Genomic DNA, 144,179 nt, shown 5'->3' on the forward strand with positions numbered 1-144,179 from the left:
TCATGTCATAAACAGTGAAAATACAGCTACATAGGTTCAAGCTGGGAATGAAGTCAACTGCATGGGTCAAAAACAAGGATTAGTGTCCCATTCCAATTACAAACAGTTGTGTTTCCCCTTTCCATCCCCCAGGAAACAGGAAACATGAATAAATATACATACCATCACAATATAAAGGAAAACAACAAAAAGAGGTTGTTCTGCTGTCCTCTCCAGTTTCATTACTTGCATATCTTAGCTCTGGACCACTTCACTGACTGTAGGTGAAGGAACACATCTTCAGGACATCCTGCAGCAAGTCAGAGAACCTGAGAAGCTTGGCTGACCTCACGGTGCTCTTCAACTTCAGGGCTGGATCTGCACAGCACCCACAGGAGCAGAGCTACTCGAATGAGCTGTAAATCACTCAGCATGCCCAGCAGAGGTGGTGGGCAGAGGGGGCTCCCAGTGGGCAGACCTACCCAGGTCCTTACCACTGCCCCAGCAAAAAATGGAAAAGGGGTTTGCTTGCTGGTGGAGAAACCCCTCAGGGTGCCTCAGGACTTGTAAGGGGAGAACCTCAGGCCTCCCTTAATATTATGACCTTGATATTATTTAGGCTTTGATCTTCAGAAATCACTTTTTTTTTTTTTTTTTTGAGGTAACAATCTACTTTGGGGAGTAAGAGTGGCAAACAGAATTACAAACCAGCATTACCACTTGGCTTCTGAACACCCCTTGCCCCACAACTGCAGTAAAAATCTCAGCAGTCAGAGGTTTGGATTCTCAAAAGTAGTTTGGGCAAGTTTTATGCAAATCAGCAGAAAATACTTATCAGCTATGGTGTTGAAAGTCTCAGCCTAATGTCACACCTTTTTTCACACTTGAACACAACTGGACGGTCATTTTATGTCTATGAAGCACTGATTAATCTAGAAAAGGTAAAATCTCATGTTTTACCATCAAGTGCCATGGAAAGTTGGGAGTTGTTAGCCTTGGAGACCTTTCCTCAGTCACAATAAAAAAGAGACATACCTATTATTATACTTCTTTCTGCAGTCAAGTTCAAGGCACATATGATAAAGTACTAAAACTTACAATGGCAGAAACCTCCTGAAATGTTATGCTAACAAAAACAGGTTTAATGAGGGCCAAGTCAGAGACACCTTCCAACACTTCCAAAACACATTTTGTATCAAACTTGTAAAAAAAAAAAAAAAAAAAAGGAAAAAAATACAAAATAAATTCTCCGCTAGAAACAAAAACAAAACAAAAAACACTACATATCTTGATATGGATGAAACAACAAACAGAAAACAGAAAGTGGAAGGAATAGTTATAATGTAAGACAAGCAAGAAGGAGAAGACAAAAGGCCACATTTTTGTTTAGTCTGCCTGAAGGTCATGAAAACATAAAAAAGACAATCTACAGAAACCGGCAGTAGTGTCAGACATAAAAAGAACTGGGGAGAGGGGGGCCAGAAGACATCTCTGAACTTTGCAATGTGATAGTGGCCTGCAAGAACAGTTTTTATGGAGAGGGAATATTTAAAATTCAGGTCAAAATGTACTAGAGAAGTGGCCAGGAAGGTGGATATTAGGATATTGAGACTAAGCAATTGGATGAAGGGTCCTGGAGACAAGGATCCTGGGTCAAGGCTTCCCCACCACCACCACCACCCCCCTCAACACACACACACACACATGCTTGGATTTCCTTAGGGCATCAAGGGGGCTTGGCTTAATCCATCTTTCTTCCAAACCTTAATCACTTCTTCTCTCAATCTGGGGTGGTGGCAGGGAAAAAGCATACTAAAGATTGTTCCCCACCAGCTTCCCAGCTGATGGCTTGGAAGCAGAAGGAGCCAATGGAGATCACACAGGGGGCAAAAGATTTTTGACTGTGAGGGTCATATATACATAGATATATATATAAATGTCTCTTCTGAGCCACCTAGGGACAGCAAATATTGCTGCCCACTAACATGAAGCAATCAGCATCACCCACACACTGAGAGCAGAGATCTTGGCAGCATCTGTCATGGGAGAGAGCACGCAGAGGAAGTTTGGCAATAACGGGGGCATGGGGGTGTGAGGTATGGCAAGGTGATCTGCCTCCAGCCATGAAAAATCTACTTCTGAAGATGGGGATAGGGAACAAACCTCAGCCATTTCCCACAGGCCCTCACTTCAGTTGTCACAGAATAAAGAAAGCTGCATGAAGTGGCCACAAACATGCCAAAAGTCCCCTGTGGATCTTGTCTTCTTTTTCTACTGCACATGGAGAACTACTCCTTTTTGATATCAGAACTGGAACCAGACTGGAAAATAACAGGATGGGAACATCACCTCCACATTCATCTTGTTGGATTAGGATACAATAAAGAGGTTGTGCGTTTAGAAGATAACACGAAGAGGCATGATTTTAATAACTGCTGAAAATGTTCTAATGCTGGAAAGATGAACTCGTAGGCATTGATATCGACATCCTCAAGCTGATATTAAAGAGAGGAATTTCAATTATTTTTTAAGTTATTCACTTGAGAAGCCTGTTCACATTCGACAACACAAACTGGAGATGTACTTAAACAAATGAGTAAAACATTGAAATTAAAAAACAGACTACTTTTTCTCCAAGTACCTTTTTCAAATGGCACAGAGAAATTTACACAAGCTGAAGGAGCCTCTGCATTTAATTCCTGGCGGCAATGATATTTCCTCAGCTCAGCCAGCAGTCTGGTCAGGTACTGCTGAGTCAACCTACTTCTGAGACCTTCCTTGCCTGCTAATGCTGCGCATAAACCTTGAGATGTCATTATTCTGCTGCTGTGAATAAGTCTTGCAGGTTTACTGCAGCTTGGAAGTAAAAGCTTAAAAATCCTCGGCGTTGTGTTTGCTCTCTCTTTAATTCCAAACATGAAATGACAATTCACTTAATAAAGTGGCTTCTCTTTGTAACATTATTCCTCCTTGGTTCAGGTACTCTCACTGCTATCTGAGAACCCTAAGACACTGAATTTCATAACACATTGAAATCTAATTCTATTTTCTGCAGAGCTATCGTGGAGAGTCAAGCCTGTCATGCTGAGGCTTTACACCATCACAGATTTTTAAAACTGTGCAAGTCTCAGAAGATCTACTGTGCATGTACTATACGGAAATGCTTTAGCTTTGCTGCTGGTTTGTCTCATGCATCTCACATGCTGCTTCCAGAAGTGACGAGTGTATAAATGTCCAGAGGGACTGTCTCCAAAGGTGGCCTACCAAAATTATCACCCTGGGAGAATGCTATTGCCCCTGGGAATATGTAGGCAAGGTGGGAAAGAAGAGGTGAAAAAATGAGGCAAGTGAAATAACATATTTTGCACAGAAGATAATGGATATAAACCATGAATAACCTTAGTCCGGAATTATGAAGATAATCACAGATGTCATCTTCTGGAAGGCCTGTCTTGTGGGAGTTGTGGAGGGAACACGAAACAGCCCAGCTGACCTGGGACTTGATGGCTGCATTCATGGAATTACACCAAATTAAATGTGGTTCAACACCAGGGCAATGGCCTTAATAATTTAGTTGCTAACCTCCACTCCCACACTTTCATATCTTGGTGAAGATAATTGTTCACTCCTGAAAACATAAAAATATAATGTCTATTGCCAAATGTTGCCAAATTCCTGACCAAAAAAAAAAAAAAAAAAAGCCAGAATCAATGGGATGACTGTCATGATCATACATCAAAAGTATGTTCCATCAGCCCAAGTGGACAGTTTCAAAGAAGTAGTAATATGTTCATTACATATGCCATTAAAATACGTTCAGTTAAGTATTATTTAATTATAAAAGTAACAGTGTGGAAATGAATGTGAATGAAATAATGAGGGAAGGGTTGGGAAGGGGAGGGGAGGGGAGGGGAGGGGAGGGGATGGGGGAGGGGAGGGGAGGGGATGGGGGAGGGGAGGGGAGGGGAGAGGAGGGGAGGGGAGGGGAGGGGAGGGGAGGGGAGGGGAGGGGAGGGGAGGGGAGGGGAGGGGAGGGGAGGGGAGGGGAGGGGAGGGGAGGGGAGGGGAGGGGAGGGGAGGGGAGGGAAGGGAAGGGAAGGGAAGGGAAGGGAAGGGAAGGGAAGGGAAGGGAAGGGAAGGGAAGGGAAGGGAAGGGAAGGGAAGGGAAGGGAAGGGAAGGGAAGGGAAGGGAAGGGAAGGGAAGGGAAGGGAAGGGAAGGGAAGGGAAGGGAAGGGAAGGGAAGGGAAGGGAAGGGAAGGGAAGGGAAGGGAAGGGAAGGGAAGGGAAGGGAAGGGAAGGGAAGGGAAGGGAAGGGAAGGGAAGGGAAGGGAAGGGAAGGGCTGTCCAGCCCTGCTGCAATAAAACCACAGCCACTGCTCTGGTCTAACGTAGATTTTTTGCTCCTCTGGCAAAACAACTTGAAGCTGTCTGAGCTGCAAGTGGAACTTATCACAGAATCACAGAATCGTCTAGGTTGGAAGAGACCTCCAAGATCACCCAGTCCAACCTCTGACCTAACACTAACAAGTCCTACACTAAACCATATCACTGAGCTCTACATCTAAACGTCTCTTAAAGACCTCCAGGGATGGTGACTCAACCACCTCCCTGGGCAGCCCATTCCAGTGCCTAACAACCCTTTCAGTAAAGAAGTTCTTCCTAATATCCAACCTAAACCTCCCCTGGTGCAACTTTCGCCCATTCCCCCTCATCCTGTCACCAGGCACGTAGGAGAACAGACCAACCCCCACCTCTCTACAGCCTCCTTTAAGGTACCTATAGAGAGCGATGAGGTCGCCCCTGAGCCTCCTCTTTTCCACCTTATTTTAAGGTGAGATAGGCACATTAATGGTTGTAAATGGTTGTAAATACAACTAAAATTACTTATGTTTTACTCTGAAGAAGGGTTTTTACGCAATCAGATTAAAATAGTTTGGGGTACGAAAAGTCATGCGACACTGCCTGAATAATTTAATAGTAACAGCTGTGACCCCCAGCACATGGTTCTGCTCTGCTGCATGTACTGCTCACCCATCCTAAACCACATTTGAGTTACTTGTGCTTCCTAATTCTTTCTGTTCAGTAGTTCAAGACGGTGCATAGACCACAATTGTTCCTGTGTTTGCTTTATTGTTGTTAAAAAGGGAGCTTTCTACTAAAAGGATGCCTTATAAAAATAACAGTTCCTTCAGTGAGACAAATAATGACATGAAACCCTGTATTCTTCTCCCACTACCATTAATTTTATATTAAACTCAAAATGAAATGTGGATGTTATGGATGTTAAAGGCAACTTCTCCTTTTTATTTTTTTTTATTTATTTGTTTATTTTTTGCCTAAGGAATATGTTTTTTCATGTACTGATCTGTTCTTTGCTTTCCATAATCTCCTTCAATTATGGAAGAATATAATTACATCATAATTTTAAAAGACTTTTTCAATTTGCTTTCACTTTATATCAAATTACAACATTTTAGAGTATTTTAGAACTGAGAGTTCCAAAGATTTTTGGAAAGATGCCAAAGAAAAATGTTTCAGCATCTTCCTCACAGAATAAACACAATATTGTTTTCAGCAATATTCAGTTGAGTTGGTATAACAAATATAGTTCAAGGGAAGGATCTGTCATGTAATCTGTATGTTTAGATTCACAGAAATACAGAACTTGGGAATCATTCTCCTAATAACAGCAGAGACTATAGGATTATAAGGGTACCTGCAAAACTAAATTGCTGCTTAAAATTCAAAAAAAAATTGTTTTGTTAGTTTCAAAGTAACCTTATTGCAGTCTTCAGGAAAATGTCCTTATGAGGAAATTAATGGCGAGGATCATAACTTTGCTTTTGCAGAATAGATGTGCTTGCAGACTGCTGACCGTGTGGAATCCTGCAACTCTTTGGGTCTTTGTGTGAGTTTTGTATGGCATGGCAAAATGCACCGAGTTAGATTAATAAACGTCTGCAGTGATTTTTTCAGCTGTAGCTCTTGTACTTCAGCCAGAGCAGACCGAGCTTCCAAGCCAGCTCGTGCCTGCTGTGTTTGCCAAGGAAGATAAAACAAGCCTGCCTGCGAACACCCTGCCTGCACACTGTGCTTTGTGCAGGTACGGCAGCACCGGGGGACGCTGCTTTGCACAGCACCAAGCGCTGCGTTGGCTGAAAGGAGCTGCTGCCACCAGGCCTCCGGGGACTTTTTGTTTCGGTACAAGTGCAGCCTGGGGAAGTTCGTGGGAAAGGTCTGTCCTGAAAGCTTCTCCTCCCAGCTATGGCTCGGAAGGGTTCAGGGGATGCGTGGCTGCTGGATTCGAGTGCACTAACACCTTTTGCTAATTGGTAATCTCCTCTTGAGAAGAAAAGCTTCGTTTCGTCAATTAGGCAACCAAGGACTATATGAGATGTGTCTTTGCAGGTGTCAGTAGTCTCCAAAACTAATAGGAACTATCTTTGTGTCACTTTGAGCAATAATTTTAGGAAGAATTTTTTACCATAATAGTAATATTACTAGTAATAATAGTAATACTGCTAGTAATAATAGTAGTAGCAGTAATAGTAGTAGCAGTAGTAATAATAATAATACTATCAACCTGATTGTGCTAAAATATGCAGCAGTTTGTGTTCATTGTTCTAACCAATTTTATGTTTGAGAGGAAAAGTTTGCAGCCAAAGCTATCTTCCTCCTCCTTCCCCCCAAAAATAAAACCAGCATTCAGATAAAGCCAGAAAAAATGTCAACCCTTCTTCAGTTCCGCACAAATCACACATACTCTTACGAAACATGTATTCACAACATATTAAAAACAGACCCAAGAACACCGTCACAACGGAGGGCTCCTCCTTGGCAATATTCTGAACCTCTGCCACAGGTTTGCAGGAGCCTGTTTGACCCAAAATATCTTGGCAGGGAGGCTGGCTCCTGCCATAACTCAGGTGAAACATTAGAATGAGTGCTGAAGGTCTGATGGCAATTTTGGATGACTTCAGGAAAGCTCCAAGGGTAGGAGTGTGTTTGTCCATGCCACAATCCTTCTGCATTGGACAGGTCCATGTCCATGGCAGGCAGGTGGCGGTGCTGCCCCTCTCCTTGCCTGCCCCAAAAGAAATTTGCTAAGAAACTGATTTTATTAAAATGAAAAGCTTCCTAGAAGTACTGGAGGCTAAACCCTTTCTATTTTCTTTCCAGACTCTTTGCCCTCCTCAGTTATGCCATGTGGAACGCTGGAGAGTGGGAACAGTTCCAGCAAGTGCAATCAGGCTTAATACTTCCCATACATATGAGCTTATGAGCTCTCTTTTAATTACTGCTATTTACTACTAAGTATTATTATTTACAATGGTGAACAAACCTTCACACTTCCCAAATCTACACCTTCCAAAAAAGCCAGCATTTTCAGCCTTCCTACAGGCCATACAGGAAGGGGATAAAAAAAAAATTGTAAGATGGACTTGTTCAAATAGTGATTTATTTATTTATTTATTTTTTCCCCTAAGGACTCTTCTCTTTTATGCAGGACTGTTTACTAACAGTAAACTTCTGCAAGCTGACAAGCACACCAAATGCTCCTCATACTTCCTCATTACCATCCATTCCCATGAAAGGCACTGGGATGACAACGAAGGGTGCTGAAGCCCCTCACCCTCAGACCGGAGGCTGAGCAAGCTCTCAGCCACTTCCACATGCCCACAGTGTGCAAGCAGCATCCCCAAAATCCAGGAGGTAACATTGGCCCTTGCTTCAAGGGTCCATCAAATTCAGGTCCCACAAACACAAAGACTCCTCGGCTCCTCATTTGACAGCCGCAGCCCCTTGGCACCCCAAGTGCCCTGCCGTGATGCTGTGATGCCATGATGACACCTAAAAAAGTCAATGCCACTTATTCACTAACAGCAAACATCCCACGCAGCTAAGAAATACCAATTTTTTACAATAAACGACCTGTTTCTGGGGTTAGCCCTACAGCCATCAGCTGCAGGAAACAAAAGGCTGATGTCCTCCTCTTTCCTATTTATTATTATTTTTTAACAGCTGTTTAGTTCAGTCACTGCAGAGTTCACTTAGAGTCTAGGGGCGTCATTTCCTAAAACTGTAAGCCACTAAGGATTAGCAGCACACTGAAATTATACAACTTAGGACATCCCCCAGAGCATCCACTGCAGTAAGTCAGACTTTCCTTGAAAAGTTCTGGCTAAAAACCTGATTTCACCTACAGAGAAGCAGGGACCTTAATTGGTTGCTTCTCCCAAAACACCTCTGTTTAGTCTGATGTGGAGGCATCTTCAGCTTGTTAACTGAGCATACCCAATCACGCTCAATTAAGACGTTTTAATTAAGCATAGTTAATTACACTTAACATAAAGCACACGAGCAGCCCTTGTTGCAGCTCCTTGCAGGTGTTGGGGCACAGCCGCCCTCCTGGCCCTGTGACTGACAGCATTTTGGAGCCAGGCCACAGGCAGGCCTCGCTCATGCCTGAATCCTCCCAGGCCCTTCAGCCTTGACACATCCAAAACACTACAGAGGATCGCATTTCCTACGCCATCCCTTCATGCGGGGTCTTACCAAAGGCCTTCCCTGAGCACTACATCCCAAAACATCTCAGGGAACGGATTGATTAAATTGGTGCAACACGTTCAAGGGGCAGGGCAAGGTTTCCAGAAGGCTTTCCAGAGATGTAGCAACAAGTACCCCAAAACCTCACTTCTCACTTTACTCCTCTCTTGCCTGTTTTTTTCTTTTGTGTGTACCTTGCTAGCAAACTGACCTGGAGGCCCGTGGTGCCAGGCCCAGGTCGGAGCTCGCACTGCAGTCCCCACGGCTCGGCAGTGTGAGGGCTCGTGGGACCTCTCTAGCATGTCTCAGCATGAGGCTTTTCAGGCACCGTGAAAAAAGCAAGAGCAGCTGTAACAGCCTGGGTGAAAATACTGCCTACGCTTTTTGCTATAAACATTATTTTGCTGCATTTCTCCCCCTTTCTGCGCCATTAGCTTACTATACCAATGTTGCCACTCATGCAGTGAGAAAAAGGGTTAACTCCTTTCCACCTCCTCTTGGCTATAACACTTTGGAAGTGCTGAAGTCTTCCCCCTGCTCCTCCCTCGGCCTCCACCAGGCCCCAGCGAGTGCTTCTGCAGCACACCTGGTGAGCAGGCTGATGGAAAGCAGCAAAACTGAGGCTTGGCACGACCCAGCGGCTGGACCTGAAATGAGGGACGGGGTAGCTGCCTGCTGCACCCACCCACGGGACGGGAAGGGAGCACAGTGTCAGGGGGCAAGTCATTTTGCTGACTGTGCTTCCTTCCTCTGCAACTGTTTTTTGTTTATGCGTACAGCTCTGCACATACTTGTACATAGGAGGGGCTGGAGGTCCAAGTGCAGGGGCAGTAACAACCATAACCCGCAGAGCTAAGAGAGTCAGAGGCTACTGACCAGGAGCTTGGAAAGGCAGGAACAGGCTGGGTGGAGACGTCGCTGGAGCAGACAGGCATGCCCGAGGTGACCATGAATGATGCTGCTAATTTCTGAAATAGGATCATAGAGTGAAAGTTATGGCTACAGAGTGGTACGAGATACCTGTCATCATGCAGAGCCACACAGACAACGCAGAGAATCATAGAATCATAGAATATCCCGACTTGGAAGGGACCCATAAGGATCATCAAGTCCAACTCCTGGCACCGCACAGCTCTACCCAAAATTTTAGACCATGTGACTCAGTGCACAGTCCAATCGCTTCTTAAATTCAGACGGGCTTGGTGCAGTGACTACTTCACTGGGGAGCCTGTTCCAGTGTGCGACCACCCTCTCGGTGAAGAACCTCTTCCTGATGTCCAGCCTAAACCTCCCCTGCCTCAGCTTAACACCGTTACCCCGGGTCCTATCACTGGTGATTATGGAGAACAGGTCAGCGCCTGCCTCTCCACTCCCCCTCGCGAGGAAGTTGTAGACTGCGATGAGAAGACATAAGCAGAAAATAATGTTGGCAGAAAAAGAGGACAAGTGACAGAGTAAAAGCTCAGGAGGTCGCACTACAAGCAGCCTGTAAAACTGTGCTGTTGGAGGCTCCGGGGTGGCACTGAAGAAGAGGGGTTGCTCTGACTTGTTGAAGGCAGGAGGAAGCCAGAGCAGGATTCTTCATCATTTACAGCCCACAGGATTGGCATGACTGTGGTTGGCTTATTGCAACTTTTCATTCAAACTCTGTGATCATAGTTAGTGCTAACAAGATCAGATGTCTCAAAGATTACAAATAAAAACAGACTGCCGCTTTTTTATTGCTATTATTTCAGTATCATAACTGTACAGAGTATGGCAAATCTGTAGTCACGTGTTAATTCATTAATATGTTCCTAATAAGTGGTATTAATTCATTAATGTGTTCTTAATAAGTGAAATCCCTATAGACTCATTATTGTGGATAGAACTGGGCAAATCCCAACAGAAATTTTATTGAATATTGGCTCAGATTGCAACTTATTTTTCCCCTCATCTGAAAGTTCCCATCAAGAAGGTGGTGGCGAAGTTCCCATCAGGAAATTCCCATCAAGAGGGTGGTCGCACGCTGGAACAGGCTCCCCAGTGAAGTAGTCACTGCACCAAGCCTGTCTGAATTTAAGAAGCAATTGGACTGTGCATTTAGTCAGATGGCCTAAAATTTGGGGTAGACCTGTGTGGTGCCGGGAGTTGGACTTGATGATCCTTATGGGTCCCTTCCAACTCAGGATATTCTATGATTCTATGATCAGTTTTGCGGAACCAAAGTGCTCGTGCTTGCTTCCAGCCAGTCCCCCAGGACACAAGTACACATCCCCAGAGAGACATATACAAAATTATTTTGCCAGGGTAATCCAGACAAGTTATACTCATTCAGAAGACAAAATGCAATTTATGTCCAATCACATCTAAGCAGACACTGGATTTCAGAAGTCAAAAGCAAGAGGTGAGAGGGAAGACACAGGTCATTCCAAATGTGCACTGCTGAAAAAATAATCAAGCTTTTGCAGAAAACTTAGCGTAAATTTGCCAGGAAATTTGACTGTGTGTAATACTGAAGAGGAGACGCACTATTGATGCGATACGTGAATGTTCCTAATTATTTTAAGGGAGAAACTTTGTATTGTAAAACAACCACTCTCCAGCACTAGTGGCTGTCTAGGATGAGCAACTGAGATTGCTAAGCAAACTGAACCATTCTCACGCTGCTCTGCAAAATGAGGAGTGGGGGAAAAAAGAAAAAAAAAAAAAAGAATGGTGAAGGAAAGCATGTACAAAAAGCTGTGCTTTACACTCAGAATAACCAAATCATGCCATCGTGTAAGGAGACAGTTTCTTCAGAATACCTAATACTTCAAAAAAGAAAGTAATTTCATGACCATAAGAGTTAGTAAGAAAGTAAAAACTTAGCAGGGACTTTTATTTATTTATTTATTTATTTATTTTTATTTTTTCCTTTTTCCTTTTTTCTTTTTTTCTTTTTTTTTTTTTCTTTCACATGTGCTAGGATGCTTTTCTCCAATAGCAAACCTCTTTTCCGATGTTAGTTCTGCAAACTGCTTGCTCTTAGAGCATGTGAGAGTGAAGTGCAGCCTCTTTTTGCACAGAAAGGGTGAACGCCTTTGGTATTGTGGCCATGAGCAGCAGCCTCTCCCATGGAACAGAAATGTTGGCACGAGCAGGGGGAGCCTTACAAGCAACACACAGAGAGGGAGGAAAAGAGAAAGTGAGGGAAGATTACAGGGAGATTTATAGGTTGTGCATACGACGCCGCTAAAAGCCCTGCAGAACTCCTTACAATGCCGCTTGAGTCACTAACAAATTGAAGCACTTTATAAAATTTGCAGCTCTTCAATAATTTTGCATCGGTTTAAAGTGCTCATGCTCCAAACTGCAAAGTCTCTTAACCACCACAGATGTATAAAAGGCACATCATCAAAATGATGGTAATCAGCTCCTTCAATCTCAGGTGTAAAATTGTTCTGTATTTTTCCCTTGTCATTTTTGTTATTCACCAAGTGAAAAAAAAATAATAATAATAATAAAAAGAAGGTCATAAGAATGCAAGGAAAAAAAATCCTTTTTCAGATTCCTATGCAAAGTTCAAAAAACTGTGTGGATTAAAAGAAATTCACAGTTAACTTTGGCAAGGTTGACTAAACTCTCACAGGCTTTCTTTGTTGAATATCCACCCCACGAACAAAAATATATCCATGAATGGGCTTAACAATCTCCAGAGATGTCTCCAGACATAATGAAAATGTTTAATGGTCAGGAGAAGAGGGAGAAGATGCACACTTTGAAGCACGTTTTGTCAGGTACTGAAAGGTGTATATGCTAAATATGCTAAATTTAACATTTTTTCCAATAACTTGCACCACACAGCAGAAAGCAGCATTGAATTGTCTAGGTCAGCTCTTCACAACTAGCAAGTTGTGTGAATAGTGGATATCTCAGTTTATCTACTAAACCAAAAGAAAATCAGTGTGTGGGCAAGGAAATTTCATAATGGCACGAAAGACCGTGAAAATATTTTCAACCTCATTTAAAAAGTATTATTATGTAAATAGAAAACTCTTACTAAGAAAAAAAAAATGGGAAGATGGTTCAGCTTGTGCACTTAAAAAAAATAAATAAAATTAAATTAAAAGGAAAGGAAAGAAAGAAAGAAAAACTAAACCAAACTAGAATAAACTAAACTAGAATAAACTAAACTAAACTAAAATAACACCGTTTTTTTCCACAGGTATTCATGTGACTGAAGTATATTTTAGCCCCCTGAGCAGTTTGACACTTTGGCTCTCATTCTTTATTAGAGCACACTTTCTCTTGGGCTGCTCACTGCTGAAGCACAAGCAGATGTTGCCAAGTGTCTGCACTTTTGCATACGCTGTTACTGCAAAAACTTCTCATGCCTCTGAAGAGGGACGTCCCGCCGAGGCTTGTTGTAACACAGCAGCATGGTGTGGTACACATGCACCCTCCTGCCTAAAAGAGCCGAAGCAACAGGGATGGCTGTGAGGAGAACTGAGCACCCTGCTGGGACTGGAAGCAGAGAATTTTTATTTATTTTTTCTATTTTTTTTCCTTTCCAAATGAGCACAGTGGGCCAGCTACAAACTAAATGGGTGCAGCAGCTTGGAGGGCACACTGTGAACCCAGGGAGGGCTCAGACCCCTGGGGAACTGCTCCACGTGGTGCTGATCGGTTTGTAACGGGATCATTCTTGATATCTACAGCGAGTTTGAAGCCAGCATTTCACAGTAACATGGGGACTACATTTTGTGTCAAATGACATGATAAACTCATCGCTAAATCCTAATAACTAATAAAGGTTTCAATTCAAGTTTCTTTGCCTTTTAAAATTAACTGAAATCCATTCCTTTTGATTCAGCAAGGACTGAAAAAATACTGATGCCTGGTCTGCTCACAAACCTCCCATCCGCATAGTGTGTAGAGCTCCATTTGTATTTATCAGTAAAATGCAGGAAGCTGGTGTCGGAGCATGCCATCGTTTCTAATTCACTCGGAGCACAAGAAAACCATGGGAAGAAGCACGACCAGAACAGGAATCCTGCTGGAGACTGCCTAAGAGAAAAATGCGTGCATGACTGAGCAAATAACATTCGTCAGGTGTTCCCAAGGGTTTAGAAACAGCGCTGAGAAAGGCAGCTGCTCCAGGAATCAGGAGAACCAACGTAACTCTGACACAGATGTGGTGGATTTCATGCCACCACCCCCATCTCTGCCCATGAGGTGTGTGTATGGGGGAGAATCTGGCATCTCCTGGGCTGTTCCTCGTCCTTGTGGCACTGTCCAGCCTGAGATAAGGGGGTGGATTTTGGTCTTAGCAGCCCTTGAAGTCACCTTGGGGAGAACTGGAGCAGGAAGCTGGAATGGGTCTGACACTGCCATGCCTGAACACAGGACTGACCTGTGTCTGATCTCCCACATTGCCATGTGGGTATACACCCCGGTTTAAAAGTATTGCAAATCATGACCCAGGCCTCGGCACAGAATTACAGGCTTCCCCTGAGGTAGGCAGCTTTGACAGCTTTGCTCTGTGAATCTCTGTCTTCTAGCTATGCAGTGGTCTAATATTTACCCACTAAACAAACTATAGACATTGCTAATTCAGATTAATTGTGATTTTGTTTGTTCAGCAATGGAAACTTTATTTTAAAACTTTTTTTTTTTTTTTTATTGGATGGCGTGCTAGAAGTATACTAAAGCAAGTTAATTATTTTAAAATTTTCTAAAAGAAAGGTCATTTGCATAGCGAGCATCTTTCATGTGCAACAGCAGTATTGCTGGCTGCTGTCCAGCCCCGTGTCCAGCAGGACCCCAGGGCCTTTTCTGCAGAGCTGCTCTCCAACGGGGTGCCCCCTGGTGCCTCGGGCTGTTCGTAACCAAACACAGGACCCTGCCCTTCTCCTTGCTGAACTGCATGAGATTAAACTTGCCTCCATGCTCCCTTGCTTCCTGCTGTAGGTGACCACTACACTGTTAAGTGTCAAATTCTTTCCCTCATCGCTAGTCCCAGAGATGAAATGGTGGTGAAAATACATACGTACATAGATGTAAGTTATTACACATGCCCAGCTAGGAAACTCCTCTGAGACAGGAGGTCACTTACAGACACAAAATTAAACCAAGATATTAACTCTTGTAATTTCTGTATTACTTTTCCAGAGGCTTTTCTTTGTGATCCCAAGCCCAGGAAGCAAGCTGCATGTCTCGCTACAGTGTGGTGTCAGCCCTGGGGGCTGCCTCCTGAGAGGAGGTGTTTTGACCATTGCTCACACCACCAAGGATTTGCAGCAAAAAAACATGACACGGAGGCTGTACCTGCAGGCAACGGGTGAGGAGCTGTCTTTGCCCAGGGAGATGCTCCAGCATGTGGCTAGATTTCAGCCCACTACCCTCATCCTCTTCACTTCATCAGCAATTTACCCTTTCCTCAATTACTTTGTATTCTCTAGGCTTTGATTTTCTTATGTTTCACCTACAACAATCAAAATATGCTTCCTTGGTGCTGCTTCTAAAATCCCGTATTTTCATGCTGGTGCTGCCACGTGCCACTTGTATCTGAATACAGAATGATGAAACCACCAGTAAATAAATATGTTCGGTCTCTACCAGTTGCAGTTTCATCTACAGCAGAACACGCTTTGAAACACATAAGCACTAGCAGACAAAATTTCTTTCAACATTTTGACATTTTTATTTTTTTATTATTAAGTATACAAAACATTTGTACGAGAAAAGCTTACTGTAGTCATTTTCTCAGACATAATAGTCCTCTCACAGCAAAGAGCTTGCAAAATAATAACAATAAACCTTTTACACTTTTATGCGGTTGAATCAAAAGAAATAGCAGGTGGAAGTAAAAACAGAATTATAGAGTGAATAAAACAGAAGGATATTTCATGTAAGTAGCACATGCCCTGACCAGTTCAAAACTTATTTCTCAGTATTTTGGAGGAATTTTAATGTAACATACTTTGTTCGTTAAAAAGCAGAAATGCTACTGAATTACTTAAGCAAATATGCCAAGTGCCAGGGCAGTTTCTGACCTGCTGAAGAGCTGTCCTGTTTAATGCAGGACACAAAGAAACAAATACGTATGTGGCCTTCCACAAAAGGCTACTTCCTTCTCTGCTCCAGGTCTGCAATGGAGAGAAAAATACTTATAACTTTTTGTGGTGCCAACTAGTTTGGAGAACACATTGAAAACATTGTATTCATCAAAATCTTGTAAAAATAAAGAGCATCGCTAAAGGCAACTATTACTTCTGTCATAAGACAACTTATCTTTTTTTATTCTATAATTTAGAATAGCTCTGTGTTTGCATAGACAAAATCAGGAACTTTTGGCGTGGACAGACTGAAGGGTTTTACAAAAGGCAGCAACATGACTTCACACACTTTCTCAAAAGGATAAATCTGTGTTGCAAGCTGACTTCAGGACGTTTTGAATCTTGCAGCAGCTCTCTTCTCTCATGTGTGTAAGAAAAGTGCCTTCTCTAGCAGGAGTAAAGAGAGGATAAATAACAGCACCACGGAAGGGAAAAAGGAACCAGAGAAAGCCACAAAGCTGGAATTCTTTCATTGCCAGGCTTGGAACAGACACAGCATGCAGCATGTGGCAATGAGGAAACATGAAGAGCTACAACAGGTAGGCTGGGATAGAACTGAGAGAGCTAAGGGTATCCCCGGGACATGGAAAATCAGAAAGAGAAAGAGTAGATATTGCTTCATAGGGAAATCAAACAAGCTACTGGGCTGCTCCTTATCATTTTTGTTTATTCTTCATAGTGGCAGGCCAGCGCACAGAACGAAGGCTACGGGACACCAGCAGGTGTTACATGCAGGTTGCAGCCAGGAGGGTCCAAAAAAGCTCCCCTGTGTGCTCACAGCACCACCTAATAGAGCCTCCTCCAGAAAGCTCACGGAGGCTCAGCAGCTCCATAGGGCTGAAGGCAAGGAAATACAGCAACAACTTTCAGGTGCGGGGTGACACACAAAGAGCCAGGTGGATTGTCAACCTGAGAGGATTCAGCCGCAAGGGAGCTAGCACGGCTTTGCCAAGGGCAGATCATACCAAACCAGCCTCATGTCCTTCCTTGACATAACTGGCCTGGTAGAGAAAAGGAAAGCAAGAGATGTGACCTTTCTTGCCTTTAAGGTCTCTGAGATAATCCAGCATGAGATTTTCTGAAGGAAAATAGAACATATGGATTAAGAGCATGAAGCAAGTAAATGTTTCAAAAGGACGACTGTGAACATTTTGCTGTTAAGACATGGAGTCTAGAATGGGGGTGGTGTCTATATGTAAAAGTACATACCCATATACATACATGTTTATGTGCATAAATACATAGGAGCACGCGCACACATACATGTATGCACGTATATGACTAATACACATACAAATATAAGCCATTATATTTGAGTTTCTCGAGCAAGGTTCTAATGAAAAGATGGGGCTGCAGGGAGAAAGTTGAGGGCACAGCTCCAAAGTGGAGTTTCTTGACAGTGGAACAACTGTCTCAGTAATACAGCCATCAAAAGGCAAATAATCCATATAGTAATCAAATAAATTATTATTAATAAGAGCAATAACGAAAGCAGGGGGAAAAGAACAAAAATGTTTCTCACCTCCAGATTTCTCACTTCCATTTAAGAGAAGTGGAACCTAAGTTACCAGCTCAGACTTGAGGTCAGTGACCACAACAGCCATACCTCTCCTGCTAATGAGGTCTGCCATGTGGAAAGCCCCAGAAAAATCCAGCTGGAATCTAGGTGCCAGTCCTTGGGCACTCATGTATCAGCTATCTCAGAAACTCACCTGCTCTACTTTTACCTGAGAATTTCAGGTTGTAAGATTTGAACCTCAGAGCCAAGAGTTGAAGGCTTACACTTCTAATGTTGTAAGGGTGATGTTCTGCCTCCACTCTTGGCATGCAGGAAGATTCAGCACCTTTTACAGAAAGAAATCTCCAGAGGAAACATTTTCTATTCTCAGATACCAGTATCCTACTAGAGAGACAGCATGCAATATACATATGGCTGCACATATTCTGTGTTTCAGATGTGTTAAAGAAACTCTAAATCCACATGTCTCCTCTCAGCCCTGTGGCGATCCCACTACAGCAGTGCCAATGCACTGTGGCAATCCCAATCTGTAGAAGAAAACCAAACATCATTTTAACTGTCTGTCCTCCATCTCCTTTACCTTTTGTTGGCTATCACTGCATGGAAAGCAATAACTTGCTCACCCACAGCAGCTCACAGAGGTTGTCTGAAGACAACCCAGTGGAGAATTGACCTCTGCCGGTCGTGACGTAAGTAGTGATGTTGTTAAAACAGCACTGTTTACTGTTATAATTTATCTACCATCAGGTTCCAGTCTCTGGCTCCCATCCTTCCCCTAGGATGAAAGAGTTTTTATTCCACAGCGAGGTGTTTTAACCCCTTGGCCTCCTCCTGCACGCCGCAGAGAGCTCTCTGCTCCCTGAAAGCTGCGCTTCCCGTCCAGGCCCCACCTCCATCTTTGTGCAGGCCGCACCTGGCGCAGCCACTGCCATCCTGTGGGTGAACAGCCTGTGTGGGACAAGGAAAGCGAAGGATTTCAGGGCCAAAGCTTGCAGTTATCTCCTCCTCCCTGCATCTCCCAAGTGAACAGGAAGTAACTGGACGCCTGTGCTCCTGGATCAGCTACATCTAACCCCAACTAAGAGCCTACCTCTCTTTAATTTCTGACGAGTGTAGGACTATTCATACCATACCATACGCACCCATAAAAATGTAAACCACGTGAGTTGTGCCCTCATTGAAAAAAGCGTGCTCAAAGTTGACAGATACGAAGAAATACTCGGCATGTGTTAGTTATACAGAGTGACGTGAATTTCGTAATTCAGGAAGGGTGTTTTATCTTCCTTTCAGCCATCAGGAGAGACAGAACTGGACTTTGGCCCCACTTTTCAAGAATGGAGAAGAAGCCTGTTCCCCAGACTTTCCCCACCAATGCTGCACAGCTAGGAAGTAAAATCACTAATCCTCAGCAAACTGTGCTTTAGAGATGTCTTCAAACACTTAATTCCTATGAGTGGCACAAAATATTGAAGAGTTCACTCACTTCCAGAGCAAGGACAATACATTACTTTCTAACATGAGACATAGCCCATAAATGAGGCTCAGGGAAAGGAAAGGGCCCTCTCCTTCTCTGGGAAGGTGACATGGTAACAATGTCTTAGAAACAGTGCTTTAGCAACCACTCTTCAAGATAACATCCAGAAAACAACTGCTGTACACACCCGCAGCATTTCAATCAGTGACACACTTGCTGTGGCCATTGCCCTTTGTCTACATAGAACATTCCTCCCAGCCTCTGCTGTGTCCCTTATGCAGTCCATCAGGCAACAGCGTGCCATACCAGGAAAGCAACAGTAATTGTTTTACATCTTCTTTGAAAATTCTTCATGCATTTGACTTGAAACAGAAAGGTCTTCCCTCACTGCTTTCTCCATCCTGCCCAGAACAGCTGGCAGCAGCCAGGTACTCAAAGTTTTGCCCTCTCTGCTGGTGTATGCTTCCAGGCCTTCCTCCACCACACAACTCTTGCAGCACAGTTCATTGAGTTGTACAGTCCCCCAGCTGTTCCGTGATGACCAGTCCATGATGCATGCTTGCACTTTACAGCAGGAGTCAGCTTTGCCCACTTTCCTCGCTGAAGGCACTTTGGATCAGTTTGGTTTCAGATAGGTTGCAGATAGATTGCAGATTGCTTCTGGGTTCAAAAGCAGGACTTCACCAAATGCTTGAAACCACAGGTTCCCTCCTGCTGCAGGAACGTGCTGCCAAGACTTGGGAGAGCTTCTTACTGCCGAGCAGATGAGGAGCTAGAAGAGCAGAGCACATGCCTTCACGAGACCCAGAGCTGTGTCTAGCCGATGAATGGAAGGACTTTCCAGACAACTGCTTGGCTGCCTGAGCTATACACCACTTGAGCACTTATTGTGGTCATAGCACACACAGATTAGATGCTGTAGAGTTAGCAGCTCAAATAATCTGATTTTGCTCATGCCGAAGTCCTTTTGAAGGTTAAATACAACAAACTTCATAGGGCACTGAAACTTAGCCTGGAATAAACCTTGAGAATCACATACCCTTCATTGACACCTGCTGATTAACTTGAAGTAGCAAAGTAGAATCAATACACTGTCTGAAATAGAATCACAGACTATAAGAACTGTTGAGTTTATACAAGCCAGACTAAACATCCATTCTACTGCAAAGCTTAAGGGACTGCAGAGTCTCAAGGCAGACAGCTTCAGGCTGCATGGAGAAAGCAAATGGCTGAGAATGCTGTTCTCAGCTTGTGCAAATAAAACCAAACTAAACAAATCCCACCACAGCTCATTACCTTCCTCCTGTGATTTTAACTCACCCTACTATCTGTAATGGGTTGATCACTTTCAGGAGGAGGTCCCACAGCTCAGTTATCTTACACACTTTCAATCCCCACTCCCAACCCAAAATTAAGATGGTGTTCCAATTTTTCTCTTTTCCAAAGCTGCTGGCCATAATACATGACAATATTACAAAATTGCTAATAAGACATGTGGCTTTGGGAAACTGATAGAAGCTTTCACAGTCTGCAATGTATTTTGATGCTTGTAAAGTACAAAAATATCCTTGCTCAATAGGAAAGGTTATCGCTCGTCCTTGGGACTGTGCGGCACTTTCCTTTCTCTGCAGCCAGACTTTCCTTTTTAATCAAAGTGGTTTTGTTCGTTTGTTTTTTAAATACAGTTTTGCTTGTAGATTAAAGAAGAGTGTTTTCTCAAGGATGTTTGGTGCTGCTGAACTACCTGAGCAGTTTTTGCTTCATCCATCTACTGTGTAGCAATGTGTGTGCGCCCAGAAAGAAAAGCCATGCATAACCGAAATCAATATTCCAAAAATCATGTATAAAAAAATGTTACTAACCACTTTTTTAGGCCTATTGCTTCTTAGCGCTATTAGGATGGCACAAATAGAAAAGACCATAATAGTTTTAGAAAATCTGTAAGTGGTTCTTTGTCTTAATCATATGAATAGCAATTTACCCCCAGTCTGTATCTATACTGGAAAAAAGTGACTATTCTGCTGCACCCCAAGCACGGAGGGGGAAACAATCAACACAAGTATTTCTAAAAAAGATAATATAGGCTAGTACAGAAACTGAGTGGATAAAGTTTGGTTACCACGTTTCTCATCAAACCTGGAGATTTTGTACGAGTTCATAACGAACGGGATGTATTAATCAAAATAGGAAAAAACCACACTGATAAGACAATAAACATTTATTGATCTTTGGCTTTAGAAATTGTCCTATTTTGGATGTGGGAAATACTATATAAAATAATGGATTTGGTTTTTAAATCTAGAGTAAGTACTGTAAAACAATTTATCCTTCTACAGTCCACAAATGCAAGACATGCAGAGTACATGTAGGGATACTAAAATACTATATCAGCATCACTGTAGTAGACAATAGATGTCTCATATGGATCAATGCTTTACAAATGCAAGCAAGTTGATGGGGCAGTTGATATACAGCAGGTATCACAGTTCCTCTTAGATTTGCTGTGGTATTACCACTAGTACCTCATAAATACAAATTTATGAATGTGTGCATTACTAAAAAAAATATATATAACATCTCTCCAGAATGACTAGGGGAACAAGAAAGTATAATCTTTTTTCACTTAGCAGCATTTATTGATGTTAAAGGATTTAGGTTTTTAGATGACAAACCAATTCTTACTATTTCGACATTAATAAAATGCTGCCACATACATACTAAGACTTACCAAACAAGACTTTGTAAAGACAGATTAGTAAATGCTCCACAGTCAAATAATAAGCAACAATTTCTTACACACAGTGTAAGGAAGCATTTAGCACACTTACTGGAGGAAGCGTTCCCAAACAGTGTACTACATACAGTATAGGTTGCTAAAGCCACTTTTTAGAGCTAAAAGCTCAAAATGGTTTCATAAGGCTTCCTTGGAGGAAGGCTTCCTTTGGTAGATTTAAACCAGTAACACCGTTTCAGTTTACAAGCACTTCACATTTAGGGTGCATAATTAACTCAGGGATAGGCACCTACTGTTCCTTCACTTTCCCCTGTCCGCCTGCTGAATATGACTAGTCTTGTTTCACCTTCAGTGCTCACCACGCTCAGAGGCAGGGAACTAGCTTACAGGTAAGGATGACTTTGCTATTCTATACCCCAAAAGCACTCTGTGAAATTGGTACACATAACTTGTGCATTTTCTTTGCTCGGTCCCAGACAGCCACGTTACAATGCAGCTTCTCTTGTACTCCCTGTACCCCAAATCCACAAGGATGTGGCGAACCTCAGTGCAGTCTTTCTGAACTCAGGCAGAACTACTTACCTGGCCAAAGTTTGCTGCAGAATTGGGGCGTAAGCAATATCAAGGGTGTCACTAAAAAACTTTTGTTATACTGTTTCAAAGTTGCGCACACATCCCTTCCTTCAATCATAAAAAAGGAAGAAAATAATGTATACGTGGCAGTGGGGTGTTACATTACCAATCAGGTGGTAGGCAAAGCTGTTAGAATATCACTGAAGTAATGCAAATGGAAAAGATTTCTACAAAATCTTATTTGCCTCCAGTGTTTAATAACGTTTACAAACACACAGACATTCTACATAACAAAAGCTTTATGGAAATAATTTTATAGTATATCCCCTTTTTAGGACTAGCAGTCCTTGCATTTTCTTTCCAAAAGCTGACCTTCTATTATTTAGCAAAATAAGCAGAAAAGTAGATGCAACAAATTTTAAGCATGCCTTTTACAGACCACCCATGTTTAGGCACTTCAGTCTATGGTGCACAAAAAGAATGCAATGTTTCTGTACACTGTTTATTATTTGTAGTAATTGCACCTAGGTATTATCCACACTGACTTTAAACAAAAAAAAAAAAAAAAAGGAAAGGAAAGGAAGAAAAAAGCCAACAAAACCTCAAATACTCTTCAGCTTTTCCAACTTGTGCTGCACTCTCCTGTCCGTAAGTCCCAACGAACCCCTAATGCACAGAGCAAATGCAATTATTTGTTTTGATGCAGGTGATGCAACACTGGTCAGGAGGTCTATGTAATGCAACTGTCATCTAATACCACCTTCAGTGTGAAGCATGCCAATCATAATACTTACAAAGCTCTAACTATCAAAATCACCTTGTATCAGTAATTTAGCATACGTAGGAAGCTAAAATGTACATAAATAATATCAGAGCCTTGTCCATTTGGCAAATACTGAAATGAAGGATGGGGAGTCCTCTACTCTGAGGTTTGTTGTAGTGTAGGCAGTATTATGTGCTTTTTTCTTAAAGACTCTTAACAAAGCAACAGCACTGAATTTATGTCTGGTCCCAGCAACAGAGACATTAATTTAAAGTATTTACAACTTGGAGGATGCTCCTTGTGCAATCTGTAACAAGTTTATCTATGAGAATTTTTAGGCTTAGATTATTTGATAGCATGTTTACATTAATATTGGCTCACATAAATGGAATGACTGAAACATCAGACAAAGTTTCCTAAGATCACTATTACGAAATATTGCTCCATGTATTCTTCCTAGAAAACCTTACAAACTAAGAACATGTAGAATGTTAACAACAGGACAAAGGAATGACTGAAGACAGGGAAAACTAAAAACATTTGTTATCATGTCATGACATGGGTGTGAACTGTACCTTATGAAGTAAAATTTTTGGAGTGTTTATTGTTGTCCTGGCTTTTTATCAAAAATACTTTAAATATACATTCTTGAAAATTAAAATATACATGGGAAGCAAAATTTGATTTGTGAACAGAGAAAGTGAACAAAGGAAAAGAGAACAAAGGCTGACTTTAGCAGAAGATATTTTAAGCCAGGCTTAAAAAAAAACTCATCAGCATAATAAATTAAATAAAAACGACCTACTACTAAAGAGTTTGTAAAAAGCTACTTGTAAAACCTAGTTGTTTTTTGTTTGTTTGTTTTAATAGCAGAGTCACAATATGTTGAAATACTGCCAACCTGGACTTCCTCCCTTATTCTGGATTGATGTTGTGATGATGTGAAAAAAGTTTGGTATTTACAGGTGGATTCCACAAATCAATATAAAAGTGTGTATGTGTTAGCACTCCAGCCTGGACACCAAGTTTTAAAAAAAAATTGAGTGTAGAAGTGTTTGACTTCTAGTTGCAGGCACTGGTATTAATGACAAATGCAAAGATGTTCCACGGTAACAGGATTAAAAATAATTTCCATTAAAAATGCCACTGAAACCAAAGTAATAAAAACACAAACACACTGGCATGCAAAACAGTGTGCAGCACAGCATAACTTTCCAGGCAATCCACAGCAAGAAACCTGAAAAAGTGCAGCATATACGGACTTCAATAACAGCAGCCTTTAAATAACATGTTGGTCTCACTATCTCTTCCACAGAGTGAAAACTCTTCTGTCTAGTATTGAGAATGAAGATTAGATACACTGTCGATTTTAGTACGTGCACTGCCAAAGACAGAAAGCATGGCAGACCTTTCACGAAATCACTCTGCAGCACAGACTGACTACTCTGCATCAGCTTGCTCGGCTAGATCAGGTTATTTGGTTTCAATACCTGTTGTCTAGAAGCTCTGAGCAACTAACAGCAAGGTCAAAATATTGTTCTTAAATCATCATTTGGGATTTAGGACTTGGGCTGCAGGTACTGGAAAAAAAGTCTTATTTACTCATAACGGTAAACATTTACCTTTAGTATTTCACTTAAAATCCAAATGACCTGCTTTTGCCCTCCGCTGTTAAGATTTTGCTTAGCCATAAAAGAAAGATTTCTCCAAGAGAAATCCTATTTTCTCTGGCCTTACTTCCCTTCATGATTTCCCATTTTTACTGTGTACTTAATTCTTCAGTCACAGCCACAACATTCTAGTTACTTTGTAGGGACAAAATTATCTGTGGGATGATTTTTTTGTGGCTAACATAAACAAATTGTGTCAAATGGCAAAACTGAAAGTATAAGTTTTCAAAACCATCCAAAATCTCCTACAAAAAACAAACTAGTGCTCAAAAGAATAGTTTTTTTAAGAATAAAAATGTACAAGGCATTTAATCTTGTAGGGCCTTCTGTAAGATTTCTATAGGTTTTAAGATAGTTTAAATTTTCTATGCATTAAATCCAAGACCTCTGTTGCCATTTAGCTGTAGTTAGCTACAGCACAGTAAACAAACTTGTGATTATTTCATTGAAGTTACTTGAAACCTCTGTACTCACTACCCATTCTATACGTTGAAATTATGCTACCTAATTGCTGTGCTGATGTATGTTGATGGCACTTTTGTTTGTTGGTGAGTTTGACTTTACAATCCAGGTAAGGATACACCTCTATTCACTTGTCTTCCAGTATCTGCAACTAACAGAAGGGAAAGAGCAATTGCCATAGAAATTAATTTCCTAAAACACATCAGTGTGTACAAGGATTTTCTCTTGTGTTGATAATACCTGTTTCTCCATTATTACTTTAGCTGTTGATTCTCTTGCGAGAGAATCAACATGAAGGAAGAGGAAAAAAAAATTAGTTTGCCACAGGTCCTTCAACACCCAGAAAATCCTAAAGCTTGAGAAGGTATCAAAGGAGGTCAAGTGCTGCCTGAGAATGTCACCTGCAAAGTGGAAGAACAGGCTTGTTACAGTCCTCTCTTTTTCCTAATCAATTTCTCTAATCTCAGAAATAGAGCAAGTGTTACACTTGGGTTTCCCTGAATCTTGCTGGAAGACCTGGATTTAGCACTATCCTAACTTTGTCTAAAGGGATTTCCATCACAGAAGCGCAGTGTTTAACCAACTGATAGCAAGTTTGTATTTCAGCTGGACTTTGGAGTTATTTAAACTATTTAAAGGGACTTATCCTGCAATGATAAATAAACTTAAAACCAAACCAAAAGAATAAAAAATCAAAATACAAACAACATTAACTAATCTAGCTATGTCATTTCTGTGTAGGTTAATGTAGGAAAAAGCTGTGGATCGAAGGAAAGAAGTGTCAGGCCAACAAGTCACAGTACTGGAGTGATAAAAGGAGTTCTGAATTCAGGAAAAAGGAAGAAGAAAAAAAAAACACGTTGACTCTTTGTCAGAAGAATCTTTCCTTCTAAAATCTCTCAGAAATGTAGTAGACAGTGAGGAAAAAGCAAGTATTTAAGAATCCTGAATAAAAACTAACCTCTCTGACAGGTTTTACTTGCTTTTCCATTTCTGTAAGCTGCTTTTTTAACCCCAAGCTGCTGATAAAGCTCTCCAGGGAGGGGGTGTAGGGACTGGAGGAAGCATTTGCCAGTTGCTGATTTAAAAGAGCTTCCTGAACAAGTGAGCAGATACTGCTTGGAGGCTCAAATAATATTCATGGAAGTAAGGACTATCAAGGCTGCTGTTTTACTTTAAAAGTCATTTTTGAGCATATCAGGTAGTTGTAAAATGCACTGCTCACAACTATGGCAATATACTCCCTCTAGCTTCACTGTCACATTTCAAAGATGTTTATTGCTGTATGTTAGTTTTTAGTAAACCTCCTAGACCTACGTAATGATTAAGTGAAACCAAAGAAAGACCACCTCCCATTCGGATTAAATTGCTGACCAGAAGGTCGTCCATCCTGTTCTGTGGAACAACAAAATGTGGAAGAAGGGACAGAAGTGCTGATTTTAATGCTAGCAACATCCAAGTGCATATTTTCCATGTGATCTGTGCGACACCTGAAGAGTAAGACAGTGTGCTTCCTCATCAAAAGCTCTGCTGATATAATTACAGTTCACTTTTACAAACTACAAGCTTTCAAAATATGTAGCTATGCCAAAGGAAACTGTTATCTAACGTTATTTTTAAGTCTGCTCCAGTATTGGAATTTCATTCCTGTCCTTCAGATTGCAGCAATAGGATACATCTCATCCACGTAGTGAGCTTTTTGGACCAAGTTCACAATCAGAATCAAACTGCACTGTATTGTTTAAGTATTCTCCAGAATAAAACATCAATATTGGATGCCTACCTATAAATTAAAAAGCTGACCTTACTAATTTTCATATTAATGATATATCTTGAACTAACAGATACAATACTTCCCCCAGTGCTAAAATTTGTTATTCTATTCATCTGAATGACATTTCCTAGGAGTGTTTCAAGACCTGAACCTATGAAGTCAAATATTTTTTAGGTTAATTCACACAGTTGAGTCTTTGTCCCTGTTAATTATGAAAGGTCGGTGTGAAAAAACAAAGCTTGCAGCACCAATAGCACTGAAATACTACACTGCAATGAAACCGTTTGAATCATGCAAGGTGTTTCAAGACATCCCAAATGCATGCAGTAGGTACTAGCTGGTGTACACAAATCTTCTCCTAGTATCAGTAAATGCAATTTAATAAACTAATAAATAACTTAAAAGGCATTCAACATAGCAAGACGATTTATCACCAGCTTAAATTCTGAATTTTCTGCATTCATGGACAGTCTGCTTTCCCATATGGCAGGTTTGCAACATATTAAATATTTAAGCTTTTCCATTTATAAATGCTTATATGCCAAAGCACAAATTCAAGAGAAAAAGAACAGTAACAGAAAAGTAGCCAGTATTAGTTGAAAAAAAAAAAAAAGCACTGAACTCTGCAGTGTAATATTAACATTTTAAAAAAGCTACTACATATGAATCCCCATTTTTGTTCTCCAACTACACAAAACATCTAAAACATTGTAATTCATTGTTTCACAACAGTTTGATATGTAGGGTCTAACCCTCCACTGAAGCAAAACTTTTAAAGTTAATGCTTTGCTCCTCCTTACAATAACTGTTTATTACACAGAAAAATATTATTTCTGAGAGATATTATTTGTTACCATACGGCCAAGTTAACACAGATTACACTGGCTAAAGGAGACAATCTGACAGAGCTGGTATTTTAACATTAACAGTTGAAGTTGATCTTTTCTTGCAAAATAGCTTAAGTTCTTTAGTATAGCTAAGTACCTTTGTAGAGGCACCAAAATCAAATAGCCCTTTCAACTGAACTTTCAACAAATTTAATTTTCATTTCAAATGGGATCTTGAATTAACTAGATACACATGTATACCTCTCCCATGGCCTTGTAATATACATTCAGCAATTTAAAATAAAGATTCCGTATTTTGTAACTTCATATATATTATATATTTGATATATAATATATATTTATATGTACATTACAGATACATACACTCTTAGTCAGCAGGATTAAACTGTTTTGAAATGTTTAAATGCTGTCACTAATCTATGTCTATTATTTTGTGAATTCAATGGAATTTATCTATTACCTAAAAAGAAGAAATTTAAAAGATCCAAATGGAATCTGTGGATCAATATTAGCACCAATACAGATGGCCATTACTTCAAAATGACTGCAGGGACTGTATTTTTTTTTTTTATATATATATATATATATATTTTTTTTAATAATTCCCCTCTCACTGTGCAAGCATTTCTGCATAATATTTAGGCAGCAATACCTGCCAGGTCCACTCGTTTATCTTATGTTAAATTTAAATTTTATACAACTTTTCTTACTGTAATATACAGTATCTCTGTTGTCCTGTTGGATTATTTCATTTTTCATGGAGAAAAGTGATCAACAGCTATCCAACAGAACTTTTTTAAATCCCCTTTCATATTCCATTGTATGGCTCAGTTTCAAGGTTTAACTGAATAGGCAGCCATCATCAGCATAACCAGTGCCTACTTACACAGTTCAGTCACTGACAGCTGATTCTTAAAACACAAACTGTTGAGGGTGACATCTTCTCAATGGAAACCAAGATACAAAGAGGTTGTATCTTTTCAGCATGCCACCAACACCTGCCACACAATAATGTCAGTCTTGTTACTATAATTGAATTAGTTACCTACCATCTCGGTAACAAAAATAACAAACCCAGTTGTAATTTTAAACATTTTAAGAATATTCACCCTGAGAACACAGACGAAGAGTTTTAAAAAAAAAATCTGATATGTTTTCTCTTCATATATAGCTTTCTTCTTTTATCTTCATCTCCTCTTGGGTACCTGGGTTTGTATCTAGAATTTGACGTTGTAGTTATCAGTTGATCTGTTCATGCCACAGTCAGGTACTGGTGATAGAAAAGCCCAAAAAGGCTTGTAGAAAAGAGACAAGCAGCAACCCACCAGGTAAGGAAAGACAGGAGTCCCCGGAACAGGAGAGGAGTGAAAATATTCTTTAGGCTTCCCAAAGCCATTGTTATTTGTACTACAGTTACTTTCATCTTTCCATCAGCGGGTGGAGACTCAGAATAAACTGAATTGGGAAGCAGATTGTTTTCTACTGGAGTGTCGGAATTCAGTTCCGGGTAGATGCCCCAAGAATAATTACCTGTTAAAAAGAAATGAGTAACGAATTTTTGTAGAATTACATTTAAGTTCTCCTCTAATTGTATCACTCTATACATCATCTTAAATATGTTTCTACACAAACAAAATAATTATAATTAAGTAAATACTAACTGTATTCATCCACATGACTTCCTGATCTAGTAAGCTATTACTTCCATACTAGTAAGCTATTAGGGTAGGATTTATCCCACATTTTCACATCCTAACATCTACATCTGAAACAGTTGCCTTGGGACCCCTGTCAGTGCTGGGTATGATTAATCCTACCATATGTAGATGTCTGCTTCAAGATGGGATGAACTGCAGCCTAATAAAGTCTATCTCTGTTGACATTTTGCGAAGATTGCCATGATTGCATTGCAAGCTGTGAAAGATATCCCTCATAAGAAACACAGTGACATCAGATATCCCAGAAATAAAATGAACTCTATATCTCACATTTTCTTTTCAAAAAAACTGCTGACGATTGTAGAACTGGAAAAAAAGCCTTTAACATACATTCATAAAATTAAAATCAACAGTGTTTTATATAGCTCATTCAAAATACTTTGAAAAAGATGAATATTTCAATGGAAATAAACAGCTTACTTTGTTGTATTACACATTTTTTTCAGAAATAAACAAATTAGCGTATCATTGACAGATGTCAAAAACTGGAAGAGAAGAGGACAGCTTAACAGTCACATATCAGAAAATTTTAAATGGCTGGAAACCACAACCTGTTTCTGGATTACAAGTACCCAAACAATCTAACTCTCCACAGTAAACTGAAAATACAAAAGCCCTGTAGAGGACAGAACACACTTTTGTTCATCAAATTTTGCCTACCTAGTGTTTTCAGAAGCAGAGTTGTGTGAAGGAGCATCACCAATGGTGCAACATACTGCAGTGCAATTACACAAAGATAATAGAATACCCGAGCCACCTGGGAAAAAAAAAGTTATTGGTGAGTTCTGGGTGATCAGACCAACCCTTTATGAACACATTCAGGAAAAACAAGCAATTTATTAAAAAACAACGCTTATGCATAAATGCTGTCATAAAAGTTTTCTAGCTTATTTCAGTATGTGACGTATTATCTTCAAAAGACCTAACAAAGAAATCCCTAGCTGATGAACTCCTGTTTCAGGATACATCAAATCCTGAGAAGGCACTCTGAAAGGAAATAACTAAAAGCATATGTTCTGTTAAAACTAACAGAAACAATTTTGCCTATGAGCACTGCATATTACTGTTCAAAGACTCCTATTTCAATATACAACAATCAAAACTAAATATATGGTTAATTTTTGAAGTCCCTAGTGATTTACAGACTAAATCCTGCTATACGAATGAAGTAGTAGTCAGTCCAAGGCTTCATCAAAAGTAAATGAAAATTTGGTTATCGTTGCAGTTTCTTTTCAAATGCAAGTTCTTCTAGTTTTAAAAACAATGACAAGAGGACTTGTCATTAGTAGATGATCAATAACAAAGCATTTAAATGGAATTTCTTTCAGATATACATTATGGCTCTTTGAAACCCACTGAGGTTATTCCTACACCCTGCTCCTTATTTCTTTAGATTGTTGCATTGCATATTTTATATAAGCTATTGACCTAAAAGACTAGATCAAATAAAGAAGGGAAAAAGTCATAAAATCGATAGCAAGCGATCAATGAAATAAAGCTAACCGGATTTTAGAAAAGAATAGAATACAGGGTGGCAAAAAAGATGAAGGTAGATGTCCTGGTTCCAGTTAGGACAGAGTTAAGTAGCTCATAGTAGCTGGTAGGGTGCTATGTTTTGGATTAGGATGAGAAGAGCGCTGATAACATGCTGATGTTTTAATTGTTGCAGAGCAGTGTTTACACCAGGCCAAGGACTTTTCGGCTTCTTGCTCTGTCCTGCCAGCGAGCAGGCTGGGGGTGCAGCAGGAGCTGGGAGGGGACAGACCCAGGACAGCTGACCCAAACTGGCCAAAGGGGTATTCCATACCATCTGACGTCATGCTAAACAATATATAGGGGTGGCTGGCCGGGGTGGGGGGGCCGGCTGCTCGGGAATAGGCTGGGCATCGGTCAGCGGGTGGTGAGCAATTGCATTGTGCATCACTTGTTTTCTTACACATTATTATTGTTAATACTATTACCATTATCACTATTATTATTATTATTGTTATTATTATTTTCCTGTCTTAATAAACTGTCTTTATCTCAACTCACAGGCTTCACTTTTCCCGTTTCTCTCCCCCATCCCAGAGAGGGAGGGGGGAGGGTGAGTGAACGGCTGTGTGGTGTTTAGCTGCCAGCCGGGTTAAACCACAACAGTAGATCTTACATTTTTGGAAACACATCAAAACCTCAAAGGGCTCTGACATGAGCAAGCATCAAAAAACTAACATGAGAATACAGTAAAACACTGACAGAAGAATCATGAGAAATACTGTAAGATATCTGATGGAATATGATTAAAAAAAAGTAATGATCACTGCTGTAAGACACGTAGAAAAGACTACTAGCAAGAATTACAGGAGAAGAGAAAGCAAACATGGCTAATAAAACAAGACAGAACTTTATTTAGTAGCCACGGGCTTCATAAAAAGAAGACACAGACGTATTGGATAAACAGACTTAAGAAACACCATGTACAGAAGACATTATTGTTTTGTGGATAGGACTAAAGCTCCCAAAACTAAAGCTGTGCATTCACGACAGCCTTCTGTCATACAGTTCTGTCATAACCAATTGTTGCTACCTCTATTTCCTAACTGTTCCTCTGAAGCCAAATACTGGTCACTTTGTTTTTAACTAAAAATCTGAAAAACTCCATCTTCTTATGACCGTAGGATATTTGGTAGAGACAAGGACAGGATTATAGGTAACAGTGACGACCCTAAAAGAACAGTCTTTGTCTTATGACATATTCCTCCCGGAATAAAACCCCAATTCAGCAAGATCCTCAGGCAGCACTATCACGCAACACTAGAAATCTAAAGTTTACTTCGCAGGCAGCATGTAACAGCTTACAAATTCTACCTTCTTAATTCATTGATGGTTTATTTTATTATTTTTCTTTAAAAAATCCCATCTTTTGTATTACTTGCAACAGTATCAAGACAGGCAATTTTGTAGCTAGGCTAGTACATTTCAGGGTGGCCTTACAGAACTGAATGTGTCTTATTTAATCCTGAAATATAACTATCCTATCTTAAATTTTGCTGCAATTTAAAAATCACAGTTTGAACTAGGTAACAGTATTTTGCCCTTCTATCTAAACCAGACTGTCCCCGTCTTCCTCCCCTTATATTGTAGCAACAAATCGCCACACATTCTGTGCACTCACTCCCCAGGTTATTCTCATGCTGAACAGGAATACACCAAGAAGCAAAATGCTTGCCACAGTATTGTAAAGGACACTTCATGAAGAGGTATCTTCCAACAACGGATGAATAGCTTAAGACAACGTGTTTGCATAAAATAGATCACACATCTCTCCATATTTTGGTTTACAGAATTTCTCAGTAACAGTGTTTTTCTGATAGGAAATATAGTCTAGGCACCAGAGCTAAAGCTGAATGAAAATACGACACAACAAACAGAAAAAACAGAATCTGACCAGAGCAATCTCTCCGAATATGTAACCATAGTCCCACTACACTTACCATTTTTTGTAAATCAACTGTACTTATTCTGCCAGCTTCCTTTTTCATCTGATCCACGCTTTTCTGGGCTAGATTCAGATAGGCCTGCAAATGACTGCGCATCATAGCCAACCGCAAAGCACACAACAGGATTATAATCCACAACCTCATGGTGTCAAATGTATCTTCTGACATTCTGTAGATTAAAAAAAGGGTAATACTGTTTTCCAAAGGTCACCTATTGCTGCAGAGTTATTTGCTCGTATCTTCCATAAAGAAAGCTTCAAGCATATTGTCAAAAATACTTAATGCACAGTCCACAGTTACGAAGATTGTGTACAAGTAATATTCACTCCCACCCCTGATTATCTCTTTACTGTTACTTCTTAGTAGCCCTTTTACAACATTAGATCCAAATTAGTATCCATCTGTTTGTAAACAGTAACAGCTCTTAAGTGCTTGCATTTGAGTATGAAGACAGGATGCTAAAAGCAACTCTTTCAGGTAACTGCAGGCTTTGAGATGCACAGTTCCATACATCAAATGTGTACTTCAGATGCCTTAGATACCTTGTCAGAGTACAACCCTAGGCGGTATTTCAGCCCTATAAAGCACAACCCCTTACTCTACCAAAGAGATGTGAGAAGATAGCAGCTCTTTCAGAACCACCACCTTAGCATTCAACACCGTGACTCATTCTTCTAATACAACAGAAGCCTTTTAGAGCTCAGCTGTAACTTCCACAATACCTTTAATGAAGGATGCTATTCAATTTTTAGTCTTTCACGTTGCTAAAACTTTCACAGGGCACTACTTAGACTTACGGCTTTGTCCTCAAAACCCCAGAAAGAATTTTTAAAGGGAATCTTACAAAGGTATGCTCTCTTTGCCCAAAGGCGGGTTCATAATGTAGTCCTTAGTGATTGGTTTTACCCACAGAAGAACCATAACTAGAGGTGCCAAGAAGTTTATATGTAGCAACGTTCTGAAAGAAGAAAAAAAAAAGGGGGGATGTTATTAAATGCAAACAATTACCATACTGTTGAAACCGGTGATACGGATTCACAAGGATTAATCCAAACTTTAATATAGATGGAAAAAGATAACTAATAAAATTACTTCTGTATATTTAGAAGTATGACTTACACTTCAAAAAAACAGTAATATTACATACTGTGAAATCACACTGACCGTGATTTTAAAAGTTCTCTTTGGAATACATTTTAGATATTCTAACAATCTAATCAAAAGAACTACATGCATTTTATTATACCACACTATAGTAAAAGACAGTTGTTGAAAATTTCCATACAATAGCATAACGCCAAACTGCAGTAGCTATTAGTTTTAATCTAGACAGCCAACATCTCAGATGGATAATTATGAAAATATGCTGCTATATTAAGATTTTTTTTTGCTTTATTAAAAAGGCACTCAGATTAATTTCCATTATCTATGCAGACCAGGGGAAAAAGTTCTCAGAGGTCAGAATACCCAGCTTAATGAAGAATTTTCTTAGGAACCTTGACTAAATGAAACTTGGTATTTACATTCAATTAAAGATACTCCTACAAAAAAAAAAAAAAAAGCTACTCCATTTTAACAGCTCTGCATGAAACCACACTGTTAATGTAAAAGGAGTTCTTTGAGTACAAAAGAGACAATAGAATTTAAAAGGTGAAAGTGGAGACTTTTTCTGGAGTTTTTCCTGAAATTAACTACCTTTCTTCATTCCACTCCTAGGAACAGTCTGAACCCCACTAATACCGATCAGTTTGTGTTATCCAAATAAAACAAAAACAGTTATGAAACTGTTTACAGTGCTGTAAATCTGGTGTTTTTGTTAACGCAATGCTTCCTCACTAACAGAATTGGCTTGTCTGTAGAGCCATCTCCAAGGACAGTTCTATACTACAGAAAATATGAGATAATCCAAAGTTATTCTGAAAACACAAGACTCTATTGATTTCAAACAATCAAATTTCCTAAACCCATTAGAATGTTTGTGCGTTTCAGAAGATGTCACCTCAGCATTTAAACCATTAGTTTCAGATAAAGAAATAAGCACTGAGAGTTATCCAGTGTTGCTAGGGAACTCGACAGCACCAAGGAAGTGTCCAAAGCATTTCAGTAACTTGTGAAAGGATTTCACCTGAGCTTCTAGGTACTTAAGGCATCCTACTGGGTTAATGGATTGGAACGTGCCAAATGATGGCATGAACCCTCATCTGTTTATCTGAGGGAGAAAGGCTAAAGGACTCTCAAAGTAGGCTCTGGAAAATGAGTGAACGTGTAGGAAAACGGTACAAATTGATTAGGACGACTCCAAAACATATACAGGGAAGCATATTGCTGCTAAACTAAAATCAAACTACTAAAATTAAAAGTGACATCGGATTATTTTTTTTCCGTTCTTCCCCAACATTTACTCTTTCTGTATATACAGACGAATCATCTTAATCATTTTGACCATGCTGTTGAAGCAGCAGCTCACCATTTACATTTTTGGCGGATGGGAGTAACTGTTCTCTCTAAGTTTCACATTCTGCAATTACAGCTTGTCCCCTATGTTTTCTTTTGCAGAAGTATGAGCTTCTATTTTACTGCAGAAAAAGGCATTGTTTTCCTGCACCTAAATTAGAGAGCTCTGTATCAATGACATGTCATCCTCATTTACTATTCCCCTTTAGTCACTGTCAAACTACTGCAAACAGTCAATAATGATCTACCCGCTGCTAAAAACACATTGCTAAGGGCAAATACTGATCTCTTCAGGCCCATTCAAAGCTATCTCTCAGCGATGCTTCTTTGTTTCTAATTGCATTACTTAATTACACTGATGTCTGACCAAGTTTTAATCCATTCAGTGGAGTAGTTTGTTTGTTTGTTTTACATTGTTCCACTTGAACAGACAAAGTATTGCTAGACTTCTGAAAATAATTTGCTTGGTGCTGCACAATGTTATCTTCAACAATCAGTTGAATATAATCCTGTCTTGTTAGACAAGATTTATTTTTCATGACCCCATACTAGTGATTATCAATTAACCTTTTAGTTGTTGATTAAATGATATCCTGTTTCAGATATTTCATATTTCTGCCTAGAATCTCATGTCCACAGATCAAGGAAGACTTTGGAAAATTATAGCACAGTCATAGAAAAGGCACAAGAAATTTTAAAATATTTATACATGTAAAAATGAAAAACTAAGCAGTTTATTTAGCCAAAAAGAATAGATTAAGAGCTGACTTGGTCACAGCCTACACATAGACAGAAACTTAACAGCAGATAAAACAGAAGCCAACAGCCTGCAGTTCTAACTGGACGTATTCAAACTACAATAAGCTCAAATCTATCACAGGGTACTTAGTTAACAGTTCACCAAGAGAGGAGGACCCTCTTTAAACACAGATTAATTTCTTAATCTGGGAATTTGTTGGAAAAAAAAGATCTAAGTTTATGCATAAATAATTTTCATTTTAGAAAATATCATTCTCTTAGCAGTGGCCAGACTAAATAATCACAATGGCCTATGCCACAGCTTCCATCCATGCCATTAACATCTATTAGATATCAAAGGTCAGGATCAAAGGCATTTGGAGTTTTTCCCTCAACCAGAGAATGCTGAAAAGATAGTTAAATCTCAGAAAACATTTTACTACCAAACTCAAGAGCAGTTGAAAATTAAAATATTCCTTTAAACTGGTATTAAAGTCTGACCCTTATTAAATATCTGGGTCATCATAATGTAAGAAGCACAGAAATAATGAAAAAAATAAATTTTACTTTCATTTAAAGTTATAAAAATTTCAACAAATTTCTGTATGCTACTGTAATTTCAAAATTTGTTAACAGAGTTTTCATTGAGATTTAGATTCTCTTTAAACATTTTTCCACTTTACTCCCTTTCTGAAGCTATTTTTTCTTTCAGGTTTTGGGGGGTTGTGTGTTTGTTTTGCCTCAGATCTCTCCCAAATTTATTAACAAAAGCATGATGCCATTCTAGCTGGGGAGGGGTGTGAATGAAAAAAGTCTACAGCTGCATCCCTTCTTCCAGACATTTATCTGAACTTCCAAAGAGACATGATGGGGGAAAGGCATCAGTAAACAAACAATTCCTGGTGGAGTTCTCACAGAAGGAAAGGAGAGGAATGATCCTGTAACTGGGACTCTAGTTATGAGGCAAAGAAGTTAAGACTGGCAGAGCACAGGCTGACCAGAAAGTTGGCAGGTGGCAAGTCTGCTGGAGATAAAAGAAGCAGGCAGCGGCAGAAATCCTAGTCCCTACCTTCTTGTTGGAATAGTGTGGAATGTTTATTTTCAGACATTAAAGATTTAAGACTGAGTAGCATATACCTATGTGCATATATTTTCTCTTACTGTGTTATTTTTTCTGTTGCTAAATTCAGAGCATCCAGATGCATTTGAGCCAGTCGCAAGCCAGGGAATGTCAAAAAAGCACCAATAAGTGAACACAGAACAGCCAGGAACAATTTGAAGGTTAGTTTAGACACAGGACCCCTAAAAGAAAAGAAAGGAAATAAGCATTTTCTTGGGGAGGAAGTTGATGGGCGGGGTATCAGAGATTACTTTCAACTCAACAGTAACTAATATTTAATCAAAAAGTATTCTACAGTTTTACTCTAGAATCACTACAACCATTCAGGAACTAAAATCAAAAACAAGCAAGTCACCTGGTTAACTACTAAAGTGAATAGCAAACCTAAGCCACTTCCTACAAGATGTTAAATCTGTTAGTAGAGCAAAACAAAAAAAAAGAGTAATTTTATATTGTAATTAACAACAAACTGTGTAAGCTACTGGAATGAATTCAGTGGTTATTTTTCTAACAGAGGAACATATATATTACAGGTTTAAATGATCAAAAACAAAATGAATACTTTTATGATATACTACCTGCATTCTGCTTTTATCCATTAAAAAGCTCTGTCAAAATTATTGCTGCAGTTTTCCACAAATTTATAAAAAACATACATGTGTCCAATTAACGTGTCTCTTCCAAGTGACTAATGCTGTTTGTTTTAATGAATTATGCATTAAGTAGCAAGTACAGAAAAAAGTACCCAGGATGAAATGAATTATGGAATTAATAAACACTAGATTATACACAAAAAACAAGTGACATATAAATGGATTAAAGAGAAACAAAACCAATTCTAGTTATCCATGTGAGCTTTAGATTGGTAGTTAGCCTACATCACTTAAACTACCAAGAGACACCATCGTGAACTCAATCACTGCTGTAAACAGCCGAAGCACTGCAAAAAGTTTAAAAAATAAATGAACACTAACAGGAAAATTAATACAGAAGTTAGAAAACTTGCAGTAGCTTAGGAAAACCAGAGTGAAGAAAGGTTATGAAACACACAGGATTCAGTTAAGGGTTTTTCATTAGATTATTCGTATCTAGAAATGCTACCTTTTCTAAGTAGGCAAAATTTGAGACTTCTGTTCTTCAGAAATAAAGAAACCCCATAGTTCTGGCATGGTACTTGAGAACTTCCAAGCAAGAAATTCAAAGCTGAGCTCCCACAGTAGTGACATACCCCATAAACGCATGTTAGAGCTGTTGTGCAAGAACTGTGTTGTAGCAGAAGTCCATTTTACAATACACAAAAGCTGCCTGTAACAGCAACTGTCTATAGAAGCAACATCACAAGCAACAACACCTTTCTGTGACAGTCTAAACAAAACTTGGATATCCTATAGCAAGCAGATGTATTTGTGTAAGAGGAAAACACTATTATAACTTGAAAATGTGACTGAAAGACAAACTTTACTCCTAGTGCCAGCTTTACTGCAAGCTCCGTCTGAAGCTTTTGAACGCTTACTCTCTTGCATACCAGAGGAACAGCAAAAAGATGTTTATCTTCTGTTTTAACCAATCTTTGCAAAACTGAAGTACTGTCTAAGAGTTACCTTGAAAAAAATGTTTACAGTTTTGATTTTTTTTCCTTTCAAAGTATCAGTGTAGAAACTATGTCCAAACTAAAAAGAGAAAACAAAAATGCAACAAGATACTTATGAATACTAAGAAAGAACTTTCACTAATAATTTTCACCTCTTCACATTTTTAGAGGGACTGTAAGCATGTACCAGAGCAAAGCATGTGAGACAAATGCTTGCTAAGAAAATCCAAGTGGTTCAGCTATAAATGTAAATATAATGCAAATCAATGTATTTCCAAAAACTTACTGTGATTCCAAACCCTGCTTTTCAAGAAACTGCATAGCACTTTCCGAGAAATTTGAGAATCCTGCAGAGACACATACATTATATGTATTTTATAACAATACAGACACAGAATCCCTTGAAATAAAACGCTACATAACAGGACATCTTTTTAAAAGTACTCATATGCTATCATAATTCTTTCAGTCTTTGAAAACATCTTTTAATTCATGGTCATGAAATGTACAAATATCAAAATCAATTGATGAACTAAGTACTTTTTTTTTTCTCAGTAGATCTTCACTTTACTATGCAAGGCAAAACAGGTCAAAAATAAGGCAAAGATAAGGAAACAACCTTGCCTGGAAGGTGAATATAAACAAACAACCCATTAATATCACAATATTTAAAACAAAGCAGGAAAAACATACAGGATATCTTTAAGAGTACGTATTCCAAAGCAAGTGCATCACATATAGAGTTAATATTAACATAGGTGTTTCTCAAAAATTCCTAAGAGACTTGAAATCATTTTTCCAGTCATGCAATGAATAAGGCCGTTAAAAAAAACACTAAAGAAAGGAGTTACCTGATTCCAGCCCAAACTCTAGATAGTTTTCCGTCACAATCAAAATTGCCATTGCTTTCACAAAGAAGAAAAAGCCAAAGGTGACGCAGACTGATCTTTCACCTCCTTCTTCCACTTTGAAATAATGGGTGGTCAATGAAAACAGTACCTTACTACACAAGAAAAAGGTCAAGGAAAATTAAGTTTGTAAAATAACTACATTTAAGAATTTTAGAAACCAAAACATATTTAAGAAACCAATAATAAAACAATCGTTATCTTCAACGTAAAATATCAGCCCAAATGAAAAGTATTCCTAACTACATAATTCAAGATTTAATACATGTCAATTTCAAAAATCAAAATCTTACTTCTGAATGCAATAACTGTAATCGCACGGAAGTGAATAAATATGTTTTTAACCAGAGATGAGCCACAGATATTCTTCCAGGACACACAACTCTACAGTGTACATGAAAACAGCAAGGCACAGGATGCTCCAACAAGCACTTCTACCAATAATGGGATAAAATTTCTCTCATTTCTAAAAGGAGAGAATTTCTACTCACGAGAAGTATATGTTTGTCTTCTGCCTTACAAGAAATCATGACAAGTGCCACAGGACTGCTGCTTGTATTGTGAGACGACTTTTACTAAGCAGAAAAAATATGAAAAGATGACACTTGTGTTTCTCAACTTCCACATGCATGTGTGTGAGATTTCTCAACTATCAAACACAATAAAATAACAGCATATTTAGTACTATATACAAAAGAAAAAACTATGCCATTCTCATTTTGAAAAAAAAAATCTAGCAAGTCTGGTATGATATATTTAGTCTTTTCATGTAACCCCAGTGTCACAAATATTAACATATAAGCCACCTGCTCTGTTATCAAACTGTTTTTAGTGCTTATTGAGCTATGCATTTCTAAACATAATTAGCTCCAAAACAAAACAGAAGATAACTAAAATTTCTGTAGTGTATTGCCAACACTTATTACTACAAGCTAAAGCCCACTGTATTTTAATTTTTCTTCCCCCAAGTGACAGGTATTATCCAGTTCATGCTTAAATAAACTACTGAGACATCACTCCAGACATTACCTCCTTAGAAAAAAAAAAAAGGCAAAAAAGAGACTTTGATCTTTTCATATATTGTTTTTTTTTCCACTACACAATAACAATCATCTATATTTGCATTTCTTTAAATACCGGAAGTACTTTAAGATGTAGATTATGTGAAAATACATTTTAGAGTTATCTATTCAATAAAACATTTAAACAGTCGTTAGAATCTCAAAAAAATAGGTAATTATGCAATATTGCACTTCGTTAAACAGCACATATTTAGCATATATGCCGTTGTATTTCATTATTTCATTAATTATCTCAATATGCAATACTGCATATCTCAGCAGTATGAAATAATAAAATATAGCAATAAGCTCATATAAACAGTAAGTTGGCCTAAGCACAACATCTAACAACTCTTAAGTTCAGAGTAATTAACTTAAGCTCCCTTCAAACTTTACTGATATGGTATCTCATACCTAAGTCTAAAGGAAGACCTCATCCTAAAAAGAGATGCTTAACAGCTTACACAGACTGTTTTAGAAAGCTGTGTTTCTAACAGCGACCATTAAAAGAGCGTCAGGATGATTTTTAAATATAAGTTAGGCCAAGATAATTCACAACCTTGTAAACGTTTTTTCCAAAATGCAACTTTGATATATTTCACCAAAAATAATTCTTAAACCAAGTGCCTTTTTACAGGTAGGGATATCCAGAATAAATTGAAAATACACTTATTTCAAATCTCACAGTTATCCAAAGTACTTCATAAAGTTTGTGATAAAGAGTACTAACCTATAAACAGATTTTAAAACACCCTATTTCATGTTTTCAACTATGGGTTCTGCCTAAAGTAGCTAGAAGAAAGAAAAAAAAAAGCATCCTGATAGTAAATTCCAATTCTACTGCAGATTCAGTTCCCTGTACATAAAATTAAGGATTACGCAAATTAAGTGTGACTGAAACGCTCTGTTAGGCAACAGAGGTGATTATTCAGCTGTTTTAGGAACAGAGAAAATCAAAGAATTACAGAACAGAAATCTGAGTACTATTTATGACTTCCTTTCAGTGCTTCTCCTATGCTTCAGGACTTACTGAAACAATAATTCAGGAGAATACTGTGCTAAATTAAGAGATTCCTTCCCCCCCTCCAATTTCTTTATTTTGGTCTCAAAAGAAAACATGCTTGTAGAACTGAAGCATGTATTTTTTAGAAAAATAAATTTATCTTTTAAGTTGATAAAATTCTGGAATTTTCAAATGATACAGTCCACTGGTATTTATGCACATGGCTGTAGAGAAAAAGATCCATCTCCAGTTCCTAATAAAATTCATAAAATTGTTGGATTCACAGGAGAAAAAACAAACTTCTATATTATTTCTAACTGCATGTATACTGAAAAAAAAATTATAGTTTCCAGAGGTTATTTCAAGGTCTGATGACTGAGTTTCTCTATATAAACCTTGAGTCAAGTTAAAAAAAGGCTGTTGCTTTCCTTTGATACGGCCACTGATACATTTTCCAAAAGAAGCCAGTCAGGTTTCCTAATCTACAAATGAAATCGGGTTACTTAAATGTTTTAAGATGAAAGGCAGTTTTGCAGCTGGGAAGTATCTCATTTATCCTATACCATATAAATTCTCCTAAATACCTTGCCCTTTCAAGGGAAAGGGTTGAGTACAACACCTATTTAAAGTCTTACAACTGAATAATTTGACATTGTCAGTTGTTCTCAACAATGAATTTTAAATACTTGTACAAGTACAGCAATTTAAACATGGAATTATTAAGATGGACCATCTCTCAATCCTGTCTTACCCTACCCTCACCCACATTCTGTCACTAATGAAACATAAACCCAACACTCTGCAAGTAAGCTAAGAGTGCTTGTCTCTAGTATCTGAAGTCTTCCATTCGTTCATTAACCTCTTCCTCATTCTCAAAATGGGAGTCAAAGATGTTGGCTTTCATTAATTATTTCTTAAGCAGCATCTGCCTCTGTCTCCCTCTGTCTCTCTCCCCCTCTGACTGTCTGCTGAGACTAAACTGTAATTCCTGACTTCATCCAACCCAATAAAAAAGACTGCCTAATAACATAGCTAATGTGTCATTAAAAGTTGCACAAGAGCCAGCAGAGACCTTCTTGTCAGTACCCAGCAGATCAGAAAACCACTTTTTGTACCATGGGTCTTTCCACTAACAAATAAGAGTCAATGGAGAAATACTTGGTCTGGATGCAAGCTACTGACAAGTCACTTCTTTCCAGAATTTGTATCGACTCTGCCATCCAAGAAGTTCTTACTCATTACAAGGAACATTCTGCATACCATTAATACTTCAGGTTAGTCAGAAAAGGAATGTCTGCCCTTATTGTAAAGGCAGCATCTATTTTAACAAATATCAAAAAGAGAAAAGTATTAAGCATATCCACAACTGTCAGCCAGATATAACCAAGTCATATCTGAGAGTTATAACCAAGAGTTCAGGTTTTACATAAATAACACCACCAGCTACAGCTAACAGAAGAAAAAAAAAAAAAGAAACAACAAAGAAATCACTGTAAGGCTCTGTGTTGAAAAGACATTTCCACAGAAGGATCGATTTTGAATATTCAAGTGTTGTATCTAACTTGACACTTCAACCACTTGTCAGCTGCTGAGGGAACAAAGAAGTTGTACAAATTCATTTTCTAACTTGCCTCCCCATGACCTGCACTCCTCCAGGACCTTACTCAATTTCTTTGCTTCATCATCTCTCTCATCTTTAAAAGGCAACTTTCCTCTCCAAAGCCTGGCTTGTTCTGTGGAAAGCAGTTACTTATTGTGCAAGCATCCACATCTGATACTGCTTTATTCAGTAAAAGAAAATGCAACAGTTGCTTCTTTTATGGTTTGATATTGCCTGTTTCCTAAAATACTCTGCTTTTGTTTCCCTTATTTCCAGAAGCAAGTGTAGCTTTCCACAGATCACTGAAAACACAGTACCATCTCCGCTCCTACAGCTGCCTACACGTTGTATTTTCTATGGAATCTAAGAAATAAAAATCTAGAGTTATGCATTCATGCATGAAACTTTAAACTAAATGACTACATACATTATTTAGTTAAGGCAGTATCACACTAAACATACCAGAAAAGTGGGCAGTAAATCACACGCTTCTTCAAAAATTATAAATACTATTTGTACAGAAATGCATTGTAAGGCTGGGCAAAACAATATATTTGTTAACATGTCTTGGGTCTACAACAGCCACATACTGCATAAGAGTATGACTTTTATGTTAATGTACATGTATTTTTTCCATAAACAGTTTGGAATAAATGTTTACAAGCAGGTGGTACCACCACGTACAGAGAGCATGTACAGCATATACATTACCTAACAATAGCACTAGCTTATACAACGTTTTTTCCAAACAATAAATATTTATGTATTCTGCAAACCAATAGTTCAGAGCTTTCTATGAATTGCAAAACGATGTAAGCTATTTGGAACTGATAGAATGATTTAAGAAAACAGAAAAGGATACACTGCAAACGCCAAGACAAGCAGACACCACACTACACTGATATTCATTTCCTGTGAGGGCTTCACAATACTGTAATAGGCTTCAGTCACCACATACACAACTGTAGCTGCAACAGTAAAATCCACCAGCCACTGATACTCAGGGAAGTAATGCAATGCTGAAAAATACAAATTTGCAAATGTAATAAAAATGTGATATTTTTAATTTTAATTTTATTGACATAAACAGTGATGATTAAAGTTTGTTTTCAAGTAATTGAGGTCTAGACAGATCCACATTATCAAAGTTAAGAGCATCAACAACAACAGTCACGTTTTCCATTCAGCAATCTCTCCTCTTAACCTGAGCCTCTCTCTTTACCTCTCTTAATTGATACTGGGTTGCTATTCAGCTATTTCTAAGCCTACAAGATTTTTACAATTTTATCATCCCAGCCTTTATATATTAACCTCATCATTTCAAAGAGCATACCTAATTCAGATCTCAACATCATAATAGAAAATGGCTCTCCGCTTAATTTTAGTTAGAGTTGCTATGTAAGGGTTATGATTCTCATGTTCAAGATTAAATGTTCACTGGCAATTGCTTAATGTATATACACATACTTCTTCACTCTCTTTAAAAAAAAAAGAGTAAAACACTCACGGTTTGCTCAAGACACTTAATGCCATCATTTCAAACAAAAAACAGTAACTGAAACTTCCATGTACTTATTTTAAAAAAAAAAAAAAAGTTTTAAAAGAACTCTGCATTTCTGTCTGCATCTATTTGCTCTTACCTATAGTGTCCCTTTCAGTCACAGACTTTGTTTCCAGATGAAGATCAATGTCCTTTGGAATGGTTAGAGGTTTGTTTTCAATATGACCATTATATTTCCTACAACAATAAATAAATAGATAAATAAAATATACACAGATAACGCAGTATCGACTTTTTTTTTTTTACATAATGGCATTTCAAATTTAAGTCTGAAGACCAGTCTTCCTTTAAATGCAAACATTTTTATCTATCTGGCTAAAAGCATTAATTCAACTTCAAATATGAAAACATCTCGAGAAACAGCAACACATGTCAATAATTAATAGCTTTATCTCTCAAGGCTCTGACATACTACTGTCATATACTGTCTCACACACATGGGTCTCAGTGGCTTCTATATGAGGGGTCCTGAGTATGTAGTAGGACAAGACCTGGTGAGCGTCATTTACTCCAGACTAATTTTCTCTAAAGGAAGCTTTCGCTGTTCAGACTGTCAGGGAGCTATAGAGTGGTCTAAGAAGTTATGCCAGTCTCAACAGTTTTGTGATCTGAGTACATCTACAGAGCAGAATATATTTGTCCTGATAAACAAACACCCTGACGAAAACCAAAGCTAAATTAAAGACTCCACAGTTGAGGTCCAGCCCAGGTTCCTCTCCACACCAAAATAAATAAATAAAACAAATTTCCCAAATTAGTATTAGGCCCATTGGGGACTAATATAATATCAAGACTGTTGCCTAAACTGGACTAACCTAGATCCTTGAAAGATGTATCTTACCAGCCATCAAGCAAAGTGAACTATAAGACAGTTTTATAATCTAAAAGGTCATGTACAGAAATACTATAGGCTTACTTAGACATCATCATTCCCCTTTTCTAGTTCCACTGAATCAGCTTTCAAATATGGTATAAACAAAAATGTCGTATATAATATGATGTTTTGTTTCTCAAATTGCTAGTTAGAAGTAACAGTTTTAAAGAATCTTCCCTCCCCCCCCGCCCCAGACAACAGACAAATAAAAACCAAAAAAGATATTTAGAGCACCAAGTGCATTTTTATCTGGAGTTCTGAAACTATATTAACATCATAAGCTTTAAAATAAGCCATACCACTACACTTTAAATTGAGGATGCTTGTAAAAGAGCTTGAAAAAAGTTAAGTTACATAAAATGGGCTGAAAGATCATCACTAACCTAGGTAAAACTTACTTCATCACTATATATAAAAAAATCATTGAAGCAGATCAAAAAATATTTTCCCAGGTTCAAAAAAAAAAATCAAAACAACAACAAAAACCACAGAACTCAAAAAAAAAAAAAACAACAAAATGGCTAGAACAAAACAGCATTCTTTGAATGCTTTAGAACAGAATTTAGAATTCTTTAGAACAGCACCTCTGAAACCAGAAAAAGGAGAGGTGGATTTTCCATAGAAAGAAGAGCTACTAGGATAAGCAAGAAAAAGAAAAATCAATCAATTGTGAACATACTTTTAAAGAATAAGATCCTCTCGGCTATCGTGTGAGCTGAGAACACAAGCAGAAGGCATCAATAAATGCTATTTTTTCAGATGATACTGATATTACTATCACCCAAAGCACAAGAATTTTAATGGACAAACTGCAATATAAGGATGGAAATACAAAGCACTACTCAAAAATTTCCTGTACACAAGTCTAAACCAGAACTTGTAGCACTGCCCAGCTGCTTGAGTGCCCAAGCTTCTGCGTGCTTCCCTGCCCCCCGTTATACTCATGTTCTGCTGCGTGCCCCCAGGAGTACCATCATCATGATGAAGATGAGCATTTGGATAACTGAAGTCATTTCAGATCAACTAAATTCCTACACTTTAGTCATCCCAAGGGACCCATAATCTAAGAGACACATGACATACCCAGGATGTCTAACAGCTTTAATTCTAAGTAATTCATAGTAGCTATGGACCTTTTCATTAGCCTAACGATTTAATACAACACAAACAACTCTGAAACAAAAAATCCACCTAATGTTCATCTGCTATGATAACCTATAGCATAATATTCTGAAATGTAATACGCATTGAGTAAAACAGACTAGTAAAATACAAGTTCACACAACAGCTGTTCCCAAGGCTAATTTTCAAACAAGTTCCTTGGATCTCCTTTCGCCATTTTTTTCTTATTACTTCAAACTGAAAAATTATTGAAGGAGCAGGCACTACATTTCACAAGACTAAAAGCTTGATGAAAAATACTCTTTAATCTGAAGAGACGTGGAAAACAATCAAATAAATGTGTTGTTATTTCTCCTGCTCTGTTTCACATCCCCTTGGTTCAAAAGAGCACTGCATTCCAGTTGGTGCAACCTAAAGAAGTATATCCAAGCCAATTCAATAGGAATAGTTCCTACTTTAACAGTAGGTCAGTAGTTCTCCAACAGCAGCAGCTTCTTTAGAGGGAACAGAGGTATATCCATTGACTGAAAAGTAATGATATTTTTGTTTTACAAAGGCAAAGCAATACAAGCAGCATTCAAGCCTCTGTATTACTCTCCTGGTTCCTCTGAGGTTTCCCATCCACCTGTTAATAATGTTTACCTTAACACAAGCAACTACCTATTTATTACAAATGTATTTTCTTGATTACATATTAATGTAGTAAGATAATTATGTCAATCATAATAACTGACACCAACAAGATTTGACTGCCTAGACACAACAGTATAACATCACATTTGAAACATTATATGCAACAGCTTAGTAGTAGAAAAAAGACTTAACGTATGTATAGGTGGCTTATGATACAGGTTCCTATTATGTCTCACAGTAAATTTTCCAAAGATTATGAAGTTTAAGCTTACATGAACTTGTCATGCTTTCACTCAGCAGAGCATGCAATTGCTCTGTTGAAAGTGAGAACACACACACATGCTTTGCATGGAAGAAGACTGGCAACACTGAGGAAAGACATTAGCAAAGTAAAATCGTTTTGTAATGTGATTTTTGTTTAAGGCTCCTCTTTGTGGACTTAAAAATGTAATTAGGAAGTATCACTGACTAAATGGACAATTATAGATTTTATTCACAATTCTATTCACTTTTTTTTTTTTTGCTTCAATTTGTTAACGGAAAGTTGATAGATAAAGTGAGGTTTTAAATTAAAGTTACTTAACACTAAGGTGACAACTTAGTTCTTTACCTCAAAACACAGCAAATAAAATTCCTAGCTATGTAACTTAAAAACTTTGAAATTGAAAAAAATTGCACAATTAATAGATTATAGGTGAACTTTGTGGATTATCACAGGTGTTAGGAATAGTAAGAGAGCAAATCATATTGGAATAAAAGACAAAGGACTACAGAAAACCTCCCCGATTACCAAAAAGAAAGACAGAATGTTTTTGTATTTTGTTGTTTGGTTTAAACATAGCCAATTCAGAAATTCTGCACCACAGCAAGCTCTAACACACCTAGCTCCACCTCCTCCAACTGCTCTTGCTGCTGTTGTACTTTTGGTGAAGGTGTTCCAGATCCCCAAGACTGAACAGGAGAAACCTGTTTCCAGCGGAATTTGAAGGACAGCTTAAAAAAGCCAAGCTCTTTTAGCCTCCTCTTGTAGACAGGCTGTTTCCTGGATGATCCCCGCCACCCTGCAGTTCACCTGTTGAAGTCTGAATTCAGTTTTTTTGAACATGAGTGATTAGAACTGTTCACAGTAATCCCGGTCAAGTTCTATAAAAGTGCCCTGTGCAAGAGGATTACTATTTCCCTCTCTCTTCTACTAGAAATACCTCGCCTAATACATCCTAGGAGCGCATTTACCTCTTTCATAGCTAAGAGCAGTGGTTCAGTATAATCCTGCGTTCAACTAGTACACTCAAATCTTTTTTCTTTTGCTCCAGAATGAAGAGCTCCAATCCTACAGAAGATTTGCTTTCCTCAGTCTCCATGAAATGAATAGATTCATTAACAAAGTCCTTAGCAATTTCACGAGCCACTTTTAAGGACTGAGATTTATCTAATCCTGCACAATTTGGACATGTTCAACTCTCTCTAAACTGAAAAAACAATTCAGTACAGAGCTGTGGAAATGTAAGCATTGTAGTTATATGCAACACGAAGTTTTAGAGCCACAAAGACATAAGATTGACAGCAAAGTTGTTTTATGGATGATATTAAAAAATGGGGGGGGGAGGAAGGGAATGATGAATATTTACCTATCTTTTTTGCTCTTCCCTCTTTGTTTCCCTGCAAGAATCCGTAGCTCTTCTTCAGTAGGATGTTGATACCATCGTAAACTAATAAAAAAGAAAATCTCATGTAAAACAGTGTCAGCATCAGCAACTTAGTGATTTAGAAAAAAAAACAAACAACTATGCATCAACACAGATCTATATGCATATTGAAAAAACAGTCATTTGCAATACCTAAGCAAAATACCCTTTTAAGCGTCAGCACTGTCTGAACCAAACAGCCACAGCTAAACTTTGGCACTCTTCAGGATGAGTCACTAATTACATAACATTAGAAAGCTTTACCATTATCCTTCACAGCATGCCCTTCATTTCTCAAAGTAAATAACTATTATCAGTCTTTCTTCTTACACAGACCAGATCGTAACATCTGTATTTCTGTCCTAAACAACACCCCCCCTCTCTGATAACTTCAATCTAACTAGAAAAAGGAAGAAATGAACACCGTGGCTTACAAAAGCACAGATACTTATAAATTAAAAGTATATAACTGCAGCCTAGAAAGATATTTGCATGTTCTATTATTTCATTTATGGATTTCACACTTAAGTGCTACTTAAAAAAACAAAAATCACTAATTTTCATGTAGTTGAGCTGTAAGATTCTCCCCTTTCACGAGTCAATGCGTTATCCACTTATTTAAAAGGCAAGTGGTGGCAAGGGAGTTCTGAAGCGGGAAAAGAGAAATGGTTCAGTCTCAAAGATTTATCCTTCTTTCTACGCAAGAACCACAGTAGCTGAAATAAGGTCTTTCCCACATGGCAAAAGTGGGCTGCCCTTCACATTTAGGAAGACTGTCACTCTGATTTCCATGTGAAATGCTAAGGTAGAGGAGCCCAACTACAAACAGCAACAGACTTGGAAAATTTATTCAAATATATGTGGAAGTCCTTTTCTGGAGAAAGCCACTATTTTGTGTTACAGGTTAACACAGGGTAATAATCAGAAACAGCCATAACCATCATTATTACTCTGGTTAAAAAAATCTCATCGAGTAGGACCACTCAAATCTACATCAGTGAATCTGAGATTATTATAGCCAAAATTCTTTACCTGTTTAGTATACTAACACAAATCAAGGATACTTAAACAACAACTTGGCCTTAATTACACTACAAAATTGTGTTGCAAGTGATTCATAATTACAACTAACAGGATACAAGAGGGTTCTTTTACTAAATAAATCTTACAGCCTTCAATTTAAAATGTTAAAACCAAAAGATTTCAAACATTTTCATAAAGGTAGAGCTGAAAAAATATTTAGTTTGTATTTGCTTTAGCTTATGCATGTTTAAAGCTGAGACTACCCTGTAGCTTTGATAGATTCAAATTAATCTCAATAGCAAGACCAGCACAGATATGCCCTAGTTAATTTGAATACTGTCATTAATAAATGCAGAACAGTACACCATTTTTCTCCTGTCTTCCTACAGTGGCTTGGAAATAGAAGGACAGAAGAGGTTGAGCAACCTAAAAGCAACATTTTGGTAGAGACAGTTTTACTAGTTAAAAATGCAAAGGCCTATGCAGATACTTGGGCCGCAAATTCATTTAGTTAATATATGTGAATATTCATATTCTGTTGAAGCTCTGAAAGCAGCATCATTTGAAAAAAGTTTGCATTCCTTTTCAAATATAAGTAAATTGTTTTTCAACAGTCAATACTTGTTCACTCTGCAACTGAATAGATTACCTTGTACCCACCCTAAGAACTCTTAGATTTTGAAATGCCTTTCTTTCTTTTAATGGACTTTGAATGCACACATGCAGGCACCTTGAAACCAACTTTTCTTTGACAACTTAGAGATGCTGGCTTTACTGGTAACGTGTTTATCCTCCCTCCCCTTTGGTGAGAGCTCTCTCTTGTAGGTATTTCTGATGACATCACTTAGAAAAGCCTCCCACCTCTTTGGAAAAAAAACATTTAGGCCAAATAACTTAAACCACAGATTAGCTGAAATATATTGACAAGAGGAAGGAGGAAAAGGTGGTAACATTTCCTAGGAAAGCTGGACTGCAGCGTGTGTGGTGTACATATACATGTGTATAGCACTCTCCACTGCCCCACTAACACAGGTCTGTCAAAGAAAACACTTGTTTGCAAATGTACAACGCTAAGGAAAATATGTTAACATAAACTTGTCAGCTAAAATAAGAAAATAACCATTTTTCTTTCTGACAGATTCAGATTCCTGTTTCAGCAAAGCTTATGGCTTGTTTTCATTTCTGGAAAACAGACGTATTTCTGTCTCTTCACATAGCTCTTGTATTCCGAGGGTTATTCACAATGACTGAAACTACAATGCACTAAAATAGTTACCAGATAAATAGAGCACTGAAAAGCAACAATGAGATTTGCAAGGTTACTAGCATGAAAAGCAATAACAATACTCCCATTGACTTCAGTGGGAGCACAAGTACAAAAAACTTGCTTTATGTACTTATCAATCTGTAGGTGTGCAAAGATAAAGAGAAAAGGATGACAAAACATATTTGAACAGCAAACCTTTCCCTTTCACTGGCACAAGGTATGCCTTAGAACAAGGATCCAGAAACTGAAAATTCCAGAACAATGAAGAACAAGGGCTTAATATTGAACAAGTCTTTAAAAAAAAAAGACAAATACTTAAACTCTGACATCAAAATTTAAACAAATGTTTTAAATATTACATAAAAGTAGAAAATATTGTTTGAATTATCATTGATAAAAACACTAGAGTAGTACCACACCATAAAAAACAAAGGTTGCAGTTTCACATTTACTAAAAACTTTCAAGAGTTCACTTACAATGTAATACTTCAACAATGAAACTTATAACTCATAACAATTAAGAATCATAGGATCATAGAATATCCTGAGTTGGAAGGGACCCTTAAGGATCATCAAGTCCAACTCTTGATACCGCACAGGTCTACCCAAAAGTTCAGACCATGTGACTAAGTGCACAGTCCAATCTCTTCTTAAATTCAGACAGGCTCGGTGCAGTGACCACTTCCCTGGGGAGCCTGTTCCAGTGTGCCACCACCCTCTCTGTGAAGAACCCCCTCCTGATGTCAAGCCTAAATTTCCCCTGCCTCAGCTTAACCCCGTTCCCGCGGGTCCTGTCACTGGTGTTAATGGAAAAAAGGTCTCCTGCCTCTCGACACCCCCTTACAAGGAAGTTGTAGACTGTGATGAGGTCTCCCCTCAGCCTCCTCTTCTCCAGGCTGAACAGGCCCAGTGACCTCAGCCGTTCCTCGTACGTCTTCCCCTCCAGGCCTTTCACCATCTTCGTAGCCCTCCTCTGTACACTCTCCAACAGTTTCATGTCCTTTTTATACTGTGGTGCCCAGACCTGCACACAGTACTCGAGGTGAGGCCGCACCAGCGCAGAGTAGAGCGGGACAATCACCTCCCTTGACCTACTAGCGATGCCGTGCTTGATGCACCCCAGGACACGGTTGGCCCTCCTGGCCGCCAGGGCACACTGCTGGCTCATATTCAACTTGCTGTCTACCACGACCCCCAGATCCCTCTCTGCGGGGCTGCTCTCCAGCATCTCATCGCCCAGTCTGTACGTGCAGCCAGGGTTTCCCCGTCCCAGGTGCAGGACCCGGCACTTGCTCTTATTGAACTTCATGTGGTTGGTGATCGCCCAGCTCTCCAACCTATCCAGATCCCTCTGCAAGGCCTTTCCACCCTCATTCGAGTCCACAACTCCTCCAAGTTTGGTGTCATCAGCAAACTTGCTCAAAATACCTTCTATTCCTACATTCAGATCGTTTATAAAAATATTGAAAAGTACCGGCCCTAAAATGGAGCCTTGAGGGACCCCACTGACCGCCCGCCAGCCTGACGCAGCCCCATTTACCGTAACCCTTTGGGCCCTGCCCGTTAGCCAATTGCTCACCCATCGTATGATGTTTTTATTTAGCTGTATGGTGGACATTTTGTCCAGTAGGATCCTATGGGAAACCGTGTCAAAAGCCTTGCTGAAGTCCAAAAAAATCACATCAGCTGGTTTCCCTTGGTCCATCATACGGGTGATCTTTTCATAAAAGGAAATCAGGTTAGTTAGGCAGGACCTGCCCTTCACAAACCCATGCTGGCTGGGACCAATGACTGCTTTGTCCCCCAGGTGAGCCTCAATAAGTTCGAGAACCATCTTCTCCATGATTTTACCAGGCACTGACGTGAGACTGACAGGCCTGTAATTGCTAGGGTCTTCTTTCTGACCCTTCTTGTAAATCGGCACAACATTTGCCAGCTTCCAGTCTACCGGGACCTCTCCAAATTCCCAGGATCGTTGAAAAATAATTGAGAGAGGTTCCGCGAAGAGTATGATTCCTCTTTGTATCATCTGCCTGCCAACAAATCTGTTTTCCATTCCAACTAACAAGTAATACTTAAATCACATTTAAACAAGAGTCATTTTTCATTGGCCATTATTTGAGTGTTGAAAAGAGAAAAATTAAAAAGAAAAAAACACTGCTAATTCCAAGATGCAGAGGTAAAAAGGTAGTGGAAAATTGCACAAGACCAGTTAAGAATCCTGTGGAGCACATTATTATTCAAGGATATTCCTTCAGAACTCAAAGAGCAGAGATTTTGTGTTCTCAAAATTTTAACAATTATGAAAGACAGCATACTAACTTCTAATCATACAAAGTGTTCTTCTTCCCAGAAGAAAAAAAACCACTTTTTTTTTCATTTTTATTTTTTAATATTTAAGATACTGATTTATATTCAAAACAGCAGCTGCTTTTAGTTATTATGGATACAAACACACAGGGAATGCTCCCCTTGCAACTCATTATATCTGTTTGATCTATTGTTATGAAAGTACTATACTGAAATTTATACTAATCCTGTCGTATGAAGTATTAAAAAAACAGGATTCTTAATAAATGCCTACACACTCTCTATATCAGCAGGTGCATTGTTAAGAATATATTCTTTAGAGCTTTGTATTTAGTTTAGCTTTTCAATATTAAAGCATGCAGCTTTTGTCTTTAATAATGTAGAAGCTGGACAACAGCTAACTTTATGGCTGATACAATTAATAGCACAAACAAGGCTGTCCATTTCCAGCAGCACTGCTGTTATACCTTGAACCTGTAAGTCAGGTGTCACAGTGCTGTGTAAATAAAGTTCAAGAACAGTGGATTGCTTTCTTGGAAAGTAATTAAACTAGATTGGTATGTTCTACTGTTTCTACTCTGATGCATAATACCATATTCATATTCATACCATATTCACAAGCAGTGTAGAAACCGTGTGTGTTTTTTTTTTATCTTACCTGCCACTGCAGAGAAGCCAACGAGCAAGAGAATAATGAGGTATGATCTTCTGTATGACACTAGCCATTACCATGGTCACCACCAACTGTACACCTATCACACCCTGTAGAGGAATAAGTTAAACAACAAGTCAGTACGCGTTTTTAAAAAGTGCTGATGAACCTTTTTGTTTGTTTTTACATATTGAAAGCACCTTCATATCACAGGGGTAACATTTTTCATTTCTTTTTAAACTAGATAGGAGAAAAATGTATATGCTGTATCAGTTTTCAATAAATCACCTGGACCTTGCCATCATCAGTTACGTGTTATCACCTAAAAGAAGAGGTTTGGTGGATCACAAGGCTAGCAGCATCAGCAACTCTCTGACAGATGATGCTGCCTACACCTGAGCGCCTCTGCTCAACAGGTTGTGAAGCTGCATCTTGACATGGCACTCCACGGTACGCCACACCTCGATGTCATACCACCGACTATGACTATAATCTTGCTCTTTGTGGTCATTTCAGTTCTGGCATGATTTAAGAGTTGACACCAAACAAACCCACTGGAGTTAGGAATTTACAACATCTATGTCTCAAAATGTCAATCTTCTATTAGTACAGAGCATTTGCTCCTTACTGAAATAAAGGAGCATACGGTGAAGGGAGGGGAGGGTGCACAGGAATGCACATGAATAACTTCACTTTATCACCCAAATCTTGATCAAGATTTGGCACTTGAGCAGGGCCGGCAGTACTCTCACCCCTTGTCATTCAGCAAGCTTTAATTCTGACTGTTAGCTCTTGCTTGTTTGTTGTTGCTTTATTAAGCAACGTTAAACTTCTCAAGCTAAATAACAACGAATGCAACGTTGCATTACATTACTTTAATCCTGCACATGAAATTCTATCAATTAATACCATGTTAAAAACATGAAGTATGTACATTTTATTTTCTCGTACTTCCAAGACTTTCAAACTTAACATATAACAAGCAATAGAAGAAGAAAAACTATCCAACCGATATGAGGAAAGTTCACCAAAACATGGCACTGAAAAGACACAAAGGATCAGCCAAATAAGATATTCTCACTCTTTCAAACTATTTTCGGGAATGCTTTCTTGTGAAATGGAGTATATGTACATTTTCAATTAGCACACAAAATACTACATTTAAGAAGTGGTATGTACATGTTTATCTTTACATTCATTCTCAGACATCACGTTTTGGATATTGCTAGTTACTAACAATGCCTTGAAGAGAAAATATTTCTGTCTGCAGTCGTACAAGTTGGGAATTACACTTCAGTAGCTCTGTATTGACGTAATGTGTAATAGAAGATCAAGAGGTAAAAATATTTCTATATACAGAAGCAGTATGCCATTAACCAGTGGCAGAGAAGTCATAGATGGGCTCACTTTTTTTTTCTTCTTTTAATGTTCAAATGGAATATTCTGTATTGTGCACATTGCCTCTTGTCCTTTCACTGGGCACCACTCTTAAAAAGCCTGGCTCCATCTTGCTAATTCCCCACCCCAGCTCCCATCAGGTATTTATACCCCAGGACAAAATCCCTCCCGAGCTTTCACCAGGCTGAACGGTCCCAGCTCTTTTAATATTATATATAAAACCCCTTTTGATATTTCAGAGTCTCCTTGTTGCAGCCTCATTTGAAAGAGTAGGATTGAGTGGTAGTCCTCACAACGCTTGGTAGCCTCTTCATGATATCACAAATGTGAGCCCACAGCAGGCAGCAAACCTCGCTAGAGATTGTCCAGACAGCAAATGGGCGCATCAGAGCCTCTGAGCAAGTAATCTCCAGTTATGAAAACCCTTTGCATTTTTTTGGTGATACTGGTCCTAATACAGGTGGTTGGTTGGACCTACTTTGTAGATGACCTGACCCCAATTCCACCTCCTGCATACTTCCCATGTTTGAGTTTTGCAATGAGCTGTATGTTCACCCACATGTATCATGTCCTGCATATCATCATCTATTGTTCTTGAGCTTGAAAGAGGTGATCCCTGAAAGTCAACCAGCTTTCACAGACACCTCTTCTCTCCAAGACCATGCTCCACAGGATTCTTCCAGCTGAGGCCTGAACAAGCCAGAGTCTGCTGTCCTGAACACTAGTTGTGAACCTGCTATTTGCCTTGTTTCCTTCTCCCAGGATCCTCAAGTCTACCATTTGATGGTTACTGCAACAAAGGCTGCACCGGCGTTCACATCACTGACCAGTTCCTTCCTTGTTTGCAAGTCTGAGGTCCAACAGAGCACCCTTCCTCATCACCTTCTCAGTCACCTGTGTTAGGAAATTGCCATCAACGCACAGCAAACACCTCCTGGATTGTTTGTACCCTCCTGTGCTCTTCAGCAGATGTTGGTGTGGTTGAAGTACCCTGTGAGAACCAGTGCCAGTCACACGAGGATTCTTCCAGCTGTCTGAAGACGGGCTTATCTTCTACACGTTTGTGAATAAGACGTTTGTGTATAGCAGACACTGACATCACGCACATTGCTCAGCCCTAATACAACTCACCCATAAGCTCTCAGACAGTTCACTCCTCATCCCCTGGTACACCTCCATGCATCCCTGCTGCTCTCAAGCAGTGAGTCTCCCTCACATCCCAATGAAATCACAGCCACACCAACCCCTCATGTCCCCTTTGTTCCCCATGCTGCAGGTGTTACCGTACAGTCGCATTAGAAATGCACCAATTGTACTAATTGCCCAGAAGAGGTATGACAGCTTCTCCCCCTTAATGCTGACCTCGTTATTTGTGTACAGGCATTCCCTTATTTATGTTTATACATCAGCGGGCCCCATTCTGCCCGGATCAGTTGTTTTCAAAGACTTTCAGACCACCACTTTCTCCTCTTGATTTGTGAGTCACCACCTCTTTCCTCCGTCACTGCTCATCTAAAGCTCTCCTCACCCGGTTCGCCATCCTGTTAGCAGAGATGTTTTTACCCCCACTTGATCAGGTGGATGCTGTCCCCTCCTCACGGTCTTCAATCTTCAGACAGGAGTCATAAAAGTCTTCAGCATGGTCATGAAAGTCAGGTCCCTGCCACAGACACCTGCTACATAACTAGCGGTTAACATAATTTTTGTTTAAATAAAGCACAAATTGTGTTGTCAATTCTACTTTTATGAAAATCATAGATCAGTTGTTATAGGCAACGTCCAGTATCATCTTTAATGAAACAGGACTGAAGAAGATCAAGATAGCATGAACTACCTTTTTCCATTTGCAATCACTTAGAATAAACTCTATCAAACATTTCATAATGAGGTTTCAAGTACCACTTAGAAGTATTTCCTACTTTGCTGTAACTTGAAATAAGATGTTTGGGTTTCTTCAGCTATCAAAAGTTCCTTCAGTACTCAAGCCTCTCTTGCATCCTTGAAATTTCAACTGCTCCTTTACATTACTCTCAACAACTCTCTGACGTACTTCAGAAGACCTTACTTTTGCTTATGATCCAGCTTAGTCCTGAAATCTGTATGTATTTTTTTAAACTTTGCATTTTTATTACGGATTCTTGGCGTCTTGAAGTCACGCAACTAAAATAACTCAAAACCATTCCCTACCCAAGGGGATGTATACCTAAAATGAAAGGAAATGTTATTAAAACAATCTGTCCGCATAATATAATTGATATGTTTTAATTACTATATTGCTCGTCAACTATATACCCTTTTTACAAAAACCTGTTTACCAAACCATACTTGTTTACAATACAAGTATGTTTACATACTTGTCTGAACTTGTCTACAAAACCATACATTCGAAAACCAAGTGTTTATTCTGACCATCTTAGGATAAGCCTAACCATTTCTCACATTCAAATAATGGGACAGGAACACCACTGTCCCTCGACCTAGCTTGTTTGCTGAAGTCTTCAACTAAAGACAACTAAGAGGAGAGAAAATGATGCAAAGCAAGGCAGTTGTTAAAAAAAAAAAAAAAAAAAAAAAAACACCACGACAACGTAGGAGGTCCACTAGCTGAGCTAAAATGTTTGCAATTCAACAGACTATTTAGAAGTGCCCCTACAGAAACCCATTTCTTTACTCGAGTGAAGGATGCAAGTCGTAACTGATCCCATTAGGATCATTCTGTCTTAAGCAACTGAATCCTCCACACATCCCCCCCGCTCCCTTCAGCAGGAATTCACCATGCTCACTCCCATAAAGGTTGCTCCTGTGTTCCTTAAAAACAGAAACACCTACAAAAATATTTCAGCTTGCAACTGGAAACAACCTAGCAGGTTTTTAGGAATGAAAAAAAAACAAAACACATAAGAGCAGCAACAATACTGCTAATTTCGATTTTAAGTTAGACTTTGAGATAGGTATTGCCTTCTGGTATCTTTCTACATTTCAAGCAATTAATAATGGATATACTCACTCGTGCAATCAGTGCATTTTTCTCTTGATTTCTGGATGTTTGTAATCAGCCAAAACCAGTAGGTTACCAGAGAGAAGCTGTCACATGAAATTAAAAAAACGTGAGTGGGCACTATGCCCACTCAAAATAACACATGTGCAAAGCACAACTTTGTGCCAACTCTTCTACCTGCACATACTTACAAACTACTTATTTACACGTGTACTAGTACTCTCTAGAAAAACCCACACCATCCCAAACCATCTCAAAATTGCAACATGAGGTCACAGCACTTTCTCCTCACAGACAACCACAAAATAGAGAGTTCATTCCAATTTGGGCCCTGTCTAGAAAAAATCTCACACATGCTTTTAAGTCTTCTTATTACCACTAATATCAGTTTAAATACACAGCCGCTCATTTCAGGAATATAAATGCAGATTAGGTATTGGTGGGAACCAATACCTTATTCTCTGTTGACACACTTTAAATTAGAGGAAACAGAATTTAGCATTATGCCAGAAATCCACAACTTAAAAAAAAAAAGAAATCTACCAATACTTAACAGAATATGACAGATATTTGAAGGAGATGCTGTTCAAGGACAAAGCAATTTTACAAGAAAAAGTCTTTCATAAGAGGCATCTTAGAGATGAGGAACTGTTGCACAGATTAAGTAAATTGTACAAACTTACAGAACAGTTTGTGGAAAATGGAAGAACTTGAGCTCATCTCCTACGCCTGCAGCATCCTCTGATTCCACATAGATCCATGTCCCTGCCATGATTCAGCTCTGCAGCTTGGAATTTGAAAGCCAAATTCAAGACACTGGAGATATAAATCAGTATCTTGCTGATCAGAGAAGCGTTTCTGTCAATGTGAACAGGGCTGAGAAGCACTCAGCCCAAAGGAACGACCGTCCAGTTTCTCTGCAAAATAGAGGCTGGCAAGCAACCCCGGGGTCAAAGATGAGACTAAAACAGAACAATCAGGGACTACAACATTTAATAAATTTTACAGTTGCTGAAATTCTGTTTCAGAGGAAGATCTTTGGTCAGAGGCGTTTTAAAAGTCTCAAGCACTGAATTCCAGGACCTTGAAAGAAGTATGGAATTATTTCTTTTGCTTGTGCAACATAGCACACATTTTACAAGACGTTTTTAACAAAACGTAACAGAGAATGCCAAAGTGGTCTACAAGAGAGCTGTTAGCAGTTACATTAGAAGGTAAAATAGCCAGGCTCTTACAGCCTTCAAAAATGATGATAAGCCCAAAAGGCAATATGGCAAGTTTGAATAAAGTATAACCTAGACTTTGGCCTTCACAGTCTATACCTCTAACACCATGTAAGTGGAGATGTTGTTGGTGATAACTAGGAGAACAAAAAGTAAGAAAAAGTAATTATGATAACGTTACAATACTCTTATCTACAAGAGATGTGTACTTATAATACAACTACGGCTCTCTCGTAATAGTACCAAAAGAAAAAAAACAAACATTTATAAAAGTAGTACTTCTAAAGGACGTTTTTCTATTCATCATGAACTTATTTACAGAACATGCAAAACAAAGATAACCGAGGTTTATGCCAAGGCATGGCTTCAGCCTCATTTTGACCTTGCCCAAGGTTATTCTTGTAGCACCATGTCAGGGTTTTACCTCATCTTCTGCCCTCCAAGGTTTTGTCTCACCACATACCAGGATATTACTAATCCAGCACCCAGCTTTACTCAGGACTTTAAAACTACTTGTCTGCAACAACATCCAACTCCAGCCCTGCACAGGGCCTTGGGTCTGAAGCTAAGAGCTGCACACAGCATGGGGACTGCTCAGAACGGCGTACCAGCAACACCACTGCACGCCCGAGAGCGCGGCCAGGAGCATCCAATCCACAGCTTCACGAACACAGTGTCGACACTTACTTTTTGAAGTGCACATCTTGCACAAGCAAGATTTTTACACGAGTGCACTGGAGTATCCTACAGATGTTAATGCAGGGCATAGCAAACTCTCCCCATGGCAGCACACAAACGTACTTGAAAATTCATGACCTTTTTGGCAAGATGTGGAAAAGCATTTATACTATTAGCAACCCGCAAGATTTCTAGGATATAGCCAATACTCCTCTCTTACACAATTCCAAAAGCGTGATGGTATTTGTGGCGCCTTAGAGCTGAATACAATATATTTGAAATGCCATTTAATCAATGGCACATTGTGGCTTTTACTATTAAATCAGACTTTTCCACAGGCAGAGTTTTCTTTCTATGTACACATACATGCTCAAGCTGAAGCTTGTATAAGCAGAACAGTGCTTTGCAGAAATGCAAATGCAATTCAAGATTGCTTGTTAAGTATCATAAAATATTATACGGGATGGTCAAAGAAAACTGAGCTCACTGTGCAAAGTCTTAAAATGTACGCTTCCTATGAAAAAGAGTACTTTAACAAAATGCCTGTAAGCCAGACTGATATTTTATACAGGTGGCAATCTGAGACAGTGAATATCTTACCATCTGTAAATATCAAAAGCCCATAAAGCTGATTTTAGGAAAGACATCTACATTGAGACATCTCCTTAAAATTTGGATTTTTTCTTTGTTTTATGACCAAAATTTCCTGAATTTGTATTTTCCTACTCCTTCTGCTGTTTGCAACATAGCAGAAAGGAACAGAATATCAATCAGTGTGAAACAAGACGTGAGGAATTCCGGACTACCACCAAACCACTCACCTCCACGGGTCTTTCCCACCCAAGAGGTCAATTCTGCCTCGACCAGTGTCCTTCCCCACGTTCAAAGGAGAGTCACAAACTGGCAGATGGAAGCAGTCAGCAGCAGCACGACTGCCTTTGCATCAGGATGTATTTTCCCACCAACCGATTCTGTTTTGTTCTTAGTGGAACAAGAAGCACGAGTACTCTCTAAGCATCGTGATTACAGAACCAGCAAACATCAGGCAAGTCAAGTTATTGCTGTAGAAATCTCACAACCAGAACCAAGGCACTTTTAAAGTCATAAAATTATCATTATTACTGCAGCAACTGATAAAGAACATCCCTTAGGCAGAACTGAAACTTGATCTACTACAATGGAAAAAAAAAATCCAAGGTTAGATCTTATTGCAACTAACAGATTTTTAAAATCTAGTTTACCCATATTTTCCTAATCAAAAAACAAGCTGGATACTCTGAAAACCTCTCATCAAAACATTTGTTTTTTTTACATTGAAAGCTTTGCCATTACAAGGATCTTTCCAAGAACAAAAAGTTGAGCTCTCATGCTGAGCTCTCATGCTGAGTGCTCTCATGCTGAGCACTCCAAACACCACGACCTCACGGTATTAAATGTTTATGTGAATTTTATATTTAAATGTTAAATGTAAACATCTTAAATGTTTGTGCAGAACTGAAAGTTGTGAGCCTGCGTAACAGGCATTACAGCTGCAAAGGTGAGTGCGGGTGGCCACAACTCAGAGCAGTGTTTTCCAGTCGTTTTAGTGACTTAACTTGCACGCCCACTGATGCAAAAGCAACCGTTGCACAGTTCATTCCACCACTGACTTGGTGCTGGAGAATGCAGCTTACAGACAGCCTACACGCGGACTATGAAAAAATGTCTTTTCACGTATGCCACGGAACCACGGGCAAGGACCGTTTGTCCTCACTGCCAGCAACTAGCAAAGAAAACTGGAACTGACTTCTCAAGACCATCAGAAAACAGAAAAAAGCACCCCATTTATTAAAATAAGGGCCTGCACTGAAAGGAAAAGGGAGATTTGTTTAGAGTTTTCCCAAATTATCTTGGAATGCAGTGATAGATGGGTGGAATACTGCAAATTACAGGAATTATTTCGATGCCTTGATATTCAGTATTCTAATCTCCGCAGGAAAGAAATGAAAAGGAAGGGAAAAAAGATGTAGGGAGGTGAAGAGCTACCCTTCCTTTCACATAATGTACATGATCAAGAAACATATGTAAGTATTATTAATTAAATATCTCAATATTAGCAGAGCTGAATAGGTTTTTTTTTTTTTTTTAAACTTGGGTAGATTTTACCCCGTATCCACCTACAGACCCGCACACAGCGCTCAAGGTCTCCGCACAGCCTCCCGAGGGCGCGCAGAGCCCTCGGGACCGCGCTAATTAATTAATTAACCAATTAACTACCCCCCCCCCCCCCGGCCGCTCACCATGCTGCTCCCGCCCGCCGCCGCCGCCGCCGCTCCAGCCGCCCGGCCCGGCCCCGCTCGCAGCGCATAAATCCGCCCCGCTCCTGTCGGCCCCGCTCCGCCCGGCCCCGCTCGGCTCCCGTGGGCCCGGCGCGGCCCGGCCCGGCCCCGCTCCGCCCCGCCAGGCCCCGCGCCGGCTGCCGACCGCCGAGGTCACCGCAGGACCCCTCCGCAGCCAGGACCCCGCCCCGTTCAGGGCTGCCCGCCGCGATGCCTGAGCAGAAAGGGATGTGGAGACGGCAGGCGGCGCCGATCCGAGCGCTCCGCGCGTCGCCCCGTTGGATGTTTGGGGAGGGGGTGCGAGGCGAGCCGCTCGGCGGTGCGCGGAGCGGGCACCGAGCCGGACGCGCGGCCCGACAGGCGCAAAAGGGCAGCCGGAGCGGTGTGAGGGGAGCAGGGCGGTGCGGAGGGGGCCGGTGCGGCGCCTTGACGCATGCGTACTACTCACCGCCCGGCGCGGCGCACAGACGCGCATGCGCCGAGCGCCGGTGGCCTTGAAGGCACACGCGCCCCCTCTGCGCACGGCCCCTAACGGCCGCTGGCGGCGCTGTGAGGCGGCCGCTGCGACCCGTAACGTGTCTGAGGGACAGCGGGAGGCTGGGGGCTGATGACGGCTATGATACACCCACTGAGTACCATGCTCTTTGGCCCGAGTGTCGCTGAGGTTGTTTGAGATACTCAGTTCTTTTTCTGAGGTGCCATGTTGCCGTAGGACTTGTTTTTCAAAGCCCACGATTGTGTTCCTGGCAGTGGCATGGGACAAAGGATATGTTTCCGGCCATCCCAAGGTTGCTTCTACCATTGCAAGTATGAGGCGCTTTCCGTCGTGGGTGTGAGGGACAGTGGGGGCCAGCAGGGCACGGGGACGGCACCAGGAAAAGGGAGGGAAGGCAGCAGCGTGTACGGGGCTGTGGCAGCTCTGGTTTGAATCACACCGAGACTTTTTCTGTGGTATATTCAATTTATTTTATTGTTCTTTATTTCATCTCCCGCAGGAGCCCTGCTAGAAGCGCCGAGGGGGCGGCCTCTTGCAGGGCTGGGGAGAGTCTTGGGCACTGCTCGCCCGGGTGCGCTTCCTAGGGCGCCGGGACCCCCGAGTCGAGCGGTGAGGAGTGGAGGGTCTGCGCCTGCAGGCCCGGGCAGAGGGACCTGCTGCTGCCTCCTGCCCCAGCTCTTCACGGGGCTCTTCCTGCTCCCTGGGGCTGTCTGCAGCTGGGACTTCGCCAGGACCCCCACGCTGGAGCATGCTGGATGTGCCGGGGATCTCGTCCCTGTCAGGGTCTGCAGAGCTGCTGGAGGGCGCAGGGCTGGTACTGAAGGCTCCCTGCGCTGGAGCAGCGTGCCCAGAAGCAGCTGCAGGTCTGGCCTCCTGCGCCCTGGCAGGGCGGCTGCTCTCGAGGCCCAGCAGCCTCCGTGCGTCCTCGCCGCAGAGAGCGACGATGGTGCCGACGAGCCCGTCGATGAGCGGCACGGTGAGGGGCCCCAAGGCGGGCTGTGTGTGCTGAATGATGGCGTCCCTGTCCAGCCCCATCACACACAGGGAGTGCAGGAGGAAGCTCTCTGCAGCTCTCGCCTGCCACCAGCGTGTCCCATAGATGGCTGAGAGCTCGCGGCGCAGCCAGGGCAGCACAGGGTCGAGGATGTCCCTGCGCTCCCTGAACAGCACGGCCCAGTCCTCGGGCAGGAGGCCGCCCACAGCAGCGCGGGGATCGGGCTCCGCATCCCTCTCCTCGGCTGGCACAGAGGACGGAGCCGGCGCTGCAGGGCTGTGAGGGGCGGTGGCGCTGCCTGCCTGGAAGCCAACAGGTACGGGCACTGCGGGAGGGGAGACGATGCATTCTAGGTAGTCTTCGTCTCCCCGCACGGAAACCTTGATGGTCCTCATGCCCGTCCTGCAGAGTGGGCAGCTGGCCTTCAGCTTTGCCCAGCGCTGGATGCAGCCCAGGCAGAACCGGTGGTTACATGGTGTCGTGTAGGCCACGTCCTTTCGCCCCTCCCGGCAGACGGGACACGTCCACGCCTCCTCTGTGGCCATGGTCTTCAGGCTGGGCTGGGGAGAGCTGATGGTGACGAGCTGCTCCCCTGCACCAACACTGCAGAAGTGGGTATCGCGCACGCTGCGAGGAAGAGAGAAGGTCACTGGCTGTGCCCCGGCCCCTCAGCAGGAAACCCCCCAGCCCCAGCCCCGAGGCTGGGCCGTCCCATGCCCCCCAGGGCACGTGGCCCCACACAGCTCACCTGCGCTGCTGCGAGCGCGCCTCACAGGGCCCCGGCTGCCTGAGCCAGGCAGGGCCGGGGAAACACAGGCACTGCCTGCGGGGACGGGCACTGAGAACAGCTGCCGACGGCCCCACAGCACAGCTCCAACAAATCCTTGCTCGGCGCTCCAAGCCTCGCACAAACGCTCAGCGGGAGTCCAGGCACGAGCCAGGCTGGGACGGGCTCTGCCTGCGCCCCAATATGAGCAGAGAGGGCCGTGAGGTCACAGAGTCCGTTGCTGGGTGACCTCAGAGCCCATCGCTGGGTGACCTCAGCATGGGGAGACATCACGTTGTGCTGGGTGGAAGCCGGGCGGGTTTTCACAGAATCACAGAATCGTCTAGGTTGGAAGAGACCTCCAAGATCATCTAGTCCAACCTCAGCCCTAACACTAACAAGTCCTACACTAAACCATATCACTAAGGGCTACATCTAAACGTCTTCTAAAGACCTCCAGGGATGGTGACTCAACCACTTCCCTGGGCAGCCCATTCCAGTGCCTAACAACCCTTTCGGTAAAGAAGTTCTTCCTAACATCCAACCTAAACCTCCTCTGGCGCAACTTTAGCCCATTCCCCTTCGTCCTGTCACCAGACACGTGGGAGAACAGACCAACACCCACCTCTCTACAGCCGCCTTTAAGGTAACTGTAGAGAGCGATGAGGTCTCCCCTGAGCCTCCTCTTCTCCAGGCTAAACAACCCCAGCTCCCTCAGCCGCTCCTCGTAAGACTTGTTCTCCAGACCCCTCACCAGCTTGGTCGCCCTTCTCTGGACTCGCTCGAGCACGTCCATGTCCTTCCTGTAGCGAGGGGCCCAAACCTGAACACAGTACTCAAGGTGCGGCCTCACCAGAGCCGAGTACAGGGGCACAATCACCTCCCTAGACCTGCTGGCCACACTGCTTCTTATACAGGCCAGGATGCTGTTGGCCTTCTTGGCCACCTGAGCACACTGCTGGCTCATATTCAGCCAACTATCAACCAATACTCCCAGGTCCTTCTCGGCCAGGCAGCTTTCCAGCCACTCATCTCCCAGCCCGTAGCTCTGCTTGGGGTTGTTGCGCCCCAGGTGCAGGACCCGGCACTTGGCCTTGTTGAACTTCATACAGTTGACCTCAGCCCATCGCTCCAGCCTATCCAGATCCTCCTGCAGAGCCTTCCTGCCCTCGAGCAGATCGACACACGCACTTAGCTTGGTGTCATCTGCAAACTTACTGAGGGTGCACTGGACGCCCTCACCCAGATCATCGATAAAGATATTAAAGAGGACCGGCCCCAGTACCGAGCCCTGGGGTACTCCACTAGTGACCGGCCTCCAACCGGATTTGACTCCATTCACCACAACTCTCTGGGCCCGGCCATCCAGCCAGTTTCTAACCCAACAAAGCGTACGCCAGTCCAAGCCCCGAGCAGCCAGTTTCTTGAGGAGAATGTTGTGGGGAACTGTGTCAAAAGCCTTATTGAAGTCAAGGTAAACCACATCCACAGCCTTCCCCTCATCCACCAAGCGCGTCACTTGGTCATAGAAGGAGATCAGGTTCGTCAAGCAGGACCTGTCTTTCATAAACCCATGCTGACTGGGCCTGATCGCCTGGTTGCCCTGCAAGTGCCGCGTGATGACATTCAAGATAATCTGCTCCATGAGCTTCCCTGGCACTGAGGTCAAGCTAACAGGCCTATAGTTCCCCGGATTATCTCCAGAGAACGAGACTGTCCCAGGATAAGAACAATGGCTAAGGAAAACGAGACAGACACTTGCAGAATCAGCAAGAACAAGAAGCTACAAAATCTTGGGCCCTTCCATTTCCAAAACAAACAAACAAAAAACAACAACAAAGAAATTAAAGTTTAGTCAAATAAAACTGTATATAGAGGGCGTAGTTACAAGTGTAGGTTGTGGGCCTGTAGTACTCAGCCAGTGAGGAAAGGGGACGAATTAAACATCGGGTAATAGGGGATATAAGGTGATGATATACTGTTACTGTGCACCCCTGTTCGCAGGACACACAGCATTGCAATTGTGAATAAATGAATAAATTATCTTCCCAGAAGACCCTGTCTGAGAAAATTATTGAGATATTTCTTATACCAATAAACATGGGAAAATCTGCAATCCTAGGACCTATGTAGAGAGAATGTAACAAACCGTGTGAAGGGAACAATGAGAACAAACGTCATTACAATACGTTCTCTTTATTTTTAACTTTTAAAATAGCCTTTTTTTCTGCTACGTGGATTTTCATCTCATGATCGGCGGATTAATAAGGCAAGTTTCTGCCTTAACTGTTTGCCCGGTTGGGGCATTTGTGACCACGGAATCACAGAATGGCTGAGGCTGGCAGGGCCCTCAGGAGCTCATCTGGTCCCACCCCTGCTCCAGAGCCAGGTGCCCAGGCCCGTGTCCAGGCAGGTTTTGAAGATCCGTAGCGAGGAGACCCCACAGCCTCTGGGCAGCCTGTGCCAGTGCTCAGCCACCCGCACAGCACAGAAGTGCTGCCTGGTGCTCAGAGGGAGCTTCCCGTGCTCCAGTTTGTGCTCACTGCCTCTTGCCTTGTCCTTGGGCACCACTGGCAAGAGCCTGGCTCCGTCCTCTTTGCACCTCCCCTCAGGTATTTATGGACGCCGATGAGATCCCCCTGAGCCTCCCCTTCTCCAGGCCGAGAAGTCCCAGCTCTCTCAGCCTTTCCTCCCATCCCTTGATCAACTTGCTGTCTGTTGGAGTCTTCCCAGTATGTTTGGGTCTGCCTTGTACTGGGCAGCCCAGAGCTGGACACGTTGCTCCAGGTGCAGCCTCACCGGTGCTGAGCGGAGGAGGAGGATCAGCTTCCTCAGCCTGCTGGAGACACTTTGCTCCTGCCAGCCCGCCTCTCCGGCCTGCTGAGCCCACCTGGATGGCAGCGCGGCCCTCTGGTGGGTCAGCCACAGCCTCAGTTCTCTGTCATCTGCAAATTTATCGAGGGTGCAATCTACCCATTGTCCAGATCGTTAAGGAAGGTGTTAAACAGGACCAGACCCAGTATCAGCTCCTGGGGTACTCCACTTGTTACTGGCCTCCCACCAGGCCTTGCACCACTGACCACAACCCTCCGTGTCCAGCCGCTCAGCCAGTTTTCGATCCATCTCACTGTCTGCTCATCCAGCCATACATCAAAAGCTACTCCATGAGGACCTTACGTGGGACAAACGCCTTACCATAGTCACAAAGACAATGCCCACTGCCCTCTCAGCCATTGGGCTGGTCACGTCATCTTGGAAGCTCATCAGGTCTGTCTGGGATGACTTCCCCGTGCTGAATCCATGCTGACTACTCCTGACGATGCCCATCTTACACCAACAACCTTGCGTTTTCTGGATTTTAATCCCCAACCTATCTATCATATTTTGAAATGATGATCAAATTATTTTACCTAGACATGAGAGTAATTATTTTCATATATTGGTCCCCACAGGTGAGCCACACACACATATGCACACACCCACCCACACACATGTAGGTATATAAACTTCTGTTCCATGAAATGCTGCTCCAAATGGGGGACAGCAGACAACAGACTCATCAAGCTGCAGGGTCTAAGGCTGGCACTTAAATAAAATACTCCTAATCTTGTCTATACCGTGTCACCTCTCAAGTGGTAACTGATCCACTGGTCTGTTAAACTAACTCGAAATGCACTTTATGATAGTGAACACACGCTTCCTTTTTTATCCTACAAAAAACCCAAGCCATTAAGCAGCGAGAGCATTCTTGCTGAGCAGCGTGACAGAGGCAGGAGGGCTGGCGGTGTGCTGCAACTCCGCTTAACCACCGCGTGCTAAAAGAGTGTGAGCAGCAAGTGCCTTCTGGCAGTGGTACTTCCTTTTAAAAAGCAGGGAGTGTTTTCTTTACACTCCACGTTAAGGATTTGTCTTTTTTTTTTTTCTTTTTTTTTTTTCTTAAGACACACTAAAGTGTTTGAAGCTGTTATAACTGCAGTAATCAGAATGTAATTATACCAGCAATGGGCCGGCACGTGCTGCAGCCTTCCAGAGCAGCAGCCAGGTGTAAAAAAGTCATAACATGAGTGAGCGGACTGCAAATTGGCAAAATGTTCCAGAAGTGTAGTGTAAAAAGAAAAATAATAATAATAATAATAAAAATTTGAAGTTACTTGGAACTTTGGTAGAAAATATCTTATGCAGGTTTGCATCTTGTGCAGGTTTGCAGGCACCAGACCACTGAAGGTCTTCTGGGTCGGAGGGAGAATGTTTGAATCAACCTGCTGCTTCACAGTGAAGCAGTGTAATGAACAAAGTAACTCTGGCATGTTTAGAGGCTTGGGAGCAAGCAAGCAACTTGGCAGCAGGATTCTTCAAAAGCTTTGGGAAATTGCCGTAGGCCTTTCCACTCGGTGTCTGTGGTCCTCGCGCATCCAGAAATGTACTCCAAGCACCTGTGTTACTATGTGCTTTCAACTGATACTCTTTGTACAAAACAAAAAATAAAATAAAAGCCCACAACAAAAAAACACCACATTTTACACTCCAATAATATTCTTAACCTTTATTTTTATGAATCAGACCAAGCAAGAAGTGTTTGTAATGGTTAGGAGTTGTTTAGCAGTTAGACTTGTTTTTCAAAGCCCATGATTGTGTTCCTGGCAGTGGCATGGGGCACAGGATATGTTTCCGGTCATCCCAAGGTTGCTTCTACCATTGCAAGTATGAGGCGCTTTCCGTCGTGGGTGTGAGGGACAGTGGGGGCCAGCAGGGCACGGGGACGGCACCAGGAAAAGGGAGGGAAGGCAGCAGCGTGTACGGGGCTGTGCCAGCTCTGGTTTGAATCACACCGAGACATTTTCTGTGGTATATTCAATCTATTTTATTGTTCTTTATTTCATAAACTACAAGAGCCCTGCTAGAAGCGCCGGGGGGGCGGCCTCTTGCAGGGCTGGGGAGAGTCTTGGGCACTGCCTGCCCGGGTGCGCTTCCTGGGGCGCCGGGACCCCCGAGTCGAGCGGTGAGGAGTGGAGGGTCTGCGCCTGCAGGCCCGGGCAGAGGGACCTGCTGCTGCCTCCTGCCCCAGCTCTTCACAGGGCTCTTCCTGCTCCTGGGGGTTGGCTGCAGCTGGGACTTCGCCAGGACCCCCATGCTGGAAAGCGCTGGATGTGCTGGGCAGCTCCTCCATGTCAGGGCCTGCGTTGCTGTTGGAGGGCGCGGGGCTGGTGCTGATGGTTCCCTGCATGGAGGCAGCGTGCCCAGAAGCAGCTGCAGGTCTGGCCTCCTGCGCCCTGGCAGGGCGGCTGCTCTCGAGGCCCAGCAGCCTCCGTGCGTCCTCGCCGCAGAGAGCGACGATGGTGCCGACGAGCCCGTCGATGAGCGGCACGGTGAGGGGCCCCAAGGCGGGCTGTGTGTGCTGAATGATGGCGTCCCTGTCCAGCCCCATCACACACAGGGAGTGCAGGAGGAAGCTCTCTGCAGCTCTCGCCTGCCACCAGCGTGTCCCATAGATGGCTGAGAGCTCGCGGCGCAGCCAGGGCAGCACAGGGTCGAGGATGTCCCTGCGCTCCCTGAACAGCACGGCCCAGTCCTCGGGCAGGAGGCCACCCACAGCAGCGCGGGGATCGGGCTCCGCATCCCTCTCCTCGGCTGGCACAGAGGACGGAGCCGGCGCTGCAGGGCTGTGAGGGGCGGTGGCGCTGCCTGCCTGGAAGCCAACAGGTACGGGCACTGCGGGAGGGGAGACGATGCATTCCAAGTAGTCCTCCTCTCCCCGCACGGAAACCCTGATGCTTCTCATGCCCGTCCTGCAGAGTGGGCAGCTGGCCTTCAGCTTTGCCCAGCGCTGGATGCAGCCCAGGCAGAACCGGTGGTTGCACGGTGTTGCATAGGCCACATCCTTTCGCCCCTCCCGGCAGACGGGACACGTCCACGCCTCCTCTGTGGCCATGATCTTCACGCTAAGGTGCGCTGGGGAGAGCTGATGGTGACGAGCTGCTCCCCTGCACCGGCACTGCAGAAGCGGGTATCGCGCACGCTGCGAGGAAGAGAGAAGGTCACTGGCTGTGCCCCGGCCCCTCAGCAGGAACCCCCCGGCCCCAGCCCCACGGCTGGGTGGTCCCACGTCCCCCGCGGGCCGCCCCGGGGCACGTGGCCCCACACAGCTCACCTGCGCTGCTGCAAGTGCTCCTCACAGGGCCCCGGCTGCCTGAGCCAGGCAGGGCCGGGGAAACACAGGCACTGCCTGCGGGGACGGGCACTGAGAACAGCTGCCGACGGCCCCACAGCACAGCTCCAACAAATCCTTGCTCGGCGCTCCAAGCCTCGCACAAACGCTCAGCAGGAATCCAGGCACGAGCCAGGCTGGGGCGGGCTCTGCCTGCGCCCCAATATGAGCAGAGAGGGCCGTGAGGTCACAGTCCGTTGCTGGGTGACCTCAGAGCCCATCGCTCTGGGTGACGCCCAAAAACTAAAGCACGTGTCTGAAAGCATTGCCCAGACGTTTTGTGAACTCCAGCAGGCTTGCTGCCCTGACCACTTCACTGGGAGGCCTGGTTCAGTGGCCAAGCCCCGTGTCAGTGAAAAATCTTGTCCTCACCTCCAGGCGGACCCTCCCCTGTCACAGCTCCATGCCATTCCCTCCACTTTTGTCACCGTCCCCAGAGAGCAGAGCTTAGCGCCGGGCCCTCCGCTCCCCTCGTGAGGAAGCTGCAGGTCGCCATCAGGCCTCTCCTCAATCTCCTGCAGGCTGAACAAACGCAGGCACCTCAGCCGCTCCTCATCTGTCCTGCCCTCCAGACCCTTCACCACTTTGAAGCCCTCCTTTGGATGCTCTCTCTCTAAGAGGTTTATGGCCTTCTGATAGTGCCGTGCCCAAAAGTGCACACAGGACTCGAGCTGATGCTGAAAGAGCGCAGAGCAGAGCACAGCAATCCCTGCCCGCGACCGGCTAGCGATGCTGTGCTGGAGGCACCCCACGATGCCGTTGCCCCTCCTGCCTGCCAGGGCCCACGGCTGACTCACGTTCAACTTGCCGTCGACCAAAAGCCCCAGAGCCCTCTCTGCAGGGCTGCGCTCCAGCCTCTCCTCCCCCCAGACTGTCCGGACAGCCAGGGTTGCCCGTTGCCAGGTGCGCAATCCCTCACTCGCTCTCGCTAAACCTCATCTTGTTGGGGATTGCCCAGCTCTCTGATTTGTCAGGATCTCTCTGCAAGGCCTTCCTCCCCTCCATGGAGTCAGACGCTCCTCCCAATTTAGCATCGAGCCTAAATCGACACAAGACGCCCTCGAGTCCTGCGTGCAAGTCAGTTAGTACAACATTGAAGAGAACTGGCCCTAAAATGGAGGCCTGCAGAAGCCCCCTAGTGACTGGCCGCCAGCCCGATGCAACCCCATTTACGATAACCCTTGGAGCCCGACCCGTCAGCCACTTGTTCACCCATGGCATTATGCATTGCTCTAGCTGTGTGCTGCTCAATTTGTCCAGAAGGAGACAGTGAGAAACAATATTGAAGCTGTGCTGAAATCCAAACAGGTGCCATCAGCTGGCTTCCCTTGGCCAACTAGACGGTTGAGCACTTCCGAAAAGGAAATCAAGTGCGTTAAGCAGCACTTTCCCCTCATGAACCTGTGTTGGCTGTGATCAATGACTGCATTGTCCTTCAGGTGATATTAAGAACTCCCAGAATACTTTTCACCATGTTTTTACCATTTTTCCCTCCCAATTGATTGGGGGGAGTTGAAAAATCATAAAATAATAATAATAATAATAATAAAGAGAAAATCATATTCATGTTCATAAGAAGAACAGGAATAAAAGAATAGGGAAGGTAAGCGAGGCAAAGTGCAACTGCTGACCAGCTGCTGACAGATGTCCATCCCATCCCCAAGTAGCAGCCCTCATACCAGCCTGGCCTAGCAGTTCCTAGTAATAATTCAGCACCATGCCCTGTGTCAAGCAATATCCCTTTGGCCTTTTGCAACGTCCCTGTGTGAAGCATTTTGTACACAACAGATGCAAATCTGCTCCCATCCACTGCTTTCTCTGTTGAATGTAGAAGGGCAACATTGCTGACAAATGCTCTCTTGCAGCCCCTAGTCTTACATCTCGATCCTTAAGCAAGCTGCATTTAAAAAGGAAACGGGAAAGGGGAAAGTGAAAAGGCAAAAGGGAAAGGGAAAGGAAAAGGGAAAGGGAAAGGGAAAGGGAAAGGGAAAGGGAAAGGGAAAGGGAAAGGGAAAGGGAAAGGGAAAGGGAAAGGGAAAGGGAAAGGGAAAGGGAAAGGGAAAGGGAAAGGGAAAGGGAAAGGAGAAATAAAAATTTAGGAATGGCTATACGGAAGGAGAAGCGTCTTTCCTCCACATTGCATATGGGGACCAAGACTGAAGCAAAGGAACCTTTGTGGCTGAACCAGAAGAATTGGAGGTTAATTTGAAAATGCTATTCTCTAGGCCAAAGGAAAAAATGCACTGAACGCTAGGTCAAGGCAAGAAATAGAAAGCTCTTCTTGAGGACAGAAATCTCAAAACCTAAGCACAACATCGGGGGAAGATTAGGGCTGTCCAGAGGAAGAAGAAATACCCACAGAGTGAAGTGGCAAACCCATCCCTGGCTGGAGTAGGGTTGAAAGTTGTAGCCTCTGCTTACACACACGATGGCAAGTACAGCAGCAGTCTCTGCGCAAAGCAGACTTTAAAAAGAGAACCCATTCCTAAACCATGGGAGAGATCCTTGACACAATAGCTCTCAAAGTCGTGAAGAGAGCAGAAGAGCGGTTTTGCACACAGCGTTTGCTGTTTCCATTGCTTGTTAGGGTTATGCTTTCCTTGTATACAGCATCTGCATACAGATGCTGCGAAGCTTCCAGGTCGCTCCCTGTCACTGGGTGAATTTTCACAAAGGAGAGTCCGAATGGAGGGAAACTGGGCTGCATGGACTCAACTACTAAGCCTCATGCTTAAGGAAGCCAGCGTCCTCCACAATTACACTTGGCAGTCGGTGCCTGGACGCTGCCCAGTTCTGGTGGCATAGAATCACTGAATCACAGAATATCCTGAGTTGGAAGGGACCCATAAGGATCATCGAGTCCAACTCCTGGCACCACACAGGTCTACCCCCAAATTCCGACCACGTTGTTATAAATTACGTAGCCCCCCTTCCTGGTACTGCGGCTGCGTCGACTGTTGCTAGGGGGTCGTCTCCTGTCCCTCTGGTGGTCGCACGGATGAAGGCCGTAGTCTTCCTCCGCTTGGTATGTGGTGTTTTTCCCTCCTTAACCGGTCATGTTGGTTTGTCTTAAGATAGGACAGTGGGTTATCAATTTTGCAGTTATAGTATTTACACAAAGTTCTCTCAACTTTCCGTCCGAGACAGCAACAGGCAGGGAGCCTCAAGGTCCTTACAGCCACCTGGCGACTCCCTTTGTTCCTTCTTAATATAGCCGTGGGAAATAATGAACAAACATGCTTCATACACCACAATCCCTCCTTTTTCTTTTACTTACTTATTTTGTTCCTTAATTCCTGGTATGCCTGTCTGCTGAGCGTTAGAGTTTCAGCATCCTCACTCGTGGTTATGGGTTCATATTTGGCACTGATATGCATCAAATGTGCTGCCTCTAAACGGTTTTTTACAATCGCGATTACTCGATTCAGAATACATGGTCCAAAAGTTAGACTCAACATTAATAACAACAAAGGTCCCGCTATTGTCGACAGTAAAGTTGTAAGCCAGGGTGAATAATTAAACCAAGAGTCGTATCAATTCTGCTTAGCCTCATTTTCTCGCTTTCTTTTTTCTAATCTTTCTCTGAGCTTCATCATTGTATCCCTCACTACTCCAGTGTGGTCTGCATATACACAGCATTCTTCTTTCAAGGCGGCACATAATCCACCGTCTTGTAAATACACCAGATCTAATCCTCTACGATTTTGCAAAACAACTTCCGATAATGACCTTGCCGATTTGTCCAGGGCAGTAATTGACTGTTCAACTCGAGCTAAGTCTTCATCTACAGCCACACGTAGGGAGGTGAACTCCTGACTTTGTCTGACCAGAGAGGCAACTCCAGTGCCCACCCCGGTGCCTCCCAGAATTATCAACGTTGCCAATGTTATAGCCGTGATTGGTTCTCTTTTTGTTAAGTGGTTCTCTGCTACCGTGTGCCGTGTATATACGTACTCTTCAGAATGGTATAGAATTCTTGGTACAATTATCACCTGTATACAGAAATCTTGAGATACATTAAAGAGTTCAAGTGATAAACAAGGGGTAACACCTATCGATGAGCAGACCCATCTAGCGTTGTTTGCGGGAATTAACCACCTTTCTTTACCTCCTGGTGTAACCTTCTCCGTAATACTGCATAGATGGAGCTTCTCACTAGGGATTGTACCTACACACCTGCCATTCCCAGTTACTTCCGTCAATGTTATTCCTACATCCCTCCCCCAATTGCATTGTGGAGGGTTGGGGTTACGTGAACGGGTGGCCTCTCCCAGATCCCCAGTGGCGTCATCATATGGAGGCCTTATATCAAGGCATAACCAGCAAGGTTTAGGGATGTTGGGAATTGTTTGATTCAATAAATAATAACTAGCATCCACGATTTTCCACATGTTATTCTCTGTCATCCCTTCATTTTTTTCATATTTTTGGCCTACTGATTTATTAATGACCTTCAGTGGTTTTGGGCTATTTGGAGTTCGTATTTCAGAAGCTTGTGTAGGTTGAATTCTTAAAACATTTCCTGACAGTTCTTGGTTTGGTCCTACCCGTTGGGGGTTCTTAATCTCTTCTTTCCTTCTATATATTATCCCTCCCCTATCAGCTCCGGATTCATGCAACCTAATTCCCCAGCGTTGTCCTAGGGTCCACCTTTGATCTCCCGGTTGGGTTACATTGATGTATAGGAATTTGCAATCTGACCTGGAGAGGGTGGCGTAATGCTGTAGTTCGCCCTTATGGTTATATCCTGGTGGCCCGTACCCACCTTCAAATATTTGTCCGCTCCAGCTCCGGGATTCCAGTCTGTGGCAATAGTCTCACAACCCCAATAGGCACAAAAGTATTCATGTGGATAGTTACAATACGGTCTTCCCGGGTTAGAACTTGGGCACATATAGAAGCTCAATTGACCAGAACATATGTTTGGTACATTTTTGCCCCATGTCACAAGGTCACACAGTAAGACCTTACAACTAGGGCCCCCAGCGGTGATTATTTGCTGCACAACATGGTAATCTTCCCATCTAATTAGGCTCCAAATAAAAGGTTGATGAGGGTGCGCAGACCCAGGAACAGTGCAAACACTTACACCTACTACTATGTATCGCAAAAAGTGGATAGGGCCCATTTTCGGAGGGTTTTTTTTCTTTTTTTTCTTTTTTTTTTTTTTACCTGGTCACGCAGTTCCCCACCGTTTCACTCTCTGCCTCGCTTGTCAGTTCGGTTGCGGCGAACTACAAGGTGCGCGTTCTTCTCGGCAGCAGTAGTGCTCTTCAGGGGTGTTTCTCGGTTAGCTGCAACCTCTTGCCTGTTACCGATCACACAGAGCCCCCCTCCTCCCCCTTTTTACGATACATAGACAGTGACAGTATATATTATACTTATCGAGGCCGTTTCAGAGTGAGCTTTAAGTCATCAGGGCCTGCGACCGCTTCCCCATTCTCTTGTCTGGATTGGTCCCTTCACACGACTGGCATGCGTCCACCCCTTCTCAGCCGTCCGGATAGCTGTCTCTGTGGTAAGTAAAACAACATAGGGGCCTTCCCACCGTAGTGTTAAAGATGTTTCTTTCCATGTCTTAATTAGAACCTTATCTCCAGGCTGTATTCTATGGATTGCTATATCTAACGGGGGACGCTATGCCACCAAGCCTTTCGCTTGTAATTCCCTCCATCTATTCATCAGCTGTATTAAATAAGGTGTTAATTGAATGTCCTGTATCTGGGGGTGATCAGATGGCATCTCTAGATCATAAGGCATACCGTATAGTATTTCAAAAGGTGAGATTCCGACATCGGCTTGAAGCTGTGTTCGAATATTCAGTAGTGCAAGTGGTAAACATTTCACCCAGGAGGATTTTGTCTCCATCATAAGCTTTGTTAGTTGCTTTTTAATTTCCCCATTCATTCGTTCTACCTTTCCAGAGCTTTGAGAGTGCCACGGAGTATGATATTCCCAACTTGTCCCCAAGGCTTTCGTAGTTTCTTGGGACACTTTTGATATAAAGTGCGGGCCTCGGTCAGAATCAATTGTTTCTACAATCCCGTACCTTGGGATAATGTTTTCTAACAGTATTTTTACCACAGCTCGGGCCGTTGTTCTCGTTGTCGGGAAAGCTTCCACAAAGTGCGTGAGATGGTCTACAATTACTAATAAATATTTCTACCTTCCTACTTTTGGAAGTTCTGTGAAATCCAATTGAATTCTGGCAAAAGGTCGGTGCGCTAATTCCCGACCTCCTAACACTCTTTTCCTCATTTGCCGGGCAGTCACTCTCTTACAGACAAGACAATCATGCACAACTCCTTTTGCTACATTGTATATTCCAATACACATCTATTTTGTAGCGAATTGATCCACTAGTGCTTGAGCTCCCCAGTGGGTGTTCTCATGAAACCTCCGTAGCACTCGCACAGCTGCAGACTTAGGAAGCATTTCCCGTCCATCAGGCAATACCCATTTACCCCATCTATTTCTTTTATGCCCATTTGAGCCATTTAATCCTTTTCTGGCTGCGTAAAACGGAGTAATGTATATATGGGTCCGTGTAAATAACAACGTGACTAAATGTACAGTCCAAACGCTTCTTAAACTCCAACAGGCTTGGTGCAGTCACTACTTCCCTGTGGGCCTCTTCCAGTGTGCGACAACCCTCTCAGTGAAGAACCTCTTCCTGATGCTTATCCCATTCCCAAGGAGCAGCCCTCATTCCACCCTGGCCAAGCACTTCATAGCAATAGTTCAGCACGATGCCCTGTGTTATGGAATATCCTTCTGGCTACTTCAGCTCAGCTGTCCTGCTGCTGTCCCCTCCCAGCTCCTTGAGTTGGGATATACCTCCAGATATCCACCCCTTATTCCATACCATTTATGTCATGCTCAGGTTACACTCTTTCCAATACATTCTAATTAATCACCATTTTCATCTATGATATATAGCAATCATGGTAGTGATGACATACAGTATTATATAATAATTAACATACTACAATTCAACTCATGGGCTATTCTCACCCAGTATTAAATCCCCTTGAGGTACACACCGGACCTCCCCATTCTTTTGCATTACCCACCAAGTGCATCCAGGTCCCTGAGCAAAAGCAATTCCACGAATGGGTTTGCCTTTTCCTGAGGCAGGAGTAGCCCAGACTGTTTTACCCAGCACGTTTCTTACGTGCACTACAGGAACTTTATCCCCTTCTACAGTGCGTAACAGGTTTGATTGGGCAGGTCCACCTCGGTTGGCAGATCCCCTGGTATTGACTAACCAGGTGGCCTTTGCCAAATGTGTATCCCAATTTTTGAATGTCCCAGCACCCATTGCTTTCAGTGTAGTCTTCAACAGTCCATTGTATCGTTCAACTTTTCCAGAGGCTGGTGCATGATAGGGGATGTGATACACCCACTCAATACCATGTTCTTTGGCCCAAGTGTCTATAAGGTTGTTTCGGAAATGAGTCCCGTTGTCTGACTCAATTCTCTCTGGGGTGCCATGTCGCCATAGGACTTGCTTTTCAAGGCCCAGGATAGTGTTCCGGGCGGTGGCATGGGGCACAGGATATGTTTCCAGCCATCCGGTGGTTGCTTCCACCATTGTAAGTACGTGGCGCTTGCCGTTGCGGGTTTGAGGGAGTGTGATGTAATCAATCTGCCAGGCCTCTCCATATTTATATTTCAGCCATCGTCCTCCATACCAAAGAGGTTTTGACCGTTTGGCTTGCTTGATTGCAGCACATGTTTCACAGTCATGAATAACCTGTGCTATAGTGTCCATGGTCAGGTCCACCCCTCGATCACGAGCCCATCTCTATGTTGCATCTCTACCTTGATGGCCTGAGGTGTCATGGGCCCATCGGGCTATAAATAATTCACCTTTATGTTGCCAGTCCAGGTCCACGTGAGCCACTTCAATCTTAGCAGCCTGATCCACCTGCTGGTTGTTTTGATGTTCTTCAGTAGCCCGATTCTTGGGCACATGAGCATCTACATGGCGTACCTTTACAACCAGGTTCTCTACCCGGGCAGCAATATCTTGCCACAATGCCGCAGCCCAGATGGGCTTGCCCCTGCGCTGCCAGTTGTTCTGCTTCCATTGCTGTAACCACCCCCACAGGGCATTTGCTACCATCCATGAATCAGTATAGAGATAGAGAACTGGCCACTTTTCTCGTTCAGCAATATCTAAAGCCAGCTGAATGGCTTTCACTTCTGCAAACTGACTCGATTCACCTTCTCCCTCAGCAGCTTCTGCAACTCGCCGTGTAGGACTCCATACAGCAGCTTTACATCTCCGATGCTATCCCACAATACGACAGGACCCATCAGTGAACAAGGCATATTTCTTCTCATTTTCCGGTAGCTTGTTGTACAGTGGGGCTTCTTCAGCACAGACCACCTCCTCCTCTGATGATATCCCAAAGTATTTGCCTTCTGGCCAGTCCAAAATCACCTCCAAGATTCCTGGGCGACTGGGGTTTCCTATTCGAGCCCGCTGAGTAATCAGTGCAACCCACTTGCTCCATGTAGCATCAGTTGCATGATGTGTAGAGGGGACCCTTCCTTTGAACATCCAGCCTAGTACCGGCAGTCGGGGTGCCAGGAGGAGCTGCGCTTCAGTACCGACCACTTCCGAAGCAGATCGAACTCCTTCATATGCTGCCAATATCTCCTTTTCAGTTGGAGTGTAGCGGGCTTCAGATCCTCTGTATCCCCGACTCCAAAACCCCAGGGGTCGACCTCGAGCTTCCCCAGGTTCTTTCTGCCAGAGGCTCCAGGTGGGACCATTCTCCCCGGCTGCGGTGTAGAGCACATTCTTTACATCTGGTCCTGTTCGGACTGGCCCGAGGGCTACTGCATGAACTATTTCCTGCTTAATTTGTTCAAAGGCTTGTCGTTGCTCAGGGCCCCATTCAAAAGCATTCTTCTTACGGGTTACTTGGTAGAGCGGGTTTACAATCAGACTGTAATTTGGAATATGCATTCTCCAAAACCCCACGACACCTAGGAAAGTTTGTGTTTCTTTTTTGCTAGTTGGTGGAGACATAGCTGTTATTTTGTTGATCACATCCATTGGGATTTGACGACGTCCATCTTGCCATTTTATTCCTAAAAACGGGATCTCTCGTGCAGGTCCTTTAACTTTATTCTGTTTCATGGCAAAACCGGCCTTCAGAAGGATTTGGACTATTTCCTTCCCTTTCTCGAAAACTTCTTCTGCAGTGTCACCCCACACAATGATGTCATCGATGTACTGCAGGTGTTCAGGAGCTTCCCCCTGCTCCAGCGCAGACTGGATCAGTCCATGGCAAATGGTAGGGCTGTGTTTCCACCCCTGGGGCAGCCGATTCCAAGTATATTGGACTCCCCTCCAAGTGAAAGCAAACTGTGGCCTGCACTGTGCTGCTAGAGGGATGGAGAAAAATGCATTAGCGATATCAATTGTGGCATACCACTTGGCTGCCTTTGATTCCAGTTCATACTGGAGTTCTAGCATGTCCGGCACTGCAGCACTCAGTGGTGGCGTGACTTCGTTCAGGCCACGATAGTCCACTGTTAGTCTCCACTCACCATTAGACTTTCGCACTGGCCATATGGGACTATTAAAAGGTGAATGAGTCTTGCTGATCACTCCTTGGCTCTCCAGTTGACGAATTAGCTTATGGATGGGACTCAGGGAGTCTCGGTTGGTGCGATATTGCCGCCGGTGCACAGTTGTGGTAGCGATCGACACTTGCTGTTCTTCAACCCTCAGCAACCCCACAACAGAAAGGGTCCTCTGAGAGACCAGGCAAGGTAGACAACTGTTTAATGTCCTCTGTCTCCAAGGCAGCTATGCCAAAAGCCCAGCGGAACCCTTTTGGGACCTTGAAATATCCTCTTCTAAGATAGTCTATGCCAAGGATGCACGGAGCATCTGGGCCAGTCACAATACGGTGCTTTTGCCACTCATTACCGGTTAGACTCACTTCAGCCTCCAATACAGTTAACTGCTGGGATCCCCCCGTCACACCATAAATACAGATGGGCTCTGGCCCTTTATAGCTTGATGGCGTTAGAGTACATTGTGCACCGGTGTCTACCAAAGCCTTATACTTCTGTGCGTCTGACGTGCCAGGCCATCGAATCCACACAGTCCAATAAACTCGATTGTCCCTTTCCTCCCCCTGGCTGGAGGCAGGGCCCCTCTAATCCTGGTCAGAATCTTCGTCTCTGTGTTTAAAGGACTGCCTGCTGGAAGTTGGAGCAGCAAACTTTTCAGAGAACCCCTTTTTCCCAATTGTTTTCTTTTGCAATTCACATACCCGTGCCTCTAGGGTCGCAGTAGATTTTCCATCCCATTTTCTCATGTCCTCTCCATGGTCACGTAGGTAAAAGCACAGGGAGGCGCAGGGTGTGTGCCCACCATATTGTCTTCCTTGCATAGATGAACGTTTACCCCTAATAGCTGAGACACTGGTTTGTACAGGTGGGGAGGAAAATAATCTCTCTTCAAGTTGGTGGATCTTTTCAGAAAGTTTCTCCAAAACATTCTCTTTTAGCTGGTGGACACTGGTTCGTTCAGGTGGAGGGGAAGATAAATTCTCTTGAAGTTGGTGGACCTCTTCAGAGAGTTTCTCCACAGCCGAGACACAGGCCTGTAGGGAAGAGGAGAGATTTCCTTCGTACTGCCGGAGTATTTTAGTCACTTCATTCACTGGGGGATTCTCCTCCTCTTTCCAGGTTAGTATTGCCAATGAGCTGGCATATGATCATGGTGCACTCCGTACAAACTTCCGCCACATTGGTGGTGTACACCGGACTGCACCTGGATTTGTGGATGTTTGTGCGTCGTCTAGGTCCTTATAAATTACTTCCCGTACGGCCAATTCCCTCAGGTACTGAATTCCCTTCTCCATGGTGGTCCATTTGCCTGGTAGACATACAAGTTCTTCCTTGAAGGGATACCTTTCCTGCACAGCTGACAGGAGACGCCTCCAGAGGCTGTGAGATCGTGCTCCATCTCCAATTGCTTTGTCAATGCATGCGTCCCTAGCAAGGGATCCCAGCCGCCTGGCTTCCTTGCCCTCTAATTCCACACAATTGGCTCCGGTGTCCCAGCACCGGAGCAGCCAGGTGACAAGCTGCTCACCTATACAGCGACCAAAATCTTTTCGCACATCTCGTAGCTCACGCTGGTATAGAGTCCGGGTAGTTACTGTTGATTTTTCGACACCCCCATCCTCATCTTCAGTCTCCTGCACCTTTGATGGCCCAGCCTCGTCTTCTCTATGCCCAGACTTAGCAGAAGACTGTCTGCGTTCTAAACGACCTGAGCCTCTATACCATTTTTTCACCTTATCTACAGGGGCAACTTGCACTGCTACAGCTCGTTTCTCTGACCCAGCCACAGGGTCTGCCACAGGGGTTGGAATACCCTCTGTGGGGTCAACTTGCACTGCTACAGCTCGTTTCTCTGACCCAGACACAGGGTCTGCCACAGGGGTTGGAATACCCTCTGCGGGGTCAACTTGCACTGCTACAGCTCGTTTCTCTGACCCAGACACAGGAGTGGGAGCAGCTGCAGGAGCTGGGGCAGCTGCAGGGGCTGGAGCGGCTGCAGGAGCTGGAGCGGCTGCAGGGGCTGGAGCTGGAGCGGCTGCAGGAGCAGCTTTACACCTTGGCCTGGTGTAAACACTGTTCTGCAACAATTAAAACATCAGCATGTTATCAGCGCTTTTCTCATCCTAATCCAAAACATAGCACCCTACCAGCTACTATGAGGAAAAATTAACTCTGTCCTAACTGGAACCAGGACACCTGCCCATGGAAGTGGGGTGGGAAGTGGGTGGTCTGTAAGGTCTCTTCCAACCCAAACCATTCTATGATTTCTTAAAAACAATCTTCCCTGTACAGTCTTTCTCATGCCAAATAATCTTAGATATTTCTTTCTCCTTTGGACAAAATACGTGTGATTTCCTTAGCTGCCTCTGATGAGTCCAGAGAAGAGCAATCTTTGAGACTGTTCCCCAAGAAAACACAATTCAGGCAGAGCACAAGGTGGTGGGATGGTTTTGTTGAGACAGGAGAGAGAGCCATGCAGAGCCAAGAGGCTGATCATATTTGCAAAGGGTATTTAACTCCCAACAAGCTAAAGTTAACTCCAGTGACAGCTGAAACCATTAAGCATCTTCCAGGATGATGGTGTCTATCCACAGGTAAAATCATGCTTTCTGGGGAGCACACTCAAGAGAGTATCATTAGAAAGGGAGATAAAAAAGGTTACCAAAATAAAATAAACACTTGTTTCATCTTGAAAATGTAGATAGTGTTTACTAAACCCTCTTCTCTGAAATAGACCATTATGGACTGCCCGTTTTTCTAAGCTGTTTCCCATCTCCCCATCTTCTTTTTCTTCTGTCTTCTGTTGTCTCTGCTGTATTTGAACTGGCCTCTGGATGAAGGTTTATTTAAACAAACTAGAGACAAAGACATTTCAACCACAAGAATGTGTTTCCACTTAGATTCCAGTTGCTTTGGTTTTGTATTTTGCCACTTGAATCTTTCTATTTAGTAGCATTTCCACCTAAGACCGATATTAGTGTTCTTTCTAGATGAAGTTATCCCAAAGAATTTTGCATTTTTTTACCTCTTTAGTTCAGGATTTTTTGTTTGTTTGTTTGTTTTTTTTTTACAACAGCAAGAGGTTTCTCTGTATTTTTTTTATATAACTGTCATGAAGTCCTGTTGCGAAGCAGGAAACAAAATCAATATAGAAGGCAAGCCATACCACCTCACCTTTGAACTGCTGTACACTTTTCACTTTTCTCTTTTCATTTAACAGTTTTCTTCTGTTAATTTCTGATATGACCTTGTGACTAGTGTTTTGTATTTCAACATATTTCTAGATCGCAGGTCACCTCAACGGGAGAGGCACTTGGCTCTCCAGAAAACTTGTGAGGAATCAGGCTGGTTTGTTCAAACAGGGCAAATTCCTCTCTGGCCTTTCTTGTTTCCGTTTGAAACACTTAACTGGGGCTTGGATTAGGTCAATGAAGAATAAATCTAAATCTAACCATTCTTAAACTGAAATCAAAATGCCCACGTGTTGCTTTGACCAACTTAGCCAAAGCAGCCCCAGACTGTGGATAGGCGAGGCTTGTGCCTGCCCTCTGCTCCTCCTCAGGGCAGCCTGTGCTATCTGACCGTATTGCCGAGTGACATTAAGCCACACAGACTGCTTCTGAACGCTTTCAAGGGCTACCAGTCTAATAGGTCAAATGCTGATTTATATCAAAAGAATAAAATGCAGCTGGAAAGGTACTGCAGTGTGAGTTACTAGAACAGCTGCTGGAAAAGAGTTTTAGAACATTGTTTGAGCTGAGGTTCTGCTATGATAAAGCAATGGCATTTCAAAGCACATTAATCAGCCATGACCAAAGGGACAGTGGGGGCCAGCAGGGCACGGGGACGGCACCAGAAAAAGGGAGGGAAGGCAGCAGCATGCACGGGGCTGTGCCAGCTCTGGTTTGAATCACACCGAGACTTTTTCTGTGGTATATTCAATCTATTTTATTGTTCTTTATTTCATAAACTACAAGAGCCCTGCTAGAAGCGCCGGGGGGGCGGCCTCTTGCAGGGCTGGGCAGACTCTTGGGCACTGCCTGCCCGGGTGCGCTTCCTGGGGCGCCGGGACCCCCGAGTCGAGTGGTGAGGAGTGGAGGGTCTGCGCCTGCAGGCCCGGGCAGAGGGACCTGCTGCTGCCTCCTGCCCCAGCTCTTCACGGGGCTCTTCCTGCTCCTGGGGGTTGGCTGCAGCTGGGACTTCGCCAGGACCCCCACGCTGGAAAGCGCTGGATGTGCTGGGCAGCTCCTCCATGTCAGGGCCTGCGTTGCTGTTGGAGGGCGCGGGGCTGGTGCTGATGGTTCCGTGCATGGAGGCAGTGGGACCAGAAGCACCTGCAGGGCTGTCCTCCTGTACCCCAGCAGTGTGGCTGCTCTCGAGGCCCAGTAGCCTCCGTGCCTCCTCTCCGCAGAGGCCCACGATGGTGCCGACGAGCCCGTCGATGAGCGGCACGGTGAGGGGCCCCAAGGCGGGCTGTGTGTGCTGAATGATGGCGTCCCTGTCCAGCCCCATCACACACAGGGAGTGCAGGAGGAAGCTCTCTGCAGCTCTCGCCTGCCACCAGCGTGTCCCGTAGATGGCTGAGAGCTCGCGGCGCAGCCAGGGCAGCACAGGGTCGAGGATGTCCCTGCGCTCCCTGAACAGCACGGCCCAGTCCTCGGGCAGGAGGCCGCCCACAGCAGCGCGGGGATCGGGCTCCGCATCCCTCTCCTCGGCTGGCACAGAGGACGGAGCCGGCGCTGCAGGGCTGTGGGGGGCGGTGGCGCTGCCTGCCTGGAAGCCAACAGGTACGGGCACTGCGGGAGGGGAGACGATGCATTCCAAGTAGTCCTCCTCTCCCCGCACGGAAACCTTGATGCTTCTCATGCCCGTCCTGCAGAGTGGGCAGCTGGCCTTCAGCTTTGCCCAGCGCTGGATGCAGCCCAGGCAGAACCGGTGGTTGCACGGTGTTGCATAGGCCACATCCTTTCGGCCCTCCCGGCAGACGGGACACGTCCACGCCTCCTCTGTGGCCATGATCTTCACGCTAAGGTGCGCTGGGGAGAGCTGGTGGTGACGAGCTGCTCCCCTGCACCGGCACTGCAGAAGCGGGTATCGCGCACGCTGCGAGGAAGAGAGAAGGTCACTGGCTGTGCCCCGGCCCCTCAGCAGGAAACCCCCCGGCCCCAGCCCCACGGCTGGTGGTCCCACGTCCCCCGCGGGCCGCCCCGGGGCACGTGGCCCCACACAGCTCACCTGCGCTGCTGCAAGTGCTCCTCACAGGGCCCCGGCTGCCTGAGCCAGGCAGGGCCAGGGAAACACAGGCACTGCCTGCGGGGACGGGCACTGAGAACAGCTGCCGACGGCCCCACAGCACAGCTCCAACAAATCCTTGCTCGGCGCTCCAAGCCTCGCACAAACGCTCAGCAGGAGTCCAGGCACGAGCCAGGCTGGGGCGGACTCTGCCTGCGCCCCAATATGAGCAGAGAGGGCCGTGAGGTCACAGAGTCCGTTGCTGGGTGACCTCAGAGCCCATCGCTGGGTGACCTCAGCATGGGGAGACATCACGTTGTGCTGGGTGGCAGCCGGGCGGGTTTTCACAGAATCACAGAATCGTCTAGGTTGGAAGAGACCTCCAAGATCATCTAGTCCAACCTCAGCCCTAACACTAACAAGTCCTACACTAAACCGTATCACTAAGGGCTACATCTAAACGTCTTTTAAAGACCTCCAGGGATGGTGACTCAATCACCCCCCTGGGCAGTCCATTCCAATGCCTAACAACCCTTTCGGTAAAGAAGAATTTCTTCCTAACATCCAACCTAAACCTCCCCTGGCGCAACTTTAGCCCATTCCCCCTCGTCCTGTCACCAGGCACGTAGGAGAACAGACCAACCCCCACTTCTCTACAGCCTCCTTTAAGGTACCTATAGAGAGCGATGAGATCTCCCCTGAGCCTCCTCGAGGCTAAACAACCCCAGCTCACAGCATCACAGTATCACAGATTTCTAGGTTGGAAGAGACCTCAAGATCATCGAGTCCAACCTCCGACCTAACACTAAGTACTCCACTAAACCATATCGCTAAGCTCTACATCTAAACGTCTTTTAAAGACCTCCAGGGATGGTGACTCCGCCACCTCCCTGGGCAGCCCGTTCCAATGCTTAATAACCCTTTCGGTAAAGAAGTACTTCCTAACATCCAACCTAAAACTCCCCTGTTGCAACTTTCGCCCATTCCCCCTCATCCTGTCACCAGGCACGTAGGAGAACAGACCAACACCCACCTCTCTACAGCCTCCTTTAAGGTAACTGTAGAGAGCGATAAGGTCGCCCCTGAGCCTCCTCTTCTCCAGGCTGAACAAGCCCAGCTCCCTCAGCCGCTCCTTGTAAGACTTGTTCTCCAGACCCCTCACCAGCTTGGTCGCCCTTCTCTGGACTCGCTCGAGCACGTCCATGTCCTTCCTGTAGCGAGGGGCCCAAACCTGAACACAGTACTCAAGGTGCGGCCTCACCAGAGCCGAGTACAGGGGCACAATCACCTCCCTAGACCTGCTGGCCACACTGCTTCTTATACAGGCCAGGATGCTGTTGGCCTTCTTGGCCACCTGGGCACACTGCTGGCTCATATTCAGCCAACTATCAACCAATACTCCCAGGTCCTTCTCGGCCAGGCAGCTTTCCAGCCACTCATCTCCCAGCCTGTAGCTCTGCTTGGGGTTGTTGCGCCCCAGGTGCAGGACCCGGCACTTGGCCTTGTTGAACTTCATACAGTTGACCTCAGCCCATCGCTCCAGCCTATCCAGATCCTCCTGCAGAGCCTTCCTGCCCTCGAGCAGATCGACACACGCACCTAACTTGGTGTCATCTGCAAACTTACTGAGGGTGCACTGGACGCCCTCATCCAGATCATCGATAAAGATATTAAAGAGGACCGGCCCCAGTACCGAGCCCTGGGGGACACCACTAGTAACCGGCCTCCAACCGGATTTGACTCCATTCACCACAGCTCTCTGGGCCCGGCCATCCAGCCAGTTTCTAACCCAACAAAGCGTACGCCAGTCCAAGCCCCGAGCAGCCAGTTTCTTGAGGAGAATGTTGTGGGGAACTGTGTCAAAAGCCTTACTGAGGTCAAGGTAGATCACATCCACAGCCTTCCCCTCATCCACCAAGCGCGTCACTTTGTCATAGGAGATCAGGTTCGTCAAGCAGGACCTGTCTTTCATAAACCCATGCTGACTGGGCCTGATCGCCTGCTTGCCCTGCAAGTGCCGCGTGATGACATTCAAGATAATCTGCTCCATGAGCTTCCCTGGCACTGAGGTCAAGCTAACAGGCCTATAGTTCCCCGGATTATCTCCAGAGAACGAGACTGTCCCAGGATAAGAACAATGGCTAAGGAAAACGAGACAAACACTTGCAGAATCGGCAAGAACAGGAAGCTACAAAATCTTGGGCCCTTCCATTTCCAAAACAAACAAACAAAAAACAACAACAAAGAAATTAAAGTTTAGTCAAATAAAACTGTATATAGAGGGCGTAGTTACAAGTGTAGGTTGTGGGCCTGTAGTACTCAGCCAGTGAGGAAAGGGGACGAATTAAACATCGGGTAACAGGGGATATAAGGTAATGATATACTGTTACTGTGCACCCCTGTTCGCAGGACACACAGCATTGCAATTGTGAATAAATGAATAAATTAGCTTCCCAGAAGACCCTGTCTGAGAAAATTATTGAGATATTTCTTATACCAATAAACATGGGAAAATCTGCAATCCTAGGACCTATGTAGAGAGAATGTAACAAACTGTGTGAAGGGAACAATGAGAAAAAATGTCATTGCAATAAGTTCTCTTTATTTTTAACTTTTAAAATAGCCTTTTTTTCTGCTACGTGGATTTTCATCTCATGATCGGCGGATTAATAAGGCAAGTTTCTGCCTTAACTGTTTGCCCGGTTGGGGCATTTGTGACCACGGAATCACAGAATGGCTGAGGCTGGCAGGGCCCTCAGGAGCTCATCTGGTCCCACCCCTGCTCCAGAGCCAGGTGCCCAGGCCCGTGTCCAGGCAGGTTTTGAAGATCCGTAGCGAGGAGACCCCACAGCCTCTGGGCAGCCTGTGCCAGTGCTCAGCCACCCGCACAGCACAGAAGTGCTGCCTGGTGCTCAGAGGGAGCTTCCCGTGCTCCAGTTTGTGCTCACTGCCTCTTGCCTTGTCCTTGGGCACCACTGGCAAGAGCCTGGCTCCGTCCTCTTTGCACCCTCCCCTCAGGTATTTATGGACGCTGATGAGATCCCCCTGAGCCTCCCCTTCTCCAGGCCGAGCAGTCCCAGCTCTCTCAGCCTTTCCTCCCATCCCTTGATCAACTTGCTGTCTGTTGGAGTCTTCCCAGTATGTTTGGGTCTGCCTTGTACTGGGCAGCCCAGAGCTGGACACGTTGCTCCAGGTGCAGCCTCACCGGTGCTGAGCGGAGGAGGAGGATCAGCTTCCTCAGCCTGCTGGAGACACTTTGCTCCTGCCAGCCCGCCTCTCCGGCCTGCTGAGCCCACCTGGATGGCAGCGCGGCCCTCTGGTGGGTCAGCCACAGCCTCAGTTCTCTGTCATCTGCAAATTTATCGAGGGTGCAATCTACCCATTGTCCAGATCGTTAAGGAAGGTGTTAAACAGCACCAGACCCAGTATCAGCTCCTGGGGTACTCCACTTGTTACTGGCCTCCCACCAGGCCTTGCACCACTGACCACAACCCTCCGTGTCCAGCCGCTCAGCCAGTTTTCGATCCATCTCACTGTCTGCTCATCCAGCCATACATCAAAAGCTACTCCATGAGGACCTTACGTGGGACAAACGCCTTACCATAGTCACAAAGACAATGCCCACTGCCCTCTCAGCCATTGGGCTGGTCACGTCATCTTGGAAGCTCATCAGGTCCGTCTGGGATGACTTCCCCGTGCTGAATCCATGCTGACTACTCCTGACGATGCCCATCTTACACCAACAACCTTGCGTTTTCTGGATTTTAATCCCCAACCTATCTATCATATTTTGAAATGATGATCAAATTATTTTACATAGACATGAGAGTAATTATTTTCATATATTGGTCCCCACAGGTGTGCCACACACACATATGCACCCACCCACACACATGTAGGTATATAAACTTCTGTTCCATGAAATACACGCTGCTCCAAATGAGGGGACAGCAGACAACAGACTCATCAAGCTGCAGGATCTAAGGCTGGCACTTAAATAAAGTACTCCTAATCTTGTCTACACCGTGTCACCTCTCAAGTGGTAACTGATCCACTGGTCTGTTAAACTAACTCAAAATGCACTTTATGATAGTGAACACACGCTTCCTTTTTTATCCTACAAAAAACCCAAGCCATTAAGCAGCGAGAGCATTCTTGCTGAGCAGCGTGACAGAGGCAGGAGGGCTGGCGGTGTGCTGCGACTCCGCTTAACCACCGCGTGCTAAAAGAGTGTGAGCAGCAAGTGCCTTCTGGCAGTGGTACTTCCTTTTAAAAAGCAGGGAGTGTTTTCTTTACACTCCACGTTAAGGATTTGTCTTTTTTTTTTTTTCTTTTTTTTTTCTTACGACACACTAAAGTGTTTGAAGCTGTTATAACTGCAGTAATCAGAATGTAATTATACCAGCAATGGGCCGGCACGTGCTGCAGCCTTCCAGAGCAGCAGCCAGGTGTAAAAAAGTCATAACATGAGTGAGCGGACTGCAAATTGGCAAAATGTTCCAGAAGTGTAGTGTAAAAAGAAAAATAATAATAATAATAATAAAAATTTGAAGTTACTTGGAACTTTGGTAGAAAATATCTTATGCAGGTTTGCATCTTGTGCAGGTTTGCAGGCACCAGACCACTGAAGGTCTTATGGGTCGGAGGGAGAATGTTTGAATCAACCTGCTGCTTCACAGTGAAACAGTGTAATGAACAAAGTAACTCTGGCATGTTTAGAGGCTTGGGAGCAAGCAAGCAACTTGGCAGCAGGATTCTTCAAAAGCTTTGGGAAATTGCCGTAGGCCTTTCCACTCGGTGTCTGTGGTCCTCGCGCATCCAGAAATGTACTCCAAGCACCTGTGTTACTATGTGCTTTCAACTGATACTCTTTGTACAAAACAAAAAATAAAATAAAAGCCCACAACAAAAAACACCACATTTTACACTCCAATAATATTCTTAACCTTTATTTTGATGAATCAGACCAAGCAAGAAGTGTTTGTAATGGTTAGGAGTTGTTTAGCAGTTAGACTTGTTTTTCAAAGCCCATGATTGTGTTCCTGGCAGTGGCATGGGACAAAGGATATGTTTCCGGTCATCCCAAGGTTGCTTCTACCATTGCAAGTATGAGGCGCTTTCCGTCGTGGGTGTGAGGGACAGTGGGGGCCAGCAGGGCACGGGGACGGCACCAGGAAAAGGGAGGGAAGGCAGCAGCATGCACGGGGCTGTGGCAGCTCTGGTTTGAATCACACCGAGACATTTTCTGTGGTATATTCAATCTATTTTATTGTTCTTTATTTCATCTCCCGCAGGAGCCCTGCTAGAAGCGCCGAGGGGGCGGCCTCTTGCAGGGCTGGGGAGAGTCTTGGGCACTGCCTGCCCGGGTGCGCTTCCTGGGGCGCCGGGACCCCCGAGTCGAGCGGTGAGGAGTGGAGGGTCTGCGCCTGCAGGCCCGGGCAGAGGGACCTGCTGCTGCCTCCTGCCCCAGCTCTTCACGGGGCTCTTCCTGCTCCTGGGGGTTGGCTGCAGCTGGGACTTCGCCAGGACCCCCATGCTGGAAAGCGCTGGATGTGCTGGGCAGCTCCTCCATGTCAGGGCCTGCGTTGCTGTTGGAGGGCGCGGGGCTGGTGCTGATGGTTCCCTGCATGGAGGCAGCGTGCCCAGAAGCATCTGCAGGACTGTCCTCCTGTACCCCAGCAGTGCGGCCGCTCTCGAGGCCCAGTAGCCTCCGTGCGTCCTCGCCGCAGAGGCCCACGATGGTGCCGACGAGCCCATCGATGAGCGGCACGGTGAGGGGCCCCAAGGCGGGCTGTGTGTGCTGAATGATGGCGTCCCTGTCCAGCCCCATCACACACAGGGAGTGCAGGAGGAAGCTCTCTGCAGCTCTCGCCTGCCACCAGCGTGTCCCATAGATGGCTGAGAGCTCGCGGCGCAGCCAGGGCAGCACAGGGTCGAGGATGTCCCTGCGCTCCCTGAACAGCACGGCCCAGTCCTCGGGCAGGAGGCCGCCCACAGCAGCGCGGGGATCGGGCTCCGCATCCCTCTCCTCGGCTGGCACAGAGGACGCAGCCGGCGCTGCAGGGCTGTGGGGGGCGGTGGCGCTGCTTGCCTGGAAGCCAACAGGTACGGGCACTGCGGGAGGGGAGACGATGCATTCTAGGTAGTCTTCGTCTCCCCGCACGGAAACCTTGATGGTCCTCATGCCCGTCCTGCAGAGTGGGCAGCTGGCCTTCAGCTTTGCCCAGCGCTGGATGCAGCCCAGGCAGAACCGGTGGTTGCACGGTGTTGCATAGGCCACGTCCTTTCGCCCCTCCCGGCAGACGGGACACGTCCACGCCTCCTCTGTGGCCATGATCTTCACGCTAAGGTGCGCTGGGGAGAGCTGATGGTGACGAGCTGCTCCCCTGCACCGGCACTGCAGAAGCGGGTATCGCGCACGCTGCGAGGAAGAGAGAAGGTCACTGGCTGTGCCCCGGCCCCTCAGCAGGAAACCCCCCGGCCCCAGCCCCACGGCTGGGTGGTCCCACGTCCCCCGCGGGCCGCCCCGGGGCACGTGGCCCCACACAGCTCACCTGCGCTGCTGCAAGTGCTCCTCACAGGGCCCCGGCTGCCTGAGCCAGGCAGGGCCGGGGAAACACAGGCACTGCCTGCGGGGACGGGCACTGAGAACAGCTGCCGACGGCCCCACAGCACAGCTCCAACAAATCCTTGCTCGGCGCTCCAAGCCTCGCACAAACGCTCAGCAGGAATCCAGGCACGAGCCAGGCTGGGGCGGGCTCTGCCTGCGCCCCAATATGAGCAGAGAGGGCCGTGAGGTCACAGTCCGTTGCTGGGTGACCTCAGAGCCCATCGCTCTGGGTGACGCCCAAAAACTAAAGCACGTGTCTGAAAGCATTGCCCAGACGTTTTGTGAACTCCAGCAGGCTTGCTGCCCTGACCACTTCACTGGGAGGCCTGGTTCAGTGGCCAAGCCCCGTGTCAGTGAAAAATCTTGTCCTCACCTCCAGGCGGACCCTCCCCTGTCACAGCTCCATGCCATTCCCTCCACTTTTGTCACCGTCCCCAGAGAGCAGAGCTTAGCGCCGGGCCCTCCGCTCCCCTCGTGAGGAAGCTGCAGGTCGCCATCAGGCCTCTCCTCAATCTCCTGCAGGCTGAACAAACGCAGGCACCTCAGCCGCTCCTCATCTGTCCTGCCCTCCAGACCCTTCACCACTTTGAAGCCCTCCTTTGGATGCTCTCTCTCTAAGAGGTTTATGGCCTTCTGATAGTGCCGTGCCCAAAAGTGCACACAGGACTCGAGCTGATGCTGAAAGAGCGCAGAGCAGAGCACAGCAATCCCTGCCCGCGACCGGCTAGCGATGCTGTGCTGGAGGCACCCCACGATGCCGTTGCCCCTCCTGCCTGCCAGGGCCCACGGCTGACTCACGTTCAACTTGCCGTCGACCAAAAGCCCCAGAGCCCTCTCTGCAGGGCTGCGCTCCAGCCTCTCCTCCCCCCAGACTGTCCGGACAGCCAGGGTTGCCCGTTGCCAGGTGCGCAATCCCTCACTCGCTCTCGCTAAACCTCATCTTGTTGGGGATTGCCCAGCTCTCTGATTTGTCAGGATCTCTCTGCAAGGCCTTCCTCCCCTCCATGGAGTCAGACGCTCCTCCCAATTTAGCATCGTGCCTAAATGGACTCAAGACGCCCTCGAGTCCTGCGTGCAAGTCAGTTAGGACAACATTGAAGAGAACTGGCCCTAAAATGGAGGCCTGCAGAAGCCCCCTAGTGACTGGCCGCCAGCCCAGTGCAACCCCATTTACGATAACCCTTGGAGCGCGACCCGTCAGCCACTTGTTCACCCATGGCATTATACATTACTCTAGCTGTGTGCTGCTCAATTTGTCCAGAAGGAGACAGTGAGAAACAATATTGAAGCTGTGCTGAAATCCAAACAGGTGCCATCAGCTGGCTTCCCTTGGCCAACTAGACGGTTGAGCACTTCCGAAAAGGAAATCAAGTGCGTTAAGCAGCACTTTCCCCTCATGAACCTGTGTTGGCTGTGATCAATGACTGCATTGTCCTTCAGGTGATATTAAGAACTCCCAGAATACTTTTCACCATGTTTTTACCATTTTTCCCTCCCAATTGATTGGGGGGAGTTGAAAAATCATAAAATAATAATAATAATAATAATAAAGAGAAAATCATATTCATGTTCATAAGAAGAACAGGAATAAAAGAATAGGGAAGGTAAGCGAGGCAAAGTGCAACTGCTGACCAGCTGCTGACAGATGTCCATCCCATCCCCAAGTAGCAGCCCTCATACCAGCCTGGCCTAGCAGTTCCTAGTAATAATTCAGCACCATGCCCTGTGTCAAGCAATATCCCTTTGGCCTTTTGCAACGTCCCTGTGTGAAGCATTTTGTACACAACAGATGCAAATCTGCTCCCATCCACTGCTTTCTCTGTTGAATGTAGAAGGGCAACATTGCTGACAAATGCTCTCTTGCAGCCCCTAGTCTTACATCTCGATCCTTAAGCAAGCTGCATTTAAAAAGGAAAGGGGAAAGGGGAAAGTGAAAAGGCAAAAGGGAAAGGGAAAGGAAAAGGGAAAGGGAAAGGGAAAGGGAAAGGGAAAGGGAAAGGGAAAGGGAAAGGGAAAGGGAAAGGGAAAGGGAAAGGGAAAGGGAAAGGGAAAGGGAAAGGAGAAATAAAAATTTAGGAATGGCTATACGGAAGGAGAAGCGTCTTTCCTCCACATTGCATATGGGGACCAAGACTGAAGCAAAGGAACCTTTGTGGCTGAACCAGAAGAATTGGAGGTTAATTTGAAAATGCTATTCTCTAGGCCAAAGGAAAAAATGCACTGAACGCTAGGTCAAGGCAAGAAATAGAAAGCTCTTCTTGAGGACAGAAATCTCAAAACCTAAGCACAACATCGGGGGAAGATTAGGGCTGTCCAGAGGAAGAAGAAATACCCACAGAGTGAAGTGGCAAACCCATCCCTGGCTGGAGTAGGGTTGAAAGTTGTAGCCTCTGCTTACACACACGATGGCAAGTACAGCAGCAGTCTCTGCGCAAAGCAGACTTTAAAAAGAGAACCCATTCCTAAACCATGGGAGAGATCCTTGACACAATAGCTCTCAAAGTCGTGAAGAGAGCAGAAGAGCGGTTTTGCACACAGCGTTTGCTGTTTCCATTGCTTGTTAGGGTTATGCTTTCCTTGTATACAGCATCTGCATACAGATGCTGCGAAGCTTCCAGGTCGCTCCCTGTCACTGGGTGAATTTTCACAAAGGAGAGTCCGAATGGAGGGAAACTGGGCTGCATGGACTCAACTACTAAGCCTCATGCTTAAGGAAGCCAGCGTCCTCCACAATTACACTTGGCAGTCGGTGCCTGGACGCTGCCCAGTTCTGGTGGCATAGAATCACTGAATCACAGAATATCCTGAGTTGGAAGGGACCCATAAGGATCATCGAGTCCAACTCCTGGCACCACACAGGTCTACCCCCAAATTCCGACCACGTTGTTATACATTACGTAGCCCCCCTTCCTGGTACTGCGGCTGCGTCGACTGTTGCTAGGGGGTCGTCTCCTGTCCCTCTGGTGGTCGCACGGATGAAGGCCGTAGTCTTCCTCCGCTTGGTATGTGGTGTTTTTCCCTCCTTAACCGGTCATGTTGGTTTGTCTTAAGATAGGACAGTGGGTTATCAATTTTGCAGTTATAGTATTTACACAAAGTTCTCTCAACTTTCCGTCCGAGACAGCAACAGGCAGGGAGCCTCAAGGTCCTTACAGCCACCTGGCGACTCCCTTTGTTCCTTCTTAATATAGCCGTGGGAAATAATGAACAAACATGCTTCATACACCACAATCCCTCCTTTTTCTTTTACTTACTTATTTTGTTCCTTAATTCCTGGTATGCCTGTCTGCTGAGCGTTAGAGTTTCAGCATCCTCACTCGTGGTTATGGGTTCATATTTGGCACTGATATGCATCAAATGTGCTGCCTCTAAACGGTTTTTTACAATCGCGATTACTCGATTCAGAATACATGGTCCAAAAGTTAGACTCAACATTAATAACAACAAAGGTCCCGCTATTGTCGACAGTAAAGTTGTAAGCCAGGGTGAATAATTAAACCAAGAGTCGTATCAATTCTGCTTAGCCTCATTTTCTCGCTTTCTTTTTTCTAATCTTTCTCTGAGCTTCATCATTGTATCCCTCACTACTCCAGTGTGGTCTGCATATACACAGCATTCTTCTTTCAAGGCGGCACATAATCCACCGTCTTGTAAATACACCAGATCTAATCCTCTACGATTTTGCAAAACAACTTCCGATAATGACCTTGCCGATTTGTCCAGGGCAGTAATTGACTGTTCAACTTGAGCTAAGTCTTCATCTACAGCCACACGTAGGGAGGTGAACTCCTGACTTTGTCTGACCAGAGAGGCAACTCCAGTGCCCACCCCGGTGCCTCCCAGAATTATCAACGTTGCCAATGTTATAGCCGTGATTGGTTCTCTTTTTGTTAAGTGGTTCTCTGCTACCGTGTGCCGTGTATATACGTACTCTTCAGAATGGTATAGAATTCTTGGTACAATTATCACCTGTATACAGAAATCTTGAGATACATTAAAGAGTTCAAGTGATAAACAAGGGGTAACACCTATCGATGAGCAGACCCATCTAGCGTTGTTTGCGGGAATTAACCACCTTTCTTTACCTCCTGGTGTAACCTTCTCCGTAATACTGCATAGATGGAGCTTCTCACTAGGGATTGTACCTACACACCTGCCATTCCCAGTTACTTCCGTCAATGTTATTCCTACATCCCTCCCCCAATTGCATTGTGGAGGGTTGGGGTTACGTGAACGGGTGGCCTCTCCCAGATCCCCAGTGGCGTCATCATATGGAGGCCTTATATCAAGGCATAACCAGCAAGGTTTAGGGATGTTGGGAATTGTTTGATTCAATAAATAATAACTAGCATCCACGATTTTCCACATGTTATTCTCTGTCATCCCTTCATTTTTTTCATATTTTTGGCCTACTGATTTATTAATGACCTTCAGTGGTTTTGGGCTATTTGGAGTTCGTATTTCAGAAGCTTGTGTAGGTTGAATTCTTAAAACATTTCCTGACAGTTCTTGGTTTGGTCCTACCCGTTGGGGGTTCTTAATCTCTTCTTTCCTTCTATATATTATCCCTCCCCTATCAGCTCCGGATTCATGCAACCTAATTCCCCAGCGTTGTCCTAGGGTCCACCTTTGATCTCCCGGTTGGGTTACATTGATGTATAGGAATTTGCAATCTGACCTGGAGAGGGTGGCGTAATGCTGTAGTTCGCCCTTATGGTTATATCCTGGTGGCCCGTACCCACCTTCAAATATTTGTCCGCTCCAGCTCCGGGATTCCAGTCTGTGGCAATAGTCTCACAACCCCAACAGGCACAAAAGTATTCATGTGGATAGTTACAATACGGTCTTCCCGGGTTAGAACTTGGGCACATATAGAAGCTCAATTGACCAGAACATATGTTTGGTACATTTTTGCCCCATGTCACAAGGTCACACAGTAAGACCTTACAACTAGGGCCCCCAGCGGTGATTATTTGCTGCACAACACGGTAATCTTCCCATCTAATTAGGCTCCAAATAAAAGGTTGATGAGGGTGCGCAGACCCAGGAACAGTGCAAACACTTACACCTACTACTATGTATCGCAAAAAGTGGATAGGGCCCATTTTCGGAGGGTTTTTTTTCTTTTTTTTCTTTTTTTTTTTTTTACCTGGTCACGCAGTTCCCCACCGTTTCACTCTCTGCCTCGCTTGTCAGTTCGGTTGCGGCGAACTACAAGGTGCGCGTTCTTCTCGGCAGCAGTAGTGCTCTTCAGGGGTGTTTCTCGGTTAGCTGCAACCTCTTGCCTGTTACCGATCACACAGAGCCCCCCTCCTCCCCCTTTTTACGATACATAGACAGTGACAGTATATATTATACTTATCGAGGCCGTTTCAGAGTGAGCTTTAAGTCATCAGGGCCTGCGACCGCTTCCCCATTCTCTTGTCTGGATTGGTCCCTTCACACGACTGGCATGCGTCCACCCCTTCTCAGCCGTCCGGATAGCTGTCTCTGTGGTAAGTAAAACAACATAGGGGCCTTCCCACCGTAGTGTTAAAGATGTTTCTTTCCATGTCTTAATTAGAACCTTATCTCCAGGCTGTATTCTATGGATTGCTATATCTAACGGGGGACGCTATGCCACCAAGCCTTTCGCTTGTAATTCCCTCCATCTATTCATCAGCTGTATTAAATAAGGTGTTAATTGAATGTCCTGTATCTGGGGGTGATCAGATGGCATCTCTAGATCATAAGGCATACCGTATAGTATTTCAAAAGGTGAGATTCCGACATCGGCTTGAAGCTGTGTTCGAATATTCAGTAGTGCAAGTGGTAAACATTTCACCCAGGAGGATTTTGTCTCCATCATAAGCTTTGTTAGTTGCTTTTTAATTTCCCCATTCATTCGTTCTACCTTTCCAGAGCTTTGAGAGTGCCACGGAGTATGATATTCCCAACTTGTCCCCAAGGCTTTCGTAGTTTCTTGGGACACTTTTGATATAAAGTGCGGGCCTCGGTCAGAATCAATTGTTTCTACAATCCCGTACCTTGGGATAATGTTTTCTAACAGTATTTTTACCACAGCTCGGGCCGTTGTTCTCGTTGTCGGGAAAGCTTCCACAAAGTGCGTGAGATGGTCTACAATTACTAATAAATATTTCTACCTTCCTACTTTTGGAAGTTCTGTGAAATCCAATTGAATTCTGGCAAAAGGTCGGTGCGCTAATTCCCGACCTCCTAACACTCTTTTCCTCATTTGCCGGGCAGTCACTCTCTTACAGACAAGACAATCATGCACAACTCCTTTTGCTACATTGTATATTCCAATACACATCTATTTTGTAGCGAATTGATCCACTAGTGCTTGAGCTCCCCAGTGGGTGTTCTCATGAAACCTCCGTAGCACTCGCACAGCTGCAGACTTAGGAAGCATTTCCCGTCCATCAGGCAATACCCATTTACCCCATCTATTTCTTTTATGCCCATTTGAGCCATTTAATCCTTTTCTGGCTGCGTAAAACGGAGTAATGTATATATGGGTCCGTGTAAATAACAACGTGACTAAATGTACAGTCCAAACGCTTCTTAAACTCCAACAGGCTTGGTGCAGTCACTACTTCCCTGTGGGCCTCTTCCAGTGTGCGACAACCCTCTCAGTGAAGAACCTCTTCCTGATGCTTATCCCATTCCCAAGGAGCAGCCCTCATTCCACCCTGGCCAAGCACTTCATAGCAATAGTTCAGCACGATGCCCTGTGTTATGGAATATCCTTCTGGCTACTTCAGCTCAGCTGTCCTGCTGCTGTCCCCTCCCAGCTCCTTGAGTTGGGATATACCTCCAGATATCCACCCCTTATTCCATACCATTTATGTCATGCTCAGGTTACACTCTTTCCAATACATTCTAATTAATCACCATTTTCATCTATGATATATAGCAATCATGGTAGTGATGACATACAGTATTATATAATAATTAACATACTACAATTCAACTCATGGGCTATTCTCACCCAGTATTAAATCCCCTTGAGGTACACACCGGACCTCCCCATTCTTTTGCATTACCCACCAAGTGCATCCAGGTCCCTGAGCAAAAGCAATTCCACGAATGGGTTTGCCTTTTCCTGAGGCAGGAGTAGCCCAGACTGTTTTACCCAGCACGTTTCTTACGTGCACTACAGGAACTTTATCCCCTTCTACAGTGCGTAACAGGTTTGATTGGGCAGGTCCACCTCGGTTGGCAGATCCCCTGGTATTGACTAACCAGGTGGCCTTTGCCAAATGTGTATCCCAATTTTTGAATGTCCCAGCACCCATTGCTTTCAGTGTAGTCTTCAACAGTCCATTGTATCGTTCAACTTTTCCAGAGGCTGGTGCATGATAGGGGATGTGATACACCCACTCAATACCATGTTCTTTGGCCCAAGTGTCTATAAGGTTGTTTCGGAAATGAGTCCCGTTGTCTGACTCAATTCTCTCTGGGGTGCCATGTCGCCATAGGACTTGCTTTTCAAGGCCCAGGATAGTGTTCCGGGCGGTGGCATGGGGCACAGGATATGTTTCCAGCCATCCGGTGGTTGCTTCCACCATTGTAAGTACGTGGCGCTTGCCGTTGCGGGTTTGAGGGAGTGTGATGTAATCAATCTGCCAGGCCTCTCCATATTTATATTTCAGCCATCGTCCTCCATACCAAAGAGGTTTTGACCGTTTGGCTTGCTTGATTGCAGCACATGTTTCACAGTCATGAATAACCTGTGCTATAGTGTCCATGGTCAGGTCCACCCCTCGATCACGAGCCCATCTCTATGTTGCATCTCTACCTTGATGGCCTGAGGTGTCATGGGCCCATCGGGCTATAAATAATTCACCTTTATGTTGCCAGTCCAGGTCCACGTGAGCCACTTCAATCTTAGCAGCCTGATCCACCTGCTGGTTGTTTTGATGTTCTTCAGTAGCCCGATTCTTGGGCACATGAGCATCTACATGGCGTACCTTTACAACCAGGTTCTCTACCCGGGCAGCAATATCTTGCCACAATGCCGCAGCCCAGATGGGCTTGCCCCTGCGCTGCCAGTTGTTCTGCTTCCATTGCTGTAACCACCCCCACAGGGCATTTGCTACCATCCATGAATCAGTATAGAGATAGAGAACTGGCCACTTTTCTCGTTCAGCAATATCTAAAGCCAGCTGAATGGCTTTCACTTCTGCAAACTGACTCGATTCACCTTCTCCCTCAGCAGCTTCTGCAACTCGCCGTGTAGGACTCCATACAGCAGCTTTACATCTCCGATGCTATCCCACAATACGACAGGACCCATCAGTGAACAAGGCATATTTCTTCTCATTTTCCGGTAGCTTGTTGTACAGTGGGGCTTCTTCAGCACAGACCACCTCCTCCTCTGATGATATCCCAAAGTATTTGCCTTCTGGCCAGTCCAAAATCACCTCCAAGATTCCTGGGCGACTGGGGTTTCCTATTCGAGCCCGCTGAGTAATCAGTGCAACCCACTTGCTCCATGTAGCATCAGTTGCATGATGTGTAGAGGGGACCCTTCCTTTGAACATCCAGCCTAGTACCGGCAGTCGGGGTGCCAGGAGGAGCTGCGCTTCAGTACCGACCACTTCCGAAGCAGATCGAACTCCTTCATATGCTGCCAATATCTCCTTTTCAGTTGGAGTGTAGCGGGCTTCAGATCCTCTGTATCCCCGACTCCAAAACCCCAGGGGTCGACCTCGAGCTTCCCCAGGTTCTTTCTGCCAGAGGCTCCAGGTGGGACCATTCTCCCCGGCTGCGGTGTAGAGCACATTCTTTACATCTGGTCCTGTTCGGACTGGCCCGAGGGCTACTGCATGAACTATTTCCTGCTTAATTTGTTCAAAGGCTTGTCGTTGCTCAGGGCCCCATTCAAAAGCATTCTTCTTACGGGTTACTTGGTAGAGCGGGTTTACAATCAGACTGTAATTTGGAATATGCATTCTCCAAAACCCCACGACACCTAGGAAAGTTTGTGTTTCTTTTTTGCTAGTTGGTGGAGACATAGCTGTTATTTTGTTGATCACATCCATTGGGATTTGACGACGTCCATCTTGCCATTTTATTCCTAAAAACGGGATCTCTCGTGCAGGTCCTTTAACTTTATTCTGTTTCATGGCAAAACCGGCCTTCAGAAGGATTTGGACTATTTCCTTCCCTTTCTCGAAAACTTCTTCTGCAGTGTCACCCCACACAATGATGTCATCGATGTACTGCAGGTGTTCAGGAGCTTCCCCCTGCTCCAGCGCAGACTGGATCAGTCCATGGCAAATGGTAGGGCTGTGTTTCCACCCCTGGGGCAGCCGATTCCAAGTATATTGGACTCCCCTCCAAGTGAAAGCAAACTGTGGCCTGCACTGTGCTGCTAGAGGGATGGAGAAAAATGCATTAGCGATATCAATTGTGGCATACCACTTGGCTGCCTTTGATTCCAGTTCATACTGGAGTTCTAGCATGTCCGGCACTGCAGCACTCAGTGGTGGCGTGACTTCGTTCAGGCCACGATAGTCCACTGTTAGTCTCCACTCACCATTAGACTTTCGCACTGGCCATATGGGACTATTAAAAGGTGAATGAGTCTTGCTGATCACTCCTTGGCTCTCCAGTTGACGAATTAGCTTATGGATGGGACTCAGGGAGTCTCGGTTGGTGCGATATTGCCGCCGGTGCACAGTTGTGGTAGCGATCGACACTTGCTGTTCTTCAACCCTCAGCAACCCCACAACAGAAAGGGTCCTCTGAGAGACCAGGCAAGGTAGACAACTGTTTAATGTCCTCTGTCTCCAAGGCAGCTATGCCAAAAGCCCAGCGGAACCCTTTTGGGACCTTGAAATATCCTCTTCTAAGATAGTCTATGCCAAGGATGCACGGAGCATCTGGGCCAGTCACAATACGGTGCTTTTGCCACTCATTACCGGTTAGACTCACTTCAGCCTCCAATACAGTTAACTGCTGGGATCCCCCCGTCACACCATAAATACAGATGGGCTCTGGCCCTTTATAGCTTGATGGCGTTAGAGTACATTGTGCACCGGTGTCTACCAAAGCCTTATACTTCTGTGCGTCTGACGTGCCAGGCCATCGAATCCACACAGTCCAATAAACTCGATTGTCCCTTTCCTCCCCCTGGCTGGAGGCAGGGCCCCTCTAATCCTGGTCAGAATCTTCGTCTCTGTGTTTAAAGGACTGCCTGCTGGAAGTTGGAGCAGCAAACTTTTCAGAGAACCCCTTTTTCCCAATTGTTTTCTTTTGCAATTCACATACCCGTGCCTCTAGGGTCGCAGTAGATTTTCCATCCCATTTTCTCATGTCCTCTCCATGGTCACGTAGGTAAAAGCACAGGGAGGCGCAGGGTGTGTGCCCACCATATTGTCTTCCTTGCATAGATGAACGTTTACCCCTAATAGCTGAGACACTGGTTTGTACAGGTGGGGAGGAAAATAATCTCTCTTCAAGTTGGTGGATCTTTTCAGAAAGTTTCTCCAAAGTATTCTCTTTTAGCTGGTGGACACTGGTTCGTTCAGGTGGAGGGGAAGATAAATTCTCTTGAAGTTGGTGGACCTCTTCAGAGAGTTTCTCCACAGCCGAGACACAGGCCTGTAGGGAAGAGGAGAGATTTCCTTCGTACTGCCGGAGTATTTTAGTCACTTCATTCACTGGGGGATTCTCCTCCTCTTTCCAGGTTAGTATTGCCAATGAGCTGGCATATGATCATGGTGCACTCCGTACAAACTTCCGCCACATTGGTGGTGTACACCGGACTGCACCTGGATTTGTGGATGTTTGTGCGTCGTCTAGGTCCTTATAAATTACTTCCCGTACGGCCAATTCCCTCAGGTACTGAATTCCCTTCTCCATGGTGGTCCATTTGCCTGGTAGACATACAAGTTCTTCCTTGAAGGGATACCTTTCCTGCACAGCTGACAGGAGACGCCTCCAGAGGCTGTGAGATCGTGCTCCATCTCCAATTGCTTTGTCAATGCATGCATCCCTAGCAAGGGATCCCAGCCGCCTGGCTTCCTTGCCCTCTAATTCCACACAATTGGCTCCGGTGTCCCAGCACCGGAGCAGCCAGGTGACAAGCTGCTCACCTATACAGCGACCAAAATCTTTTCGCACATCTCGTAGCTCACGCTGGTATAGAGTCCGGGTAGTTACTGTTGATTTTTCGACACCCCCATCCTCATCTTCAGTCTCCTGCACCTTTGATGGCCCAGCCTCGTCTTCTCTATGCCCAGACTTAGCAGAAGACTGTCTGCGTTCTAAACGACCTGAGCCTCTATACCATTTTTTCACCTTATCTACAGGGGCAACTTGCACTGCTACAGCTCGTTTCTCTGACCCAGCCACAGGGTCTGCCACAGGGGTTGGAATACCCTCTGTGGGGTCAACTTGCACTGCTACAGCTCGTTTCTCTGACCCAGACACAGGGTCTGCCACAGGGGTTGGAATACCCTCTGCGGGGTCAACTTGCACTGCTACAGCTCGTTTCTCTGACCCAGACACAGGAGTGGGAGCAGCTGCAGGAGCTGGGGCAGCTGCAGGGGCTGGAGCGGCTGCAGGAGCTGGAGCGGCTGCAGGGGCTGGAGCTGGAGCGGCTGCAGGAGCAGCTTTACACCTTGGCCTGGTGTAAACACTGTTCTGCAACAATTAAAACATCAGCATGTTATCAGCGCTTTTCTCATCCTAATCCAAAACATAGCACCCTACCAGCTACTATGAGGAAAAATTAACTCTGTCCTAACTGGAACCAGGACACCTGCCCATGGAAGTGGGGTGGGAAGTGGGTGGTCTGTAAGGTCTCTTCCAACCCAAACCATTCTATGATTTCTTAAAAACAATCTTCCCTGTACAGTCTTTCTCATGCCAAATAATCTTAGATATTTCTTTCTCCTTTGGACAAAATACGTGTGATTTCCTTAGCTGCCTCTGATGAGTCCAGAGAAGAGCAATCTTTGAGACTGTTCCCCAAGAAAACACAATTCAGGCAGAGCACAAGGTGGTGGGATGGTTTTGTTGAGACAGGAGAGAGAGCCATGCAGAGCCAAGAGGCTGATCATATTTGCAAAGGGTATTTAACTCCCAACAAGCTAAAGTTAACTCCAGTGACAGCTGAAACCATTAAGCATCTTCCAGGATGATGGTGTCTATCCACAGGTAAAATCATGCTTTCTGGGGAGCACACTCAAGAGAGTATCATTAGAAAGGGAGATAAAAAAGGTTACCAAAATAAAATAAACACTTGTTTCATCTTGAAAATGTAGATAGTGTTTACTAAACCCTCTTCTCTGAAATAGGCCATTATGGACTGCCCGTTTTTCTAAGCTGTTTCCCATCTCCCCATCTTCTTTTTCTTCTGTCTTCTGTTGTCTCTGCTGTATTTGAACTGGCCTCTGGATGAAGGTTTATTTAAACAAACTAGAGACAAAGACATTTCAACCACAAGAATGTGTTTCCACTTAGATTCCAGTTGCTTTGGTTTTGTATTTTGCCACTTGAATCGTTCTATTTAGTAGCATTTCCACCTAAGACCGATATTAGTGTTCTTTCTAGATGAAGTTATCCCAAAGAATTTTGCATTTTTTTACCTCTTTAGTTCAGGTTTTTTTGTTTGTTTGTTTGTTTTTTTTTTTACAACAGCAAGAGGTTTCTCTGTATTTTTTTTATATAACTGTCATGAAGTCCTGTTGCGAAGCAGGAAACAAAATCAATATAGAAGGCAAGCCATACCACCTCACCTTTGAACTGCTGTACACTTTTCACTTTTCTCTTTTCATTTAACAGTTTTCTTCTGTTAATTTCTGATATGACCTTGTGACTAGTGTTTTGTATTTCAACATATTTCTAGATCGCAGGTCACCTCAACGGGAGAGGCACTTGGCTCTCCAGAAAACTTGTGAGGAATCAGGCTGGTTTGTTCAAACAGGGCAAATTCCTCTCTGGCCTTTCTTGTTTCCGTTTGAAACACTTAACTGGGGCTTGGATTAGGTCAATGAAGAATAAATCTAAATCTAACCATTCTTAAACTGAAATCAAAATGCCCACGTGTTGCTTTGACCAACTTAGCCAAAGCAGCCCCAGACTGTGGATAGGCGAGGCTTGTGCCTGCCCTCTGCTCCTCCTCAGGGCAGCCTTCAGATGCCTGTGCTATCTGACCGTATTGCCGAGTGACATTAAGCCACACAGACTGCTTCTGAACGCTTTCAAGAGCTACCAGTCTAATAGGTCAAATGCTGATTTATATCAAAAGAATAAAATGCAGCTGGAAAGGTACTGCAGTGTGAGTTACTAGAACAGCTGCTGGAAAAGAGTTTTAGAACATTGTTTGAGCTGAGGTTCTGCTATGATAAAGCAATGGCATTTCAAAGCACATTAATCAGCCATGACCAAAGGGACAGTGGGGGCCAGCAGGGCACGGGGACGGCACCAGAAAAAGGGAGGGAAGGCAGCAGCATGCACGGGGCTGTGCCAGCTCTGGTTTGAATCACACCGAGACTTTTTCTGTGGTATATTCAATCTATTTTATTGTTCTTTATTTCATAAACTACAAGAGCCCTGCTAGAAGCGCCGGGGGGGCGGCCTCTTGCAGGGCTGGGCAGACTCTTGGGCACTGCCTGCCCGGGTGCGCTTCCTGGGGCGCCGGGACCCCCGAGTCGAGTGGTGAGGAGTGGAGGGTCTGCGCCTGCAGGCCCGGGCAGAGGGACCTGCTGCTGCCTCCTGCCCCAGCTCTTCACGGGGCTCTTCCTGCTCCTGGGGGTTGGCTGCAGCTGGGACTTCACCAGGACCCCCATGCTGGAAAGCGCTGGATGTGCTGGGCAGCTCCTCCATGTCAGGGCCTGCGTTGCTGTTGGAGGGCGCGGGGCTGGTGCTGATGGTTCCGTGCATGGAGGCAGTGGGACCAGAAGCACCTGCAGGGCTGTCCTGTACCCCAGCAGTGTGGCTGCTCTCGAGGCCCAGTAGCCTCCGTGCCTCCTCTCCGCAGAGGCCCACGATGGTGCCGACGAGCCCGTCGATGAGCGGCACGGTGAGGGGCCCCAAGGCGGGCTGTGTGTGCTGAATGATGGCGTCCCTGTCCAGCCCCATCACACACAGGGAGTGCAGGAGGAAGCTCTCTGCAGCTCTCGCCTGCCACCAGCGTGTCCCGTAGATGGCTGAGAGCTCGCGGCGCAGCCAGGGCAGCACAGGGTCGAGGATGTCCCTGCGCTCCCTGAACAGCACGGCCCAGTCCTCGGGCAGGAGGCCGCCCACAGCAGCGCGGGGATCGGGCTCCGCATCCCTCTCCTCGGCTGGCACAGAGGACGCAGCCGGCGCTGCAGGGCTGTGGGGGGCGGTGGCGCTGCCTGCCTGGAAGCCAACAGGTACGGGCACTGCGGGAGGGGAGACGATGCATTCCAAGTAGTCCTCCTCTCCCCGCACGGAAACCTTGATGCTTCTCATGCCCGTCCTGCAGAGTGGGCAGCTGGCCTTCAGCTTTGCCCAGCGCTGGATGCAGCCCAGGCAGAACCGGTGGTTGCACGGTGTTGCATAGGCCACATCCTTTCGGCCCTCCCGGCAGACGGGACACGTCCACGCCTCCTCTGTGGCCATGATCTTCACGCTAAGGTGCGCTGGGGAGAGCTGGTGGTGACGAGCTGCTCCCCTGCACCGGCACTGCAGAAGCGGGTATCGCGCACGCTGCGAGGAAGAGAGAAGGTCACTGGCTGTGCCCCGGCCACTCAGCAGGAAACCCCCCGGCCCCAGCCCCACGGCTGGGTGGTCCCACGTCCCCCGCGGGCCGCCCCGGGGCACGTGGCCCCACACAGCTCACCTGCGCTGCTGCAAGTGCTCCTCACAGGGCCCCGGCTGCCTGAGCCAGGCAGGGCCGGGGAAACACAGGCACTGCCTGCGGGGACGGGCACTGAGAACAGCTGCCGACGGCCCCACAGCACAGCTCCAACAAATCCTTGCTCGGCGCTCCAAGCCTCGCACAAACGCTCAGCGGGAGTCCAGGCACGAGCCAGGCTGGGGCGGGCTCTGCCTGCGCCCCAATATGAGCAGAGAGGGCCGTGAAGTCACAGTCCGTTGCTGGGTGACCTCAGAGCCCATCGCTGGGTGACCTCAGCATGGGGAGACATCACGTTGTGCTGGGTGGCAGCCGGGCGGGTTTTCACAGAATCACAGAATCGTCTAGGTTGGAAGAGACCTCCAAGATCATCTAGTCCAACCTCAGCCCTAACACTAACAAGTCCTACACTAAACCGTATCACTAAGGGCTACATCTAAACGTCTTTTAAAGACCTCCAGGGATGGTGACTCAATTACCCCCCTGGGCAGTCCATTCCAATGCCTAACAACCCTTTCGGTAAAGAAGAAGTTCTTCCTAACATCCAACCTAAACCTCCCCTGGCGCAACTTTAGCCCATTCCCCCTCGTCCTGTCACCAGGCACGTAGGAGAACAGACCAACCCCCACCTCTCTACAGCCTCCTTTAAGGTACCTATAGAGAGCGATGAGGTCTCCCCTGAGCCTCCTCGAGGCTAAACAACCCCAGCTCACAGCATCACAGTATCACAGATTTCTAGGTTGGAAGAGACCTCAAGATCATCGAGTCCAACCTCCAACCTAACACTAAGTACTCCACTAAACCATATCACTAAGCTCTACATCTAAACGTCTTTTAAAGACCTCCAGGGATGGTGACTCCACCACCTCCCTGGGCAGCCCGTTCCAATGCTTAATAACCCTTTCGGTAAAGAAGTACTTCCTAACATCCAACCTAAAACTCCCCTGTTGCAACTTTCGCCCATTCCCCCTCATCCTGTCACCAGGCACGTAGGAGAACAGACCAACACCCACCTCTCTACAGCCTCCTTTAAGGTAACTGTAGAGAGCGATAAGGTCGCCCCTGAGCCTCCTCTTCTCCAGGCTGAACAAGCCCAGCTCCCTCAGCCGCTCCTCGTAAGACTTGTTCTCCAGACCCCTCACCAGCTTGGTCGCCCTTCTCTGGACTCGCTCGAGCACGTCCATGTCCTTCTTGTAGCGAGGGGCCCAAAACTGAACACAGTACTCGAGGTGCGGCCTCACCAGAGCCGAGTACAGGGGCACAATCACTTCCCTAGCCCTGCTGGCCACACTGCTTCTTATACAGGCCAGGATGCTGTTGGCCTTCTTGGCCACCTGGGCACACTGCTGGCTCATATTCAGCCAACTATCAACCAATACTCCCAGGTCCTTCTCGGCCAGGCAGCTTTCCAGCCACTCATCTCCCAGCCTGTAGCTCTGCTTGGGGTTGTTGCGCCCCAGGTGCAGGACCCGGCACTTGGCCTTGTTGAACTTCATACAGTTGACCTCAGCCCATCGCTCCAGCCTATCCAGATCCTCCTGCAGAGCCTTCCTGCCCTCGAGCAGATCGACACACGCACCTAACTTGGTGTCATCTGCAAACTTACTGAGGGTGCACTGGACGCCCTCATCCAGATCATCGATAAAGATATTAAAGAGGACCGGCCCCAGTACCGAGCCCTGGGGGACACCACTAGTAACCGGCCTCCAACCGGATTTGACTCCATTCACCACAGCTCTCTGGGCCCGGCCATCCAGCCAGTTTCTAACCCAACAAAGCGTACGCCAGTCCAAGCCCCGAGCTGCCAGTTTCTTGAGGAGAATGTTGTGGGGAACTGTGTCAAAAGCCTTACTGAGGTCAAGGTAGATCACATCCACAGCCTTCCCCTCATCCACCAAGCGCGTCACTTTGTCATAGGAGATCAGGTTCGTCAAGCAGGACCTGTCTTTCATAAACCCATGCTGACTGGGCCTGATTGCGTGCTTGCCCTGCAAGTGCCGCGTGATGACATTCAAGATAATCTGCTCCATGAGCTTCCCTGGCACTGAGGTCAAGCTAACAGGCCTATAGTTCCCCGGATTATCTCCAGAGAACGAGACTGTCCCAGGATAAGAACAATGGCTAAGGAAAACGAGACAAACACTTGCAGAATCGGCAAGAACAGGAAGCTACAAAATCTTGGGCCCTTCCATTTCCAAAACAAACAAACAAAAAACAACAACAAAGAAATTAAAGTTTAGTCAAATAAAACTGTATATAGAGGGCGTAGTTACAAGTGTAGGTTGTGGGCCTGTAGTACTCAGCCAGTGAGGAAAGGGGACGAATTAAACATCGGGTAACAGGGGATATAAGGTAATGATATACTGTTACTGTGCACCCCTGTTCGCAGGACACACAGCATTGCAATTGTGAATAAATGAATAAATTATCTTCCCAGAAGACCCTGTCTGAGAAAATTATTGAGATATTTCTTATACCAATAAACATGGGAAAATCTGCAATCCTAGGACCTATGTAGAGAGAATGTAACAAACTGTGTGAAGGGAACAATGAGAAAAAATGTCATTGCAATAAGTTCTCTTTATTTTTAACTTTTAAAATAGCCTTTTTTCCTGCTACGTGGATTTTCATCTCATGATCGGCGGATTAATAAGGCAAGTTTCTGCCTTAACTGTTTGCCCGGTTGGGGCATTTGTGACCACGGAATCACAGAATGGCTGAGGCTGGCAGGGCCCTCAGGAGCTCATCTGGTCCCACCCCTGCTCCAGAGCCAGGTGCCCAGGCCCGTGTCCAGGCAGGTTTTGAAGATCCGTAGCGAGGAGACCCCACAGCCTCTGGGCAGCCTGTGCCAGTGCTCAGCCACCCGCACAGCACAGAAGTGCTGCCTGGTGCTCAGAGGGAGCTTCCCGTGCTCCAGTTTGTGCTCACTGCCTCTTGCCTTGTCCTTGGGCACCACTGGCAAGAGCCTGGCTCTGTCCTCTTTGCACCCTCCCTTCAGGTATTTATGGATGCTGATGAGATCCCCCTGAGCCTCCCCTTCTCCAGGCCGAGCAGTCCCAGCTCTCTCAGCCTTTCCTCCCATCCCTTGATCAACTTGCTGTCTGTTGGAGTCTTCCCAGTATGTTTGGGTCTGCCTTGTACTGGGCAGCCCAGAGCTGGACACGTTGCTCCAGGTGCAGCCTCACCGGTGCTGAGCGGAGGAGGAGGATCAGCTTCCTCAGCCTGCTGGAGACACTTTGCTCCTGCCAGCCCGCCTCTCCGGCCTGCTGAGCTCACCTGGATGGCAGCGCGGCCCTCTGGTGGGTCAGCCACAGCCTCAGTTCTCTGTCATCTGCAAATTTATCGAGGGTGCAATCTACCCATTGTCCAGATCGTTAAGGAAGGTGTTAAACAGGACCAGACCCAGTATCAGCTCCTGGGGTACTCCACTTGTTACTGGCCTCCCACCAGGCCTTGCACCACTGACCACAACCCTCCGTGTCCAGCCGCTCAGCCAGTTTTCGATCCATCTCACTGTCTGCTCATCCAGCCATACATCAAAAGCTACTCCATGAGGACCTTACGTGGGACAAACGCCTTACCATAGTCACAAAGACAATGCCCACTGCCCTCTCAGCCATTGGGCTGGTCACGTCATCTTGGAAGCTCATCAGGTCCGTCTGGGATGACTTCCCCGTGCTGAATCCATGCTGACTACTCCTGACGATGCCCATCTTACACCAACAACCTTGCGTTTTCTGGATTTTAATCCCCAACCTATCTATCATATTTTGAAATGATGATCAAATTATTTTACATAGACATGAGAGTAATTATTTTCATATATTGGTCCCCACAGGTGAGCCACACACCCATATGCACACACCCACCCACACACATGTAGGTATATAAACTTCTGTTCCATGAAATACACGCTGCTCCAAATGAGGGGACAGCAGACAACAGACTCATCAAGCTGCAGGATCTAAGGCTGGCACTTAAATAAAGTACTCCTAATCTTGTCTACACCGTGTCACCTCTCAAGTGGTAACTGATCCACTGGTCTGTTAAACTAACTCAAAATGCACTTTATGATAGTGAACACACGCTTCCTTTTTTATCCTACAAAAAACCCAAGCCATTAAGCAGCGAGAGCATTCTTGCTGAGCAGCGTGACAGAGGCAGGAGGGCTGGCGGTGTGCTGCGACTCCGCTTAACCACCGCGTGCTAAAAGAGTGTGAGCAGCAAGTGCCTTCTGGCAGTGGTACTTCCTTTTAAAAAGCAGGGAGTGTTTTCTTTACACTCCACGTTAAGGATTTGTCTTTTTTTTTTTTTCTTTTTTTTTTCTTACGACACACTAAAGTGTTTGAAGCTGTTATAACTGCAGTAATCAGAATGTAATTATACCAGCAATGGGCCGGCACGTGCTGCAGCCTTCCAGAGCAGCAGCCAGGTGTAAAAAAGTCATAACATGAGTGAGCGGACTGCAAATTGGCAAAATGTTCCAGAAGTGTAGTGTAAAAAGAAAAATAATAATAATAATAATAAAAATTTGAAGTTACTTGGAACTTTGGTAGAAAATATCTTATGCAGGTTTGCATCTTGTGCAGGTTTGCAGGCACCAGACCACTGAAGGTCTTCTGGGTCGGAGGGAGAATGTTTGAATCAACCCGCTGCTTCACAGTGAAACAGTGTAATGAACAAAGTAACTCTGGCATGTTTAGAGGCTTGGGAGCAAGCAAGCAACTTGGCAGCAGGATTCTTCAAAAGCTTTGGGAAATTGCCGTAGGCCTTTCCACTCGGTGTCTGTGGTCCTCGCGCATCCAGAAATGTACTCCAAGCACCTGTGTTACTATGTGCTTTCAACTGATACTCTTTGTACAAAACAAAAAATAAAATAAAAGCCCACAACAAAAAACACCACATTTTACACTCCAATAATATTCTTAACCTTTATTTTTATGAATCAGACCAAGCAAGAAGTGTTTGTAATGGTTAGGAGTTGTTTAGCAGTTAGACTTGTTTTTCAAAGCCCATGATTGTGTTCCTGGCAGTGGCATGGGACAAAGGATATGTTTCCGGTCATCCCAAGGTTGCTTCTACCATTGCAAGTATGAGGCGCTTTCCGTCGTGGGTGTGAGGGACAGTGGGGGCCAGCAGGGCACGGGGACGGCACCAGGAAAAGGGAGGGAAGGCAGCAGCATGCACAGGGCTGTGGCAGCTCTGGTTTGAATCACACCGAGACATTTTCTGTGGTATATTCAATCTATTTTATTGTTCTTTATTTCATCTCCCGCAGGAGCCCTGCTAGAAGCGCCGAGGGGGCGGCCTCTTGCAGGGCTGGGGAGAGTCTTGGGCACTGCCTGCCCGGGTGCGCTTCCTGGGGCGCCGGGACCCCCGAGTCGAGCGGTGAGGAGTGGAGGGTCTGCGCCTGCAGGCCCGGGCAGAGGGACCTGCTCCTGCCTCCTGCCCCAGCTCTTCACGGGGCTCTTCCTGCTCCTGGGGGTTGGCTGCAGCTGGGACTTCACCAGGACCCCCATGCTGGAAAGCGCTGGATGTGCTGGGCAGCTCCTCCATGTCAGGGCCTGCGTTGCTGTTGGAGGGCGCGGGGCTGGTGCTGATGGTTCCCTGCATGGAGGCAGTGGGACCAGAAGCATCTGCAGGACTGTCCTCCTGTACCCCAGCAGTGCGGCTGCTCTCGAGGCCCAGCAGCCTCCGTGCCTCCTCTCCGCAGAGGCCCACGATGGTGCCGACGAGCCCGTCGATGAGCGGCACGGTGAGGGGCCCCAAGGCGGGCTGTGTGTGCTGAATGATGGCGTCCCTGTCCAGCCCCATCACACACAGGGAGTGCAGGAGGAAGCTCTCTGCAGCTCTCGCCTGCCACCAGCGTGTCCCATAGATGGCTGAGAGCTCGCGGCGCAGCCAGGGCAGCACAGGGTCGAGGATGTCCCTGCGCTCCCTGAACAGCACGGCCCAGTCCTCGGGCAGGAGGCCGCCCACAGCAGCGCGGGGATCGGGCTCCGCATCCCTCTCCTCGGCTGGCACAGAGGACGCAGCCGGCGCTGCAGGGCTGTGGGGGGCGGTGGCGCTGCTTGCCTGGAAGCCAGCAGGTACGGGCACTGCGGGAGGGGAGACGATGCATTCTAGGTAGTCTTCGTCTCCCCGCACGGAAACCTTGATGGTCCTCATGCCCGTCCTGCAGAGTGGGCAGCTGGCCTTCAGCTTTGCCCAGCGCTGGATGCAGCCCAGGCAGAACCGGTGGTTGCACGGTGTTGCATAGGCCACATCCTTTCGGCCCTCCCGGCAGACGGGACACGTCCACGCCTCCTCTGTGGCCATGATCTTCACGCTAAGGTGCGCTGGGGAGAGCTGATGGTGACGAGCTGCTCCCCTGCACCGGCACTGCAGAAGCGGGTATCGCGCACGCTGCGAGGAAGAGAGAAGGTCACTGGCTGTGCCCCGGCCCCTCAGCAGGAAACCCCCCGGCCCCAGCCCCACGGCTGGGTGGTCCCACGTCCCCCGCGGGCCGCCCCGGGGCACGTGGCCCCACACAGCTCACCTGCGCTGCTGCAAGTGCTCCTCACAGGGCCCCGGCTGCCTGAGCCAGGCAGGGCCGGGGAAACACAGGCACTGCCTGCGGGGACGGGCACTGAGAACAGCTGCCGACGGCCCCACAGCACAGCTCCAACAAATCCTTGCTCGGCGCTCCAAGCCTCGCACAAACGCTCAGCAGGAATCCAGGCACGAGCCAGGCTGGGACGGGCTCTGCCTGCGCCCCAATATGAGCAGCGAGGGCCGTGAAGTCACAGAGTCCGTTGCTGGGTGACCTCAGAGCCCATGGCTCTGGGTGACGCCCAAAAACTAAAGCACGTGTCTGAAAGCATTGCCCAGACGTTTTGTGAACTCCAGCAGGCTTGCTGCCCTGACCACTTCACTGGGAGGCCTGGTTCAGTGGCCAAGCCCTGTGTCAGTGAAAGATCTTGTCCTCACCTCCAGGCAGAGCCTCCCCTGTCACAGCTCCATGCCATTCCCTCCACTTTTGTCACCGTCCCCAGAGAGCAGAGCTTAGCGCCGGGCCCTCCGCTCCCCTCGTGAGGAAGCTGCAGGTCGCCCTCAGGCCTCTCCTCAGTCTCCTGCAGGCTGAACAAACGCAGGCACCTCAGCCGCTCCTCATCTGTCCTGCCCTCCAGACCCTTCACCACTTTGAAGCCCTCCTTTGGATGCTCTCTCTCTAAGAGGTTTATGGCCTTCTGATAGTGCCGTGCCCAAAAGTGCACACAGGACTCGAGCTGATGCTGAAAGAGCGCAGAGCAGAGCACAGCAATCCCTGCCCGCGACCGGCTAGCGATGCTGTGCTGGAGGCACCCCACGATGCCGTTGCCCCTCCTGTCCGGCAGGGCCCACGGCTGACTCACGTTCAACTTGCCGTCGACCAAAAGCCCCAGAGCCCTCTCTGCAGGGCTGCGCTCCAGCCTCTCCTCCCCCCAGACTGTCCGGACAGCCAGGGTTGCCCGTTGCCAGGTGCGCAATCCCTCACTCGCTCTCGCTAAACCTCATCTTGTTGGGGATTGCCCAGCTCTCTGATTTGTCAGGATCTCTCTGCAAGGCCTTCCTCCCCTCCATGGAGTCAGACGCTCCTCCCAATTTAGCATCGTGCCTAAATGGACTCAAGACGCCCTCGAGTCCTGCGTGCAAGTCAGTTAGGACAACATTGAAGAGAACTGGCCCTAAAATGGAGGCCTGCAGAAGCCCCCTAGTGACTGGCCGCCAGCCCGATGCAACCCCATTTACGATAACCCTTGGAGCCCGACCCGTCAGCCACTTGTTCACCCATGGCATTATGCATTGCTCTAGCTGTGTGCTGCTCAATTTGTCCAGAAGGAGACAGTGAGAAACAATATTGAAGCTGTGCTGAAATCCAAACAGGTGCCATCAGCTGGCTTCCCTTGGCCAACTAGACGGTTGAGCACTTCCGAAAAGGAAATCAAGTGCGTTAAGCAGCACTTTCCCCTCGTGAACCTGCGTTGGCTGTGATCAATGACTGCATTGTCCTTCAGGTGATATTAAGAACTCCCAGAATACTTTTCACCATATTTTTACCATTTTTCCCTCCCAATTGATTGGGGGGAGTTGAAAAATCATAAAATAATAATAATAATAATAATAATAAAGAGAAAATCATATTCATGTTCATAAGAAGAACAGGAATAAAAGAATAGGGAAGGTAAGCGAGGCAAAGTGCAACCGCTGACCAGCTGCTGACAGATGTCCATCCCATCCCCAAGTAGCAGCCCTCATACCAGCCTGGCCTAGCAGTTCCTAGTAATAATTCAGCACCATGCCCTGTGTCAAGCAATATCCCTTTGGCCTTTTGCAACGTCCCTGTGTGAAGCATTTTGTACACAACAGATGCAAATCTGCTCCCATCCACTGCTTTCTCTGTTGAATGTAGAAGGGCAACATTGCTGACAAATGCTCTCTTGCAGCCCCTAGTCTTACATCTCGATCCTTAAGCAAGCTGCATTTAAAAAGGAAAGGGGAAAGGGGAAAGTGAAAAGGCAAAAGGGAAAGGGAAAGGAAAAGGGAAAGGGAAAGGGAAAGGGAAAGGGAAAGGGAAAGGGAAAGGGAAAGGGAAAGGGAAAGGGAAAGGGAAAGGGAAAGGGAAAGGGAAAGGGAAAGGGAAAGGGAAAGGGAAAGGGAAAGGGAAAGGGAAAGGGAAAGGAGAAATAAAAATTTAGGAATGGCTATACGGAAGGAGAAGCGTCTTTCCTCCACATTGCATATGGGGACCAAGACTGAAGCAAAGGAACCTTTGTGGCTGAACCAGAAGAATTGGAGGTTAATTTGAAAATGCTGTTCTCTAGGCCAAAGGAAAAAATGCACTGAACGCTAGGTCAAGGCAAGAAATAGAAAGCTCTTCTTGAGGACAGAAATCTCAAAACCTAAGCACAACATCGGGGGAAGATTAGGGCTGTCCAGAGGAAGAAGAAATACCCACAGAGTGAAGTGGCAAACCCATCCCTGGCTGGAGTAGGGTTGAAAGTTGTAGCCTCTGCTTACACACACGATGGCAAGTACAGCAGCAGTCTCTGCGCAAAGCAGACTTTAAAAAGAGAACCCATTCCTAAACCATGGGAGAGATCCTTGACACAATAGCTCTCAAAGTCGTGAAGAGAGCAGAAGAGCGGTTTTGCACACAGCGTTTGCTGTTTCCATTGCTTGTTAGGGTTATGCTTTCCTTGTATACAGCATCTGCATACAGATGCTGCGAAGCTTCCAGGTCGCTCCCTGTCACTGGGTGAATTTTCACGAAGGAGAGTCCGAATGGAGGGAAACTGGGCTGCATGGACTCAACTACTAAGCCTCATGCTTAAGGAAGCCAGCGTCCTCCACAATTACACTTGGCAGTCGGTGCCTGGACGCTGCCCAGTTCTGGTGGCATAGAATCACTGAATCACAGAATATCCTGAGTTGGAAGGGACCCATAAGGATCATCGAGTCCAACTCCTGGCACCACACAGGTCTACCCCCAAATTCCGACCACGTTGTTATACATTACGTAGCCCCCCTTCCTGGTACTGCGGCTGCGTCGACTGTTGCTAGGGGGTCGTCTCCTGTCCCTCTGGTGGTCGCACGGATGAAGGCCGTAGTCTTCCTCCGCTTGGTATGTGGTGTTTTTCCCTCCTTAACCGGTCATGTTGGTTTGTCTTAAGATAGGACAGTGGGTTATCAATTTTGCAGTTATAGTATTTACACAAAGTTCTCTCAACTTTCCGTCCGAGACAGCAACAGGCAGGGAGCCTCAAGGTCCTTACAGCCACCTGGCGACTCCCTTTGTTCCTTCTTAATATAGCCGTGGGAAATAATGAACAAACATGCTTCATACACCACAATCCCTCCTTTTTCTTTTACTTACTTATTTTGTTCCTTAATTCCTGGTATGCCTGTCTGCTGAGCGTTAGAGTTTCAGCATCCTCACTCGTGGTTATGGGTTCATATTTGGCACTGATATGCATCAAATGTGCTGCCTCTAAACGGTTTTTTACAATCGCGATTACTCGATTCAGAATACATGGTCCAAAAGTTAGACTCAACATTAATAACAACAAAGGTCCCGCTATTGTCGACAGTAAAGTTGTAAGCCAGGGTGAATAATTAAACCAAGAGTCGTATCAATTCTGCTTAGCCTCATTTTCTCGCTTTCTTTTTTCTAATCTTTCTCTGAGCTTCATCATTGTATCCCTCACTACTCCAGTGTGGTCTGCATATACACAGCATTCTTCTTTCAAGGCGGCACATAATCCACCGTCTTGTAAATACACCAGATCTAATCCTCTACGATTTTGCAAAACAACTTCCGATAATGACCTTGCCGATTTGTCCAGGGCAGTAATTGACTGTTCAACTTGAGCTAAGTCTTCATCTACAGCCACACGTAGGGAGGTGAACTCCTGACTTTGTCTGACCAGAGAGGCAACTCCAGTGCCCACCCCGGTGCCTCCCAGAATTATCAACGTTGCCAATGTTATAGCCGTGATTGGTTCTCTTTTTGTTAAGTGGTTCTCTGCTACCGTGTGCCGTGTATATACGTACTCTTCAGAATGGTATAGAATTCTTGGTACAATTATCACCTGTATACAGAAATCTTGAGATACATTAAAGAGTTCAAGTGATAAACAAGGGGTAACACCTATCGATGAGCAGACCCATCTAGCGTTGTTTGCGGGAATTAACCACCTTTCTTTACCTCCTGGTGTAACCTTCTCCGTAATACTGCATAGATGGAGCTTCTCACTAGGGATTGTACCTACACACCTGCCATTCCCAGTTACTTCCGTCAATGTTATTCCTACATCCCTCCCCCAATTGCATTGTGGAGGGTTGGGGTTACGTGAACGGGTGGCCTCTCCCAGATCCCCAGTGGCGTCATCATATGGAGGCCTTATATCAAGGCATAACCAGCAAGGTTTAGGGATGTTGGGAATTGTTTGATTCAATAAATAATAACTAGCATCCACGATTTTCCACATGTTATTCTCTGTCATCCCTTCATTTTTTTCATATTTTTGGCCTACTGATTTATTAATGACCTTCAGTGGTTTTGGGCTATTTGGAGTTCGTATTTCAGAAGCTTGTGTAGGTTGAATTCTTAAAACATTTCCTGACAGTTCTTGGTTTGGTCCTACCCGTTGGGGGTTCTTAATCTCTTCTTTCCTTCTATATATTATCCCTCCCCTATCAGCTCCGGATTCATGCAACCTAATTCCCCAGCGTTGTCCTAGGGTCCACCTTTGATCTCCCGGTTGGGTTACATTGATGTATAGGAATTTGCAATCTGACCTGGAGAGGGTGGCGTAATGCTGTAGTTCGCCCTTATGGTTATATCCTGGTGGCCCGTACCCACCTTCAAATATTTGTCCGCTCCAGCTCCGGGATTCCAGTCTGTGGCAATAGTCTCGCAACCCCAATAGGCACAAAAGTATTCATGTGGATAGTTACAATACGGTCTTCCCGGGTTAGAACTTGGGCACATATAGAAGCTCAATTGACCAGAACATATGTTTGGTACATTTTTGCCCCATGTCACAAGGTCACACAGTAAGACCTTACAACTAGGGCCCCCAGCGGTGATTATTTGCTGCACAACATGGTAACCTTCCCATCTAATTAGGCTCCAAATAAAAGGTTGATGAGGGTGCGCAGACCCAGGAACAGTGCAAACACTTACACCTACTACTATGTATCGCAAAAAGTGGATAGGGCCCATTTTCGGAGGGTTTTTTTTTTCTTTTTTTTCTTTTTTTTTTTTTTACCTGGTCACGCAGTTCCCCACCGTTTCACTCTCTGCCTCGCTTGTCAGTTCGGTTGCGGCGAACTACAAGGTGCGCGTTCTTCTCGGCAGCAGTAGTGCTCTTCAGGGGTGTTTCTCGGTTAGCTGCAACCTTTTGCCTGTTACCGATCACACAGAGCCCCCCTCCTCCCCCTTTTTACGATACATAGACAGTGACAGTATATATTATACTTATCGAGGCCGTTTCAGAGTGAGCTTTAAGTCATCAGGGCCTGCGACCGCTTCCCCATTCTCTTGTCTGGATTGGTCCCTTCACACGACTGGCATGCGTCCACCCCTTCTCAGCCGTCCGGATAGCTGTCTCTGTGGTAAGTAAAACAACATAGGGGCCTTCCCACCGTGGTGGTAAAGATGTTTCTTTCCATGTCTTAATTAGAACCTTATCTCCAGGCTGTATTCTATGGATTGCTATATCTAACGGGGGACGCTGTGCCACCAGCCCTTTCGCTTGTAATTCCCTCCGTCTATTCATCAGCTGTATTAAATAAGGGGTTAATTGAATGTCCTGTATCTGGGGGTGATCAGATGGCATCTCTAGATCATAAGGCATACCGTATAGTATTTCAAAAGGTGAGATTCCGACATCGGCTTGAAGCTGTGTTCGAATATTCAGTAGTGCAAGTGGTAAACATTTCACCCAGGAGGATTTTGTCTCCATCATAAGCTTTGTTAGTTGCTTTTTAATTTCCCCATTCATTCGTTCTACCTTTCCAGAGCTTTGAGAGTGCCACGGAGTATGATATTCCCAACTTGTCCCCAAGGCTTTCGTAGTTTCTTGGGACACTTTTGATATAAAGTGCGGGCCTCGGTCAGAATCAATTGTTTCTACAATCCCGTACCTTGGGATAATGTTTTCTAACAGTATTTTTACCACAGCTCGGGCCGTTGTTCTCGTTGTCGGGAAAGCTTCCACAAAGTGCGTGAGATGGTCTACAATTACTAATAAATATTTCTACCTTCCTACTTTTGGAAGTTCTGTGAAATCCAATTGAATTCTGGCAAAAGGTCGGTGCGCTAATTCCCGACCTCCTAACACTCTTTTCCTCATTTGCCGGGCAGTCACTCTCTTACAGACAAGACAATCATGCACAACTCCTTTTGCTACATTGTATATTCCAATACACATCTATTTTGTAGCGAATTGATCCACTAGTGCTTGAGCTCCCCAGTGGGTGTTCTCATGAAACCTCCGTAGCACTCGCACAGCTGCAGACTTAGGAAGCATTTCCCGTCCATCAGGCAATACCCATTTACCCCATCTATTTCTTTTATGCCCATTTGAGCCATTTAATCCTTTTCTGGCTGCGTAAAATGGAGTAATGTATATATGGGTCCGTGTAAATAACAACGTGACTAAATGTACAGTCCAAACGCTTCTTAAACTCCAACAGGCTTGGTGCAGTCACTACTTCCCTGCGGGCCTCTTCCAGTGTGCGACAACCCTCTCAGTGAAGAACCTCTTCCTGATGCTTATCCCATTCCCAAGGAGCAGCCCTCATTCCACCCTGGCCAAGCACTTCATAGCAATAGTTCAGCACGATGCCCTGTGTTATGGAATATCCTTCTGGCTACTTCAGCTCAGCTGTCCTGCTGCTGTCCCCTCCCAGCTCCTTGAGTTGGGATATACCTCCAGATATCCACCCCTTATTCCATACCATTTATGTCATGCTCAGGTTACACTCTTTCCAATACATTCTAATTAATCACCATTTTCATCTATGATATATAGCAATCATGGTAGTGATGACATACAGTATTATATAATAATTAACATACTACAATTCAACTCATGGGCTATTCTCACCCAGTATTAAATCCCCTTGAGGTACACACCGGACCTCCCCATTCTTTTGCATTACCCACCAAGTGCATCCAGGTCCCTGAGCAAAAGCAATTCCACGAATGGGTTTGCCTTTTCCTGAGGCAGGAGTAGCCCAGACTGTTTTACCCAGCACGTTTCTTACGTGCACTACAGGAACTTTATCCCCTTCTACAGTGCGTAACAGGTTTGATTGGGCAGGTCCAGCTCGGTTGGCAGATCCCCTGGTATTGACTAACCAGGTGGCCTTTGCCAAATGTGTATCCCAATTTTTGAATGTCCCAGCACCCATTGCTTTCAGTGTAGTCTTCAACAGTCCATTGTATCGTTCAACTTTTCCAGAGGCTGGTGCATGATAGGGGATGTGATACACCCACTCAATACCATGTTCTTTGGCCCAAGTGTCTATAAGGTTGTTTCGGAAATGAGTCCCGTTGTCTGACTCAATTCTCTCTGGGGTGCCATGTCGCCATAGGACTTGCTTTTCAAGGCCCAGGATAGTGTTCCGGGCGGTGGCATGGGGCACAGGATATGTTTCCAGCCATCCGGTGGTTGCTTCCACCATTGTAAGTACGTGGCGCTTGCCGTTGCGGGTTTGAGGGAGTGTGATGTAATCAATCTGCCAGGCCTCTCCATATTTATATTTCAGCCATCGTCCTCCATACCAAAGAGGTTTTGACCGTTTGGCTTGCTTGATTGCAGCACATGTTTCACAGTCATGAATAACCTGTGCTATAGTGTCCATGGTCAGGTCCACCCCTCGATCACGAGCCCATCTCTATGTTGCATCTCTACCTTGATGGCCTGAGGTGTCATGGGCCCATCGGGCTATAAATAATTCACCTTTATGTTGCCAGTCCAGGTCCACGTGAGCCACTTCAATCTTAGCAGCCTGATCCACCTGCTGGTTGTTTTGATGTTCTTCAGTAGCCCGATTCTTGGGCACATGAGCATCTACATGGCGTACCTTTACAACCAGGTTCTCTACCCGGGCAGCAATATCTTGCCACAATGCCGCAGCCCAGATGGGCTTGCCCCTGCGCTGCCAGTTGTTCTGCTTCCATTGCTGTAACCACCCCCACAGGGCATTTGCTACCATCCATGAATCAGTATAGAGATAGAGAACTGGCCACTTTTCTCGTTCAGCAATATCTAAAGCCAGCTGAATGGCTTTCACTTCTGCAAACTGACTCGATTCACCTTCTCCCTCAGCAGCTTCTGCAACTCGTCGTGTAGGACTCCATACAGCAGCTTTCCATCTCCGATGCTTTCCCACAATACGACAGGACCCATCAGTGAACAAGGCATATTTCTTCTCATTTTCCGGTAGCTTGTTGTACAGTGGGGCTTCTTCAGCACAGACCACCTCCTCCTCTGATGATATCCCAAAGTATTTGCCTTCTGGCCAGTCCATAATCACCTCCAAGATTCCTGGGCGACTGGGGTTTCCTATTCGAGCCCGCTGAGTAATCAGTGCAACCCACTTGCTCCATGTAGCATCAGTTGCATGATGTGTAGAGGGGACCCTTCCTTTGAACATCCAGCCTAGTACCGGCAGTCGGGGTGCCAGGAGGAGCTGCGCTTCAGTACCGACCACTTCCGAAGCAGATCGAACTCCTTCATATGCTGCCAATATCTCCTTTTCAGTTGGAGTATAGCGGGCTTCAGATCCTCTGTATCCCCGACTCCAAAACCCCAGGGGTCGACCTCGAGCTTCCCCAGGTTCTTTCTGCCAGAGGCTCCAGGTGGGACCATTCTCCCCGGCTGCGGTGTAGAGCACATTCTTTACATCTGGTCCTGTTCGGACTGGCCCGAGGGCTACTGCATGAACTATTTCCTGCTTAATTTGTTCAAAGGCTTGTCGTTGCTCAGGGCCCCATTCAAAAGCATTCTTCTTACGGGTTACTTGGTAGAGCGGGTTTACAATCAGACTGTAATTTGGAATATGCATTCTCCAAAACCCCACGACACCTAGGAAAGTTTGTGTTTCTTTTTTGCTAGTTGGTGGAGACATAGCTGTTATTTTGTTGATCACATCCATTGGGATTTGACGACGTCCATCTTGCCATTTTATTCCTAAAAACGGGATCTCTCGTGCAGGTCCTTTAACTTTATTCTGTTTCATGGCAAAACCGGCCTTCAGAAGGATTTGGACTATTTCCTTCCCTTTCTCGAAAACTTCTTCTGCAGTGTCACCCCACACAATGATGTCATCGATGTACTGCAGGTGTTCAGGAGCTTCCCCCTGCTCCAGCGCAGACTGGATCAGTCCATGGCAAATGGTAGGGCTGTGTTTCCACCCCTGGGGCAGCCGATTCCAAGTATATTGGACTCCCCTCCAAGTGAAAGCAAACTGTGGCCTGCACTGTGCTGCTAGAGGGATGGAGAAAAATGCATTAGCGATATCAATTGTGGCATACCACTTGGCTGCCTTTGATTCCAGTTCATACTGGAGTTCTAGCATGTCCGGCACTGCAGCACTCAGTGGTGGCGTGACTTCGTTCAGGCCACGATAGTCCACTGTTAGTCTCCACTCACCATTAGACTTTCGCACTGGCCATATGGGACTATTAAAAGGTGAATGAGTCTTGCTGATCACTCCTTGGCTCTCCAGTTGACGAATTAGCTTATGGATGGGACTCAGGGAGTCTCGGTTGGTGCGATATTGCCGCCGGTGCACAGTTGTGGTAGCGATCGACACTTGCTGTTCTTCAACCCTCAGCAACCCCACAACAGAAAGGGTCCTCTGAGAGACCAGGCAAGGTAGACAACTGTTTAATGTCCTCTGTCTCCAAGGCAGCTATGCCAAAAGCCCAGCGGAACCCTTTTGGGACCTTGAAATATCCTCTTCTAAGATAGTCTATGCCAAGGATGCACGGAGCATCTGGGCCAGTCACAATACGGTGCTTTTGCCACTCATTACCGGTTAGACTCACTTCAGCCTCCAATACAGTTAACTGCTGGGATCCCCCCGTCACACCATAAATACAGATGGGCTCTGGCCCTTTATAGCTTGATGGCGTTAGAGTACATTGTGCACCGGTGTCTACCAAAGCCTTATACTTCTGTGCGTCTGACGTGCCAGGCCATCGAATCCACACAGTCCAATAAACTCGATTGTCCCTTTCCTCCCCCTGGCTGGAGGCAGGGCCCCTCTAATCCTGGTCAGAATCTTCGTCTCTGTGTTTAAAGGACTGCCTGCTGGAAGTTGGAGCAGCAAACTTTTCAGAGAACCCCTTTTTCCCAATTGTTTTCTTTTGCAATTCACGTACCCGTGCCTCTAGGGTCGCAGTAGATTTTCCATCCCATTTTCTCATGTCCTCTCCAAGGTCACGTAGGTAAAAGCACAGGGTGGCGCGGGGTGTGTGCCCACCATATTGTCTTCCTTGCATAGATGAACGTTTACCCCTAATAGCTGAGACACTGGTTTGTACAGGTGGGGAGGAAAATAATCTCTCTTCAAGTTGGTGGATCTTTTCAGAAAGTTTCTCCAAAGTATTCTCTTTTAGCTGGTGGACACTGGTTCGTTCAGGTGGAGGGGAAGATAAATTCTCTTGAAGTTGGTGGACCTCTTCAGAGAGTTTCTCCACAGCCGAGACACAGGCCTGTAGGGAAGAGGAGAGATTTCCTTCGTACTGCCGGAGTATTTTAGTCACTTCATTCACTGGGGGATTCTCCTCCTCTTTCCAGGTTAGTATTGCCAATGAGCTGGCATATGATCATGGTGCACTCCGTACAAACTTCCGCCACATTGGTGGTGTACACCGGACTGCACCTGGATTTGTGGATGTTTGTGCGTCGTCTAGGTCCTTATAAATTACTTCCCGTACGGCCAATTCCCTCAGGTACTGAATTCCCTTCTCCATGGTGGTCCATTTGCCTGGTAGACATACAAGTTCTTCCTTGAAGGGATACCTTTCCTGCACAGCTGACAGGAGACGCCTCCAGAGGCTGCGAGATTGTGCTCCATCTCCAATTGCTTTGTCAATGCATGCGTCCCTAGCAAGGGATCCCAGCTGCCTGGCTTCCTTGCCCTCTAATTCCACATAATTGGCTCTGGTGTCCCAGCACCGGAGCAGCCAGGTGACAAGCTGCTCACCTATACAGCGACCAAAATCTTTTCGCACATCTCGTAGCTCACGCTGGTAGAGTCCGGGTAGTTACTGTTGATTTTTCGACATCCCCATCCTCATCTTCAGTCTCCTGCACCTTTGATGGCCCAGCCTCGTCTTCTCTATGCCCAGACTTAGCAGAAGACTGTCTGCGTTCTAAACGACCTGAGTCTCTATACCATCTTTTCACCTTGTCTACAGGGGCAACTTGCACTGCTACAGCTCGTTTCTCTGACCCAGACACAGGGTCTGCCACAGGGGTTGGAATACCCTCTGCGGGGTCAACTTGCACTGCTACAGCTCGTTTCTCTGACCCAGACACAGGAGTGGGAGCAGCTGCAGGAGCTGGAGCTGCTGCAGGGGCTGGAGCGGCTGCAGGGGCTGGAGCTGGAGCGGCTGCAGGAGCTGCAGCTGGAGCGGCTGCAGGAGCAGCTTTACACCTTGGCCTGGTGTAAACACTGTTCTGCAACAATTAAAACATCAGCATGTTATCAGCGCTTTTCTCATCCTAATCCAAAACATAGCACCCTACCAGCTACTATGAGGAAAAATTAAGTCTGTCCTAACTGGAACCAGGACACCTGCCCATGGAAGTGGGGTGGGAAGTGGGTGGTCTGTAAGGTCTCTTCCAACCCAAACCATTCTATGATTTCTTAAAAACAATCTTCCCTGTACAGTCTTTCTCATGCCAAATAATCTTAGATATTTCTTTCTCCTTTGGACAAAATACGTGTGATTTCCTTAGCTGCCTCTGATGAGTCCAGAGAAGAGCAATCTTTGAGACTGTTCCCCAAGAAAACACAATTCAGGCAGAGCACAAGGTGGTGGGATGGTTTTGTTGAGACAGGAGAGAGAGCCATGCAGAGCCAAGAGGCTGATCATATTTGCAAAGGGTATTTAACTCCCAACAAGCTAAAGTTAACTCCAGTGACAGCTGAAACCATTAAGCATCTTCCAGGATGATGGTGTCTATCCACAGGTAAAATCATGCTTTCTGGGGAGCACACTCAAGAGAGTATCATTAGAAAGGGAGATAAAAAAGGTTACCAAAATAAAATAAACACTTGTTTCATCTTGAAAATGTAGATAGTGTTTACTAAACCCTCTTCTCTGAAATAGGCCATTATGGACTGCCCGTTTTTCTAAGCTGTTTCCCATCTCCCCATCTTCTTTTTCTTCTGTCTTCTGTTGTCTCTGCTGTATTTGAACTGGCCTCTGGATGAAGGTTTATTTAAACAAACTAGAGACAAAGACATTTCAACCACAAGAATGTGTTTCCACTTAGATTCCAGTTGCTTTGGTTTTGTATTTTGCCACTTGAATCTTTCTATTTAGTAGCATTTCCACCTAAGACCGATATTAGTGTTCTTTCTAGATGAAGTTATCCCAAAGAATTTTGCATTTTTTTACCTCTTTAGTTCAGGTTTTTTTTTTTTTGTTTGTTTGGTTTTTTTTTTACAACAGCAAGAGGTTTCTCTGTATTTTTTTTATATAACTGTCATGAAGTCCTGTTGCGAAGCAGGAAACAAAATCAATATAGAAGGCAAGCCATACCACCTCACCTTTGAACTGCTGTACACTTTTCACTTTTCTCTTTTCATTTAACAGTTTTCTTCTGTTAATTTCTGATATGACCTTGTGACTAGTGTTTTGTATTTCAACATATTTCTAGATCGCAGGTCACCTCAACGGGAGAGGCACTTGGCTCTCCAGAAAACTTGTGAGGAATCAGGCTGGTTTGTTCAAACAGGGCAAATTCCTCTCTGGCCTTTCTTGTTTCCGTTTGAAACACTTAACTGGGGCTTGGATTAGGTCAATGAAGAATAAATCTAAATCTAACCATTCTTAAACTGAAATCAAAATGCCCACGTGTTGCTTTGACCAACTTAGCCAAAGCAGCCCCAGACTGTGGATAGGCGAGGCTTGTGCCTGCCCTCTGCTCCTCCTCAGGGCAGCCTTCAGATGCCTGTGCTATCTGACCGTATTGCCGAGTGACATTAAGCCACACAGACTGCTTCTGGATGCTTTCAAGGGCTACCAGTCTAATAGGTCAAATGCTGATTTATATCAAAAGAATAAAATGCAGCTGGAAAGGTACTGCAGTGTGAGTTACTAGAACAGCTGCTGGAAAAGAGTTTTAGAACATTGTTTGAGCTGAGGTTCTGCTATGATAAAGCAATGGCATTTCAAAGCACATTAATCAGCCATGACCAAAGGGACAGTGGGGGCCAGCAGGGCACGGGGACGGCACCAGGAAAAGGGAGGGAAGGCAGCAGCATGCACGGGGCTGTGGCAGCTCTGGTTTGAATCACACTGAGACTTTTTCTGCGGTGTAGCCATATATTTTATTGTTCTTTGATTTAAGACCACCAGGAGCCCTGCTAGAAGCGCCGGGGGGGCGGCCTCTTGCAGGGCTGGGGAGAGTCTTGGGCACTGCCTGCCCGGGTGCGCTTCCTGGGGCGCCGGGACCCCCGAGTCGAGCGGTGAGGAGTGGAGGGTCTGCGCCTGCAGGCCCGGGCAGAGGGACCTGCTGCTGCCTCCTGCCCCAGCTCTTCACGGGGCTCTTCCTGCTCCTGGGGGTTGGCTGCAGCTGGGACTTCGCCAGGACCCCCATGCTGGAAAGCGCTGGATGTGCTGGGCAGCTCCTCCATGTCAGGGCCTGCGTTGCTGTTGGAGGGCGCGGGGCTGGTGCTGATGGTTCCGTGCATGGAGGCAGTGGGACCAGAAGCACCTGCAGGGCTGTCCTCCTGTACCCCAGCAGTGTGGCCGCTCTCGAGGCCCAGTAGCCTCCGTGCCTCCTCTCCGCAGAGGCCCACGATGGTGCCGACGAGCCCGTCGATGAGCGGCACGGTGAGGGGCCCCAAGGCGGGCTGTGTGTGCTGAATGATGGCGTCCCTGTCCAGCCCCATCACACACAGGGAGTGCAGGAGGAAGCTCTCTGCAGCTCTCGCCTGCCACCAGCGTGTCCCATAGATGGCTGAGAGCTCGCGGCGCAGCCAGGGCAGCACAGGGTCGAGGATGTCCCTGCGCTCCCTGAACAGCACGGCCCAGTCCTCGGGCAGGAGGCCGCCCACAGCAGCGCGGGGATCGGGCTCCGCATCCCTCTCCTCGGCTGGCACAGAGGACGGAGCCGGCGCTGCAGGGCTGTGGGGGGCGGTGGCGCTGCCTGCCTGGAAGCCAACAGGTACGGGCACTGCGGGAGGGGAGACGATGCATTCCAAGTAGTCCTCCTCTCCCCGCACGGAAACCTTGATGCTTCTCATGCCCGTCCTGCAGAGTGGGCAGCTGGCCTTCAGCTTTGCCCAGCGCTGGATGCAGCCCAGGCAGAACCGGTGGTTGCACGGTGTTGCATAGGCCACATCCTTTCGGCCCTCCCGGCAGACGGGACACGTCCACGCCTCCTCTGTGGCCATGATCTTCACGCTAAGGTGCGCTGGGGAGAGCTGATGGTGACGAGCTGCTCCCCTGCACCGGCACTGCAGAAGCGGGTATCGCGCACGCTGCGAGGAAGAGAGAAGGTCACTGGCTGTGCCCCGGCCACTCAGCAGGAAACCCCCCGGCCCCAGCCCCACGGCTGGGTGGTCCCACGTCCCCCGCGGGCCGCCCCGGGGCACGTGGCCCCACACAGCTCACCTGCGCTGCTGCAAGTGCTCCTCACAGGGCCCCGGCTGCCTGAGCCAGGCAGGGCCGGGGAAACACAGGCACTGCCTGCGGGGACGGGCACTGAGAACAGCTGCCGACGGCCCCACAGCACAGCTCCAACAAATCCTTGCTCGGCGCTCCAAGCCTCGCACAAACGCTCAGCAGGAGTCCAGGCACGAGCCAGGCTGGGACGGGCTCTGCCTGCGCCCCAATATGAGCAGAGAGGGCCGTGAAGTCACAGTCCGTTGCTGGGTGACCTCAGAGCCCATCGCTGGGTGACCTCAGCATGGGGAGACATCACGTTGTGCTGGGTGGCAGCCGGGCGGGTTTTCACAGAATCACAGAATCGTCTAGGTTGGAAGAGACCTCCAAGATCATCTAGTCCAACCTCAGCCCTAACACTAACAAGTCCTACACTAAACCGTATCACTAAGGGCTACATCTAAACGTCTTTTAAAGACCTCCAGGGATGGTGACTCAATCACCCCCCTGGGCAGTCCATTCCAATGCCTAACAACCCTTTCGGTAAAGAAGAAGTTCTTCCTAACATCCAACCTAAACCTCCCCTGGCGCAACTTTAGCCCATTCCCCCTCGTCCTGTCACCAGGCACGTAGGAGAACAGACCAACCCCCACCTCTCTGCAGCCTCCTTTAAGGTACCTATAGAGAGCGATGAGGTCTCCCCTGAGCCTCCTCTTCTCGAGGCTAAACAACCCCAGCTCACAGTATCACAGTATCACAGATTTCTAGGTTGGAAGAGACCTCAAGATCATCGAGTCCAACCTCCGACCTAACACTAAGTACTCCACTAAACCATATCACTAAGCTCTACATCTAAACGTCTTTTAAAGACCTCCAGGGATGGTGACTCCACCACCTCCCTGGGCAGCCCGTTCCAATGCTTAATAACCCTTTCGGTAAAGAAGTACTTCCTAACATCCAACCTAAAACTCCCCTGTTGCAACTTTCGCCCATTCCCCCTCGTCCTGTCACCAGGCACGTAGGAGAACAGACCAACACCCACCTCTCTACAGCCTCCTTTAAGGTAACTGTAGAGAGCGATAAGGTCGCCCCTGAGCCTCCTCTTCTCCAGGCTGAACAAGCCCAGCTCCCTCAGCCGCTCCTCGTAAGACTTGTTCTCCAGACCCCTCACCAGCTTGGTCGCCCTTCTCTGGACTCGCTCGAGCACGTCCATGTCCTTCCTGTAGCGAGGGGCCCAAAACTGAACAAAGTACTCGAGGTGCGGCCTCACCAGAGCCGAGTACAGGGGCACAATCACTTCCCTAGCCCTGCTGGCCACACTGCTTCTTATACAGGCCAGGATGCTGTTGGCCTTCTTGGCCACCTGGGCACACTGCTGGCTCATATTCAGCCAACTATCAACCAATACTCCCAGGTCCTTCTCGGCCAGGCATCTTTCCAGCCACTCATCTCCCAGCCTGTAGCTCTGCTTGGGGTTGTTGCGCCCCAGGTGCAGGACCCGGCACTTGGCCTTGTTGAACTTCATACAGTTGACCTCAGCCCATCGCTCCAGCCTATCCAGATCCTCCTGCAGAGCCTTCCTGCCCTCGAGCAGATCGACACACGCACCTAACTTGGTGTCATCTGCAAACTTACTGAGGGTGCACTGGACGCCCTCATCCAGATCATCGATAAAGATATTAAAGAGGACCGGCCCCAGTACCGAGCCCTGGGGGACACCACTAGTAACCGGCCTCCAACCGGATTTGACTCCATTCACCACAGCTCTCTGGGCCCGGCCATCCAGCCAGTTTCTAACCCAACAAAGCGTACGCCAGTCCAAGCCCCGAGCAGCCAGTTTCTTGAGGAGAATGTTGTGGGGAACTGTGTCAAAAGCCTTACTGAGGTCAAGGTAGATCACATCCACAGCCTTCCCCTCATCCACCAAGCGCGTCACTTTGTCATAGAAGGAGATCAGGTTCGTCAAGCAGGACCTGTCTTTCATAAACCCATGCTGACTGGGCCTGATTGCGTGCTTGCCCTGCAAGTGCCGCGTGATGACATTCAAGATAATCTGCTCCATGAACTTCCCTAGCACTGAGGTCAAGCTAACAGGCCTATAGTTCCCCGGATTATCTCCAGAGAACGAGACTGTCCCAGGATAAGAACAATGGCTAAGGAAAACGAGACAAACACTTGCAGAATCGGCAAGAACAAGAAGCTACAAAATCTTGGGCCCTTCCATTTCCAAAACAAACAAACAAAAAACAACAACAAAGAAATTAAAGTTTAGTCAAATAAAACTGTATATAGAGGGCGTAGTTACAAGTGTAGGTTGTGGGCCTGTAGTACTCAGCCAGTGAGGAAAGGGGACGAATTAAACATCGGGTAACAGGGGATATAAGGTAATGATATACTGTTACTGTGCACCCCTGTTCGCAGGACACACAGCATTGCAATTGTGAATAAATGAATAAATTATCTTCCCGGAAGACCCTGTCTGAGAAAATTATTGAGATATTTCTTATACCAATAAACATGGGAAAATCTGCAATCCTAGGACCTATGTAGAGAGAATGTAACAAACTGTGTGAAGGGAACAATGAGAAAAAATGTCATTGCAATAAGTTCTCTTTATTTTTAACTTTTAAAATAGCCTTTTTTTCTGCTACGTGGATTTTCATCTCATGATCGGCGGATTAATAAGGCAAGTTTCTGCCTTAACTGTTTGCCCGGTTGGGGCATTTGTGACCACGGAATCACAGAATGGCTGAGGCTGGCAGGGCCCTCAGGAGCTCATCTGGTCCCACCCCTGCTCCAGAGCCAGGTGCCCAGGCCCGTGTCCAGGCAGGTTTTGAAGATCCGTAGCGAGGAGACCCCACAGCCTCTGGGCAGCCTGTGCCAGTGCTCAGCCACCCGCACAGCACAGAAGTGCTGCCTGGTGCTCAGAGGGAGCTTCCCGTGCTCCAGTTTGTGCTCACTGCCTCTTGCCTTGTCCTTGGGCACCACTGGCAAGAGCCTGGCTCCGTCCTCTTTGCACCCTCCCCTCAGGTATTTATGGACGCTGATGAGATCCCCCTGAGCCTCCCCTTCTCCAGGCCGAGCAGTCCCAGCTCTCTCAGCCTTTCCTCCCATCCCTTGATCAACTTGCTGTCTGTTGGAGTCTTCCCAGTATGTTTGGGTCTGCCTTGTACTGGGCAGCCCAGAGCTGGACACGTTGCTCCAGGTGCAGCCTCACCGGTGCTGAGCGGAGGAGGAGGATCAGCTTCCTCAGCCTGCTGGAGACACTTTGCTCCTGCCAGCCCGCCTCTCCGGCCTGCTGAGCCCACCTGGATGGCAGCGCGGCCCTCTGGTGGGTCAGCCACAGCCTCAGTTCTCTGTCATCTGCAAATTTATCGAGGGTGCAATCTACCCATTGTCCAGATCGTTAAGGAAGGTGTTAAACAGCACCAGACCCAGTATCAGCTCCTGGGGTACTCCACTTGTTACTGGCCTCCCACCAGGCCTTGCACCACTGACCACAACCCTCCGTGTCCAGCCGCTCAGCCAGTTTTCGATCCATCTCACTGTCTGCTCATCCAGCCATACATCAAAAGCTACTCCATGAGGACCTTACGTGGGACAAACGCCTTACCATAGTCACAAAGACAATGCCCACTGCCCTCTCAGCCATTGGGCTGGTCACGTCATCTTGGAAGCTCATCAGGTCCGTCTGGGATGACTTCCCCGTGCTGAATCCATGCTGACTACTCCTGGTCATGCCCATCTTACACCAACAACCTTGCGTTTTCTGGATTTTAATCCCCAACCTATCTATCATATTTTGAAATGATGATCAAATTATTTTACCTAGACATGAGAGTAATTATTTTCATATATTGGTCCCCACAGGTGAGCCACACACACATATGCACACACCCACCCACACACATGTAGGTATATAAACTTCTGTTCCATGAAATACACGCTGCTCCAAATGGGGGACAGCAGACAACAGACTCATCAAGCTGCAGGGTCTAAGGCTGGCACTTAAATAAAATACTCCTAATCTTGTCTACACCGTGTCACCTCTCAAGTGGTAACTGATCCACTGGTCTGTTAAACTAACTCGAAATGCACTTTATGATAGTGAACACACGCTTCCTTTTTTATCCTACAAAAAACCCAAGCCATTAAGCAGCGAGAGCATTCTTGCTGAGCAGCGTGACAGAGGCAGGAGGGCTGGCGGTGTGCTGCGACTCCGCTTAACCACCGCGTGCTAAAAGAGTGTGAGCAGCAAGTTCCTTCTGGCAGTGGTACTTCCTTTTAAAAAGCAGGGAGTGTTTTCTTTACACTCCACGTTAAGGATTTGTCTTTTTTTTTTTTCTTTTTTTTTTTTCTTAAGACACACTAAAGTGTTTGAAGCTGTTATAACTGCAGTAATCAGAATGTAATTATACCAGCAATGGGCCGGCACGTGCTGCAGCCTTCCAGAGCAGCAGCCAGGTGTAAAAAAGTCATAACATGAGTGAGCGGACTGCAAATTGGCAAAACGTTCCAGAAGTGTAGTGTAAAAAGAAAAATAATAATAATAATAATAAAAATTTGAAGTTACTTGGAACTTTGGTAGAAAATATCTTATGCAGGTTTGCATCTTGTGCAGGTTTGCAGGCACCAGACCACTGAAGGTCTTATGGGTCGGAGGGAGAATGTTTGAATCAACCCGCTGCTTCACAGTGAAACAGTGTAATGAACAAAGTAACTCTGGCATGTTTAGAGGCTTGGGAGCAAGCAAGCAACTTGGCAGCAGGATTCTTCAAAAGCTTTGGGAAATTGCCGTAGGCCTTTCCACTCGGTGTCTGTGGTCCTCGCGCATCCAGAAATGTACTCCAAGCACCTGTAAGTGTTACTATGTGCTTTCAACTGATACTCTTTGTACAAAACAAAAAATAAAATAAAAGCCCACAACAAAAAACACCACATTTTACATTCCAATAATATTCCTAACCTTTATTTTTATGAATCAGACCAAGCAAGAAGTGTTTGTAATGGTTAGGAGTTGTTTAGCAGTTAGACTTGTTTTTCAAAGCCCATGATTGTGTTCCTGGCAGTGGCATGGGGCACAGGATATGTTTCCGGTCATCCCAAGGTTGCTTCTACCATTGCAAGTATGAGGCGCTTTCCGTCGTGGGTGTGAGGGACAGTGGGGGCCAGCAGGGCACGGGGACGGCACCAGGAAAAGGGAGGGAAGGCAGCAGCATGCACGGGGCTGTGCCAGCTCTGGTTTGAATCACACCGAGACTTTTTCTGTGGTATATTCAATCTATTTTATTGTTCTTTATTTCATAAACTACAAGAGCCCTGCTAGAAGCGCCGGGGGGGCGGCCTCTTGCAGGGCTGGGCAGACTCTTGGGCACTGCCTGCCCGGGTGCGCTTCCTGGGGCGCCGGGACCCCCGAGTCGAGCGGTGAGGAGTGGAGGGTCTGCGCCTGCAGGCCCGGGCAGAGGGACCTGCTGCTGCCTCCTGCCCCAGCTCTTCACGGGGCTCTTCCTGCTCCTGGGGGTTGGCTGCAGCTGGGACTTCACCAGGACCCCCATGCTGGAAAGCGCTGGATGTGCTGGGCAGCTCCTCCATGTCAGGGCCTGCGTTGCTGTTGGAGGGCGCGGGGCTGGTGCTGATGGTTCCGTGCATGGAGGCAGTGGGACCAGAAGCACCTGCAGGGCTGTCCTCCTGTACCCCAGCAGTGTGGCCGCTCTCGAGGCCCAGTAGCCTCCGTGCCTCCTCTCCGCAGAGGCCCACGATGGTGCCGACGAGCCCGTCGATGAGCGGCACGGTGAGGGGCCCCAAGGCGGGCTGTGTGTGCTGAATGATGGCGTCCCTGTCCAGCCCCATCACACACAGGGAGTGCAGGAGGAAGCTCTCTGCAGCTCTCGCCTGCCACCAGCGTGTCCCGTAGATGGCTGAGAGCTCCCGGCGCAGCCAGGGCAGCACAGGGTCGAGGATGTCCCTGCGCTCCCTGAACAGCATGGCCCAGTCCTCGGGCAGGAGGCCGCCCACAGCAGCGCGGGGATCGGGCTCCGCATCCCTCTCCTCGGCTGGCACAGAGGACGGAGCCGGCGCTGCAGGGCTGTGGGGGGTGGTGGCGCTGCCTGCCTGGAAGCCAACAGGTACGGGCACTGCGGGAGGGGAGACGATGCATTCCAAGTAGTCCTCCTCTCCCCGCACGGAAACCTTGATGGTCCTCATGCCCGTCCTGCAGAGTGGGCAGCTGGCCTTCAGCTTTGCCCAGCGCTGGATGCAGCCCAGGCAGAACCGGTGGTTGCACGGTGTTGCATAGGCCACGTCCTTTCGCCCCTCCCGGCAGACGGGACACGTCCACGCCTCCTCTGTGGCCATGATCTTCACGCTAAGGTGCGCTGGGGAGAGCTGATGGTGACGAGCTGCTCCCCTGCACCGGCACTGCAGAAGCGGGTATCGCGCACGCTGCGAGGAAGAGAGAAGGTCACTGGCTGTGCCCCGGACCCTCAGCAGGAAACCCCCCGGCCCCAGCCCCACGGCTGGGTGGTCCCACGTCCCCCGCGGGCCGCCCCGGGGCACGTGGCCCCACACAGCTCACCTGCGCTGCTGCAAGTGCTCCTCACAGGGCCCCGGCTGCCTGAGCCAGGCAGGGCCGGGGAAACACAGGCACTGCCTGCGGGGACGGGCACTGAGAACAGCTGCCGACGGCCCCACAGCACAGCTCCAACAAATCCTTGCTCGGCGCTCCAAGCCTCGCACAAACGCTCAGCAGGAATCCAGGCACGAGCCAGGCTGGGGCGGGCTCTGCCTGCGCCCCAATATGAGCAGAGAGGGCCGTGAAGTCACAGTCTGTTGCTGGGTGACCTCAGAGCCCATCGCTCTGGGTGACGCCCAAAAACTAAAGCACGTGTCTGAGAGCATTGCCCAGACGTTTTGTGAACTCCAGCAGGCTTGCTGCCCTGACCACTTCACTGGGAGGCCTGGTTCAGTGGCCAAGCCCCGTGTCAGTGAAAAATCTTGTCCTCACCTCCAGGCGGACCCTCCCCTGTCACAGCTCCATGCCATTCCCTCCACTTTTGTCACCGTCCCCAGAGAGCAGAGCTTAGCGCCGGGCCCTCCGCTCCCCTTGTGAGGAAGCTGCAGGTCGCCCTCAGGCCTCTCCTCAGTCTCCTGCAGGCTGAACAAACGCAGGCACCTCAGCCGCTCCTCATCTGTCCTGCCCTCCAGACCCTTCACCACTTTGAAGCCCTCCTTTGGATGCTCTCTCTCTAAGAGGTTTATGGCCTTCTGATAATGTCGTGCCCAAAAGTGCACACAGGACTCGAGCTGATGCTGAAAGAGCGCAGAGCAGAGCACAGCAATCCCTGCCCGCGACCGGCTAGCGATGCTGTGCTGGAGGCACCCCACGATGCCGTTGCCCCTCCTGCCTGCCAGGGCCCACGGCTGACTCACGTTCAACTTGCCGTCGACCAAAAGCCCCAGAGCCCTCTCTGCAGGGCTGCGCTCCAGCCTCTCCTCCCCCCAGACTGTCCGGACAGCCAGGGTTGCCCGTTGCCAGGTGCGCAATCCCTCACTCGCTCTCGCTAAACCTCATCTTGTTGGGGATTGCCCAGCTCTCTGATTTGTCAGGATCTCTCTGCAAGGCCTTCCTCCCCTCCATGGAGTCAGACGCTCCTCCCAATTTAGCATCGTGCCTAAATCGACACAAGACGCCCTCGAGTCCTGCGTGCAAGTCAGTTAGTACAACACTGAAGAGAACTGGCCCTAAAATGGAGGCCTGCAGAAGCCCCCTAGTGACTGGCCGCCAGCCCGATGCAACCCCATTTACGATAACCCTTGGAGCGCGACCCGTCAGCCACTTGTTCACCCATGGCATTATGCATTGCTCTAGCTGTGTGCTGCTCAATTTGTCCAGAAGGAGACAGTGAGAAACAATATTGAAGCTGTGCTGAAATCCAAACAGGTGCCATCAGCTGGCTTCCCTTGGCCAACTAGACGGTTGAGCACTTCCGAAAAGGAAATCAAGTGCGTTAAGCAGCACTTTCCCCTCATGAACCTGTGTTGGCTGTGATCAATGACTGCATTGTCCTTCAGGTGATATTAAGAACTCCCAGAATACTTTTCACCATGTTTTTACCATTTTTCCCTCCCAATTGATTGGGGGGAGTTGAAAAATCATAAAATAATAATAATAATAATAATAATAATAAAGAGAAAATCATATTCATGTTCATAAGAAGAACAGGAATAAAAGAATAGGGAAGGTAAGCGAGTCAAAGTGCAACTGCTGACCAGCTGCTGACAGATGTCCATCCCATCCCCAAGTAGCAGCCCTCATACCAGCCTGGCCTAGCAGTTCCTAGTAATAATTCAGCACCATGCCCTGTGTCAAGCAATATCCCTTTGGCCTTTTGCAACGTCCCTGTGTGAAGCATTTTGTACACAACAGATGCAAATCTGCTCCCATCCACTGCTTTCTCTGTTGAATGTAGAAGGGCAACATTGCTGACAAATGCTCTCTTGCAGCCCCTAGTCTTACATCGCGATCCTTAAGCAAGCTGCATTTAAAAAGGAAAGGGGAAAGGGGAAAGTGAAAAGGCAAAAGGGAAAGGGAAAGGGAAAGGGAAAGGGAAAGGAAAAGGGAAAGGGAAAGGGAAAGGGAAAGGGAAAGGGAAAGGGAAAGGGAAAGGGAAAGGGAAAGGGAAAGGGAAAGGGAAAGGGAAAGGGAAAGGGAAAGGGAAAGGAGAAATAAAAATTTAGGAATGGCTATACGGAAGGAGAAGCGTCTTTCCTCCACATTGCATATGGGGACCAAGACTGAAGCAAAGGAACCTTTGTGGCTGAACCAGAAGAATTGGAGGTTAATTTGAAAATGCTATTCTCTAGGCCAAAGGAAAAAATGCACTGAACGCTAGGTCAAGGCAAGAAATAGAAAGCTCTTCTTGAGGACAGAAATCTCAAAACCTAAGCACAACATCGGGGGAAGATTAGGGCTGTCCAGAGGAAGAAGAAATACCCACAGAGTGAAGTGGCAAACCCATCCCTGGCTGGAGTAGGGTTGAAAGTTGTAGCCTCTGCTTACACACACGATGGCAAGTACAGCAGCAGTCTCTGCGCAAAGCAGACTTTAAAAAGAGAACCCATTCCTAAACCATGGGAGAGATCCTTGACACAATAGCTCTCAAAGTCGTGAAGAGAGCAGAAGAGCGGTTTTGCACACAGCGTTTGCTGTTTCCATTGCTTGTTAGGGTTATGCTTTCCTTGTATACAGCATCTGCATACAGATGCTGCGAAGCTTCCAGGTCGCTCCCTGTCACTGGGTGAATTTTCACGAAGGAGAGTCCGAATGGAGGGAAACTGGGCTGCATGGACTCAACTACTAAGCCTCATGCTTAAGGAAGCCAGCGTCCTCCACAATTACACTTGGCAGTCGGTGCCTGGACGCTGCCCAGTTCTGGTGGCATAGAATCACTGAATCACAGAATATCCTGAGTTGGAAGGGACCCATAAGGATCATCGAGTCCAACTCCTGGCACCACACAGGTCTACCCCCAAATTCCGACCACGTTGTTATACATTACGTAGCCCCCCTTCCTGGTACTGCGGCTGCGTCGACTGTTGCTAGGGGGTCGTCTCCTGTCCCTCTGGTGGTCGCACGGATGAAGGCCGTAGTCTTCCTCCGCTTGGTATGTGGTGTTTTTCCCTCCTTAACCGGTCATGTTGGTTTGTCTTAAGATAGGACAGTGGGTTATCAATTTTGCAGTTATAGTATTTACACAAAGTTCTCTCAACTTTCCGTCCGAGACAGCAACAGGCAGGGAGCCTCAAGGTCCTTACAGCCACCTGGCGACTCCCTTTGTTCCTTCTTAATATAGCCGTGGGAAATAATGAACAAACATGCTTCATACACCACAATCCCTCCTTTTTCTTTTACTTACTTATTTTGTTCCTTAATTCCTGGTATGCCTGTCTGCTGAGCGTTAGAGTTTCAGCATCCTCACTCGTGGTTATGGGTTCATATTTGGCACTGATATGCATCAAATGTGCTGCCTCTAAACGGTTTTTTACAATCGCGATTACTCGATTCAGAATACATGGTCCAAAAGTTAGACTCAACATTAATAACAACAAAGGTCCCGCTATTGTCGACAGTAAAGTTGTAAGCCAGGGTGAATAATTAAACCAAGAGTCGTATCAATTCTGCTTAGCCTCATTTTCTCGCTTTCTTTTTTCTAATCTTTCTCTGAGCTTCATCATTGTATCCCTCACTACTCCAGTGTGGTCTGCATATACACAGCATTCTTCTTTCAAGGCGGCACATAATCCACCGTCTTGTAAATACACCAGATCTAATCCTCTACGATTTTGCAAAACAACTTCCGATAATGACCTTGCCGATTTGTCCAGGGCAGTAATTGACTGTTCAACTCGAGCTAAGTCTTCATCTACAGCCACACGTAGGGAGGTGAACTCCTGACTTTGTCTGACCAGAGAGGCAACTCCAGTGCCCACCCCGGTGCCTCCCAGAATTATCAACGTTGCCAATGTTATAGCCGTGATTGGTTCTCTTTTTGTTAAGTGGTTCTCTGCTACCGTGTGCCGTGTATATACGTACTCTTCAGAATGGTATAGAATTCTTGGTACAATTATCACCTGTATACAGAAATCTTGAGATACATTAAAGAGTTCAAGTGATAAACAAGGGGTAACACCTATCGATGAGCAGACCCATCTAGCGTTGTTTGCGGGAATTAACCACCTTTCTTTACTTCCTGGTGTAACCTTCTCCGTAATACTGCATAGATGGAGCTTCTCACTAGGGATTGTACCTACACACCTGCCATTCCCAGTTACTTCCGTCAATGTTATTCCTACATCCCTCCCCCAATTGCATTGTGGAGGGTTGGGGTTACGTGAACGGGTGGCCTCTCCCAGATCCCCAGTGGCGTCATCATATGGAGGCCTTATATCAAGGCATAACCAGCAAGGTTTAGGGATGTTGGGAATTGTTTGATTCAATAAATAATAACTAGCATCCACGATTTTCCACATGTTATTCTCCGTCATCCCTTCATTTTTTTCATATTTTTGGCCTACTGATTTATTAATGACCTTCAGTGGTTTTGGGCTCTTTGGAGTTCGTATTTCAGAAGCTTGTGTAGGTTGAATTCTTAAAACATTTCCTGACAGTTCTTGGTTTGGTCCTACCCGTTGGGGGTTCTTAATCTCTTCTTTCCTTCTATATATTATCCCTCCCCTATCAGCTCCGGATTCATGCAACCTAATTCCCCAGCGTTGTCCTAGGGTCCACCTTTGATCTCCCGGTTGGGTTACATTGATGTATAGGAATTTGCAATCTGACCTGGAGAGGGTGGCGTAATGCTGTAGTTCGCCCTTATGGTTACATCCTGGTGGCCCGTACCCACCTTCAAATATTTGTCCGCTCCAGCTCCGGGATTCCAGTCTGTGGCAATAGTCTCACAACCCCAACAGGCACAAAAGTATTCATGTGGATAGTTACAATACGGTCTTCCCGGGTTAGAACTTGGGCACATATAGAAGCTCAATTGACCAGAACATATGTTTGGTACATTTTTGCCCCATGTCACAAGGTCACACAGTAAGACCTTACAACTAGGGCCCCCAGCGGTGATTATTTGCTGCACAACACGGTAATCTTCCCATCTAATTAGGCTCCAAATAAAAGGTTGATGAGGGTGCGCAGACCCAGGAACAGTGCAAACACTTACACCTACTACTATGTATCGCAAAAAGTGGATAGGGCCCATTTTCGGAGGGTTTTTTTTCTTTTTTTTCTTTTTTTTTTTTTTACCTGGTCACGCAGTTCCCCACCGTTTCACTCTCTGCCTCGCTTGTCAGTTCGGTTGCGGCGAACTCCAAGGTGCGCGTTCTTCTCGGCAGCAGTAGTGCTCTTCAGGGGTGTTTCTCGGTTAGCTGCAACCTCTTGCCTGTTACCGATCACACAGAGCCCCCCTCCTCCCCCTTTTTACGATACATAGACAGTGACAGTATATATTATACTTATCGAGGCCGTTTCAGAGTGAGCTTTAAGTCATCAGGGCCTGCGACCGCTTCCCCATTCTCTTGTCTGGATTGGTCCCTTCACACGACTGGCATGCGTCCACCCCTTCTCAGCCGTCCGGATAGCTGTCTCTGTGGTAAGTAAAACAACATAGGGGCCTTCCCACCGTAGTGTTAAAGATGTTTCTTTCCATGTCTTAATTAGAACCTTATCTCCAGGCTGTATTCTATGGATTGCTATATCTAACGGGGGACGCTATGCCACCAAGCCTTTCGCTTGTAATTCCCTCCGTCTATTCATCAGCTGTATTAAATAAGGTGTTAATTGAATGTCCTGTATCTGGGGGTGATCAGATGGCATCTCTAGATCATAAGGCATACCGTATAGTATTTCAAAAGGTGAGATTCCGACATCGGCTTGAAGCTGTGTTCGAATATTCAGTAGTGCAAGTGGTAAACATTTCACCCAGGAGGATTTTGTCTCCATCATAAGCTTTGTTAGTTGCTTTTTAATTTCCCCATTCATTCGTTCTACCTTTCCAGAGCTTTGAGAGTGCCACGGAGTATGATATTCCCAACTTGTCCCCAAGGCTTTCGTAGTTTCTTGGGACACTTTTGATATAAAGTGCGGGCCTCGGTCAGAATCAATTGTTTCTACAATCCCGTACCTTGGGATAATGTTTTCTAACAGTATTTTTACCACAGCTCGGGCCGTTGTTCTCGTTGTCGGGAAAGCTTCCACAAAGTGCGTGAGATGGTCTACAATTACTAATAAATATTTCTACCTTCCTACTTTTGGAAGTTCTGTGAAATCCAATTGAATTCTGGCAAAAGGTCGGTGCGCTAATTCCCGACCTCCTAACACTCTTTTCCTCATTTGCCGGGCAGTCACTCTCTTACAGACAAGACAATCATGCACAACTCCTTTTGCTACATTGTATATTCCAATACACATCTATTTTGTAGCGAATTGATCCACTAGTGCTTGAGCTCCCCAGTGGGTGTTCTCATGAAACCTCCGTAGCACTCGCACAGCTGCAGACTTAGGAAGCATTTCCCGTCCATCAGGCAATACCCATTTACCCCATCTATTTCTTTTATGCCCATTTGAGCCATTTAATCCTTTTCTGGCTGCGTAAAACGGAGTAATGTATATATGGGTCCGTGTAAATAACAACGTGACTAAATGTACAGTCCAAACGCTTCTTAAACTCCAACAGGCTTGGTGCAGTCACTACTTCCCTGTGGGCCTCTTCCAGTGTGCGACAACCCTCTCAGTGAAGAACCTCTTCCTGATGCTTATCCCATTCCCAAGGAGCAGCCCTCATTCCACCCTGGCCAAGCACTTCATAGCAATAGTTCAGCACGATGCCCTGTGTTATGGAATATCCTTCTGGCTACTTCAGCTCAGCTGTCCTGCTGCTGTCCGCTCCCAGCTCCTTGAGTTGGGATATACCTCCAGATATCCACCCCTTATTCCATACCATTTATGTCATGCTCAGGTTACACTCTTTCCAATACATTCTAATTAATCACCATTTTCATCTATGATATATAGCAATCATGGTAGTGATGACATACAGTATTATATAATAATTAACATACTACAATTCAACTCATGGGCTATTCTCACCCAGTATTAAATCCCCTTGAGGTACACACCGGACCTCCCCATTCTTTTGCATTACCCACCAAGTGCATCCAGGTCCCTGAGCAAAAGCAATTCCACGAATGGGTTTGCCTTTTCCTGAGGCAGGAGTAGCCCAGACTGTTTTACCCAGCACGTTTCTTACGTGCACTACAGGAACTTTATCCCCTTCTACAGTGCGTAACAGGTTTGATTGGGCAGGTCCACCTCGGTTGGCAGATCCCCTGGTATTGACTAACCAGGTGGCCTTTGCCAAATGTGTATCCCAATTTTTGAATGTCCCAGCACCCATTGCTTTCAGTGTAGTCTTCAACAGTCCATTGTATCGTTCAACTTTTCCAGAGGCTGGTGCATGATAGGGGATGTGATACACCCACTCAATACCATGTTCTTTGGCCCAAGTGTCTATAAGGTTGTTTCGGAAATGAGTCCCGTTGTCTGACTCAATTCTCTCTGGGGTGCCATGTCGCCATAGGACTTGCTTTTCAAGGCCCAGGATAGTGTTCCGGGCGGTGGCATGGGGCACAGGATATGTTTCCAGCCATCCGGTGGTTGCTTCCACCATTGTAAGTACGTGGCGCTTGCCGTTGCGGGTTTGAGGGAGTGTGATGTAATCAATTTGCCAGGCCTCTCCATATTTATATTTCAGCCATCGTCCTCCATACCAAAGAGGTTTTGACCGTTTGGCTTGCTTGATTGCAGCACATGTTTCACAATCATGAATAACCTGTGCTATAGTGTCCATGGTCAGGTCCACCCCTCGATCACGAGCCCATCTCTATGTTGCATCTCTACCTTGATGGCCTGAGGTGTCATGGGCCCATCGGGCTATAAATAATTCACCTTTATGTTGCCAGTCCAGGTCCACGTGAGCCACTTCAATCTTAGCAGCCTGATCCACCTGCTGGTTGTTTTGATGTTCTTCAGTAGCCCGATTCTTGGGCACATGAGCATCTACATGGCGTACCTTTACAACCAGGTTCTCTACCCGGGCAGCAATATCTTGCCACAATGCCGCAGCCCAGATGGGCTTGCCCCTGCGCTGCCAGTTGTTCTGCTTCCATTGCTGTAACCACCCCCACAGGGCATTTGCTACCATCCATGAATCAGTATAGAGATAGAGAACTGGCCACTTTTCTCGTTCAGCAATATCTAAAGCCAGCTGAATGGCTTTCACTTCTGCAAACTGACTCGATTCACCTTCTCCCTCAGCAGCTTCTGCAACTCGCCGTGTAGGACTCCATACAGCAGCTTTCCATCTCCGATGCTTTCCCACAATACGACAGGACCCATCAGTGAACAAGGCATATTTCTTCTCATTTTCCGGTAGCTTGTTGTACAGTGGGGCTTCTTCAGCACAGACCACCTCCTCCTCTGATGATATCCCAAAGTATTTGCCTTCTGGCCAGTCCATAATCACCTCCAAGATTCCTGGGCGACTGGGGTTTCCTATTTGAGCCCGCTGAGTAATCAGTGCAACCCACTTGCTCCATGTAGCATCAGTTGCATGATGTGTAGAGGGGACCCTTCCTTTGAACATCCAGCCTAGTAC

General features: G+C 45.9%; 1 protein-coding gene and 1 long non-coding RNA gene across 3 annotated transcripts; both read right to left on the bottom strand.

Annotated features, from left to right (window-relative positions):
• Positions 1 to 21,213: 21,213 nt before the first annotated feature.
• TMEM161B (transmembrane protein 161B) lies at positions 21,214 to 63,762 on the bottom strand. 2 transcript variants are annotated; one of them, XM_083818202.1, is made up of 12 exons: positions 62,799 to 63,760; positions 54,229 to 54,332; positions 48,914 to 48,994; positions 44,736 to 44,833; positions 43,958 to 44,114; positions 39,375 to 39,526; positions 38,810 to 38,870; positions 36,974 to 37,114; positions 33,465 to 33,578; positions 32,615 to 32,789; positions 29,802 to 29,898; positions 21,214 to 28,953 (listed from the first exon to the last, which is right to left on the bottom strand). In XM_083818202.1, exons 1-12 carry the CDS (start codon positions 62,799 to 62,801, stop codon positions 28,676 to 28,678), a joined length of 1,461 nt encoding a protein of 486 aa, XP_083674328.1. In that variant the 5' UTR covers positions 62,802 to 63,760; the 3' UTR covers positions 21,214 to 28,675. The 2 variants fall into 2 exon arrangements, with proteins under 2 accessions (XP_083674328.1, XP_083674329.1); XM_083818203.1 differs by lacking the exon at positions 36,974 to 37,114 and having other exon boundaries at positions 62,799 to 63,762.
• On the bottom strand, positions 54,333 to 61,871 carry LOC310889941. The gene is made up of 2 exons (XR_014576925.1): positions 58,628 to 61,871; positions 54,333 to 57,823 (listed from the first exon to the last, which is right to left on the bottom strand). It is a non-coding gene; the product is annotated as an uncharacterized lncRNA (long non-coding RNA).
• Positions 63,763 to 144,179: the final 80,417 nt, after the last annotated feature.

This window comes from Anser anser (genome assembly GCF_964211835.1).
Source record: "Anser anser genome assembly, chromosome: Z".
NCBI lineage: Eukaryota > Metazoa > Chordata > Aves > Anseriformes > Anatidae > Anser > Anser anser.

Bases quoted from the DNA above. Each gene is read 5' to 3' on its own strand.
- TMEM161B (XM_083818202.1), bottom strand. The intron at 44,115-44,735 runs GTAAGAGCAAAT...TGTATTTTTCAG, and splicing joins GACTGAAAGGGACACTATAG to CATTGCATTACTTCCCTGAG. The intron at 33,579-36,973 runs GTAAGAGAAAAT...TTCTTCTTTCAG, and splicing joins GCAACAGAAAAAATAACACA to AACGTTGCTACATATAAACT.